General features: G+C 37.8%; 1 long non-coding RNA gene and 1 pseudogene across 2 annotated transcripts; both read left to right on the top strand.

Annotated features, from left to right (window-relative positions):
* Nucleotides 1-58,498: 58,498 nt before the first annotated feature.
* On the top strand, nt 58,499-59,123 carry LOC147998009 (olfactory receptor 5B2-like; annotated as a pseudogene).
* Nucleotides 59,124-72,562: 13,439 nt separating this feature from the next.
* Nucleotides 72,563-113,306, top strand: LOC147998008 (uncharacterized). Of its 2 annotated transcripts, none has more exons than XR_015647310.1 (3): nt 72,563-72,696; nt 107,124-107,181; nt 109,625-113,306. It is a non-coding gene; the product is annotated as an uncharacterized LOC147998008 (long non-coding RNA). The 2 variants fall into 2 exon arrangements; XR_015647309.1 differs by lacking the exon at nt 72,563-72,696 and adding an exon at nt 74,732-74,941 and having other exon boundaries at nt 109,625-109,900.
* Nucleotides 113,307-144,179: the final 30,873 nt, after the last annotated feature.

The following is a 144,179-nucleotide window of genomic DNA, read 5'->3' as shown; positions in this document are numbered from 1 at the left end:
CCTCTGAAGGACACTAGGCTTCCAGTAAGAATTAATAACAAAAGGATAGAGAGATGGTTAAGAACTGAGTGCTAGATGCCAAGTGGCTGATAAAATAATTGTATGGTTCGTCTACTTTAAGGGGGAAGTTTCTTCCAGGCTGTCATACATGCTAGATGACCTTGCGCCAAAAGACCAGGAGAACATAGCATTTGAGAATTGAAGGGGGGCTTGCCCAGGGGGTGTTATCCGATTGAAGCCTCAGATATCATAGAGTAAACTATAGTTACAGGCAATTGGTTTTAAGGACGCTTTCGGCTACCATTCCTGAGGCATTGGTCACAATTGTGTTGGGTTTCCAGACTCTTACAACCAATAAATAGATTACTAACATTGGAGTACTGATCTTTAATAGAAGTATAGCCCTCCAAGGACTGTAGTGGTAGCCGTTCACCAAGCCGCCTCACTGAGTTAGAGGGCCATGAAAAAGAAAACATTGATCCTGACCGTGGCCACAGCCTCCAGTTGGAGTAAGCTGAAGAGCTGGTGCTAAGACTTTCTCCTCTTGTCATCCTAGAGTAAAGCCTTTTCTGTCTGGCACAAAGAAGTTCCTCACAGTCTGCTGCAGACTCTTTCTGAAACTATTTTCGGGACTACCCTGATTCCCAACCTGGGGCATTTTGACCACAGGGGCAAGAACTTACTGCTGCAGGAATAGGATCAGAGGCACTGTGTATGTCAATGATGACTAACAAGGAAGGTGACTTAATGCTGAAGACCAACTCCTCACTTGCAATAGGGCCAGCAGATAAGGCAGGTTCCCTGGCAGAAAACAATTTCTCTCAAGCAAATTATTTCCAAGTTAAGCACCAAGTAGACCAAGTAAAACTTCTTGAGAAAGAAAGCAAACAGTTCCATGATTTCAAACACTATCATCAGTCCAAGTCCAAAAATGAAACAACAGCCAAAAAAGACACTCGACAATACCAAAGAAAAAAACTAGACAAACAAGACCAAGAAAAAGCATTCTATAAGTGAATTCCACAGATGCCCATTACCTTCAATACCTGGCCCAAAATGCAGCTTAACCTTAGCTGTTTCTGGGATGAGGCAGAACATCTGATCCCACCTACCAATGTGACTCTAGAGTGTCCTCTATATACCTTTCTCCTCCTAGAGCATCCTCTCTGGCCTGTGACAACAAGCAAGTCGACCTGTCACAGCCATAAGCCCCTTACAGGACCAATAGCGACCACCAAGTGGACTCTAAAACTTCTCCAGTTGGGACTCAAACCCTTCAGACAGCAGGGGCATACAACACAAGTCAGCATGAAACAAAGGCGAAACATGACACAGAGACAAAACAGAAAGTAACACAGAACACAAAACACAGACTTGCTCAAGCTTACCTCTGATCTCTTAACCAATTGTGGTCTGGAGGGAGCACAGTCCCTGTGATGCACCAAAGTGCTTTAAGACCCCATAGCCCTATTCTTTGTGTCCTGAATGACTCTCTGTGTCCTGTCACAAAAGATGAGAGTAGAATGCTTGTCCCATCACTCAGCAATAGCTCTGGGAGGGGGTTGGGGTGGGAGCCAAAGGTCCAAGAAGGAGCAAAGTCTTCCACAAACAAAGAAGACAGACCAGCCTATTAATAGGGAAAGACTTTCTCCTCCAGGACACCTTCAAAGAGCCGCAACTTGGGTGCCTTTTGTAAGTGAGAGATCAGAGGGTGCCTGGAATAGAACTGGGACAAGGGTTCTTGGGACAAATAATGACGTTAAGACAGGAGTCTGACCAGGGCGGCAATTTTATTTTCCTCCAAGGCTGAATTTATACCATAACAGGGGTAACAGAGGGCAGGGAAAAGTAAGAAACATTTACCCAGGACCAACATACAATACTGGTGTGGTCAGGTAATAAGGTGATGTTCACAAAGTATCAGAAATGTCACAGGTTTGTCATATTACTAGTCAGCAGGACAACTTTAAAATAGTATTATTTTTTCTTTACCACCAAATGTGTATTACTATTTTGCAGCTTGGTGGGGATTTTCCATGAAAATAGTGATAGTAAATTCTAACGATAATAATATCATCAACAGTGGAGGGCATCAAGAGTGTCGCTCCAAACAGAACTGAAGGGGCTTTCAACTACATAAGAAAAACAATGCCAAAGAACCAGAGATTTCTGGTACTAACCCAATATTTTGTGCATGGACAGAATTATGGCTCCAACTGCATATGTAACAGAGGATGACCCTGTTGGGCACCAATAGAAGGAGAAGCCCTTGGTCTTTCCAGGTTTGACTCCCAGTTCAAGGGAATGTCAAGGTGCAGTATGGGAGGTTATAGAAGAAGGGGAGAGGGGTCAGATAGGGCTCATATTGACAGGAAACTGGGAAAGAAAATAACATTTGACATGTAAATATAGAAATATCCAATTAAATGAGCAATGAATTTTGCCAAAAAATAAAAAAAAAAATGGAAGAAGTAAAAGAAACTGCTACCTAATCTCACCTATTGAAATCTAAAGGGTTACTGTAAGGGAATGGTAATCAGCGTAATACTAGTGAAAGACAGATGATGAAATCTCAACTAGAAGCACTTCTCTCTCCCAGATATCAGTGTCAGACACAAACTGCAATATAGGTATCCAAACCATGGAGGAGTTTTCTCTGAGCTAGGGACACAATTCCTGTCTCTCCCTTTTTCCTTAGGACCTTTTTCTTCTTTTCAAAAAGAGTAAAGTCCATGAGCTCTCAGCAAATCAACTGTGCCCTTCCCAACCCTTGGCTTTGGGAATAAAGAAATTAATGATATAAACTCTCTGACTTCCAGGAACCATAAGAACAGGGAAGTCCAGATGCTTCTGAGAGGCTCACAGCTCTTGATTCCCATATGTGGAAGGGTCACATCAAGGCTTTCTGTTCAGGGAACACACTAAACACCTACCCAGGATTCACTGAGCTCTCCAGTGGACCATGTATTTCTTCCTTTTTTATACCATGACAGAAGGGCAGCTTCCTTCTCCTCATCTCGGATCCTTTCATCCTCTTTGCTCTCCCTAAAAAATGGCTGTTTACTCTGAATTAAAGGCCAGTTACAAACCCTAGATGTACTGAAGGAATATCTGAGAAGCAGGTGGTGTCACAACAACACTTCTGACCTCACAGAAGGAGCTAGGGCTCTCCAGGTTACAAGAGATTTTTCGGGAAGGACCTAATGATGATGATGTCACTGAGAACCTCCATGTCCTACCTGCTGAACAGCTTTCCTTATATTGACCAGTTTCAAGAGTGCCTTTTCCAGGAGAGTCTCTTGTGACACAGTGGAAACCTTTACATACTCCATCTCTCTAAATCTAGAGAATTGTCTTGTCTTCATTAGTGGTTACATGCTACTACCCAAAGATTATACATGAACTAACCCGGGACTCCAAAATCATTGGTATCACTGAATGCCTAGTAGTGGCACCAGTGGAAGGGGAAGACTTTGGTCCTCCCAAGACTAAACCCCCAGTGAAGGAAAGTAATATGGGGGTGGATCGGGTTAGGAACACCCCTATAGAAGCTGGGTGGGAAGAGCTAGGAAAATGTTAACCTATAACCTAGAAAGGGAATAACATTTGAAATGTAAATAATAAATTTGCAAGTTAATGAAAATAGAAGAAAAAAAAACACTCCTTCTGGAAGAGGAGAACATATGATTTTCCGTTAAGGATCAATGGGAAGAATTTTGGACACCTGGACAAATGTCGAAAAACCCTATTGAATATTGGAAACATTTGGTTATTTTCGGAAAGTCCTGGGTGGATAGGAACATCTTGGGGAAAAATGGGAGATCCAAGTTCTCCATGTCTAGATAGGGAATGATGTTGGGAACCTGGAATGTGTGTGAATATTACCTGGCCCAGTTTGTCAGTAGAAGAGTCAGCAGAAGGTGGCCCAGGTACAGTGTGGTTTTCTCTGATACTTTCACTGTTCTCTCCAGCACTGTGGTTTGTAGATGTTGCAGGCACTCTGGCTACCAACTCGTCAAAGTCCAGATTTTTTCAAACCCAGTAGACATAACCCGCTTTTTTTTTTCATCTTCCCAAGAATGGGCACTAAAGATGAGGCCACTCTTTTTTCTAGTAGCAGGATGTAAAGCAGATCTTCTGGTATCCCTGGTCAGTGTGTTACTCAGTGATCTGCTATCCTTGGTCAGTGGATTACTCATGCCCCAAGGAACCCTCAGAGGAAGTGGAACTGTCCATTTCTTGTTCTCAGTCAGTTACCTCTTGGGGTCTAGGGCCCTCTTACTGACTGAAGCCTTTATATGATCTTTGAGTTTCTGTAGGTTTTCTTTAACACGAGCATCAGATTTTTTGAATCTCTGGTCTTCATAGGGCTTTGGGCACCTGAACTTGTGCCGAGTCCATGTAAGTAGTCCTGGAGGTGCAAACTTGCTCGGGTCTCTGCTATTCAAGTGCTTCCCCCATTGAGGAATGATGTTGTAATCTGGTTCGGGGACACTGAAGGCAGTCTCAGGTGGCGGAGGCTGGGAACCCTTCAAGTGCTTCCCCCATTGGAGTCCGGTGTTATAATCTGCTTGGGGGGACACTGAAGGGGCTTCCAGGCTGTGGAGGCTGGGAAATCGGCAGTGCATGGTCAGAGGGTAAAGTCCCGGATGAGGCTCGCTGGCCTCTCTCCACACATCTGGCTGTTTAGTCGTTAAGAAAATTGAACAAGAAATCGTGAATTGGCTACTACCACGTAAGGGGCAGTGAATGTACTTGCCCAGAGGTGAGTCTTGGTGAACATCAGTTGAGCTGTATCCTTTGAGTATGGGTCTCTCTCCCGAGAACTGTGGACAAGTCCAGAAAGAAAAGCAGGGGAATCTCGAGTGAACCTTGATCTCAGGAAACAAAGTTGGATAGGGGCTGTCCTCGAGTTAGCACGGGGCAGTAGCGAGGTCTGCACGGACCAGTTGCGAGGTCTTCACCGGGCACTTGCGAAGTCTCCACGGGGAAGTCGCAAGGTCTGCATGGGGCAGTTGCGAGGTCTCCAAGGGGCAGTCTCGATGTCTGCACGGGGTAGTGACAAGGTCTGCTGGGGCAGTCACGAGGTCTGCGTGGGGCAATAGCGAGGTCTGCACGTTGCAGTCGCGAGGTCTGCACGGACCAGTCAGGAGCTGCCTCACTTGTCAGTATTTGTAGTAGCGGCGCGATCATCCAAGCTTTCTGATTGAGGAGGAACCCTATCGACTCTCTTCCTTTGAGTCCAGAGTGCTATCTGCTCTCTGTCAGGGGCCGAGATAAGGGATTCTGGAAGGAGCAACATGAATGGAAAGGGAAAGGGGTGCTTAGGACATTGTGTGGTCAAGCGAATATTACAACAGGATAAATCGCTCTAACTGGAGGCCATCAGTGTTGCAGTGATGTGTCTTGGAACATCATAAGCAAATGGGAAAGGCTGATCCAGACCCTTGCTCCTCAGAGACTGCAGGGACTAGAAAATCACTGGTTGACTGTGTTACGTAGTGAACATGTGAGGATGTGAATAGAGCATAGAATGCATGGGATTGATATTAGAATTCCATGTGACTTCCAGGTGTTACTGTGATGCTTCTGCCTAGATGTATCGCTATTTTTTCTTGTCCTAAAGCTCTTAATATTCTTTCCAATATGATAGTTTTTAAATATTGAGTATGCTACACAATGGAATGTATTTTTTCTAGTCACATGTATTGAAATTCTAAATGCCTCTTGATATCTTACGCAGTTGCCTGGCTAGAAATCCTGGGATGCTTTCAATACTGGTAAGCTGATTGAATACAACTGTTTGCATTACAAACTTTTCTTTTAAATAATTCTTTTGCTGATCCCCAATTAGATTGTGCAAATGCCTCCCGCCTTTTACAGACATATCTACAATCACCCTTGCTTGGAGAAAGGAGTTAAGTGTCATGCCTTCTTTGAATGAAGAGAAAGATCTAAGGCTACACTCCTCAGAGAAACAAGCAATCAGGAACTGTAGGAAGAAATATGCATCTAGGGAACACTAAGTGTTCCAAGCTAACCTGAGCAGTAAAATAATGTATGGAAAATACCATTCCTTTATAATAATAATAATAATAATAATAATAATAATAATAATAATAATAATTATTATTATTATTATTATTATTAACCATTGTATTTGTTTTCATTTCAAATATTAACCCCTTTCCAGATCCTGTTAATAAACTCCATCCACCACATACTCCTCCTCTTTGTTTCTAAGAGGGTGCCTCCCCAACTCTCCCAATCATTCTTGCCTCACCCATCTAGAATCACTGTTCTCTGAATTACTCTTCTCTAGGACATCAAGCATCTAAAGGACCAAGTGCTTCCCTTTCCACTGATGTGAGTTGAGGCTGTTCTCTGCTACATATGTAGGGTACCAGACAATGTATATTCTATAGTTGGTGGTTAGGGCCAGGGGTACTCTGAGGGGTCTGGTTAATTGAAATCATTGTTCTACCTCTAATTACAATCCCCTTCAGATTCTAAATCCCTTCCCCTACATCGTCCATTGGGATCTCTAGGTTCAGTTCAATGGTTGGCTTTCCTGGCAAAGCCTCTCAGAGAACAGGCATATCAGACTCCTGTTTGCAAGCACATCTCAGCAACAGCAACAGTGTCCGGTTTGGTGTCTGCAGATCTCTGGAAGGCCTTTCCTCCAGCCTCTGCTCCATTTTTGCCCCTGCCTTTTCATTAGACAGGGATAACTCTGCTTTAATAAGAGCTGGGTGACTGGTCCCATCCTTGCACTGGGGGCTATGTCTATCTACTGCAGGTGGTTTCTTCAGGTTCAATATCACTGTTGTGTATGTTGGCTAATGTCATCACTGTTGGGTCCGGGGAACCTGTCGCATCCCTAGTACCTGGGACATTCTAGAGAATACCCCCTTACCAGTGAGTACATGCTATGTGCCTTTATTTGTGATTGGGTTACTTCACTCAGGATGATATTTTCTGATTTCATCCTTTTGCCTATGAATTTCATGAAGTCATTCTATTTAACAGCTGAGTATCAAACCATTGTGTAAATGTACCACATTATATGAATCTGTTTCTATTTTGAGGGACATCTGGGTTCTTTCCAGCTTCTCTCTTTTATAAATAAGACTGCTATGACCATAGTGGAGCACGTGTCCTTGTTGTAGGTTGGAGCAAGTTTTGGGTATGTGCCATCGAATGGTACAGCTGGGTCCTCAGGTAGTAAATACTATGTTCAATTCTCTGCAGAACCTCCAGCCTGGTTTCCAGAGTGGTTTTAAGAGCTTGCACTATCAACAGTGACAGAGTGTTCCTTTCTCTCCACACCATTGCCAGAGTCTGTTGTCAACTGATTTTTTATCTTAGCCATTCTGACTGGTATGAGGTAGAATCTAAGGATTGTTTTAAATGGCTTTTCCCCAACGACTAAGGATGTTGAATATTAGTTTAGGTGCTTCTCTGCTGTTCAATATTCATCAGTTGAGAATTTTTGTTTAGAACTGTAGCCCACTATTAAATAGTGTTATTTGATTCTCTGGAGTAAATCTTCTCCTTGAGTTTTTTGTAAATATTGGATATTGGCTTTCTATCAGATGTAGGATTGGTAAAATCTTTTTCCAATCTGTATGTTGCTGTATGAAACTAAATACAGTGGTCTTTGCTTTACACTAACTTTGAAATTTTATGAAGTTCTATTTGTTGATTCTTGATCTTAGAGCAAAAGTAATTGGTGTTCTATTCAGGAAATTTTCCCCAGTACCAATGTGTTCAAGGTTTTCCCTGCTTTTTCTTTAATTAGTTTCAGTTTCTCTGGTTTTATTTGGAGGTCTTTAATCCATTTTTACTTGAGCTGTGTACAAGGAGATAGGAATGTATTGATTTGCATTCTCCTACATTCTGTCCTTCAGTTGAAACAGCACAATTTTTATCCACTGAATGATTTTAGATCCTTTGTCAATAATGAAGTTGTGTGGGTTCTTTTCTGCATCTTCAATTCTATTCCATTGATCTACCTGCCTGTCTCAATACCAATACAATACAATTTTTCATCACAATTGCTCTGTAATACAACTTGAGCTCAGGGATGGTGATTTCTCCAAAATGATTTTTTTTCAGAATAATTTTCTCTATCCTGTGATTTATTTTATTGCAAATAAATTTGAAAACTTTCACTTTTATGTTTGTGAAGAATTGATTTGGAATATTGATGGGGAATCCATTCAATCTATAGGTTGCTTTTGGTAAAATGGCCATTTTTACAATATTAATCCTGCCAATACACGAACATGGGAGTTCTTTCTAATTTCTGAGATCTTCAATTTCTTTCTTCAGAGACTTGTTTTCTTGTCATATATATCTTTCACTTGCTTGGTTAGAGTGAATCTGAGTTATTTTATAAGCTTCTTTATTATTGTCAAGGGTGTCATTTCCGTAATTTCTATCTCAGCCTATTTCTCTTTTGAGTAGAGGAAACCTACTTATTTGTTTGAATCAATATTATATTCTGTCACTCTGCCAAAGTTGTTTATCAGGCTTAGAAGTTCACTTGTGGGATTTGTGGGGTCACTTAAATATACTACCACATAATCTGCATATAGTGACATTTTGAATACTTCCTTTGCAATATTTATCTCTTTACCTCCATTTGTTGTCTAATTACTCTGGCTAGGACTTCAAATACTATATTGAAAAGGTAGGGAGAGAGTGTGTGTCCTTGTCTAGTTTCTGATTTTAGTGGGATTGTGTTGTGGGATTTAGTTTGATGTTAGCTACTGGTTTCCTGTATATTGCTTTTACTGTTCTTCAGTATGGTACTTGAATTTCTGATATTTCCAAGAGTTTTACCATGAAGGGTTAGGTTCTATAAAATGTTTTCTCAGCATCTAATGAGAAGATTGCTTGTTTTTTTTTCAATGATTTGTTTTTGTAGTGGATTAGACTGATTGGTTATTAGGTTCTGTATATTAATCCATCCCTGTATCTTTGGGATGAAGCATACTTGATCATGATGGATCATTGTTTTGATGTGTTCTTGGAATTTGCATGCAAGAAATTTACTGAGAATTTTTGCAAGGAAATTCATGAAAAAAATGATCTGAAATTATCTTTCTTTGTTGGGTCTTTGTTTGCTTTACTTATAAGCATAACTGTGGCGTCAGAGAAGGAATGGTGTAGTTTTCCTTCTATTTCTAATTTGTGGAATAGTTTGGAGAATATTGGTATTAGGTATTTTATGAATGTCTGAGAGAATTCTGTACTAAACCTTCCTGGTCCAGGGATCTTTCTGTTGGGAGACAATTAATGACTGCTTCTACTACTTTACGAGTTATGGGAGTATTTAGATGGTTTATCTGATCGTGATTCAACTTTGGTACCTTGTATCTGTCTAGAAAATTATCCATTTAATCCTTACTTTCCAGTTCTGTTAAGTATAGGCTTTTATAGTAGGATCTGATAATTTTTTGAGTTTTCTCATTTTCTATGGTTATATCTCTATTTCACTTATGATTTTGTTATTTTTAATTTGAATACTAAGGATTTACCTGTCTTCTGGATTTTTTTAAAGAACCAGCTCCTGGTTTTCTTGATTCTTTATATAATTCCTTTTGTTTCTACTTGGTTGATTTCAGTCCGGAGTTTGAATATTTCCTACTGTCTAGTCCTCTTGGTGTATTTGTATTTTATTAGTTCTGAGATACCCTGTTGAGGGTCTCAGAGCTATCAGTTTTTCTCTTAGCATTGCTTTTTTGTATTCTCAAGTTAGGCCTTCATTTTCATTAAATTCAAGAATGTAATTTTTTTTCTTTATTTCTATTTGAATAACTTCTCCTCGAGTAAATCATTCCTCAGCTACCATGTATAAGTCGGTCTTTGGTTGTTCTTGTTGTTACTGTAGACAATTTTTAGTCTGTAATGATCTTGTAGGATGCATGGAATTAAATCAATCTTCTTGTATCTGTTGAGGCATGTTTCGTGATGGATGTTATTGTCAGTTTTGGAGAAGGTACCATGTGGGACTGAGAGGAAAGTGTCAGGAGCCATAAGAGGACAAGCTAATAACTAGCAGGTGGTCATCCTCAGATGGACAGCCTTGGATTATTTTATAGTCCACAACTTGTTTGCCCTTATTAAGCAAGGCTGTAAGGGATAAATTTTGGGAAATTTTCCTGCTATTGAAATGCTATTACTGTTGTTATTATTAGAAATATATAACAATCATTGAGTAAGAGCACACCCCTTTGGAGGAGATCTCTGCAGAGCTACGAAGTTGTACTGTCCTGTAGTGATGCTATACAGACAAATAGATCAATTCTTTACACTTAATAATGATCCTACAATAATTTTTAATATTATATCAATGGTTATTAAGCTCTTTTATAGTGGGACTGCTAGAAGTCTCTTTTTATAGTCAAAATTGCAGTGAGAACTCTGTCAGTCTACCAGGTGTCACCAGTTAATTCTTCGGAGACAGTAAACAGACTTTCTCCTATTCAGAAACCATTAACAAGGTTGTAAAACAGTTATCAAGAGTCATAAAAGAGAAGAAATGATTTGTTACAGGTGCAAGGACAGATGATAAGATATTGACTGGGTTTATCTGTAAATAACTTCTCTATCAACTATGGTTTTAGACCTTCAGTGAACCTATAGAGCTGACACTGGTGATGAATGTTTAGCCAGATAATTACTCCTGATAAATATTCATGTAAAAATTCTCGGTTGTAAATTGTATTTCAATTTATGCTTTGATCTTTCATATGAACTAGAGATGAACTTTGTAACATGTGATCATGTATTCTGAAATATGTTTAAATGCTGAGGAGAAAGAAATAAACACAAAGAAGGACTGAGAGAGAAGGACTGAACTGGAAGGACAGAGACAGATGGACTGAGCTTGAGTGGGGCCGATCTGAAAAGTCAGCTTTGAGCTAAGGAGAACGGAGCTTAGTAGAACAGAGCCAAAAATATCTGGGCTGAGAAGAAATGTAGAGAGGTATAATGTAGATACTATAAGTAACATAAGAGGGCAATCTGCAGAATGCAGAGGAGATGAGGAAAACAGAAGAAGCTGGAAAGAGCGGAAGGTGCAGTCTGGTTTCTCCTTACCATGGGACAGAACAGGTCATTTCTTAATAGCAATGCAGGCTTACTCTTATCAAAAGGAACAAGGCTTTTCTCTTACACACTTGGGTTTAATTCACTTAGCATTAAAAGGGTCGAAGTGATTTTTTTCTTTATGTAATAAAGATTGGAGCTCATCTTTCTGCACTGGTGCTTGGTCATTTGCTCCCTATGCTTATGTAAGTAAGAATATCTGTGTAAGCATGTAATTACAAGAATGTATGCATGTTTGTGTGTGTAAGAGTGTAATTGTGAGAATGCGTGTAAGTTAGGCCCAGGTGATTTTGAATGGAAATATATAAATTCACGTTTATGGAATCCAGTTTTAAAATTACATGTTTATGCATATTTGGCTATGTAAAATACTGACATCATTTGTGATTCAAATATACTAACAATTTGATTATACTTACCTTCATTAATATTTAAACTACTCCTTGAAGATATTTTAATGAATAATATCAAAATATGTTTATAGGAATGGTACATTAAATACTTCTGTTAATAGTCAAAATAAGGAAATGCTTCTGATATTTATGCATTTTATTATTTGATTATGGAAGAAACTGAATGATCTTGGATTTTGTAATAATGTTTAAAAAATATTTGTTCTTAATGTTTGTTGACAGAAGGAAGTTATCAACGAATACATATATACAATGTGCCACACATTACAAAAGCAATGTGCCACAACTTTCTAACATAAATAGAGCAAATTAAATATATAATTTATGAACTAAAGGTGAGCAATCATGTGCAAAAGCAAGATATATCATTGAGTCTGCCTACATTTAGAGTTAAGAGATGATTCATGCTTCCGTGTATTTCTTTCTAGACATCTAAAGAGATAAAATTAGTGTGGAAATAGCTAAAACTGCAATTAGTATGCTTCATGTAGTATACATATTTGAACATTGCTTTTGAAAAATTATACAGTACATACTTTCAAGGTTATATATACAGCATAAACAAAAATTCACTGTGTCCATAAATTATCAATAACACTCAAGCAACTTTCTCTTGTCATATTATATTTGAATTATCAAATATACATATGTAGGTATTTATCCACACACAGGCACACTCACACACACACACACAAAACCACACAATACTTCTAAAAATTTAAAACAGTTTAGTAAATAATAAAGTCATTCAGACAAAATTAATGAAAAGGGATGAACTAAATTTACAGTAAATTGTCCTCCCAAAAGTATACTTTCTAGCATATAAAATTATTGCCTCATGATTTTAAGAAAAATAAGTATGGGGCCAATAAACTTAATCAGATCCCAGTTGGACTTAGCATTCAGGATTAGAGTAGAAATTGAAATGTATTGAGAAAAATATTAAATAACAGGCTTTAGCTCTACTTTTTCAATTATACAAAAAAGTCTGAGAAACAGTGAAATGACACAACATGTAAAATTGCTTTCTATTAAGAACTGATATCTAAGTGTAGTATTCATAGTCTATATAATAAACAGAGAGAACTAAATCTCACAAGTTATTTCCTGGCTTAAATACAATTTTCTTGGCTTGTGAATATATCCAGAACCAATCAAAACAATGAAAATGGATAGACGCTGTGTTACAACAAGTAAGAGATATTTTGTTTATTTGTTAGGCATGAATTTATTTTTGTAGCATTTCTTCCCAGGTTTCTGTTGGGTATTTTATAAATCCTCACTTTGGTGTGGTCGATGGTTAAATTTAACTGAATATGGCTGAATATGACAATATGATAGAAATGGATCATTGGGGCAGAGAATACCTTTGGGTTCAACCTGGTTATAATGAAATGGTGGTCACAGTGTGCAAAACCAAACACAAGATAAGGAACTGTGGCTTCAGATACAGGGCTCCTTATGAGATTTCACTTTGTAATGTTGGAAGAATTCTTCCATGATATCATGAGATTGTGCAGTGAGACGGCCTTTTCTTTATTCCTGTAATGAAAGCAAATACTTGTTGTTTTCAGTTCCCTCAGAGAGCTTGCTAGGTTACTAGATCAATCAGGAACTCGGGATGAGGGATTTAGGTGTGCAAAATATGATGTTGGTATTGGATTTCTTCTAGATATTTCTAGGGAAGTGACTTCATATGATTTGGAATATAATCAAATAAGACCTTGTTAAAGATGAAGAAAGCACTGGGTGTGCTGGCACAGGCCTTTTATCTTAGCACTGGGTAAGAAGAGGAAGGCAGTAGAACTCTAAGTTCAAGGCCAGCTTGGTCTACAGAGAAACGGAAAGATAGGGTTCTAGTACTGCCAGGGATATAAAATAAACACTGTCTCGAAAAAAGTTCAGTTACAACTTCTGTAGTATACAAAGAAAAAAATCTCATTTTATTTTAGTAAGATGTTAATAATTTTATCTTGAGTCTAATGCAATATTTTAGCTTTAAAATAATGTGAAGGCAATTAAAATGTATGAAAAGATGTTTTCCATCACTATTCTCCTTAAACTACAAGCTGAAATTTTATTAAATAAACCTATGTAAATAGAGTTTGAAAGTTTTTCTGTGATTAGCTAAAGGGATTTCACATTGTTAATTTAGAATGGTGGATTTCAGGTCAATCTTGAAAGGTAATGACTAAGGTATAGATGTATATTAAGCATACAAAATCTAATCTAAAATGTTGCACAATAAAAAATGAGAACCTTTAATTGGTTTTCCTCTAAAGTATACAGCTTCTTTTTATTGAAGTCCAGATCTGATGATTTGAACAAATTTTGTGAGAAATACAACCTCCTCTGAGAAGATAAGAAACAGAAAGATAAGGAAAAAAGTCTGCTAAGGGACAACGGACTGGGAGAGAGTATTCTATGGAATATATAGGACAATAAATTTTACCCCTCTGGTATTGGTTAGCTGGGGACTTCATTATGCATATCTGTGTACCTAGAAAAAAATTTTTTTTCATCTTAAGAGACCCTGGTTTCTGACCTCTGAGGTAGCAATGAATATCGTAGTAAGAGCACCATTGGAAGGGGAAGCCCTGGGTCCTGCTAAGACTGAACCCCCCAGGGAACTAGATTTTTGGGGGGAGGGCTGCAATGGGGGGAGGATGGGGAGGGGAACACCCATAACAAAGGGGAGCGAGAGGGATTAGGGGGGTGTTTTCCCGGAAAGCGGGAAAGGGAATGACACTTGAAATGTAAATAAGAAATACTCAAGTTTATAAAAAAAAATTATGGTTGCTCTGAAACCTCTGTCCTTTGTATTAAGGTCTTAGCATGTTTACATGATAGTTTTGAAATATTAGTGTTATTATCAAAAGCCGTACTTTGTACATACTTTTTAAGCCACAAAATAGATTCATGTCTGCTTGGGTTTATGAAGAAAGTTACAATGATAATATGATTATATATTTCTCATATATACATACTCTTCATGTACCATGTGTGTGAAGAAACCTTTGCAGATAGGAATGCATAGTAACCATCTGGCTAGAGTTTCAGGATTTTATTGTATCTTGTTTGACATGTGAATTTCTATTAAAATGCTAACTCCTTCTAAGTCTCTTAATTTAACTGGAGAGGTATTCAATAACACCTAAACTGCTCTTCATTCATATAACAGGTCTTTGGTTGTGTTACTGAATTTTATTCCAGTAACTTCTTCATGAGCTTTATTTTGAAAGTAAATTAAATATATATATATATATATATATATATATTATAAAAAGATTAATTTTTAGTGGAAAAATCACTTAGTGATTGTCAATTTTACAAACATTCTCTAAATTATTAAATATTTTCCATTATTAATTAGTATACAGTATTATGAATACAATAACATTTATGAAAATACACATCTCTAATTACTATAAACACAAATATGTTATTATTTTATCTTTGAAAAAATTTTTCTTGGTTTGTAAGTATTAAATCTTGACTTCTGTATCTGAGCTTTCTCATCATTATTCCTAAGGAAATCTATTGCTTTTTTATTGAGAATAGTAAGGAATGTTCATTGATAGGTAGAAAGGAAAGACTAACACAATATACACAATGGTATTTCATTCACCCCTTGGAAAACGAAACTATGATGTTTTCAGGAAAATAGATGAAACTAGAAAATATTCCGAGTAAGGTAACAAAGACTAAGAAAGGGAAATACGATGTGTTCTTTCTCATGTAGATAATAGAATCTCATTTTCATATACTTGTATTTATGTGAAACTGTGAGTGGTTTGAGTTCATTAAACTGGAATGTGTCTCATGAATTAGAAAGTAGTGTTTTAAACAGTATAGGTTGGCAGTTATTGAACATGTGGGGTCTGAATGTAGAAATAAGAATAACACAGACAGAATAGTGCAAGTTTTAGGAACATAGTGGTGGTGGGGAAAAAGTACTGAGGAAAGAAGGATGAAGTTGAATGTTTACAAACATGACATAAGGCAACCAGTTACTTTATAGGTTAGGTTAAAATAAATATTAAAATTTAAAATTAATACCTTAATATTTAATGTAATATACATCATGTTTGAGGAAAAATGCCAGAAAGTGATATGAAAATGAAAACAATATATTTAACTTATTTAATCTTAGTCATACTATCCATAATTATTTGGTAGAAACATCACTTGCCTGCCAAATTTTGTTATCATTTAAAAAATCACCTGTAAGATAATAATTACTTATGGTAGTAGAGTATTATTATAAGAGTATCAACAGGTAAAATTTGTGATTTGATCTATGTTTTAAGTTGCCTTTTGCTTAATTTTTGCCCTTCCTGACATTCACTCATACTGAACTATAAATTTCAATGTCGAATACTACTATAAAAATATAATTCTTCAGGGTTGTTGAAATTGCTCAATTACAAGTTAATATTATCCATAAACTATAGGATACACTCCACAAAGCTCATAGATCCAAAGAAGATAAACAAGAAGAAAGGCCCAAGTGCAGATGCTTGACTCTCACTTAGAATGGGGAATAAAATAGTCTTGGAGGCAGAATGAGGGAAGGAAATGGATGGGAGAAGGAAGGGAGTGGAGATTGGATTACGTGTGGGAAGGGACAGAAGATATGGCGATATAGGCAAGAGAAGTAATGGAAATCTTGAACTTATGGAGATGAGGAGTTAGGGGAAATCTCCAGGAAGAGAAAGAGACCTAGGATAAGGAACGTACCAATGAATCAATGGGGTGACCTAAGATGTCACTTACATTGGTGATATGGAACATGAATAGGCCAACTCCTTTAGTCAGGAAGGACCACAAGTGGAGGGATAAAAAAACAAGTACACTCACAAAACTTTCTACAGACATTTTGTCAAGTCTAAAAGAAAATCAGAGACTGAGTGAATTGCCAGTGCAAATAGGGACCCATCCCATGGGAAAGCACCAGGCAGACAACAGTGTCAATGAACCTAGACCACTGAGAGCTCTTAGAGACTGAGACCCCAACCGAAAATCATTCACAGTCTGGACCTAAGCCCTAGTGCATATGGAGCTGACATGTAGATCAATCTTCATGTGGGTTCCACAAAAACTTGAGTGGGGGATGTCCTGTTGTAGTCAAGTTGTAGCCTGACTGAGGAATCTGTTCCCAAACAAAGTTAGCTTATCTGACTGCAGTTGGAGAGGATGTGCCTAATCCTGTAGAGACTTGATATTTCAGAGGTTGAGCAACCTAGGCATGTCATCATCTTAGGAGAGAAGATGATTGTTTCAGAGACTCTGGGAGGAAGGAGCAATAGAGAGGGCAAAGTTAGGCATGTAATTTAAGAAACATAATTACTAAATTTGCTATTTATTTTACAGTAATCTCCTAGATTACAGTCTCACACTAAATTATTACTGTGCTCTTAAATCCAATCTCTACTGGTGGACTTCTATTTGGATAGTTCATAAATAAGTGTTTGGGAATGCAATTTTCTTCAGAAAGCAGGCATAGATGTATCATACAGTAGGACAGCAGGCAATTGAAATATGATTGAGTGTTGAGGATTGATCTATATTAGGGAACATAAAAGTAAATTCCCGTTTAATAACATGCTTTTTGTCATGAACAAATACAGGAACAGAGGATTCCATATATTTAACATATAACATAGTTTTGGTCATACATTTTCCTCTCCTTCAATTTCCCATAGATATTCCTAAAATATATATATATATATATATATATATATGAACAGCACTTGAAACTACTTAGCAGAAGAATCAGTGCAATGATGGTGCAATTTACCTCATGATAAAAGAATGTTTTTTTCCAAATCTTTATCTGACATAGCGATCATATCCATAACATAAGACCCAATATATCTTATTCTCCAGAAATATGTTTCATATTTGAATAAATAGTTAAAATAATTTCACAATAATTATCAAAAAGTACATGAAAAATACTAAACACACAAATCATTGGTGAAGTTTAAACACAAATGACAATACTTATACTGTGTTGCTGGAAAAAAGAAACTTAGTATACAGTTTCTTGGACTAAATTTTAATATAGCTATTATAGAAATCAATATAAAAATTAAAACCTGAAATCACTTGTGATTCAATAGTACCACTGATGAAATATGTACCTGAAGGAATCTATGTGTATATTCCTGTGATACCTTCATTAAATGAATTATCTTCTAAGTTTTCACAATATCCATGTTACAAAATGGGATGAATAACATATACTGACAATAGATCTTTACTTAAGCATGAAAAGAGCAAAATTTCAACATTGGCATGTATATTGATAAAGCTAGATATCATTGTCCCGATTGAAAAAACAGAATTATGAAGACAAATATCTAAATCTTATGAAAATAGGAGACTACTATTTGTTTGATTTTAAGCCTCTTCTATAGAAGGAAAGTCAGATGTCATAGTATAAACACGGTCAAATTTTCCCATTGCTCCGATGGCCAGAGAAAAGATCCTATTATTCCTGTTTTGCTAAATAGCCATGTTGTCAAACTGCCTTCCAATTCTTACTGTTTCTGTCCATAGATTACAGCTTACATGAGCTGTGGTCAGACAAATGTATAGGTGTACTGTGCAGCAATTACTGCGGATACGGGTACAAGTGCTAAGACCGTTAGAAGAAGAATGCTGAGCATAAGGCTGGGGAAACATTGAAGAAAAAGTGATGGAAGAACGGGAGGAGAGAGAGAAAGCAATCTGGACATGACACAGTAATAGGACCTATGGCCTCAGTGCATCTACACTTGTATGCACAAGTCCTGCACATGATTAAGACAACAAGATTAGGGAACATGTCAGTAGGCAGTACTCAGTGAACCAATGGATTAGAAAGAAAAGATTAATGGAAAATATAAAGAACATGAAACTGGAAAGAGAATGTATTTGGAAAGAGTAGAACCAAGCTAAGGATAGGTGTGATCAAGGTACATTGTATATATGTATGAAGAATAAATAAAATAAAATAAAAATTCTAAAATAAAAAAATTCTGAAAATCTATTAAGATTTTTTGTATCCTCTGCAAGTCACTTTTTACCCATAAAAATAGAATAGAGTATCCTAACTTTTGCTTAGTTGTAGGAAAGTCAATGAAAAAGGTAGTTACACTAGTTCAGTGCATGGTGTCTTCATTATGGAAATATCCAACTGAGGGTCACTAATCTGTACAGTTCAATTTTATCACCTGTACAAATAAAATAAAATTAAACACTGTTTAATGATCCACCAAAACCAAACTGCACACTAGAGAGGTAAATACAGCTTGAAAAATGTCCTCTTCTTAACCTCAATCATTTTAATCTTTGAAACTCTGAATACATGTGAATAAAAAAGGTATAACCTGATACACAACATATAGGATGGCGTCTTTGTGACTTATATGGCAAGACATTCAGGGTTGTACATTGCCTTCATTATGTCATTCATTTTAAATATCCTAGGACACCAAGATCTAAAATCCATGGGCTTTGGTCCTGACAGTCATGGATTGCACTCTGTCCATGATAACTTTATGTATATTAGTTAAACACTGAAAGTCAGTTTGCTGCCTTACAAAATTGAACTGAATCATTGCTATGGTTATGATAATGATTTCTTGTAGAATAATTATAAATTCCTCATGACAAAACTTGCTTTCTCTTCTGGTGGTTTGTCGACTATTGATGAGCTTAAACCTCTTCCTTCTCAACATAGAACTTACTATAGATTATTTTTCACTGTCGATCTTATATACACTAAAGATAGGAAAAACACTGAAAATAGGATGGACTTTGTTTTCTGTACCAAAAGTTCTTTTTTGATTTCTTCTTCATCATCTTCATCACCACCACCACCACCACCATCATCATCATCTAATTTACATGAAACTGATTTTGAAATTTTGTTATGCCAACAATGAAATGAGTATTCTGCTTGAAGCAGAGATATTGATGAACACTAACTCCTGTGCAGTCATTTTAGTGTTATAAAGACATTGCCAAAATTGCTTCAGATGATTGATTGAAATGTTAGCGCTCTTTACAACAGGTTTTGAGAGTCCCTTACTGAAAGAATGGTCTTTTACAGCAAGACCTTTATTAACAGACTTTGATTTATCCCATGTACCAACGAAGTGAAATTGTCCCAGAAATAAAATAATGCCTCTCCAGAAACAGCTTTTATCCAATGATACACATCTACTTCTATTTCTTAATTGCCATGTTGACATGGGCTTAGGATACAATATATTGGGTTGGGGATTTAGCTCAGTGGTAGAGTGCTTGCCTAACAAGCACAAGGCTCTGGGTTCGGTTCCCAACTCCCAAAAAAAAAAAACAAAAAAAAAACAAAAACAAAAAAAACAGAAACACGTCTATCTGCAGCATGGTCTTTATACTGAAAGGATACAATATATTCTGATTTATTAATGGTATTTTAGTATTATTTGGTTAATTGTTAAAATTTCAAAGGAACATACCTATTCCATGATTATATCCCATACAACTTTTAATTTGATCTTGAAGTGTTTCATGAAAACTGAAGTATCAAAAATGTATATCTTCCCATTGAAAATTTGTAACATGCATCATGTGAAATACCCAGTGTACCTCAATGATTGATGTCTCTGAAAGCATTTAAAGACTCTCCTACTGCATTACTTTAAGCGTGCAGAAACTTAACCCACATAGTTGCAGTTCCAGATTGGCTGTAAACAAATCACTTTCTGAGAGTTGGAAAGTGATTAAAACTTTTGATATGAAACTAGTTAGGACTTTGAGAAAAGGGAAAGGACAGGCCATAGAAAGTATGTTTTTAAAATTCTTTTCTTTAAATTAGACTTTTTTATGCAATATATTTTATTACGGTTCTTCTTCCCTCTATTTCTCCCCCTTCTTCTATACCTCTCCTGTCACCTGTATCTACATTCTTTCTGACTCTCAGTAGAAAACTAAAAATCATCCAAGGGTCAAAATTAAAGTAAATGTTAATGAACTGGAGTAGAACAAAACAAGCAGATAGCAAAGAGCCAATAAAAGGCAAAAGAATCAGGTACAGACACAGGGACCCAGGCTTCCATTAACATACTAGAGAACTCTTAGGAAACATAAATCCAGGAAACAATATATACAAAATCAAACAAGTAACCATTAATAGATGATTAAACAAATTAAAAAAGGAAAAGAAATTGTGAAGGAAATGTCCTAACGGATTATGAGACGATTCTCCAAAGATAATTTTGAGTACCCTTAGTGCTTTTTATGCAGTCTACCCTTAAAATTGAATTGTGTACCCAGTGAGAGTCCCTTGGAGAAAAGTAAGTTTTTATTTTCAAATGAATACCCATTGGAGATAACTTCCAGTTTAGAGATAAGGTGATGTTCAGGGCTTGGCTTCTTTCATGGGCTAATTAATAGGTAACGAGATCTGTGAGGTGTTGTCTTCTGAGCATTATTCAGTTTTGAGCCTCAGGAAGTCGCAATAGTTACATCTATCTGAACAGGCCCTAAATTATATTGAACCTGCATATTCACAGTAACTAAGGACAGTGCTGGACAATAAAAGATGATGTAGCCACTGGTGTCTTACTAGTGTTTAAATGTTTAGCATCATGCCCTTGTTCACCAAAAAGGCTCAGGTTATACCCAGGGGGTCATGAAGCAAAATATAAAGATATCCACGCGATATCAGGGTTTAGTCCAAAGAGGTTATGTTGGTTGGGGAGGAAGAGGTTTAGAGTGTAGAGGGCTTCCATACATGTGTTATGCATGTATGGAATTATCAAAGAATAAATTGCTTTCTTGAAACTTCTAAATGTAACCACCAAGAATATTTGGGAGATATTCTTTCAAGTCTGCTCTATTTGTTTTAAAAATTGGGTCTCATTGTGTAGCTCAAATTACCGTAGAACTGCTAGTTTTCATCCTCCTTCATCCCCTACACTTGTAGCAGGTTTACTCAACATTGCCAAAATTATAGAATATGTGTAAATCTTGTGTTGTTGAAGTTTGATTACATAATGCATTATTCTGTCATTTGTTTTTCAGTTAACAATATATCTTGAATACATGTGCATGCGGAATTTCATGATGGAATATATTGCATTTCATAAATGGTAGTATACTCATTTCTTTAAATAATAATCTAGTTGTGCCGTTCAGATTATTTTCATTTTCATTAAATAAAGTTTGCTACAGAAAATCAGCATGGACACTGACTCAGGCACTGTACTCAATAGTGATTATTAACATTATATTTTGTGTAAATTACAAAAAACATTGTTGGAATGATGTCAAGGCTGTTAAGTAATGTAATACTTGTATAAATACTGCCAAATTTCCATCTCAGAAGACTCTAATAATATATATTGCTAACAATTTTATATGAGAACTCATACTATACCATTCAAAGTTAAATGGTACACATATTTTAAAAAGGTATCAGTCTCTGACTTCTGTCAGTTCTTTAATTAGGGGAAGGATTGAAGAAGTTGAAGAGGAGGCCAACCTCTATAGGAAGACAAGCAGTCACTACTCTGGAATGCTAAGATCTCCCAGACTCTGACCCACCAATCAGGCAGGACAAAAAAGGTGATCTTAGGCCCTGACACATGTATAGCAGAGGACTGCCTGGTCTGGCCTAATCCTTGAGAGACTTGAGGCCCCAGGGATTATGGTGCCTGGCAAGGGATGGGGAGCATCCTCTTTGAGTCAGGGAGGAAGACGTGGAATGGGATGAGGAACTGTGGGAGGGAAAAGGCACAATGGCAGGAATGTAAATAAATAAATTAATTTTTAAAATAGTTTCACTCATAAATTCAAATGCTAGTTTCTTTTTTTTTTGTTTTTCGTAATATTTTAAATAATATTATACAGAAAGAGAGTATGAAATATTCTACTTGGTGTTCAAGACGTCAGTTTTTGAAATGTCAACCCTATCAATGTTAATTTTTTTTTTTTTTAGTTTTTTTTTTTTTAATTAACTTGAGTATTTCTTATATACATTTCAAGTGTTATTCCCTTTCCCGGTTTCCGGGCAAAATCCCCCTCCCACCTCCCCTTCCTTATGGGTGTCCCCCTCCCAACCTCCTCCCATTGCCGCCCTCCCCCCATAGTCTAGTTCACTGGGGGTTCAGTCTTAGCAGGACCCAGGGCTTCCCCTTCCACTGGTGCTCTTACTAGGATATTCATTGCTACCTATGGGGTCAGAGTCCAGGGTCAGTCCATGTATAGTCTTTAGGTAGTGGCTTAGTCCCTGGAAGCTCTGGTTGCTTGACATTGTTGTACTTTTGGGGTCTCGAACCCCTTCAAGCTCTTCCAGTTCTTTCTCTGATTCCTTCAACGGGGGACCTATTCTCAGTTCAGTGGTTTGCTGCTGGCATTCGCCTCTGTATTTGCTGTATTCTGGCTGTGTCTCTCAGGAGCGATCTACAACCGGCTCCTGTCGGTCTGCACTTCTTTGCTTCATCCATCTTGTCTAATTGGGTGGCTGTATATGTATGGGCCACATGTGGGGCAGGCTCTGAATGGGTGTTCCTTCAGTCTCTGTTTTAATCTTTGCCTCTCCCTTCCCTGCCAAGGGTATTCTTTTTCCTCATTTAAAGAAGGAGTGAAGCATTCACATTTTGATCATCCGTCTTGAGTTTCATTTGTTCTAGGGATCTAGGGTAATTCAAGCATTTGGGCTAATAGGCACTTATCAATGAGTGCATACCATGTATGTCTTTCTGTGATTGGGTTATCTCACTCAGGATGATATTTTCCAGTTCCAACCATTTGCCTACGAATTTCATAAACTCGTTGTTTTTGATAGATGAGTAATATTCCATTGTGTAGATGTACCACATTTTCTGTATCCATTCCTCTGTTGAAGGGCATCTGGGTTCTTTCCATTTTCTGGCTATTATAAATAAGGCTGCGATGAACATAGTGGAGCACGTGCCTCTTTTATATGTTGAGGCATCTTTTGGGTATATGCCCAAGAGAGGTATAGCTGAATCCTCAGGCAGTTCAATGTCCAATTTTCTGAGGAACCTCCAGACTGATTTCCAGAATGGTTGTACCAATCTGCAATCCCACCAACAATGGAGGAGTGTTCCTCTTTCTCCACATCCTCGCCAGCATCTGCTGTCACCTGAGTTTTTGATCTTAGCCATTCTCACTGGTGTGAGGTGAAATCTCAGGGTTGTTTTGATTTGCATTTCCCTTATGACTAAAGATGTTGAACATTTCTTTAGGTGTTTCTCAGCCATTCGGCATTCCTCAGCTGTGAATTCTTTGTTTAGTTCTGAACCCCATTTTTTAATAGGGTTATTTGTTTCCCTGCGGTCTAACTTCTTGAGTTCTTTGTATATTTTGGATATAAGGCCTCTCTCTGTTGTAGGATTGGTAAAGATCTTTTCCCAATCTGTTGGTTGCCGTTTTGTCCTAACCACCGTGTCCTTTGCCTTACAGAAGCTTTGCAGTTTTATGAGATCCCATTTGTCGAGTCTTGATCTTAGAGCATAAGCCATTGGTGTTTTGTTCAGGAAATTTTTTCCAGTGCCTATGTGTTCCAGATGCTTCCCTAGTTTTTCTTCTATTAGTTTGAGTGTGTCTGGTTTGATGTGGAGGTCCTTGATCCACTTGGACTTAAGCTTTGTACAGGGTGATAAGCATGGATCGATCTGCATTCTTCTACATGTTGCCCTCCAGTTGAACCAGCACCACTTGCTGAAAATGCTATCTTTTTTCCATTGGATGGTTTTGGCTCCTTTGTCAAAAATCAAGTGACCATAGGTGTGTGGGTTCATTTCTGGGTTTTCAATTCTATTCCATTGGTCTATCTGTCTCGTTTCTGTACCAATACCATGCAGTTTTTATCACTATTGCTCTGTAATACTGCTTGAGTTCAGGGATAGTGATTCCCCCTGAAGTCCTTTTATTGTTGAGGATAGCTTTAGCTATCCTGGGTTTTTTGTTATTCCAGATGAATTTTCAAATTGTTCTGTCTAACTCTTTGAAGAATTGGATTGGTATTTTGATGGGGATTGCATTGAATCTGTAGATTGCTTTTGGTAAAATGGCCATTTTTACTATATTAATCCTGCCAATCCATGAGCATGGGAGATCTTTCCATCTTCTGAGGTCTTCTTCAATTTCTTTCCTCAGTGTCTTGAAGTTCTTATTGTACAGATATTTTACTTGCTTGGTTAAAGTCACACCGAGGTATTTTATATTATTTGGGTCTATTATGCAGGGTGTCGTTTCCCTAATTTCTTTCTCGGGTTGTTTCTCTTTTGTATAGAGGAAGGCAACTGATTTATTTGAGTTAATTTTATACCCAGCCCCTTTGCTGAAGTTGTTTATCAGCTTTAGTAGTTCTCTGGTGGAACTTTTGGGATCACTTAAATATACTATCATGTCATCTGCAAATAGTGGTATTTTGACCTCTTCTTTTCTGATCTGTGTCCCCTTGATCTCCTTTTGTTGTCTGATTGCTCTGGCTAGAACTTCAAGAACTATATTGAATAAGTAGGGAGAGAGTGGGCAGCCTTGTCTAGTCCCTGATTTTAGTGGGATTGCTTCAAGTTTCTCTCCATTTAGTTTAATGTTAGCAACTGGTTTGCTCTATATGGCTTTTACTATGTTTAGGTATGGGCCTTGAATTCCTATTCTTTCCAGGACTTTTATCATGAAGGGGTGTTGAATTTTGTCAAATGCTTTCTCAGCATCTAATGAAATGATCATGTGGTTTTGTTCTTTCAGTTTGTTTATATGATGGATCACTTTGATGGTTTTCCGTATATTAAACCATCCCTGCATGCCTGGGATGAAGCCTACTTGATCATGGTGGATGATTGTTTTGATGTGCTCTTGAATTCGGTTTGCCAGAATTTTATTGATTATTTTTGCGTCGATATTCATAAGGGAAATTGGTCTGAAGTTCTCTTTCTTTGTTGTGTCTTTGTGTGATTTAGGTATAAGAGTAATTGTGGCTTCGTAGAAGGAATTCGGTAGTGCTCCATCTGTTTCAATTTTGTGGAATAGTTTGGATAATATTGGTATGAGGTCTTCTATGAAGGTTTGATAGAATTCTGCACTAAACCCGTCTGGACCTGGGCTCTTTTTGGTTGGGAGACCTTTAATGACTGCTTCTATTCCCTTAGGAGTTATGGGGTTGTTTAACTGGTTTATATGTTCCTGATTTAACTTCGATACCTGGTATCTGTCTAGGAAATTGTCCATTTCCTGAAGATTTTCAAATTTTGTTGAATATAGGTTTTTATAGTAAGATCTGATGATTTTTTGAATTTCCTCTGAATCTGTAGTTATGTCTCCCTTTTCATTTCTAATTTTGTTAATTTGGACGCACTCTCTGTGTCCTCTCATTAGTCTGGCTAAGGGTTTATCTATCTTGTTGATTTTCTCAAAGAACCAACTTTTGGTTCTGTTGATTCTTTCTATGGTCCTTTTTGTTTCTACTTGGTTGATTTCAGCTCTGAGTTTGATTATTTCCTGCCTTCTACTCCTCCTGGGTTAATTTGCTTCTTTTTGTTCTGCTTTTAGGTGTGCTGTCAAGCTGCTGACATATGCTCTTTCCTGTTTCTTTCTGCAGTCACTCAGCGCTATGAGTTTTCCTCTTTGCACAGCTTTCATTGTGTCCCAGAAGTTTGGCTATGTTGTACCTTCATTTTCATTAAATTCTAAAAAGTTTTTAATTTCTTTCTTTATTTCTTCCTTGACCATGTTATCATTGAGTAGAGCATTGTTCAATTTCCATGTATATGTGGGCATTCTTCCCTTATTGTTATTGAAGACCAGTTTTAGGCCGTGGTGGTGCGATAGCACGCATGGGATTATTTCTATCTTTCTGTACCTGTTGAGGCCCGTTTTTTGACCAATTATATGGTCAATTTTGGAGAAAGTACCATGAGGAGCTGAGAAGAAGGTATATCCTTTTGCTTTAGGATAGAATGTTCTATAAATATCCGTTAAGTCCATTTGGCTCATGACTTCTCTTAGTCCTTCGACATCACTGTTTAATTTCTGTTTCCATGATCTGTCCATTGATGAGAGTGGTGTGTTGAAATCTCCCACTATTATTGTGTGAGGTGCAATGTGTGTTTTGAGCTTTAGTAAGGTTTCTTTTACGTATGTAGGTGCCCTTGTATTTGGGGCATAGATATTTAGGATTGAGAATTCATCTTGGTGGATTTTTCCTGTGATGAATATGAAGTGTCCTTCCTTATCTTTTTTGATGACTTTTAGTTGGAAATTGATGTTATTTGATATTAGAATGGCTACTCCAGGTTGCTTCTTCTGACCATTTGCTTGGAAAGTTGTTTTCCAGCCTTTCACTCTGAGGTAGTGTCTGTCTTTGTCTCTGAGGTGTGTTTCCTGTAGGCAGCAGAATGCAGGGTCCTCATTGCGTATCCAGTTTGTTAATCTATGTCTTTTTATTGGGGAGTTGAGGCCATTGATATTGAGAGATATTAAGGAATAGTGATTATTGCTTCCCTTTATATTCATATTTGGATGTGAGGTTATGTTTGTGTGCTTTCATTCTCTTTGTATTGTTGCCAAGACGATTAGTTTCTTGCTTCTTCTAGGGTATAGCTTGCCTCCTTATGTTGGGCTTTACCATTTATTATCCTTTGTAGTGCTGGATTTGTAGAAAGATATTGTGTAAATTTGGTTTTGTCATGGAATATCTTGGTTTCTCCATCAATGTTAATTGAGAGTTTTGCAGGATACAGTAACCTGGGCTGGCATTTGTGTTCTCTTAGGGTCTGTATGACATCAGTCCAGGATCTTCTGGCCTTCATAGTTTCTGGCGAGAAGTCTGGTGTGATTCTGATAGGTCTCCCTTTATATGTTACTTGACCTTTTTCCCTTACTGCTTTTAATATTCTTTCTTTATTTTGTGTGTTTGGTGTTTTGACAATTATGTGACGGGAGGTGTTTCTTTTCTGGTCCAATCTATTTGGAGTTCTGTAGGCTTCTTGTATGTCTATGGGTATCTCTTTTTTTAGGTTAGGGAAGTTTTCTTCTATGATTTTGTTGAAGATATTTACTGGTCCTTTGAGCTGGGAGTCTTCACTCTCTTCTATACCTATTATCCTTAGGTTTGATCTTCTCATTGAGTCCTGGATTTCCTGTATGTTTTGGACGAGTACTTTTTCCGCTTTACATTATCTTTGACAGTTGAGTCAATGATTTCTATGGAATCTTCTGCTCCTGAGATTCTCTCTTCCATCTCTTGAATTCTGTTGGTGAGGCTTGTATCTACAGCTCCTTGTCTCTTCTTTTGGTTTTCTATATCCAGGGTTGTTTCCATGTGTTCTTTCTTGATTGCTTCTATTTCCATTTTTAATTCCTTCAACTGTTTGACTGTGTTTTCCTGGAATTCTTTCAGGGATTTTTGTGATTCCTCTCTGTAGGCTTCTACTTGTTCTCTAAGGGAGTTCTTCATGTCTTTCTTGAAGTCCTCCAGCCACATGATCAAATATGATTTTGAAAATAGATCTTGCTTTTCAGGTGTGTTTGGATATTCCATGTTTGTTTTGATGGGAGAATTGGGCTCCGATGGTGCCATGTAGTCCTGGTTTCTGTTGCTTGGGTTCCTGCGCTTGCCTCTCGCCATCAGATTATCTCTAGTGTTACTTTGTTCTGCTATTTCTGACAGTGGCTAGACTGTCCTATAAGCCTGTGTGACAGGAGTGCTGTAGACCTGTTTTCCTCTCTTTCAGTCAGTTATGGGGACAGAGTGTTCTGCTTTCTGGCATGTAGTTTTTCCTCTCTACAGGTCTTCAGCTGTTCCTGTGGGCCTGTGTCTTGAGTTCACTAGGCAGCTTTCTTGCAGCAGAAAATTTGGTCTTACCTGTGGTCCCGAGGCTCAGGTTCGCTCGTGGGGTGCTGCCCACGGGCTCTCTACAGCGGCAGCAACCAGGAAGACCTGTGTCGCCCCTTCCGGGAGCTTCAGTGCACCTGGGTTCCAGATGGTCTTTGGCTTTTTCCTCTGGCGTCCGAGATGTGTGTGCAGGGAGCAGTCACTTCTGGTTTCCCAGGCTTGTCTGCCTCTCTGAAGGTTTAGCTCTCCCTCCCACGGGATTTGGGTGCAGAGAACTGTTTATCCGGTCTGTTTCTTTCAGGTTCCGGCGGTGTCTCAGGCAGGGGTCCTGCCGCTCCTGGGCCCTCCGCCACGGGAGCCCAGAGGCCTTATACAGTTTCCTCTTGGGCCAGGGATGTGGGCAGGGGTGAGCAGAGTTGGTGGTCTCTTCCGCTCTGCAGCCTCAGGAGTGCCCACCTGACCAGGCGGTTGGGTCTCTCTCTCACCGGGTCTGGGAGCAGAGAGCTGCTGCGGGCCGGGATCCGTGGGTGTGGGACTTCCGGTAAACACAGAACGTGCCCGGTCCTAGAGAAATTCTGCTTTCCTGTGTCCCAAGCTCACCAGGCAGCTTTCTTGCAGCAGAAAATTTGGTCTTACCTGTGGTCCCGAGGCTCAGATTCGCTCGTGGGGTGCTGCCCACGGGCTCTCTGCAGCGGCAGCAACCAGGAAGACCTGTCGCTAGTTTCTTTTTAACATATACATTGCAATTCAATCGTGAAATTTAGTGTTTTTGCTTAGTGAACGGTGTAAGCATTAATCCTTAATTTACTCTTCATACTATTTGCGATTTTCTCTATTCTTATTACTTTACATCAATTGTGTTTGGATATGTAGTATGCTTAGTATTCATAATATGTGCAGAAAATACATTCATGATTTTTTATTTTAATGATCTGTTATGTGTGAACGTCTATGTATAGATTTGTGCACATGAACACAGGCACTTGGGGAGACCAGGAGATGTCAGATCCCCTGTAGCTGCTTTTACAGCTGGTTGCAAGTGGCTTAATAGGTCTTGGAAACTGAACGTGTTTGCTCTAAATAGTAGTAAGTGCTCTTAACTATTAAGCTAATACTACAATACTTATTTCATAATAAAATCAACCTATCATTTTCTCATGGATTTCAAGGTATCTTTGAATTTGAGACATCTTGCCACCTTCTAGGTGCTTAGACTACATTCAGGCATTATTTTTTCCAATTTTCTTTCCTTTATCATAGTAAGATGCATTGGATTAAATATGTTAATATTATGCAGTAATTCTTTCAAATTATTACTTATAGAACCTAGGGTAAATATCGGTTTCTTTCCTCTGCAATTAACTATATTAATTTTACAGTTTCCAGGTCTCTCTTTCTTTACACAATCCATCTCATGTGTTTTTGCTTTCATATAGAATGAAGTAAAAGCTTTTTAGTTTTTCTTTGAGTAATTAATGTACTAAGAAAACGTGTTGAATTTCCTATTTAAGGCCAATACAATACATTATTTCTTTAAAATGTTCTTAGACTTTTGTTTTTTTTTCCTTTCTTATTATAGTTCTGATTAGTCTCATTATTAATATTCTGTGTAACCTTTTATGTGTGCATGTGTTGTAGGGAATATTGAAGTATTCAAACATATAAGTGTAGGTATCAAATTTAGGTTCTTAGTTTTTCTTTTTTCTTTTCTTTTTTTTTTTTTGCTTTTCTTTTTCCTTATTTCGGAGGTGGGTATCCAACCCAGGGCCTTGCGTTTGCTAGGCAAGCGCTCTACCACTGAGCTAAATCCCCAACCCTTTCTTGGTTTTTCAAGGCATGAAATTTTATCTGCTTGGAAACCTCACTAGAACACACTATAAAAATTTAAGATGACATATAGCTCCAGGCTGCTTTTATGTAGACAATATTTTCATCATTTTCTTTTCACAAATAATTTGGTTATTCTAATATATTTTATTTTGCATGTATACTTGATAACCCAAATATTTTAATATTTAATTAATAATTTTATCATAACTATTGTGTACATTAGACCTAGTTAATATGAATTAACCTTAGATACAATTGAATAAATGCAATTAGTTACCTAAAGCATGAAGCTTGGTACATAATTTTGTTCATTATTCCTATGCATTTGCATAAAGCAGAGAATATTTCATTGCTACAATCCTGATGCCAATTTTACACACTATGACAGCTACCAACTACATTTGACATTTATTCACTTAACAGGAGTTAGGATTATATTATTAAATTATATTTCCCCAAAATCAAATAAATAGATTTATTTTCCTCAATTAATTAAACACGCTATAGCAGGAAAAAATTTAATTTCCTTTTGTTTGGTTAAGACTAAATTTAACTTTTTCACTCTCCAGCCCATCAGAAAGTCACTATTCTTATAGAGAAAGATGTACCACGCACAGGTCGAATTTCTAGTACAACATGTAATTACAATCATCATTCTTTTCAGTTCCAAGTGACTGTTCACATCATGCCTGTAAAAAAGAATGATCAACATGGCAGCATACCCAAAGTGCAGTGCAGTGGTATAAATAGCTTGGTGATAGCCAACAGCTCTCTAATTTTGCTTAAGTCCTGTTCAATGAATATGGATGGTACTGGTAATTTAGCCACATGTATAAGTCTATTGAAGCTGTGGTTATGGGGAAGAATATACAGCCCCTTACCACTTACACCAGTATCATACCTAACAACAATCATAGCCATGTGTCCATATATACAGTATTAATTACAGTCTCTCAAACAAAGATCACAGTTAAAATCTCAGCCATTCAAAATGCAGGATAGAAATTTCAAGCCCAGTCTCAATGGCTCTATCTACAAAATGTCACTTGATTCAAGGTTGAGGAACATTACAGAAGAGGGGGCAAGAAGATTGTAAGAGACTAAAGTTTACTATGAGATGGTGTCTCAAAGTAACACGAGAAATTACACTTATAGCATCTCACTAACATGACTGCCTAAACAACAGCTGAGGAAGAGAGGGAATGGGGTAGAATGGAAGTTTAGTTTTCTTTCTGTTTCAATTCCTCCTCCTCCTCCCCCTCCTCCTCCTTCTTCTTCCTCTTCCTCCTCCTCCTCCCCCTCCTCCTCCTCCTCCTCCCCCTCCTCCACCTCCTCCTCCCCCTCCACCTCCTCCTCCTCCTCCCCCTCCTCCTCCTCCTCCTCCTCCCCCTCCTTCTTCTTCCTCTTCCTTCTCCTCCACCTCCTCCTCCCCTTCATCCTCCTTCTTCTTCCTCTTCCTCCTCCTCCTCCTCCTCCACCTCTCTCTCTCTTTCTCTCTATCTATCTATATATATATATATATATATATATATATATATATATATATATCTATATATCAATCATTGTTGGATATTTCCTGTTTACATTTCGAATGTTATTCCCCTTTCCAGGTTTCCAGTCCACAAGCCCCTTAACCCTTCCCCCTACCCTTCTATAAGGGAATTCACATCTCCACCCACAGCCTCCCCACACCTCCGCACATTCCCCTAAACTGGGGTCCAACCTTGTCAGAAGAAAAATTGTTTCTCATTCCATTGTTTCTCAGCAAGACCATCCTTTGCCACATGCAGTTGGAACCATGGGTCAGACCAAGTATATTCCTTCTGTTGTGGTTTGGTTCCTGGAAGCTCTGGTTTGTTGGCATTGATATTATTATGGGGTTGCTAATCCCATCAGCACTTTCAATCCTTTCTCTAATTCCTCCAACTGGTGTCTGATTCTTGGTTCAGTGGTTTGCTGATGGCATTTGCCTCAGTTTTTGATATGTTCTGGCTATGTCTCTAAGTAAGGATCAATATCCAGTCATTGTCAGCCTGCACTTCTTAGCTTCATCCATCTTATCTTGTTTTGGTGCTGTATATGTATGGGCTACATGTGGGCCAGGCTCTGAACAGCAGGTCTTTCCAGTTATAAACTTTTCCTCTTATCCCATCCCATGGGCATTTTGGTTCCCTTTTTAAAGAAGGAGTGAAGCTTCTACATTTTGTTCATCCTTCTTGAGTTTCATGTGGTCTGTGTATTGCATGATGGGTAATTCAAGCTTTTCGAATAATATCTATTTATCAATGAAAGCATACCAAGTGTGTTTCTCTGTGATTGAGTAACCTCACTTAGCATGATAATTTCTAGTTCATAACATTTGCCTATGAATTTCATGAAGTCATTTTTTGATATCTGAGTAATATTGTGAAGATGTACCACATTTCTGTATTCATTACTCTGTTGAAGGGCATCTGGATTCTTTCCAGCTTCTGACTATTTTTAATAAGGCTGCTATGAACATAGTCGAATATATTTCACTGTTGTATGTTGACTGTTGTATGTGTCATTTGGGGATATGCCCAAGAGAGTTATAGCTGGGTCCTCAGGTCATGGAATGTTCAATTTTCTGAGGAACCTTCAGAAGGGTTGTACTAGTCTCCAATCCAACCAAAAATTGAGGAGTGTTCTTGTATCTCCACATCCTCACCAGCATCTGCTGTCACCTGAGATTTATATATTAGCCATTCTGAATGTTGGGAGGTGAAATCTCAGATTTGTTTTGATTTTAATTTCCTGATGACTAAGAATATTGAGGGGCTGGGGATTTAGCTCAGTGGTAGAGCGCTTACCTAGGAAGCGCAAGGCCCTGGGTTCGGTCCCCAGCTCCGAAAAAAAGAACCAAAAAAAAAAAAAAAAGAATATTGAACATTTATTTAGTTGTTTTTTGGCCTTTTGATAACCTTCAGCTGAGAATGTTTTGCAACTCACTGTACCCCATTTTAATAGGGTATTTTTGCTTTCTAGAGTCTAACTTCTTAAGTTTATTGTGTATTTTGGATATTACCCACTATCAGATTTAGGATTGGTTAAAATTTTTCCCAATCTGACAGTTGCAGTTTTGTCCAAATGACGATGTCTTTTGCCTTACAAAAGCTTCGCTGTTTTATGGGGTCCTATTTATCAATTCTTGATCTTAGGGCATAAGTCATTGGGGATTTGTTTAGGAAATTTTTTCCACTGCACGTGTGTTCAAGACTCTTCCCAAACTTTTCTTCTATTAGTTTGAGTGTATCTGGTTTGATGTGTAGGTCCTTGTTTCACTTTGACTTAAGCTTTGTACATGGTCATAAAAATGAGATAATTTGCATTTTCCTACATGCTGACTTCCAGTTGAACCAACACTATTTTTGGAAAATGCTATGTTTCTTCCTTTGGATGGTTTCTATCTCCTTTGCCAAATATCAAATGACAGGTGTGTGGGTTCATTTCTGGGTTCTTCAGTTCTATTCCACTGGTCTATCGATCTGTCTCTGTACCAATACCATGCAGTTTTCATCACTATTGCTCTGTAAATCTGCTTGAGTTCAGGTGTGTTGATTCCCCTAGAAGTTCTTTTATTGTTGAGGATACTTTTAGCTATCCTGGCTTTTTCTTATTCCAAATGAATTTGCAAATTGCTCTTTCTATGTCTATTAAAGAAGTGAGTAGGAATTTTGATGGAGATTGCATTGAATGTGTAGATTGCTTTTGGCAAAATAGTCATCTTTACTATATTAATCCTGTCAATCCATGAGCATGGAAATTCTTTCTATCTTCTGAGATCTTCCTCAATTTCTTTCTTCAGATACATGAACTTCTTATCATGCAGATCATTCACTTTCTTGGTTAAACTTACACCAAGATATTTTATATTATTTGGTAGTATTGTGAAGTGTGTAATTTCATTGTTTTCTTTCTCAGTCTGTTTATCCATTGAGGAGAGGAAGGCTACCAGTATGTTTGAGTTAATTTTATACCCTGATGTTGGGAGCAACTAAAGATGGCCCTGACATCTATTGGTCATTTGTGGTATACAACCATGAAGTCTTGTCTTTAGCTTTCTTCTGTCGTTTTACTAGGCCACAGTTGATAAGCATGTTAATAAGATATCTCCACTCCACTAATCCCCAGAGGGCAAGCTTACATCCACTGTCTGTTTTGTACTTCCTTTGTTCCCCAGGGTCCCCGGAATCAACAATGAGGTGTTCCTGCAATAAAGACTGTTAAAGAAGAATCCAAAGGTGTCCTGTCTTCCTTGCTGGTCGAGGTGGGCGCTTCAACTAGTGGCCCTTACTGGGACCCGAGAAAATTATCGTTTCTCGTTTGGATTCAGAACTTTTTCAGTCTCAGGACTGTGGATGTTGGTAAGTTCCCATAAGGTTAAATTAGTTGCCGGAGTTGGGATGATAAGGCTCCCAGAATCGGAACAGTAAGGCTCCTGAATAAGGGATCATAAAATTTCCCTTATAGGACAATAAGGTTCTCTGGAGTAAGCAGAGATGATGAAAGCCTTGGTTTAGAGGCAAAGGGGTTTGTGGAACACAGCAATGTTGCCTTTCCTATTTGATCCTTTGTGGGTTGGACTAATACTCTTGCCTTATACTCTTTTTGTGTTGTGGTGTTGCTACTGTCTGAATTGCCACCGTCCAGGGCATGAATGCATTTGCTGGGAAGAGCCCACTAATGATGAGCCACAAGATCGTGTGTAAATAAACAGGCCAGCTCACCCTGCTCATAAATTGGTCGTAAATTAGGTCATAAAACCATGGGAAACTCTCACTCCACCCTGCTGTTGTCAGCTCTTCAGGAGCTTCTTAGTCAGCGTTAGCTTAAAATTGAAAAGAAATTCCTGTTGAGTTTTTTTGATGAATGTAACCGTTGTGCTCTGTGGTTTATAGTTTCATGGTTGCTCAATTTCAGTGTGTGGAACAAGTTAGGAAAAGATCTGGATAAGGAAACTACATAGGGCAAGCTTAAACCAGGGACAAATCCGCTTTGGCGTATGGTTCGTACCTGCTTAGAAGATAAACGATGTGAAGAAGCTGTTATGACAGGTGAGAAAATCCTTACCAAGCAACAAGAGAGTATGTCAGAAGGAGAGAAAGTTTTGAGTTCTGCCAGTTGAAGGCCTGACCTTCAACTTTTGCTCGCAGAAAGAGAGTGCTCATTAAGAGAAGCTATTTAAGGGAGCCTACCTTGTCTGCTGGCCTTATTCCAAGAGAGGAGTCAGTCTCCAGCATTAAGTTACTTTTCTCCTTAGTCATCATTAACATGAAGAGTGCCTTTTATCCTATCCCCACAGCAGCCAGTTCCTGCCCCTATGGTCCAACTGTCCCAGGTTAGGGGGCAGAGAAGCCCTGAGGACTGCAAAACTGCCAACAGCCAAAGGTGAAAGTTAAAACAGAGAGCATTCCTGGAAACCGGTTGGCCGAAGCCTAACCAGATGTGTTTCAAATGCATATGTTTCATCAACTCTGACCAACTTTTACTCTGACAAGACGAGATAAAAATAAGGAGGACCTGAAGATCCAACCCTTCTCCTGAATTAGTAGCTCTTTTCCAAGAACCAGGGGCCATAAAACCTTTTGGCATCCCCTTATCTCCTGGAGCCATAAAACAGGGATGTATTGGGGGAAGATGGGCTGGAAAAGGCCTCGATGATTTGGGCTAGCATGAGTAAAACTTGTAATAAAAAAGAGACAAGGTAATGGTAAAGTGTTTTTGTGTATGGGTTCATTTAGAGTTATATTTCAGTCTTTGGACGATGACTAGAGATAGTTTACACCCTAGATATGAGAGAGAATAGGTTTGGGAAAAACAGTCCTCCCAGACTCTCCACAGATGCTTTGGAGAAAGAGAAAAACTTTCAGAGCTCTCCTGGAAAAAGAAGAAAGGCAGAAGACGTCCTGCCTCTCTGCTGGCTCCTATTGGAGAAAATGCTTATTTCTGGTTCTGGGTTCCATAGGCAGGATATCTGGGTCCCTTCAGTTGGACACCATCTAGTTTTTTTCCGTTTTTGTCTATTGTCTATCCTTGGTACATAAAGCTGTCCATGACTGTCAGTTTATGTCTGTGGTTTTTGTTTCTCATTGTTTAAATGTTTTATGTTTAATGATCAAAAGAAAAAAAAATGGTAAAAACTTTATCTGCCGGTTGTTCACACCTTGATTTGGTTTTAACACATTTCTAAATTGAGAACAAATGAGTAAAAAACTGTTTCAATCAGCCTTTTGAGCCCTGTACCTCCAGCAAGGAACCTAGGTCAGCTCGAGAAGCTGCCGAGGGGGGGGGGGATGGATCATCTGGAGAGCTGATCTTAAAAGCGCCAGCAGCTCCTCAGCTTCTTGGTATGGGAGCTGATGGCTGTTTTTCTTAGAAAAATCCCTGACTTGTCATTAGATTTAGCAAGTGACAAGGTGCTTCTTTCAAAATCACAGCTAGAAAAGGAAAAATATGGTGCTTGGTCTATATAATAAAGACATGTGTAACCACTTCAATTTTGCTTCTGACTGGTTTTAAATGTATAAATATCCTCTACATGTCTTGGTCATAGATTATTGGCCTTTAAGTTATTAGATATGGTTAAAAAACTAAAACATGGGCTGGGGATTTAGCTCAGTGGTAGAGCGCTTACCTAGGAAGCACAAGGCCCTGGGTTCGGTCCCCAGCTCCGAAAAAAAAAAAAAAAAAACCTAAAACATCTATAACAAAAATTGACATAAAACTGGTAATTTGGATAGAGTCATTCTAGAAAATATGTAACATGAGCCAAACTAGAGAAACAGGTCTAAATTAAGATAATATTTTCATAGAACTCTTGTCCAAGAAGCCAGGCACCCCCCAAATCACAGAATGTAAAATTCTATTGGAAGTTTTTAAAAGATTTCATGATTCTTTTAATTTAATTTCTGATTCTGCTTATGTAGTTAACGCTGTGCGCTCACTTAAAATTGCAGAGTCAATTCTTTTAGAATTACAAAAATTGATTTGGGCCAGAAAAAATAAGTTTTTCATACAACATATTTGAGCTCATACTATTTTGTCTGGTCCCATGCCAGTAATAACGCCCTGGTGGATGCTAGTACTCATAGAGAATTTATTTTTCATACAGCTCCAGTTGCTTTCGTTAGAGAATTTCATCAAAAGTTTCATGTTCCTGCTTTTACTCTTCAACAAAAATTTAAAATCTCTAGAGCTACAGCTCCTGATGTGGTGTTACGTTGTCAGAATTGTGTTGAGTTTCAGCACCCTCCTCAGGTGGGGATTAACCCTCATGGTCTGATTCCACTAAAACTTTGACAGATGGATGTCACACACATATCTCAATTTGGAAATTTAAAATATGTTCATGTTTCTGTTGATACCTGTTCCGACATTATACATGCCACCCTGATTACTGGTGAAAAGGCTCGTAATGTCATTAGTCATTGCTTAGAGGCATGGGCTGCCTGGGGAAAGCCAGATAGTCTCAAGACAGACAATGGACCTGCCTACACTGCAAAGTCTTTTCAGGCATTTTGCCAAACAATGCAGGTCAAACATATTACAGGATTGCCATACAATCCCTAAGGTCAAGGAATTGTGGAAAGAGCACATCGTACTTTAAAAGAGCTCTTACAAAAACAAAAAGGGGGAAATGCCTATGGTAGAACACCAATAGAACAGTTGTCTTTAGCTCTTTTTACTCTAATTTTTTTTTTTAATTTTGGATGTGCATGGCCTCTCTGCTGCAGATCGCCATGCTACTACTAATCCTATGACTTATGCAGAATAAAGTGGAAGGATGTCTTCACTGGTGAATGGTGTGGCCCAGATCCCGTAATTTCAAGATCTAGGGGAGCTGTTTGTGTTTTTCCACAGAATCAAGATAATCCAATCTGGGTGCCTGAACGTTTGACTGGCAAACTGCCTCCTGCTCTATATGAACATAAGACTATGAACCCTACTATTACTACTGGGAATGATAATCCAGGTTGATTCACTCATGCTGTGGGCTATTGCCAGATCCTGGCCAATACTTATGCCAGTTCATAGCAATTCTACTGTGTTGCCAACATTTTTCTCCACATCCTGTTTGCATGATGTTCCTTGTATAGTGCCTAATGGAGAATTGCCCCAACAGTATACTGCCACTAATCTTTCTTTGTTACATACATTTAACTCTTAAAATTTCCTCCCAGCCTTATATATGGCTATGAAGGACAATATTGGCTTATTGGTTAGATCCTGTGAGTGACAGTGCTATGGGCACTGGACCCATCCTGGCTGTTTTGAGTCAAATTATACAAGGAGCCTCTTCAGCAGTGGAGACACGTCAATCATTAATTCTTCTAAGTTGAACATTACAACCTTGATTATGATGCATAATTGTAGTTTTCCATCACCCCCGGGGCAAAGTATTCACACACTGGATGACTCTACCTGTTGTAGAGTTATACCTACTTGCCCCCCTTATCAAGCCTTTCCACCTAAATTTACTCCATGTCAGAGTTCATTCCATAGATCAAAACAGTTCCTACCGGGATTTGAATTTTCCCCTCCTCTTGGCAATGTTCAGTACGATTGAGAAAGACATAAACCTGGCAAGCATAATTTTTGGCCCTGATATCAATGGGTATTATAAAATGAGCAGGGAGCATACACATCTTTAATTCCTTTTGCTTGATTATTAGGTGAAGATTTTGCATTGTATACTATTTCAGCCACTAGACCAGTAACAAAACAAGTTTAGTAAATGTAAAGATTAATGGCCTTTTAGCGAATGATACTACCATTGGTGCTTCAGTATGTGTGAGACCACCTTTCTTTTTTCTGATAATCTTTAATATAAACGATAATGCTTTAAATTGTATAACTCTAATGTAGTCTGTTATTTAGCTGAATGCTGGGATGGCACCAATGATACCACAGTGATGGTCAATATTCCTTCTTTTGTGCCTATCCCTCTAGAAACAAATCCAGATAATTTTCCCATACTTTATTTACTAAGAACCTAAAGAAATTTTGGTATTATGGCAGCTATAATGTCAGTCATTGTGCTATCAGCCACTACAGCAACAACAGCTGCGATTGCTATGACTAATATGGTACAGACTGCTGAGACTATCAATCAGACTGTGGAAAGAACTGCAGTGGCATTGGAGATACAAGAAGAATTTAATGCCCACTTGGCATCTGGCTTTCTATTAGCTAACCAATGGATGGATTTGATTCAAGAACAAATTGAGGCATTATATCATATGACACAGCTGTCCTTTGTTTCCTCCCTTAGAGGATTAAGTATTACTCCTTTGCAAGCTAACCTTTCTCAGTATTCTCAACAGAGCAAAGAAATCACAAATTATCTTAAAGGAAACTGGTCCATGAAAGTGGAACAATTATCGAGACAATTGCTGATGCAGATTGATGTCCTTAACAACACTAGAATGGAACCCATCACGTTTGGGGATTTCACCTCGTGAATTACCAATGCTTTCTCCTTTTTTAAAGATTGGGCTGGCATGTTTCCCTCGGGAGCCATTGTCCTCTTGGGATGAGGAGCATGTCTATGGATTTATTGCCGTTTACCATGAGAGCATGCCAGACACAAAGTGATTGTTTTCCTAGGGTATGGCTTCCATTGAAAATGGTGCTTCTCCCAGTGTATGGCTGGCCTATTTGAAAAATTAAGAGTTCGCCCTAGATCGTATTTTGTCTCTGTCATGTGAAGTCATTGTATCCAGAAACAGGCAACATTCCTTGGGCTCGGACCAACCTAAGACAGGAGCCCGGTGGTGATAGGGTAATTCCAGTAAAGGGTAAGGCTTAGTTTTGTAGAGGAACGACCAAAGACAGGAGCAATGACATATATTGACATGACACCGGGATCTAGACCAGTCATAGACAGATGTGGCCACACCCCATTTGAACATTTGCGCTGGTCTAATGCCCCTCTGCCCAGTTTCTCCCCTAAAATTTAACACACACGTATAGCCCAGAACAGTGTGCTGTTCATAAGTCATCTCTAGCCATTGGGGTGAAGTCCTAACTGCAAAAGTGGTTTGCCATGGCTGAGCTGGGCACTCTGATAGGCATGTCTGATCTCTCCCAGACCACTACCTCCACCTAATGGATTCATTTTTAAATAAAACATAAAAGAGGGAGATGTTGGAAGCAACTAAAGATGGCACTGACATCTAGTGGTCATTTGTGGTATACAACCATTAAGCCATGTCTTTAGCTTTCTTCTGGCATTTTACAAGGCCAAAGATGATAAGCATGTTAATAAGATATGTGCACGCCACCAATCCCCAGAGGACAAGTTTAGAGTCACTGTCTGTATTGTACTTAAGGCAAGTGCCTTTGTTCTCCGGGGTCCTCGGAATCAACAATGAGTTGTTCCTGCAATAAAGGCTGTTAAAGAAGAATCCAAGGGTGTCACCTCTTCCTTGCTGGTAGAGACGGGCACTTCAATTTGGGACTATTGTGAAGTTTGTGATGTCATTATTTTCTATCTCAACCTGTTTATCCATTGAGGAGAGAAAGGCTACTGGTATGCATGAGTTAATTTTATACCCTGACACTTTGCTGAAGTTATTTACCAGGTTAAGCACTTCTCTGGTGGAACTTTTGGGGTCACTTAATTATGCTATCATATCATCTGCAAATAGTGATATTTTGATATCTTCCCTTCCAATTTGTATCCCTTTGACCTCCTTTTGTTGTCTGGTTTCTCTGGCTATGACATGGGATCCTGTTTTGAATTAGTAGGGAGAGAGTTGGGCAGCCTTGTCTAGTCCCTGATTTTAGTGAGATTGCTTCAAGTTACTCTCCATTTAGTTTGTTATCTAGAGGTTTGCTGTATGTTTCTTTCACTATGTTTAGAAATGGGTCTTCAATTCCTGATCTTTCTAAGACTTTTATACTGAAGTATAACATTAACCTCGGCCGGCAAGGAATACACAACATGGTCAGATTCTTCTCAACAGACTTTATTGCAGGACCATCTCTTTGCTGATACAGGGACCTCGAGCAGCAAAAGCTCTCGCCTTATATACACAACAGGCTGTGCCTATGCTAATTGTCCTTCAGGGATTGGTGCAGCACGAATCACCCCACTATCACTCCTCCTAATTTTCCTTCATGGATTGGTGGAGCATGAGTCCCTCATTACCACATAACTGTCCCATACAACTGATGCCAGGTTCAAATTCCGCGCATGTGCAGTACGCAGTACCAATGTTCACCACAGGAGGGCTCCGGATCACCTCATTATCCTAAGGCTGCCCTGGCAAGAGGACAAGCTTGTGCATCTGCGATAAGTCTTTACTACCACTTGGGACTGGATGTCGACACCATCTTTCTTTTACCATGCTGCTCACCACTTCTCCCCCTTTTTTGTTTAATAAAGTGACTGGTCTAGATCTGGATGTCACGCCAATCTTTTTATTGCTCCTGTCTTAGGTCTCTCCTGATGATCACTCGGCCATATTCATCGTTGTGTAACCATACCACCACCAGACCTCGTGTCTTAGGTTGGTCCGAACTCGAGGAATGTTGACCATCGCTGGATACAAGGATGGACAGTGACAAAAATAATCTAGGGCGAACTCTTAATCTTTTAAAGAGGCCAGCCCTATGTTGGGAGAAGCACCATTTTCAAAGACGAACATAGCCTGGGAAACAACCACTTTGTTTCTTGAATGTTGTCTTTTTAAATGGCCAATAAGCCAGAGACATACTCCCCATCGAAGGAGGAAAATAGCTCCCCAGGCAAACATGCCAGTCCACGCTTAAAAAAGGGAGAAAGCATTGATAATCCATGAGGTAAAATCTTCATCTGTGATAGGGTCCAACCTAGCGCTGTTAAGGCAGCAATCTACATCAGCAATTGTCTTGATAGTTGCTCTGCTTTCATGGAATAGTTCCCTTTCATATAATTCAAGATTGCTTTGCTCTGTTGAGAAGGCTGAGAAAAGTTAGCTTGCAAAGGAGTAATGCATAAACCTCTAAGGGAGGAAACACAAGACAGCTGTGTCATATGACACAGTGCTTCAATTTGTTCTTGAACTAAATCTATCCTTTGAATAGCTAATAGGAGGCCAGATGCCAAATGGGTACATTGCTCACATTAGAGCTTATATTATATTGAATGTTGAAATGTGGCTCTACACACCATACACAGGGCAGGGTACTATGTTCTTAACAGTAAAACATAAGGTATGCGACACAGAGAAGTTAGTGGCGGCATACCGTTGGGGCATTTCTCCATTTGGCACTATACAGGGAACATCACGCAAACAGGAGGTAGAGAAAAAGGTTGGCAAAACAATTGAATTGCTATGAACTGGCATGTGTACTGTCCAGGATCTGGCAATAGTCCCACAAGGTAAGTAAAACAACCTGGATTACCATTCCCAGTTATAGTAGGGCTCATAGTTTCATCTTCAGGAAGAGAAGAAGGCAATCTTCGAATCAAGTATTCAGATACCCAAATTGGATTTCCTTGATTCTGTGGAAAGACAAAACAGCTTCCCTAGATCTCGAAATCACCTGTATTGGAGCAATCTGTATATATATTTAACACTCCAGACAAAGGCTATGATGCAGTGACCTTTGGAAAAATCACTGGATGTTCAATGAAAAATTTGTAGTGGGGTTGGGGATTTAGCTCAGCGGTAGAGCTCTTGCCTAGCAAGTGCAAGGCCCTGAGTTCGGTCCCAAACTCAAAAAAAAAAAAATTATAGCCAAGGATCGTTAGGATAATGATATTTTCAAACTCTCTTTCCTTCAAAACTACAGAATAATATGGCCCAATCTTCTATCAAGGCAAACATTGTTTCTATCTGAGCAGTTGTAAATGCTATAATAATTCTCTTGGGTAAAATACCAAAATGCTGAATACAAGATTTAACGCCTAACATAGCAAGCTGTGCAACAGCAGAAGCGTAATATTAAAGGGTCGTATTAGGAGAAATATGGGGATAAATCCAAAATTATATTGAGGGTTATATGGAGGTGCTTTTGGTATAAGCGCTTTCTTGCCTAATTGTCTGCCTCGTTGCCATGTGGCAGTAGCATGCAGCCAGTCTGGATCATATCTCTCCCCCTTACACTGAGCAGCCTCTTCCTCGAGATCAGTCTCATCATCCCCAAATCCAGTCTCCAAAACACCGAGTATATCCTTCATACTACAAGGTTTGACTGCCAATTCCTACATATGAACGCATGATGGTGCGGTCTCCAATACTGCAACAAAGAGACTTTGCCTTAAAATCTTTTAGAAGCCTGGTTTCTAGGATAAGATTTCCATAAAAATATCATCCCAATTTAGACCTGTTTCCCTAGATTGCCTCATGCCACGTGTTGTCTATGATGACTCCTTCCAAATTTACCAGTTTGATGTCAACTTTCTGTTAACAATGTTACATTTTTTTAACACATCCAAAAACTTAAAAGTCAATAGTCCATACCCAAGGCTTGTAGAGAATATTTATACATTTAAAACCAAACAGAAACAAAATTGAAGTGGCTACACATACCTTTAATATTTAAATCAGTCACCATTTTTACTTTTTCTAGCAGTAATTTTAAGAGAAACACCTTGTCACCTGTTGCGTCTAATAATCACAAAGATTTTCTAAGAGAAACAGCCATCAGTTTTATTACCTTAGAAGCTGTGAAGCTCCTGGTTTCTTTAGGATCGACTAGTATAAACATTTAGCCAGCCCCTGGGGAGCTTTCCCAGCTGACTTAGGCTTCTAGCTACTGATGCAGGCTCCAAAAGCCAAATGAAATTTTATTTATTGGTTCCTTCCTTGAAAGGAGTTAAAGCTACATCAATGGTGAATCAACCAGCATTTAAAATTTTAACCTTTTCTTTTAAACATGAAACACAAAACATTCAAGCAACAAGAAGCAAAACACAGATATAAATTGACATACATGGACAGCTTGGTGCACCAAGGACAGACAATAGACACAGAGGAAAAGAACTAGATGGTGTTCCACCAAAGGGACCCAGATTCCAATAGGAATTTTTCCACTCACAACCCAATTACATTAACTCCATCAAGCTGTACATGGTGGTTGAGATGTCCTGGGGTAGGAGGTAGAAAAAATGAAATGATTGCTGTAGCTGATGTGTCCTGACTGGTCCCAGCTGAAAGTTCTTGAGACCAGGATTCCAAGTAGGCACACTCTGTACAATTCTGAAGACAAAAGTTTAGAATTGAGATATCTTTTTGTTTTATTCTCCTGAATAAATTTTTCAGACGTTCGACCTCTATCAAATCTGATCAGTATGACTCTGTGAGGTTTCCAGAGCCTAATCACACCTTTTAAAAACACAAAGAAAAAATCTTTCTCCCATAATACTGTGTTCCTTAGTCTGAAACCAGAAAACCCTGAATCTTTTCCTCTTTCCCAGAGTAATAATATAACCTTAAAACTCAGAATCACACCCATCACAATATCCACTTGTTCCTGGAGCAAATCAACCCTTTGAAACAGCAGCAAAATTCCCGTTTTCAACTGACTATTAATATTACCCTGAACATCTAAAGCTTCTGCAACACCTGCGGATAGATTACTTACAGCTGCGGATAAATTACTTACAGCTGCCACAGTCCACAAACATTTCTGCCTCTATACCAAGACTTTCGTCTTCACAAAGTTTTCGACCTCTATACCAAGGCTTTCATCTTCAAAAACCTTTCGGCCTCTATACCAAGGCTTTCATCTTCTTTATTTTCTTTTTTCTTTTTTTTTTTTCCAGAGAAACGTATCATCTCTTATCCGGGAATTTTCCAATGTTGCCATCCTGAAACTGAAGAGTTCTGAATCCACAAGAATGTCCGCAGGTGTCCGCATGGGCCACCAGTTGCCACGGCCACATCAGACCGCAAGGAATACGCAACACAGTCGGATTCTCACAACAGCCTTTATTGCAGGACCACCTCTTTGGTGATATGGGGACCTCGAGCAGCAAGAGTGCTGGCTTTATAAACACAACAGGCTGTGGCTATGCAAATTGTCCTTCAGAGATTGGTGGAGCACCAATCACCCCACTATCACCCTTGCTACTTGTCCTTCAGGGATTGGCGGAGCATGAATCCCTCATTAGCTTATTACCATCCCGTCGAACTGACAACAGGTGCAAAACCTGTGTAAGCGCAGTACTGTTATTAGCCACAGGGGGGCGCCAGATCACCTCATTATTCTACAGCCACCCTGGCAAGGGGACAAGCCTGCGCATGTGCGTTAAGTCATTTACTACAAGGCAGGACTGGATGTCATTGCCATCTTTGTTTTTCGCGCTGCTCCCTACTCTGTTGAATTTTGTCAAATGCTTTCTCAGCATCTAATGAAAAGACCATGTGTCCTTATCTTTGAGTTTGTTTACACGTTGGATAACATTGATGGTTTTTTGTATATTAAAACATCCCTGCATCCCTGATCATGATGGATGATTGTTTATTAGATTCGGTTTGCAAGAATTTTATTGAGTATTTTTGAGTCAATATTTATAAAGGAAATTGGTCTGAAGTTCTCTTTCTTTGTTGGGTCTTTGTGAAGTGTAGATAACAGAGTAATTTGGCTTCATAGAAGCAATTTGGTAGTACTCCTTTTCAGCTAGTTTTGTGTACTAGTTTGCACAGTACTTGCATGAAGTCTTCTATGAAGGTTTAATAAAATTCTGCCCTGAACACATGCGGAACAGGGTTTTGTTTGGGAGACCTTTAATAACTGCTTCTATTTCTTTAGGATTTATGGAGTGTTGAGATAGTTTATTTGACCCCGATTTAACGTGGCTACGTGGTATCTGTCTAGAAAATTGTCCATTTCCTCCATATTTTCCAGTTTTCTTGTATATAGACTTTTATATTGGAATCTCCTGATTTTTGGAATTTCTTCAGATTCTGTTGTTATGTATCCCTTTTCATTCCTGATTTTCTTAATTTGGATACTGTCTCTGTGAGCTCTGGTTAGTCTGCTAAGGGTTTATATATCTTGTTGTTTTTCTCAAAGAAACAGCTTCTGTTGTTGTTGATTCTTTGTAAACTCCTTTTTGTTTCTACTTGGTTCATTTCAGCTCTGAGTTTGATTATTTCCTACCTTCTACACCTCTTGGGTTCACTTATTTCTTTTTCTTCTAGAGATTTTACGTGTGCTGTCACGCTGCTGATATATGCTCTCTCCTGTTTCTTTTCCTAAGCATTCAGACCTATAAGTTATTCTCTTAGTACTGCTTTCATTGTGTCACATATGTTTGGGAATGTTGTACCTTCATTTTCATTAAGTTCTAAGGTGTCTTTAATTTCTTTCTTTATTTCTTCCTTGACCAAGTTGTCATAAAGTAGAGCATTGTTCAACTTCCATGTATACGTGAGCTTTCTGTCATTACTATTAGTATTGAAGACCAGTCTTTGTGTGTGGTGGTCTGATATAATGCATGGGATTATATCTATCTTCCTGCATATGTTGAGGCCTGTTTAGTGACTGATTGTATGGTTAATTTTGGAGAAGGTTCCAGGAGGTTCTGAAAATAATGTATATCATTTTATTTTTAGGATGGAATGTTCTATAAATATCTGTTAAATAAATCTGGTTCATAAATTCATTTAGTTTCTCTACATCTCTTTCAAATTCCTATTTCCATGATCTCTCCAGTGATGAGGGTGGGGTGTTGAAATCTCCTACTATTATCTATCATGTGAAGTGCAATGTATGCTTTGTAATTTAGTAAGGTTTCTTTTATGAATGCAGGTGCCCTTTCATTTGGAGTATAGATATATATGATTGAGAGTTCATCTTGGTGGATTTTTCCTTTGATGACTATGAAGTCATCATCCTTCTTATCCTCCTTAGAAAGCCATGTCCATCCTTACTTTTTTAAAGACTTTTGTTTGAAGTTCAATTTTATTTGACATTATAATCCAACTTCAGCTTGCTTCTTCAGGCAATTTTCTTGGAAATTTGTTTTCCAGCCATGTACTCTTAGGTAGTATTCGTCTTTGTCTCTGAGGTGTGTTTACTGCCTACAGCAAAATGCTCGATAGTCTTTATGTATCCCTTCTGTGAGTCGGTGACTTTTCATTGGGGAATTCAGTTCATTGATGTTGAGAGTTATTTATTTTTCTAGTTAGAGGTAGAATTATGTTTGATTACCTCTTTTCATTTCATTGCAAGGAAATTACATTCTTGTTTTCGGTATGATGTATTTTCTCTCCTTGTGTTGGTGTTTTCCATTTATTATCTTTTGTAGGCCTGGATTTGCTGAAAGTGATTTCATAAATTTGGTTTTTTCATGGAATATCTTGGTTTCTTTGTCTCTACTACTTGAAAGTTTTACTGGATACAGTAACCAGGACTGGGAATTGTGCTCTCTTAGGGTCTATTTGACATCTGTCCAGGGTATTCTCAGTTTCATAGTCTCTGGTGAGAAGTCTGGTGTAATTCTTATAGATCTGAATACATATATATATATATATATATATATATATATATATATATATATATATCACTTGGACTTTTTCCCTTACTGCTTTTTATATTCTTTCTTTGTCTTGCACATTTGGTGTTTTGACTATTATGTGATGGGAGGAATTTCTCTTCTGCTCCAATCTATTTGGAGTTCTGTGGGCTTCTTGTTTGTTCATGGGCATCAATTTTTTAGGATAGGGAAGTTTTCTTTTTTAATGTTGTTGAAGATATTTACTGGCCCTTTAAGTTGGGAGTCATCTCTTCTTCTATACCTATTAGCCTCAGGTTTGAACTTTTCATTTTGTCCTGGATTTCCTGTATGTTTTGGGCCAGGAACTTTTTGTTTTCCATTATCTTCATCAGTTGTGTCGATGATTTCTATGGAATCTCCTATCCCTGAGATTCTCTCTTCTATCTCTTGCCTTCTGTTGGTGATTCTTGTATCTACAGCTCCTTGTCTATTCCTTGGTTTTTCTCTCTCCTTCTTTGTCAACTTTTTGCTTTCCTTATTATTTCTATTTCTATTTTCAAGTCGTCTACTTGTTTGGTCATGTTTCCTGTAATTCTTTCATGGATGTTTGTGTTTCCTCTCGAAGGGCTTCTACTTGTTCACTTGTGTTTTCCTGCATTTTTCTAAGGGAATTCTTTAGGTTTCTCTCAAAGTCCTCCATCATTATCAATGACTGTGATTTTAAATCTAAATCTTGCTTTTCTGGTGTGTTTAAATATCAGTATTTTCTTTGGTGGAAAAACTGGGCTCTGCTGATGCCACGTAGTATTGGTTTTTGTTTCTTAGGTTTCTATGCTTGACCCTCTTCATTGGGTTGTCTCTGGTATTTGCTTGTCATGCTGCTTCTGAGAGTGACTTGACCCTGCTGTAGTCCTCTGTGTCAGCACTGTTGTAGAACTTTTTTCCTGTTTTCTTTTAGACTTTCCTGTGAACAGGTGTTCTGTTCTCATGGGTGTAGGCACTCCTGGAGACATTCGTCCAGCTCTAGCTGCAGGCAGGAATCAAATGATCATGACCCTGGTTGTTTCTGTATGACCTTGCCCTCCATGGCCAAAGTTGGACTGTGGGAAACACTCTTGGGACTGTACGGTGGGAAGGTGGGTATTCTCCTCTGACTTTTCAGGAAATCCACACTCTTGAGGGTCCAAATCTCACCCCTATGGGATTTGGATACAGGGACCTGTTTTGCCATTCAGTGCAGTCCTCGGTACAGACCAGAACCGTGGGTATAGGTAGCTGACTGTTCCTATATCCCAGTGTCCAGAAGCACTGTTCAATTTCTCCTTGCATCAGGGATGTGGGCTGGGGTGGGCCGATGTGTGAACCTGTCCTGCAGCCTCAAGATTTCCTGCGAATAATTTTTATTGCACAAATTTAAATGTAAATATAACATTCTGGTTCTTGAGGTGATTTTCTGGATATTTAACTGGCAGAGGAAAGGCCTTACTCTCTAGCTAGAGAGCTACCTATACAAATACAGAAACTACATATGAAAAGGAAGTTTCAGTTCTCTGCACCCAAATCCTGTGGGAGGGAGAGCTAAACCTACAGAGAGGCAGACACGCCTGGGAAACCAGAAGAGACTGCACTCTGCGCACATCCAGATGCCAGAGGAAAATACCAAACACCATCTGTAACCCTGGTGCACGGAGGCTCCCAGAAAGAGCGGCGCAGATCTTCTCGGTTGCTGCCGCCGCAGAGAGGACTTAGGAAGTACCCCACGAGCACACTTGAGCCTCGGAACCTCATGTAGGACCAACTTTTCCCCTGCAAGTCACCTGCTGGTGAACTCAAGACACAGGCCCACAGGAACAGCTGAAGACGTGTAGAAAGGAAAAACTGCACGCCCGAAAGCAGAACACTCTCTCCCCATAACTAGCTGAAAGGAAACAGGAAAACAGGTCTACAGCACTCCTGATGCACAGGCTTATAGGACAGTCTAGCCACTGTCAGAAATAGCAGAACAAAGTAACACAAGAGATAATCTGATGGCGAGAGGCAAGCGCAGGAACTCAAGCAACAGAAACGAAGACTACATGGCATCATCGGAGCCCAATTCTCCCACCAAACTAAAAATGGAATATCCAAACACACCAGAAAAGCAAGAACTAGTTTCAAAATCATATTTGAAAATGATGCTGGAGGACTTCAAGAAAGACGTGAAGAACTCCCTTAGAGAGCAAGTAGAAGCCTACAGAGAGGAATCACAAAAATGTCTGAAAGAATTCCAGGAAAACATAAATAAACAAGTAGAAACCCTTAGAGAGGAGACACAAAAATCCCTGAAAGAATTCCAGGAAAACACAATCAAACAGTTGAAGGAATTACAAATGGAAATAGAAGAAATCAAGAAAGAACACATAGAAACAACCCTGGATATAGAAAAACAAAAGAGGAGACAAGCAGCTGTAGATACAAGCTTCACCAACAGAATACAAGAGATGGAAGAGAGAATCTCAGGAGCAGAAGATTCCATATAAATCATTGACTCAACTGTCAAAGATAATGTAAAGCGGAAAAAGCTACTGGTCCAAAACATACAGGAAATCCAGGACTCAATGAGAAGATCAAACCTAAGGATAATAGGTATAGAAGAGAGTGAAGACTCACAGCTCAAAGGACCAGTTAATATCTTTAACAAAATCATAGAAGAAAACTTCCCTAACTTAAAAAAGATATACCCAAAGGCATACAAGAAGCCTAGGGACTCCATATAGATTGGACCAGAAAAGAAACACCTCCCGTCACATAATAGTCAAAACACCAAACACACAAAATAAAGAAAGAATATTAAAAGCAGTAAGGGAAAAAGGTCAAGTAACATATAAAGGCAGACCTATCCGAATCACACCAGACTTTTCGCCAGAAACTATGAAAGCCAGAAGATCCTGGAAAGATGTCATACAGACCCTAAGAGAACACAAGTGCCAGCCCAGGTTACTGTATCCTGCAAAACTCTCAATTAACATTGATGGAGAAACCAAGATATTCCATGACAAAACCAAATTTACACAATATCTTTCCACAAATCCAGCACTACAAAGGATAATAAATGGTAAAGCCCAACATAAGGAGGCAAGCTATACCCTAGAAGAAGCAAGAAACTAATCGTCTTGGAAACAAAACAAAGAGAATGAAAGCACACAAACATAACCTCACATCCAAATATGAATATAAGAGGAAGCAATAATCACTATTCCTTAATATCTCTCAACATCAATGGCCTCAACTCCCCAATAAAAAGACATTGATTAACAAACTGGATATGCAACTAGGACCCTGCATTCTGCTGCATACAGGAAACACACCTCAGAGACAAAGACAGACACTACCTCAGAGTGAAAGGCTGGAAAACAACTTTCCAAGCAAATGGTCAGAAGAAGCAAGCTGGAGTAGCCATTCTAATATCAAATAAAATCAATTTTCAATAAAAAGTCATCAAAAAAGATAAGGAAGGACACTTCATATTCATCAAAGGAAAAATCCAACAGATGAACTCTCAATCCTAAATATCTATGCCCCAAATACAAGGGCACCTACATACGTAAAAGAAACCTTACTAAAGCTCAAAACACACATTGCAGCTCACACAGTAATAGTGGGAGATTTCAACACCCCACTCTCATCAATGGACAGATTTTGGAAACAGAAATTTAACAGAGATGTAGACAGACTAAGAGAAGTCATGAGCCTAATGGACTTAACGGATATTTATAGAACATTCTATTCTAAAGCAAAAGGATATACCTTCTTCTCAGCTCCTCATTGTACTTTCTCCAAAATTGACCATATAGTTGGTCAAAAAACGGGCCTCAACTGGTACAGAAAGATAGAAATAATCCCATGCGTGCTATCAGACCACCACAGCCTAAAACTGGTCTTCAATAACAATAAGGGAAGAATGCCCACATATACGTGGAAATTGAACAATGCACTACTCAATGATAACGTAGCCAAGGAAGAAATATAAAGAAATTAAAAACGTTTTGGAATTTAATGAAAATGAAGGTACAACATACCCAAACTTTTGGGACACAATGAAAGCTATGCTAAGAGGAAAACTCATAGCGCTGTGAGCCTGCAGAAAGAAACAGGAAAGAGCATATGTCAGCAGCTTGACAGCACACCTAAAAGCTCTATAGCAAAAAGAAGCAAATACACCCAGGAGGAGTAGAAGGCAGGAAATAATCAAACTCACAGCTGAAATCAACCAAGTAGAAACAAAAAAAGACCATAGAAAGAATCAACAGAACCAAAAGGTGGTTCTTTGAGAAAATCAACAAGATAGATAAACCCTTAGCCAGACTAATGAGAGGACCCATAGAGTGTGTCCAAATTAACACAATTAGAAATAAAAAGGGAGACATACCTACAGATTCAGAGAAAAATTAAAAAAATATCATCATATCTTACTATAAAAGCCTATATTCAACAAAACTAGAAAATCTACAGGAAATGGACAATTTCCTAGACAAATACCAGGTACCGAAGTTAAATCAGGAACAGATAAACCAGTTAAACAACCCCATAACTCCAAAGGAAATAGAAGCAGTCATTAAAGGTCTCCCAACCAAAAAGTGTCCAGGTCCAGACGATTTTAGTGCAGAATTCTATCAAACCTTCATAGAAGACCTCATACCAATATTATCCAAACTAATCCACAAAATTGAAACACATGGATCACTCCCGAATTCCTTCTATGAAGCCACAATTACTCTTATACCGAAACCACACAAAGACCGAACAAAGAAAGAGAACTTCAGACCAATTACCCTTATGAATATCAGTGCTAAAATACTCAATAAAATTCTGGCAAACCGAATCCAAGAGCACATCAAAACAATCATCCACCATGATCAAGTAGGCTTCATCCCAGGCATGCAGGGATGGTTCAATATACAGATAACCATCAACGTGATCCATTATATAAACAAATTGAAAGAACAAAACCACATGATCATTTCATTAGATGCTGAGAAAGCATTTGACAAAATTCAACACCACTTCATGATAAAAGTACTGGAAAGAATAGGAATTCAAGGCCCATACCTAAACATAGTAAAAGCCATATACAGCAAACCAGTTGCTAATATTAAACTAAATGGAGAGAAACTTGAAGCAATCCCACTAAAATCAGGGACTAGAAAAGGCTGCCCCCTCTCTCCCTACTTATTCAATATAGTTCTTGAAGTTCTAGCCAGAGCAATCAGACAACAAAAGGAGGTCAACGGGATACAGATCAGAAAAGAAGAAGTCAAAATATCACTATCTGCAAATGATATGATAGTTTATTTAAGTGATCCCAAAAGTTCCATCAGAGAACTACTAAAGCTGATAAACAACTTCAGCAAAGTGGCTGGGTATAAAATTAACTCAAATAAATCAGTTGCCTTCCTCTACACAAAAGAGAAACAAGCCGAGAAAGAAATTAGGGAAACGACACCCTTCATAATAGACCCAAATAATATAAAGTACCTCGGTGTGACTTTAACCAAGCAAGTAAAAGATCTGTATGATAAGAACTTCAAGACACTGAAGAAAGAAATTGAAGAAAACCTCAGAAGATGGAAAGATCTCCCATGCTCATGGATTGGCAGGATTAATATAGTAAAAATGGCCATTTTGCCAAAAGCGATCTACAGATTCAATGCAATCCCGATCAAAATACCAATCCAATTCCTCAAAGAGTTAGACAGAACAATTTGAAAATTCATCTGGAATAACAAAAAACACAGCATAGCTAAAACTATCCTCAACAATAAAAGAAGTTCAGGGGGAATCACTATCCCTGAAGTCAAGCAGTATTACAGAGCAATAGTGATTAAAAACTGCATGGTATTGGTACAGAGACAGAAAGATAGACCAATGGAATAGAATTGAAGACCCAGAAATAAACCCACAAACCTATGGTCACTTGATTTTTTACAAAGGAGCCAAAACCATCCAATGGAAAAAAGATCGCATTTTCAGCAAATGGTGCTGGTTCAACTGGAGGTCAACATGTAGAAGTATGCAGATTGATCCATGTTTATCACCCTGTAGAAAGCTTAAGTCCAAGTGGATCAACGAACTCCACATCAAACCTGATACGCTCAAACTAATAGAAGAAAAACTAGGGAAGCATCTGGAACACATGGGCACCGGAAAAAATTTCCTGAACAAAACACCAATGGCTTATGCTCTAAGATCAAGAATGGACAAATGGGATCTCATAAAACGGCAAAGCTTCTGTAAGGCAAAGGACACTGTGGTTAGGACAAATCGGCAACCAACAGATTGGGAAAAGATCTTTACCAATCCTACAACAGATAGAGGCCTTATATCCAAAATATACAAAGAACTCAAGAAGTTAGACCACAGGGAGACAAATAACCCTATTAAAAAATGGGGTTCAGAGCTAAACAAAGAATTCACAGCTGAGGAATGCCGAATGGCTGAGAAACACGTAAAGAAATGTTCAACATCTTTAGTCATAAGGGAAATGCAAATCAAAACAACACTGAGATTTCACCTCACACCAGTGAGAATAGCTAAGATCAAAAACTCAGGTGACAGCAGATGCTGGCGAGGATGCAGAGAAAGAGGAACACTCCTCCATTGTTGGTGGGATTGCAGACTGGTACAACCATTCTGGAAATCAATCTGGAGGTTCCTCAGAAAATTGGACATTGAACTGCCTGAGGATCCAGCTATACCTCTCTCGGGCATATACCCAAAAGTTGCCCCAATATATAAAAAAGACATGTGCTCTACTATGTTCATCGCAGCCTTATTTATAATAGCCAGAAGCTGGAAAGAACCCAGATGCCCTTCAACAGAGGAATGGATACAGAAAATGTGGTACATCTACACAATGGAATATTACTCAGCTATCAAAAACAACGGCTTTATGAAATTCGTAGGCAAATGGTTGGAACTGGAAAATATCATCCTGAGTGAGCTAACCCAATCACAGAAAGACATACATGGTATGCAGTCACTGATAAGTGGCTATTAGCCCAAATGCTTGAATTACCCTAGATGCCTAGAACAAATGAAACTCAAGACAGATGATCAAAATGTGAATGCTTCACTCCTTCTCTAAAAGGGGAACAAGAATACCATTGGCAGGGAAGGGAGAGGCAAAGATTAAAACAGAGACTGAAGGAACTCCCATTCAGAGCCTGCCCCACATGTGTCCCATACATATACAGACACCCAATTAGACAAGATGGATGAAGCAAAGAAGTGCAGACCGACAGGAGCCTGATGTACATCGCTCCTGAGAGACACAGCCAGAATACAGCAAATACAGGTGAATGCCTGCAGCAAACCCCTGAACTGAGAATAGGACCCCCGTTGAAGGAATCAGAGAAAGAACTGGAAGAGCTTGAAGGGGCTCGAGACCCCAAAAGTACAACAATGTCAAGCAACCAGAGCTTCCAGGGACTAAGCCACTACCTAAAGACTATACATGGACTTACCCTGGACTCTGACCCCATAGGTAGCAATGAATATCCTAGTAAGAGCACCAGTGGAAGGGGAAGCCCTGGGTCCTGCTAAGACTGAACCCGCTGTGAACTAGACTGTTTGGGGGAGTGTGGCAATGGGGGGAGGGTTGGTAGGGGAACACCCATAAGGAAGGGGAGGGGGGAGGGGGATGTTTGCCCGGAAACCAAAGAATTATTATTAAGTATTAAATAAATAAAAATAATTGAAAAAAATGGGTCACAATGTATACCAACCTTTCCATGCTGCTATGCAAATGGAATATTTTGATAATGTGACAGGTTTATAACTATTTCATCTTAGCTTCTCAGTAGTCTGTACTTTATGCCTCTGAACAATAAATATGTTGCCCAATTATACACACAGAAAAAAAGAAAAGGAAGTTTCTTTAAAAATATTTCAAATTATAAAAGTATTCATTTTCTGTGTTAGCTGTGGGAAGGTTGTTTATTTGTTTTTGTTAATTTGTTTGTTTTAATTGAAAATTGAGACATATTTACAATACATCAAAATATGTGTGAAATCCATCACAATAGAATCCTCTGCATTCCAGTAATTTTTCTACAAGAGCAAAGTCCACTGAGAGGTCAACTATGTACAACAAACCTACTGCTTAATAATTGTCAGAGCTTTAAGTCTGTCTCATGTTCTCTACACTTAGATTTTTATAACTTTGCATGAATGGGTGCAGATCTAATGTAATAGATCTAATAAGCTAGTATACGTGATTATGTCTCCTGCCCCCATGAGAAAGTACGTATTGTTTTGCTCTTTTGTTGTTGATGTTTGGGGAGCTATCTTTTTCATTATCCCCAATAGAAAATTAATCTAGTGATGAATTATTGAATAGAAACGAAAATTATGTATGATGATGAGAAGTTCCCCAAAACAGAGTGTACACAAAGTTAAATCTGAAATGTGTGTTGGTAGACATGCACACATGCTCTTGACTCATGTAGCTCACAAGCATTCAACTCCAGATCAACTTAAGTGATTTGGGAAATTAACTTATTTCACATAGAAGCAATCCAATGGGGAATATATTTTTTCTTAGTCGCTTCTTTAAGTGATCTAATGGTGAAATGGGATGTAAACAAATACTGTTACCCTGCATTTTTGTTTATACTAACATTTTAATTCATGTACAATCTCCATGTGCTCTTTCTCTATTTTGTTTCTCTGTGTCTGTGTTTTGCATGAATATATAGGCACACATGTGTATGTGGCATACATGTGAGTGCATGTGCATGTGTATGTGTGTGTGTGTGTGTGTGTGTGTGTGTGTGTGTGTGTGTGTCTTATATGGTATTTGTAAACATAGGTAACATGTGTATATATAATTTGGATATACTGAAACTCACGTTTGATTTGTGGATCAACCATGTGACTGATCTACTCACAAATCTCTGAAATCCCATTATATCAAGTGAATAGAGAGAGAAGCTAACAGGCAGGTGGTATCTCCTATTCTACCCTTGTAAGGAGAAAGTATTTTTTGGCAAGAAAAGCCAAACTTCAGCAAAGACATACACACCCCCAAAAAACAGGTAAGGTTATGTCATTTGAAGAGAAAAGATATCAACTGGGAGAAAAATGTGTTTGACACATCTTCAATGCTTGAGAGACATGAGATTGAATTTCAGAAGATATAATGGGATGGGACCGACAGAATCTCTAAGGAGCCAAAATAAGCTAAACACTGGAAATTCTCATTACATGAGAGCTCACGGATTGGTAAGTATGGTAAAAATAATGATAAGAACTTTGCAGACCATATTCAATATCCATATAAGGCTACAATTTGAACAAGGTGAAATGTAGTCACCACCACAGTGCTAACAACTACTTTATCAGTTACAGTGTGAAATACAGAGTTTAACTGTAGACAGAAGAGAAGGATGTTATCTGAAAACAGACAAGGCTGTGCTGGAACTGAACAGTTTTCCATGTAAGTAACCAAGCAAGAATACAGCAGCTGCCTGATGCAAAAGTGAGCAAAGAGGAATGAACTGCATAGATACTATGTGTACAGAAATACAGGCAATTTGGTAGAATTTTAAGATGCTGAGATGAAAGAATAGGAAGAAATTTCTATCAAGCAAGGCACCATGTCTTGCTCTTACAATACCCACATTTAAGAGACCGAGGGAGAGGAACTAGGAATTTCAGGTTAGCCTGGAATACATATCAAGACACCACCTCTTTTTTCTCTTTTTTTAAATTTAAATCAATAGTCTGATTGATAGAATATCATGAACAATATTAAGAAAACAGTAATTTAAAGCCTACGCAATCATACTCTCTCTAAGAAAACATGTTCTATAAAGAGACTGGAGGGGTTGGGGATTTAGCTCAGTGGTAGAGCGCTTGCCTAGGAAGCACAAGGCCCTGGGTTCGGTCCCCAGCTCCAAAAAAAAAAGAACCAAAAAAAAAAAAAAAAAGAGACTGGAACTATTAAGTTACAGATAACAGCTGCCATATTGAACGATGCATCATGAAGAATTATGGTGTTGTTTGGTTGATCCTTCTTCTCTTTCATGGCTCATTTTACACTTCTTAAGATTTGTTTCTGTCCACATCATTATTGTGCAGACATCTAGATGTTCTCTGCCTTTAAATTTATGTATGTAAACCAGTAATTATTTATTTATCCAATGATTATTTGATTTTAATTCATCTTCAAAAATGATGAGTCTTGAGGAAATGATAACTTTATTGTGTGGGTTTGAATATTCATAATGGCAAACAGAGAAAAATCTGGGCCCAACACACACACACACACACAACACACACACACACACACACACACACACACACACACACACACACACAGGGTGGTTGGAGAGACTATACCTGTGGCATCAGGAAAGCATAGAGATGAGTGGGTGGATCAGTTTTTCTGTATAACATTGATAACTAGTTAATGATAAGAATGTGTAAAAATCGAGATACACTCAAGGTTTTCTTTTCCTTCATTTGAATGATAGCTTATACAGCCTGTGAAACTGAACTTAAACCGAAGGTAAATCTTCCGCCTGAGCATCATTAGTCCAGGACTACATGTTTCCAAATTCTTTTGTAAATATTTGGACACTTGGCTCAATGCTTAGCACACTTTGAAAAATTCCTGGTGTTAAGAGAGAAAGTATAAGATATGAAATTATGTGAGAAAAAAATCTTTTCTAAGCTTTGATTTTTGTAACTGCAGACTGACTTTGACTCTGAAGTAACTGAGGCTTTAAAATACTAAAAAATTAATATCTCTCATCTACAATAATCCTAAAAATTGCTTACTGTTCTGTGTTTCTGGAGATGAGTGTCAATTATGTCAATTGCTCTTTGTGGCAGGAGAAGGGCTTGACTGTCAAATGCTTTGCAAATGCCAAGTTCTCTGAGGTCCCTGGAGAATGCTTCCTTCTGTTCACCCACATTCTTCTCTCATTGCCTTAGCTATCTTCACCAGTCCATCTCTACACACCCCCATGTACTTCTTTCTGGTGAACTTATGTATCCTGGAAATTGGTTACATGGGCTTTGTCACACCTAAGGTGTGGAGAGCCTTGTACTTACGACTCTCTCAGGAGGGATGTACCACACAGATGTTTTTCTTCACACTTTTTGGTATAACTGAGTGATGCATATTGGCACCCATGCCTTTGCCCAGCGTATGGCCCAGCTTCACTATGCAACCCAAATGAGTCGTGATCTGTGTGTCCATTTGGCAATTATTTCATGGAGAATGGGATGCCCTGTAGGTTTGGGACAAAACTACTTGAGGCCCAAATCTAATCACCCATCAGGAGTTGATAATCTCTTGGTCTATACAGCAGTGACATTCATGCTGAACACCATCATCTAAAGCCTAAATAAACAAGAAGTCAAGGCTGCATTGAGAAAAACTCTGGGTCTGAAGAAAGTTGTGTTAACAAATAGGTAATTGAGGATCACAAAGTGCTTTTTCAAAAAGGTGCATAGTCTGTGAAAGAAAGAAAACAAAACCACTGTGCTCTTTCTGGCTGTCTTGAAACAAACTTTTAGAAACATAACTTTGTTTTAGAGTGTTCTCTACATTCACCACCATTCTTAATTGTAAACAGTGGTAAAGTATGATTACTATTAAATAAGTTTAGTAGATTAGTCCAGTACTTAAATATTTTGATCTGGGCAGAGTTTAAACCACATGCTAATGTCTCAGGGTCCTTGAAAGTTCTCTGTATCCTTTCTTAGCTATTTGGAGATCTTCCAAGAAATACTTCCAAGTGATCTCAGCTCATTTTGCTACAATTCCATATTCCTCAGTACATGTAAATTCATTTCACTGGACTGGAACTCCTAAGTAGTTCTCAGGGGAGTGAATTGTTAGACTCTGCTTTGTGTACCATTTGGTCAGTCCACATGTCAGATTTGGGCACCCAGCGCCTATGATTTTGGAACAGGAGTAATCATTCTTCCCTTTTATGATTTCTAACAGGGTGTTGGAAAAGAATTTCAGCCAGGTGATTCTCAAAATCAACATCATAGTTTCAGATAAACACAAACACACAAACACACACACACACACACACACACACAAACACATCTGCATGCATGAACACATTATAAAGGAAAATAAGTGAGTTTACAAGTGACAGAAGACTAATATAAAAGGTCAGCTAGTGTTAGAAAATTAGATTCTGGTTGTTATTCCCTAATAAAATAAAATTAGAATCTTGGGTCTTTATGTGTATAATGAAAGAAAAATAGAATTCCATTTTGGTGTGCAGACAATATGGAAGATTTTAAAATATAAATTACAGTGATACTAAAACTAGAGTATTGTTTGAGTCATGAGTCACCCAAACATTAAGACATTGATTATATTTTCCTCAGAAGTCTTGTTTTGAGTCTACTTAGAGGTAGGAAGGACCATTAAGGCCAAAGTTTTGGAAAAAAAATGACCGAGAAACTGAAAACAAAGCCTAAAATTTTGAAGAGACACACAGTCTTTTCATAGTATTTAAGTAATTCTTCTAAAACTTCTATTACTTTAAAAGGAAATCCAATAGAAAAATACATTAAAATATTTTTTAACTATCAAAGGAAAATAATTTAAAATAATTTCATTGCTCCCTAATGGGGCGATATTAAGATGCCAGGTGTCCACCTAGTGCTGAACTGAGACAAAAAAATCAGGAAACAATTTTTGGTATCTGCATCAAGTACATACAATCTCAACCTAAAAAAGAAAAAAACGCTAGGCAAATCCAAAATCAGAGACATTCTACCAAAGTAATTATTTCTCTTCAAAGGTCTGGTCATAGAAGATAAAAATAGTAATGAATTATCACAGAATAGAATAACGTACAGTATGTAATAATTGAATGTCAATGGATTTCTGGATTGGATATGGGCATAGAATATAGAAAGTGTACAGTAGTACAAACATTGCTTTTATGATTTGGTCAACCTACTGTGGTACTTGTAATATGTTTTTTTTCAATTATCTAATTTTTGAGAATTAGTTATTAGATGGATTATGTAATATAAAATTCAGGAGTGGGGTACGATACAAAAGAGTATTGTTTCCTATCAATTAAATCTGATATTTTTCTGTATATTTTGACTTCTGCTTATTTTTTGTATTTATTCATTTTATTAATTTCTTTATGTCTCAAATGCTGCCCTCCTTCCTATTTTCCCCCTCAGAGTCCCTTACCTCAACCCCCATCCCTTTCACATTTCTTCTTTTAAAAAGACAAAACAACAGTAACTAAGGCATGTTTACTCCCTGAATAGCCATTCATTTGAACATGTATTAGAAAGTCTACAACATTGATAGTGCAGATATCAGAAATAGTTCCTAAAATGATCTTCAAAAATTATATATTCTCCAGTTATCAGCTATCAGCTATCAGGTATCAGCTTGACAAAACTGGAAGAAATCCAGAACATGAATATCCTTGTTCATATATACATAGAGAAAAATGATCAGACAACAAGAAAAACAGATAGCAGCATTCCTGGATTCAACAGAAGAGGACCTCAGTTCCTGTAATATATTCTGCATGAGTTTAGAGACTCTATGAGCTAATACTTGAAAATAAACACCTACAATATCCAACAAAAACTAACCACAAACTGCAACCTTTATAAAAGTTAAACAAATATGTGGAAAGTATAATTTTTCAGCTATGTATGAGTATACTAAGGTATATTATATGTATATTAATAAAATTTAAATTTTATTACTGCAAATTTTTATTACAATTTTTTAAATAAATAGATTTAAAGTGACTCAGGTGATTGCTAACTTTTTCTGGCTTTGATTATTATGGATCAATACAATTTTTATTTGACTGTGATTATCACTTTGAATATTCACGTAAATCAAATGATTTCAACAAGGAACAGCTTAGTACTTTTTGTTGTACTTATGTAAGTGTATTACCTGCTTGTCTACATGTGAGACATATGCATGCCTTCTGCCCAGGAGGTTGAAGAGCATGTGAGATTCCGTGATGCTGAAATTACAGCCACCTGTAAGCTGTAACATGGGAGCTGGGGATTGGCCCTGGGTCCTCTGCAAGTACAGATAGTGCTATTAATCACCGAATCATTTCTTCATATTCAGCAAACGCCATTTTTTTTGTAAATATAGTGCCTAAGCTGACTGTCTTCTGCATAGACCACTGTTGTCTCAAATGTGATAATTTAATATTAAATTCACAGAATTGCTTCTACCTTCATATATATATATATATATATATATATATATATATATTCTCACACAGACAACACATTCACACACACACACACACACACAACTGCATCCTTCCTTCAAGTAGACCTAGTTATTTATATAGTTATTTGTTTATTTATGCACTTTACATACTGCACTCTGGCCCCCTCTAGTTCACACTTCTCACAATCTATCTCCCAGCCCTTTCTCCTCTAAGGAGTTTCAGACCCCACAGGGTTATTCTTTCATGATGCATGTCCAGTCTCTGTGATGCTAGTCACATCCTCTGCCACTGAGTCCAGACACATCAGTCTAGATGGATAGGGGTGGGGAGGTTGAGGTCATATACAGAAAGAGGCCTAGACCTGGGGTAAGAATGTTGCCCATGAATCAATGGGTTTTTCCTTACTTGAGACTCACAGCCTCAGTGATATCCACCTGAAGAGCCCTCCTCCTGTAGCCAGAGAGCAACCAAAATGGAGTGATAGAGACACTAACTTTTGACCCAAAATGTATTCTGACCACAGGAAATGCAGGGTCCGTGCATAGAGCAGAGAGTGAGGAATGGTCATCCAATGGTTAGTACAGATTGAGAAGTCCCCCATGGATCAGCACCGATCCTTGACACTATTAATGACACTCTGCTATGCTTGCAGACAGGAGTCTAGTTTCAGAGACTCCACAAATCTGCTCACTCAGTCAGATGCAAAAACCCATTAGTCAAACCACAGTTGGAGCTTGGGGATTCTGATGGAAGAATAGAATGAAAAGGATTATGGCCTCTAAGGACATAGGCACTCCACAGTCTTTGTCTTCATGCGGCTACCTAACAACTAGAATTGGAATTTCCCAAAACATATTGTCTGTTGATGGGATATCTGTTTCTTTAAAATTCATTTATTTACTTACTCACTTTACATCCAAAAATCGGTGCTCTGTCTTCATGGGATGGCAACACTCATTTTCGATGGCACCTGTAAAAAGACAAAGCTACACATTTGCTACCTATGTCCTGGGGGCTCAGGTTCTGTCCACTTTCACTCTCTGATTGGTAGTTCAGTCTTTGGCAGTTCACAAGAATCACTGTGAGTTGACTCTATTGTTCTTCCTATGGAGTCCCTCATATCATCTGGGCCTCAATTCTTCACCTGTTTTTCTTTGTTTTTTTTTTAAGATTTCCCAAGCTCCAGCTAGTGTTTGGTCATGAATCTTTACACTTGTTTCTCTCAGCTGTTGGGTGGAGTCACTCAAAGGACAGTTATGCTAGGAATCTGTCTACAATCACGATAGAGTATCTTTAATAGTGTCAGGGATCGGTGCTTGACCACGAGGTAGTTCTCAATCTATGCTAACCATTAGTTGGACGTTCCTTCCATGTCTGTTGTATCTATATTTGTCTCAGAAGATCTTGTAGGCTGTGTTCATTTTGGTTTGAACGTTTTGTGGGTGTGTTTTCTTCCGTGTCACATCATTGGGAGTCATGCCTGGCTACAGAAATGGCAAATTAAGGTTCTGTATCTCTATTGCTAGAGTCACCCCAATAGACACCCTGGGGATTTGCCTTTTACCATTCTCTGGCAATTTCTAGAGATGTGCACCCCACACTTGTGATTTCCATTCCCTTTTCCCTGGAATCACTATACCTAATTCTTCCAAACTCACTATACTTAATTCCTCCAACATACTCCCTTCTCTACCTCCCCTTCTATTCAGTTTCCTCCCTCCCTCCATCCGCCTCAATATCTATTCTGCTGAATGCATTTTAAAGTCAATATTTAGGAAAAAACACTAAGCAAGTATAGGAAGTATTCCATAAGTACTTGTGGTGGAAGTTTAGGCAAGACATGAACATATTTAATTTTATAGAGGCCAAAATTACAACATATATTGTTAGAAGAGACACTGTCTACATTATATTCAACATGAAGGAAAACCATTTATATATTCTTTTAAGTTATACAAGAGAATCTATTAAAAGTGTTACACACATCACACAACTTTATTACTTTGAAAACTCTCTTTATTGCAAATATTTACACAATGAAAAGTACAAAGGTTTAAACTCATGTGAGTGTACTTTGTTGTAAAGTTAAAGTTTATATATACGGGTTGATGACAACAGCCATCTCAGATTCACAGGGGATAAATACATCAGGGAGTTCTCTATTACCTTACCTGTCTTCTTTTCTTTATTCCTGATGAAGACTCAACTCATCGGCAGCCCCTGCTGTGAGAGATAGATCATAAAATGCCTAACGGTCTACAACCCAGAGTACATCGATAGAAAAGATAAAAGACAACATCTCCAAATAGTATATGCAATCGAAACTTTCTTGTAGTTTTTAAAAAAAAATTCAAAGAACAAACCACATCCGAGGTTATAACCACATATTGGAAACGGTAGCTGTAGGAAGCATTCAGGGGATTTTAAACATCTGCACCTAAGATCGAAACTGCCTCCGTGAACATGAAGATTTATTCCTTTGGCAAGAAAGTCAGTCTGTCTCTTGACAGTCGTGCAGTCTGTCCTTCACTAGAGTGACGGCCATGCTCTATGAATGTGTACAGATAAACACATACCGGTTTTCACATCTTCAAATAATTTCAAGAAGAACCTGAAAGAGAATATATAATGTTCCAGAGAAAAAAATACAGGAATTTAAATTAGCCAGCATTAATATGTTGTTAAAATTTTCTGCCTACAATATTTTAATAATTTTGACTCTTCCTGCTATGAATGAAAAGATGGTTATGTAATGTCTACCAACCCCCAAAACCTGTAATATTGTGAAAACTGTCTTATTTCTCCATAACTTGGGTCTTTGGTCACCAACCTTCTCATTGCCTATCTAAATTCTGTTCCTCAAATAGATCAGAAGACTATGTGAGGGTGTCACTCTCATGTAGAAGACCAAGGAACTTTCTGTACTTGCATGTATTTGCTCTTGGGAACATGTAAATGAAACTTTCAGTTTCAAGAACTAAAACATGGCCGTCGAATGGGACACACATGGAAAATAATCTTCCTGCCATCAGTGAACATTGGCACACTGGTAACAGCACAGACAATAAAATAATGTAATAATCCTGGAATAGTAATAATAATAATATTAATAATAATAATAATAATAATGATAATAATAATAATATAATGATGATTATTTTAATAATAATAATAATAATAATAATAATAATAATAATAATAATAATAATAATAATAATAGAATAATTCCCTCAAGGGATCACAGACTAAGTAAAGTAAATATTGAGACATGTTTTTCAAGGGTTGTTTTACCCATGAAAGCTATTTTCACTAGGACAGACTCCTCATACTTGAAAATCACTCAACCTGTCATGACTTCACAGAGAGATTTGAAAATCAGGATGGTCTTTTCTTAGGACAGGAGAAAGATTTGCCAACTTTCCAAAAAGAAAAGCAAACCAGACAGTCTGTGTGAGGATGGTTAGCTTGTGCATGACTAACACACACACACACACACACACACACACACACACACACACACACACATACACACACACACACACACAAACACACATATCCACACACACACAGACACACAGACACACACACATACACACAGACACACCAAGAGAGACACAGACAGACAAACAGACAGATACACACACACAGATACACACACATACACACACATAAACACACATAAACACACATACACACACCGAGACATACACACATACAAACACTCACACGCATAAAAATACACACACAGAGACACAACACAGGAACACACATACAGACACATAAACACACCTACACACACATACACAGAGATAGACACACACAGATGCAAACACACACAAACACTCACACACATAAAAATACACACACACAGACACACAGACAGACACATAGATACACAGACAGACACACAGATACACAGACACACACAGACAAATACACACACACACACACACACACACACACATCTCTGATGTATGCTTCTTAGAGTGTCCAGGTGCAAAAGGATGAAGTGGCCTCTGGAACTATTCGGTCAACAGAATCTTGGTCTGCCTGCAAGTGAGTTGGGGGTTGCTCCAAGGTATTCAGTGTCACAACTCTGTTAGAAGGTATTCAGGGACGCGCTGTGTGCATATATTTTACTCAGGTTGAACAAGTGCTACACAAACCTTGAAGAGCGGGAAGGGGTTTTCGGGTGGATTTACATCAATGGAGGCTTAAGGTACCAGAAGGGCTCATTTGCTTGAGCTTTTATAATCTCTGTCCCAGCATCGGTCTGTTACTCAGGGATCTCCATTTGACCTCCTCAGAAACCGACTCCACTGAATGTGCCCCATCCCAAAACCTGAGGTTCCACTTGCTTGCTTTCAAAAGATTGAAGGTTCGGATTCTGCGTTCTCTATCAGATTAAATACTCGGGAGGTTGTTCTCTAGACGCCATGAACTAACAAGTGCATCCATTGAGTTTCTGCATTAACCCATATGTCCCCTAATTCTGGCCGGTTCTCTCTGCACAGCGCTATTCCTCCATCTTCCCCACCAACCTTCAGCTCCTGTCTCAGTCGTCCGAACTTCAATCACAGAATCTGTTACAGTTTTCCTTTCAGAGAGGTTGATGCTTTCCCTCTCACCGGCCTTCTCCTTTCCTTTGTCCTCTCTCCATTTGTGGATTGTAGATAGAATATGATTTGCCTCACACCTGATACCATCCATAGGTAAACACGCGCCATGTTTGTGTCTCTAGGTCTCAGCTCGCTCTCGGGCTGTTTTTTTTTTTTTTTTTTTTTTGTTGTTTTTTTGTTTTTTTTGTTTTTGTTTTTGTTTTTTTTTTCTAGTTTCAACTATTTTCCATGAAGCTTCATGATATCATGACCCCATCCCCATGAGGATATGCCCCACTCCCATGATGTCATGCCCCACCTACACGATGTCATGAGCCACACCCATGATGTCACGCCACCATCCCCGTGATGTCATGCCTGTGCCCCTTGCAAGAATGGTTGTATATATTCACCAGGTAACAGTCTGAATGCTGCACTGTCACCACACTCCTCCAGGCTCCCACCATTTACAGTCCCTCTTTCTATCCTCTCCCCATCTTCTCTGAGAGAGTGGAGTGCCCTTCTGGGTGCACCCTCTCCCCTGGCACATCAAGTCTTTTCAGGGTTAGATTCATCATCTCCCACCAGGTCCTGAAAACGAAGCTCGAGTAGGAGAACAGGATCCAAAGACAGGCGACGGGTTTAGTGAACCCTCGTGAAGACCACTGTGCTCCTCTGCCTCTTTCAGTCCTTTCCTCAGCTCTGTGGTTAGACTCTCTGAGCTCTATCCGATCTTTGGCCGTGCACCTCTGCTTCTGTGTCAGTCGGCTGCTCGGTGGAGCCTTGCAGAGAACAATAATGCTATCCTCCCGTCTGCAAACATGTCAGTGTTTGAGGTTTGCCCGTAGGATAAGTCTCACATCCGGCTACTTATCCTTTGTCCATTCTCTCATTTCTCTTCCATCTCTGTACCTGTGTCTCTTATAGAGAGGGCAATTTCTGTGTCAAAATTTTGGGGGTGGCTTTGTGTCCTTATCCTTCCACTTTTGGTCCTCTGTGGCTATGGAAAGTGACCATTTCAGTATTTGTATCCCCACTGCTCCGAGTCTCAACTAAAGTCACCCTCATACACGCTAGGGTAGCCTCACCAATCCCAGATTGCAGGCAAATCTTAGAGATAGCACCCACCCTGGACAGTCACTGATTTCTCTTTATTCTCTTGACCCTCTGTCCCTCTTGCTCGTCTCTCTCAAGAAATGATTCTCAAATCCCATTTCCGGTCCCATCCCCTCAGCCACCCATTCCTTTCCTTCCATCTGCCTCCTCTCATTATTTTATTCCTCCTTCTGAGTGAAATTCAATAATTTTTCTTGGGTCTTTCTTCTTGTTTAGCCTCTTTGGTTCCTTAGATCTTAGTGTTTGAATTCTGTACTTTATGGCTAATACCCTCTTTTAAGTGAGTATGTACATGTTATTTTGGGACTCAGTTACCTCATTCAGAACAATACTTTCTCATTCCATCTACTCCACCGCATCTTCACAATGTCCTTACTTTTCATAACTGTGTAGTATTCCATAGTGTAAATGAACCACATTTTCTGTAGCCATTCTTTGGTTGAGGGGCTTCTGGGTTATTTCTATTTTCTGCTCATTATGAAGAAAGCAGTTAGAACGTTATGGAGCACATGTCCTTGCGGTATGGCAGAGGTTTTTTCAGATATAAGGCCAGGAGTAGTATAGCTGGGTCTTTAGGAAAAATATTCCCCATTTTCTCAGAATACACTGGATAGATATGCAAAGTCATTATTTGAATTTGATCTTCCCCCAGCAAATGTTATTTGTATCCTGATATTTATCTGCTTCCTCAAAGGAGGTTGCCCCTGACTAGTCCTCTTTCATGGAATAAGGAGATCGCATATGAACCTTCTGTCCCTTTTAACTGTTCTTTAAATGTTAAAGCCTATGACAGTGAGCCAGAGGGGAAAGTTGATACTGGAGTACTGAGGGTGTGGTTACGTAGAGAGTCAGAAGAGGGTAAGAGAGGTATAGTTTATTACTATATAATAATTTAATATACTAACATAATATATTAGTATCAATTATATTTTATTATGATATAAATATATAATAATATAATGTATTAATAAAATATGACTGTATTATTTATTTTAATAATAATATTCTTTAATATGTTAATATAGTATATTATTAATTATATTAGTATAATGATTGTACATATCACTTTAATATATTAATTTATTATAATAATATTTTATATTTGTGTATAAATATGTATATATATATGTATTTATATATAATATAAATATATATGTGTATATATATATACTGCATGGTATGCAACATCCACAAAGTTAACTCCAGGTGGAGCTCGCACGTTAATGTGAAATGCTGAGGGCAGAATATTTTTATTTTTCAGTTCAGTTTGCTTATATAGTGGATCACTTTGATGGGTTTTCATAGATTGTTCCACTCCTGCAGCCTCAGGAGGTAGCCTACATGATGGCACTGAATGGCGGTTTTGATATGCCCTTGGATTTTATTTTTGAGCATTTTACCTAGTATTTTTTCCACCAATGTTGGTAAGGGAAATTCTCCTGAAATTCTTTCTTTGTTGTGTCGTTTGTGATTTATGTGTCAGGGCGAAACTGGTGTCATGGAATCATTTTGGCGTTTTCCTCCTGTTTCTGTTTTTTTGGTGTAGGTTGAGAATTCTTTGAAAACCTGGTAGGAGTCTGCACTCAAACAATCTGGCCCTTGAGCTCTTTCAGTAGGGAAACTTAATTTTGTTTGTGTCTCATTAGGTGTTGTAGAGCTATTTACAGAGTTTATCTTACCTAAATTTACCTGTGGTCAGTGCAATCAGTCTACACAATCATCCACTTTAAAGTGAGAACTAATGATTATGTGACTTTCATCATTGTACATTGATACGGCTCCCTGTTCATTTCTGAATTTGTTATTTGGATGCTCTCTCCTCCTATTACATTATCTGTCTGAGGATTTGTCTGTCGGATTGATGTTCCCAAGGAACCAGCTCTTGTTTTTTTTTTTTTTTTGTTTTTGTTTTTGTTTTGTTTTTTGTTTTTTTTGATCTTTGTATTCTCTTTGTTTCTGATGGATCACTCTCACCCTGAGTCTGATCATTTCTTGCTGTCTCCTCCTTTAATATGTATTTGCTTCTTTTTATTTTAGAGATCTAGGGTGTGCTGGGAAGTTGCTAGTGTGGGGTCTCTCCGGTTTCTTTATAAAAGCACCCTGTGCTGCATATGCAGGTAAGTTTGGAGAAGTTGTGCCTTCATTTTCATTAAATTCTAGGAGCACTTTTTGTTTTTCATCTCTTCCCTGAACTGTTGGATCTTAAGTTGCCAGCTATTGAATTTCAATGAGTTTATAAACTTTTTCTTATTGTTGAAGTCCAGTTTTAATCCATGGTGATCTGAGAAGATCCAATGGTTAGTGCTGTATTTCTGTATCCATTGTGGCTTCTTTAGAGTGGGAGAACATGTTCATTTTAGCATAAGGTTCCATGAGGTACTGAAAAGAGAGTGTGTACTTTTGTGTTTGTGTGAACTATTCTGTAGATATCAGTGAGGTCAATTTTATTGAACCCCGTGTTTGTTAAATCATTTATTTATTTATTTTTTTAATTTCTGTCTCAATGGCCTGCCTTTGGTGAGATGGGACATTGATGTCACCCACTATTAATGTGTGAGGTTCGATGTGATATTTACGCTTTAGCAATATTTCTCTCACCAATATTTCTGCTTTTTGTCTTTGGCCTATATACATCCAGAATTGAGATGTCATTTTGGTGGATTTTTCCTCTGATGCATATGAAGTATCCTTCCCCGTCTCTTTTGATTACTTTTGGTAGAAAGTCTGATTTGCTGGATGTTAGAATGGCTACACCATCTTGTTTCTTGTGTCCATTAGGTTGGAAATCTTTTCCAACCCCTTAGTCTGAGGTTGTGTCTATCTTGGTTGCTGGATTGTGTTTCTTGAGTGCAACAGAAGGATAGATCCTGATTTTACATCCATTGTGTTAGCCTGTGTCCTTTTACTGTTGAGTAGAGGACATTAATGCTTAAAGGTATTAATGAGATGTTGCGGGAGCAGGGTTTTTTTTTTTTTTTTTTTTTTTTTTTTTTTTTTTTTTTTTTTTTTGCTTGCATGTTTTTTTGGTTTTTGTGTTTTCGATTAGGATGTTTGAGTATGTATGTGAGTATTACATCTGTTCAGTAGGGTGCATGATTTTTTTTGTTTGTATTTTTTTGTTTTTTTTTTTTGGGAGGGAGCTATTGGAGTATGCATGTGAATGTGAGATCCTTTCTGTAGGTTATGCTGTGTAATTATTAATTTCTAGGGGGAGGCAGAGATGTTTCAATTTCTGAAAATCCATCAATATAATTCACTATATAATGAAACTGTAAGAGAAAAATCACATGATAATCTCATTAGATATTTAAAAAGCTTGCAAAAATATTCCAACCCACCTTCATGTTAAAAGGGTGAGAGCAATCAGGGATACGAGTCCTATGCAGAAACATAATAGAGGCAATGGACAGCAGGCCGGTACCCAGCATCAACCTAAATGGAAAGAAATGTAAAGCAATTCCTTTAAAGTCAAGGACAATGTAAGGCTGCACACTCTCCCTAATTAGTATAGTATTTGAAATTATATCTAGGGTAAAAGCATAGTTCAAATTTGGTTCTGAAATGGAGTATTGCCAAGGCCTGTGAAGGAGGAATGGCACAGAGCTTTAGAAATCCTGGGGTATGGCCCAATCTTCAGCACAGTCTCGTTGGACCTTGGTGAGTCATGAACCCCACGAGGATTTCAGGCAGAGTGGTGCTCAGTTATTGCACTCATTCCCTCTTAATCTAAGAAGTGCATGAAAATCCTCATGGAGCTTTCTACCACTCAGAGGGCAGTGCCATTGGCATTTGCAATAAGAGTGATACAGGTCTTTTAGCAATTGCCTCTGGGGTAGATCATTGCTTCTATCATTGCCCGAGGAAATGTAGAATGATTAGCGAGGACCACAACCCATTAAAAGCATTTGGAAAAATAAAATTGTTTGTGAAGCTGGCTAAGATCTTTTCCCTACTGACTCTGATATAAAAAACAATGTATGGAACAATTTGTAGTTCGGAAAGGCTGGGATCTTTTAAGGTCAGGGATCAAGAACAATGGCGGCACAGGCTAATGGTGTGACTGTCACAAAGGCTGGACTGTTGATGACTGCTTTCTGAACCAGTTTTACCCTCAGCTTCCTGATAGGATTTAATAAGGTTTGCCAATCACAGATGTGCATTCTGATCATTTAAAGCAGGTATAACATTTTTATACAGATGTTTAGATTTCTGTTTCTAAAAGATTCTTACAAGTATCCTTTTAAGGATAAATAATGCAATACTTTAACATTTCTCTGTGAATTCAAATTGCTTACTTATGAAGTTATGTTGACCTTGGGAGCAATTTGTTTTCTTTAGGTGTACTATATAATGTTTGTTCTAATACAGTACTGGGTATCACTTTTTTCATCACTAAGCAAGAGAAGAAAACTAGAATATGATCACATTTGTAATACAATATTCAATAAATTAAAGGTCTATAGGGAAAATACTGCCCGTTGCGAAACAGAGAAAACCTAGAAAATTGAACTGTATGTCACAGGAATAATCCTGGGAGTATAAATATTATCTAGAAGAATCACCTCCACTCCATCTTCCTAAATCTTTTCTACCCGTGACGTGCCCCAGACTAACTTTCACCATTCAGAGCATTTAACCACTAATGAAGAAAAGAGAAGTATCTAACTTTATAGAGAGATGGAGTACGTAAATGTTTCCACTGTGACACAAGAGACTCTCCTGGAAAAGGCACTCTTGAAACTGGTCAATGTAAGGAAAGCTGTTCAGCATGTAGGCCATGGGCGTTCTAAGAGACATTATCATTAGGTCCTCTCTGAAAAATCTCTTGTAACCTAGAGAGCCCTAGCTCCTTTTGTGAGGTCACAAGTGTTGTCCTGATAGCATCTGCCTCTCAGATATTTCTTCAGTACTTCTAGAGCTTACTAATTGGCCTTTAATTCAGAATAAACAGACATTTTTGAAGGGAGAACAAAGAGGATGAAGAAATCAGAGATGTGCAAAGAAAGCTTCCCTTCTGTTTTGGTATCAAAAAGGAAGAATTACCTGATCCATTTGAGAGCTCAGTGAGTCCGGGGTAGGTGTTTAGTGGGTTTCCTGAAGAGACAGCCTTCATCTCAGCTTTCCACATATGGGAATGAGGACATGGGAGCCTCTCAAAATCATCTGGACTTACCTGTTCTTATGGTTCCTGGAAGTCAGAGAGTTTATATCATTCATTTCTTTATTCCAAAAGCCAAGGGATGGAAAGGGCACAGTTGTTTTCCTGAGAGTGCATGGCCTTTATTTTTTTTGACAAGAAGAAAAGGGACTTAAAGAACACGGGAAGGACAAGTTTTGTAACCCTAGCTCTGTGTAAACTCCTCCATGCTTTAGATTCCTATAGTGCAGTTTGTGCCTGACCCTGATATCTGGGATAGAGAAGAGCTTCTATTTGAAACATCATCATCTCAGTCCTTCAACTATTATTTCTATGACTGTCATTACCTGATAGTGACTCATTAGATTTCTGAGTCAATAGCTGTAATTAGCTGGTAGTTTTCTCTTCTTTTATTTCTTATATCTTTTATTTTTTACAAATTTTATTTCTTTTTTAAAAATGTATATTTATATATTTATATTTAAAATACTGTTTCCTTTTAGAATTTCCTCCCGTAAGATCCCTAACAGGTCCCTCTCCACTTCTTCTATAAACCATCCCATTACTGTCCCTTCACATTCCCTTTAAATGCAAGTCAAACCAAGGGAGGACCAAGGGCTTAACCTTCCTTTGGTGCCCAACAAGGCCATCCTCTACTACAAATGCAGTTGGAGCCTTAGGTCTTTCCATTTTCCACCTTTGAATATTGGTCTCGTACCAGAAAGATCTGGTTCATTGGCATTTTTGTTCTTATGGGTTGAAACCCTTTTCAGCTCTTATTATCCTTTCTCAGAATCTACCAACTGAACTCCATTTCCAGTTTACTGGTTTGCCATTGACATTCACTTTTGTATTTGACATGCTCTAGCTTTGTCTCTTAGGAAATATCTATATCTGTTTCCTGGCAGAATGCATTTCTTAGCTTCATCAATGTTATCCAGTTTTGGTGGTTGAATATATATATATATATATATATATATATATATATATATATATATATATATATATATATACTTTAGGTGCTTCCTACACCTATTAGGTTAGGTGGAATGATTACATGGATTCTGCACAACTAGGTCAAGAATGTAGAGTTTGCAAATGAGTATATCAAAGAGACTCCCTCCTGTACTTATGAAGGTATTGAGTTGAGGTTTCACTGTTCCTCAAGTCTTTCTTCCCCCTGCCCATGCTCCTGTTTCTTATAAATGACATTAAGGAAGAATCATGGCAACACATCTAAAACCTTCAAGTCTGGCCATGGGAACACAGGAAGTAGATAGTGTAGTACAGATATCAAATGTGAATAGAGAAACGAATTGTATACTCCATGTGGTCCTTTGCTTTATTGATGTTGGTAATTTTTGAATAACATAAGGATTTGGGAATTTATAATTGAAGTAGGTACACCATATTTACACTGTTATTCTCAGTCTATAGATGGGCCCACTTTGTTTCCAAAATCATAGCAGAGAATGGAATTTGGAAACAGAATTTTTGAGTACATATTCAGGAATATTTATAATGTCCCCTATGAAGGAATGTACAATAGGAAAGTGAAATACAATATTCATTCAACGAAAGTTGTGTAGGTAAAGTACTGGCCTTTATAAAATTAAGAAAACCTAGAAAATTGAACTGTATGTCACAGGAATTGACCTGGGAATAAAAATATTATCCAGAAGAATCTCCTCCACTCCAAGTTCCTAAATAATTTCTATCCATGCCAAGCCCCTGACTCATTTTCTCCATTCAGAAGTCACTAGCTTTAGAGAGATGGAGAACGAAAGTTTCCACTGTGTCACAGGAGACATACCTAAATTGGCACCCTCAAAACTGGTTAATGTAAGGAAAGCTGTTTAGAGTCAGGCCATGGCAGTTCTCAGTGACAATATCATTAGGCTCTCCCTGAAAAATCTCTTGTATCCTTGAGAGCACTAGCTTCTTCTGTGATGTAATAAGTGTTGTCCTGACTGCAAATGCCTCTCAGATATTACTTCAGTACCTATAGGTTTTACTAATTGGCCTCAAATTCAGGGGAAACAGTCATTAGGGTGGGAGAACAAAGACGATGAAGAAATCAGAGATGGGGAGAACGAAGCTGGTCTTCTGTCTTGGTATAAAAGAAGGAAGAAATACATCATCCCTGAGAAATCTTACTGAAGCCTTGGTAGGAGTGGAAAATGTAAGTTGAAGAGATAGAATTGATCTGATCCTTCCACACATGGGATCAGGAGCTGGGAGCCTCTCAGAAGAATCTGGACTTCCCTGCTTCTAATGGTTCCTGGAAGTCAGAGAGTTTATATCATTAATTTCTTTCCCCCAAAAGCCAGGTGTTTGGAAGGACACTGTTCTTTTCCTTAGAGCTCATGGATTTTTGTTCTTATTGCCCAGAAGAAAATGGTCCTAAGGAAGAAGTGAAAAATAAGTATACTTTCCTCAGCTCAGAGTAAACTCCTCAATTATTTGGATACTTATAGAGCAGTAAGTGTCTGATACTGGTATTTGGGAGAGAGAAGTGCTCCAAATTTGATCTTCATCATCTCAATCTTTCCACTAGTATTATTCTGACTATAAATCCCTGACAAAACCCTTTGGATTACTGACTCAATAGGTCTGATTAGCTGCTAATTATCTTTTGTTTTTTTTCCTTTTTTTTTAGCAAATTTTATACCTTTTTTTTTTTTTTGGTTCTTTTTTTCGGAGCTGGGGACCGAACCCAGGGCCTTGCGCTTCCTAAGTAAGCGCTCTACCACTGAGCTAAATCCCCAGCTTCTTATATACCTTTTTTAATTGGATATTTCTATATTTACATTTCAAATGTTATTTCCTTTCCCAGTTTCCTGTCCTTAATATTCCTAACTGATCCCCTTATCCGTATCTATAACCTTTACTGTGCTTTGACATTCCCTTGAACTAGGGAGAACCAAGGGCTTCTCCTTCCATTGATGATCAACATCGCCATACTCTGCCACATATGCAGTTGGAGCCACAGGTCTGTACATAAACAGTCATGGAATATTGGTTTAATTCCAGAAAGCTCTGGTTAATTGAATTTGTTGTACTTTTGGGGGTTGAAAGCCCATTCAGCTCTTGTAATCCTTTCTCAACATCTACAAACAAGGGGTCTGTATTCAGTTCTCTGCTTTGCCACGACCAATCACTTCTGTATTTGACATGCTCTAGCTGTGTCTCTCATGAAAGATCTAAAACCATTTATTGGCAGAATGCAATTTTATCTTCATCAATCTTATCTAGTTTTTGTGCCTGATATATATATATATAAATATATATATATATATATATACATACATACATATATATATGAATACATACATATATATATGTGAATACATACACACACATATATACATATATACATATATACATATATACATATATACATATATACATATATACATATATACATATATACATATATACATATATACATATATACATATATACATATATACATATATACATATATACATATATACATATATACATATATACATATATACATATATACATATATACATACATACATACATACATACATATATACATATATACATATATACATATATACATATATATATATATATACTTTTGGTGGATCCTACAACTAGGAATTTTGGTTTAATATTTGGATGGATTCTGCATAACAAGGTGAAGACTATAGGATCCACAAGTGACAATTGCAAATAGACTCCCTCCTGTTTTTTATAACCTATTGAATTTGAGGTTTCATTGGCCACAAGCCATTCCTATCACTGCCCATCACTCAGAAACTGATGTGTGGCCTGAAGAAAGAATTATGGTAAAACATCCAAAACCCTCAAGCCTATCCCTGGGAACACAAGAAGGTAGATATTAGAGGACTGATATCTAATAGAACTTCAGAAACACATTCTTTACTCCATGTTGTCCTTTGCTTTACTGATGTCTTGTAATTAATGGATAAAATATGGATTTGGGAGTTGATCATTAGAAGTAGGTACACAATATTTCCACTCTTATATTCACTCTATAGCTGAGCCACGTTTGATACCAAATTCATTGCAAAAAATGGAATTTGAAAAATGAAATTTTGAGTACACATGCAGGAACATATATAATCTCCCCTGTCAATGAATTTACAATCAGAAAATATAAAACAATATTCACTCAATTAAAGTTCTGTAGGGAAAATACTGGCACCAGCGAAACAGGGAAAACCCAGGGAATTGAACTTTATGTCACAGGATTTGACCGGAGAATAAAATTAATCTCCAGAAGAATATCTTTCCTTCTGTGTTCCTAGATCTTTTCTACCCATGACAAGCCCCTGACTAACTTTCTTCATTCAGAGCATGTAATCACTAATAAAGCAGAGAGAAGGCTCTAGCTTTAGAGAGATGTAGCATGTAAATGTTTCTACTGTATCACAGGAGACACTACTGGAAAGTGCACAACCAAATCTGGTCAATGCAAGGAAGCTGTTGAGCAGGTAGGCTATGGCAGTTCCATCATCATTAGGCCCTCCTTGAAAATTCTATTGTGTCCTGGAGAGCCGTAGCTTCTTCTGTGATATCACAAGTTTTGTTTTGACAGCAACTACCTCCTTCCATATGTCTATGGTTTAGTAATTGGCATCTAATTCAGAGTAAAGAGCGATTTGGGAGAGAGAACAAATAGGAAGAAGGGATCAGAGATGGGGATGAGGAAGCTGGCCTCTTGTCTTGGTATAAAAGTAAAGAAGAAATAAGTGGTTTTTGGAAAACACCCTGAGCAGATGGCTTTAGTTCTTTTGTTCTTCTATGGGTTAACCGAGCTCTTGGAGAAGTTGGTGAACATCCTAAAGACCTTTTGGCAGATGGTAAAGTTTCTAGACACCCCTTTTTGTATTTCAATGATCCTAGGGATTGTATGACTAAAGGTAATTGTTTCCTAGGATGAGTGCTAGAGCAAGATAGATTTTTAGGTGCTTTAAAAGACATGGAATTTTTCTGATATACTTGGACTAATGGCACAAGGTCTAAATGATTTTTTTTTCGATGTGGACTTTCCCTCAGACCTTTGGTAATATAAAAAAAAGCGTTTTATATGTTTGAAGTCTAATTTGCACAATGACAAACCACTTTGAGCATGGAGAACACTTTCTGGAGCCCTAGAGAGGAGTGAAGAAATTCTCTGAAACCCTAGGGTAGACGGTGAACATGCCTTTTTTGTAGAAGGAGGAGTTACTTGAGCATCTTGGGACAATATGGAATGTCCAGCAAGTCCTTTCAAGGAATGGCATCTTTGCACAATTCCTTCATATTTTTTGGAAATTCCATGACCCTTTGGACAGATGGAGAAGATTAGGACTCACCTGAGGAGAAAATGTAGCTTTTGCTGTCTCTTTGGCTGCAGAAGATGGCACAAGATCCCTTTTGGCAGAAGGGGGATGTTTGAAACTATCTTCTTTAGAGGAAATTTCTCAAGACTACATCAGAAGGATCAAATCTTAACCTTTTTTTTATAGAAACTGGATGCCTGTGGTCCACTTTGGTAGAGGGAGAATGTCGCCTCTTTATCCCCAGAGTGGACATGTTAAATAAATCTACTTAGGTATATGGGGATAGTTCTAAAACATGCTGTTCAGATGCAGTAGATCCTAAGACATCCTTCTCAGATGAGGAAGGTCTTAATGTACCGTGTATACGTGTAGAATCCTTACTGTGATATCAGAATGGAGAGTATGTATTAGAGCTACCTCTGAAAATGTGACCTCTCCCTGAGCATCATAGACATATTCTAGATATTGTTTTGTAACTGTGGAAGTTCCAAGAGAAATTTCTTCGGCTGGAGAAGTGGAAACCGACTTTCCTATAGAAGTGTCAGGTTCCCTAGCCTGCTTGAGAGGCAAAACAGGCTCCAAAGCCCCTTCAGAAGATGAGGTAAAATCCAGAGCTTTTGAGGTATTTGGCAGATGTTCTGGGTCTGCTTGTGGGTATAAAGAAGGAATGGCAATCCTTTCTGAATATTTGGAAGAGTGTGTAGCATCTTCTGTAGTTGGGGAAGATGGCTGATTTTGAGGAGATAAGGAAGTTCCTATAGCCTACTGTGGAATTTGTGGAGGTCGTATTCATTCTTTTACACTAATGGAATACAAGGAATCCCTTTCCTCAGTTGTCGAGGATGCTACAGACTCTGGTGTTCGCATTTCATGGTTCACATATGTTTGGGTCCATAACCTTCTCTACAGATGGAATCTGTCCAAGAATATCTTTTGTATATGTGTCACATCCACAAGACATTTCTAAAGATGTGGCTATGGGTAGACCTCCTTTTGTAGAAGTTTCTTGTCCCACAGTCTCTTTATGAGATAGAGTAATACTCAGAGAATACTGCTCAGTTTTGGGAAGTTCTAGCATCTCTGATGTATATGTGGAAAATTTTGGAGCCTCTGCTTTCAGGACAGAACGACTTAGAGTCCCCTGAGGAGGTAGGGGATATTTTATCTTCTCTGCACATTGTATAAATATGGAGTCTGCATGGCTCATTGACAGTGTGTTTTGATAAACTTGGCTTTTTGGGGCCTAATGGGATGTCAGGAGGGTCCCTTCAGTGGTAGAGGATATTTGAATAATTCTCTATTATATAGGGACATTTGAAGTACTGGGGGATATGGTGAGGCTGCTAGAACATATTTTTTTATGTGCAGAAGGCACAGGAGTTCCATCGGTGGATTCAGAAATTTCTACCACATCTTGCGTGGGTGTGGAACTCTCAAGAGCCCCTTCTGAAACTGTCAATGGTCCTTGATCTAATGGTGTACATGCAGAAAATTTTGTCTCTTCTTGGGCTGGTATGTGTGTTATGAGGTTCACTTGGGTATTTGTAACTGTATTTTGTACGCCTTGGATCATAAGTGATGATTTAAGCGCATTTTTAATAGTGGAGGACTTTGAATGTCCTCTTGGCTTAATAGGGTAGTTCTGCAATCCGCTTTGTCAGCAGAATCAGGTTTCAAACTCATTTTACCCGAAGCAGATTACATAAGCACGTTGGTGGAGATAGGGCACATCTTTGACTGTCTTTGTGAATGGACAGAGCTCTCTGCCCTGCTTTGGCAGCTGGCAAAGGTATTAAAGTCTCTTCTGGAGAAGGGGCAGGACTTATTCCACTTGTGGAATATGAGAAATCACTGAGATTACCTTTAAGAGAAGAAGATTTCCAGCCCCCCTTTTTTTTTCTGATTGGGCCTGTTGTACCTCCCCTTAACCAGAGGCATCTTCTCAAACAAAATTTGGAGGAGAACTGGAAAGACTGAGGACCTGTAAGATAGGGAGTGAACATTTGAAATCCTTTGGAAAGTCTGTGGGACAAGAGCTGAACACCCAGAAGAGTGTGCAATACTGAGACCTCAGCGAGGAGACCCTGCTACTTCTTCCCACATATGCTCAGATCCCTAGCCCAAGAGGAAACTGCATAGTGCCACTGGATACATGAATATAGGAGCAGTCAATCTGCAGGAGCCCTGCAGTCCAAAATGCAGCTGAATCTGAACTTGTCCAAACAGTGTTCTACACCCAAATGTCATGAGGGGTGGGGAAGTATTACACTGTCAGAGGGGCAGAAACCCGTGAGAACTCTGCTCAAATTCCTGACTCAAGAAAAAAACACCTAGCTCCATCTGGGCCTCCTGTGCATAGGAACCTAGGAGCAGTAGGGTCAAGACACTTCTGGTTGCAGCCCTTATGGAAAGCTGAAACAAGTGAGTTCAGGCCTGAGAGAAGAGGTGATTCCAACTTTTCTGCTTGAAGCGAGCTCACTGGTTGACTCAGGACATGCAAAGGCAGAACTCCTCTGGGATTAGGCATTTCCAGTTTCAAGCTGGCTCCTGAACCTTGCTGATTCCAGCACAAAGCTCCCTTCTCCTAGAAACTGCGGGAGAGAGAGCTGATCACCCAGGAGTGTGGGCAATACTGAGCATACAATGCACACAGACTACCACTTCTGCCCACAATTACCCACATCTCTGGCCTAAGACAAAATTGCATAGTGACTCTGGAATAGAGGAGGAGTAAATCTACTGGAGCACCATGTTCCAGACTGTGCCTGGATCGGAACTGATCTTGTCAAACAGCTCCCTGTACCCAAATCATGATGGTGGGGTAACTAGAGCCTCAGAGAAGCAGACACTCCTGGGAAATCAGAGGAGACTACTCTCTGCCCAGATTCCTGACTCAAGAGGAAAACACCTTGTACCATCTGTGCCCCCTCCCCCCACAGAGGGACCTAGGAGAAGTATGGGAAATTCCTTCTGGTTCCCGCCCACAGGGACAGCTGAAAGTAAGTAGACAGGAGCAACTACATGCCTGAGAGCAGAATACTCTGTTCCCTTAACTGGGTAAAAGAAAACAGGAAAACAGGTCTACAGCAGCCCTGACACACGAGCCTACAGGACGGTCAAGCCACTGTCAGAAAGAGCAAGACAAGCTAATTCCAGAGACCACCTGATGGCCACAGGAAAGCACAGGAACACAAACAACAGAAACCAAGACTACTTGGGCTCAACAGAACCCAATTCTCCCATCAAAACAAACACTGGATATCTAAACACACCAGAAAAGGAAGATCTAAATTTAATTTCACATTTATCATGATGATGGAGGATGTTAAGAATAGTAACTCCCTTAAGAAAATGCAGGACAATAGAAAAAACTGAAGTAAACAAATATAATGCAAGAAAGAGGGAACACAAAACTACCTTAAAGAACTACTTGAAAAACAGCATAACAGGAGAAGGAAATAAACAAAACCACCCAGGAGTTAAAAATGGAAATAGAAACAATAAAGTAAGCACAAGGAAGATAACCCTGGAAATGGAAAACCTAGGACAGAGACCAGGAGTCATAGAAGTGAGAATCACCAACAGGATAAAAGACATAGAAGACATAATCTAAGGAGCAGAAGAATCACACAACTGTCAAACATAATGTAAAACAGAAAAGACCTAGCTCAAAACATAAAGGATATCCAGGACACAATGAGAAGATCAAACCTAGTCTTAACAGGTATAGAAGAAAGTGAAGACTGTCAACATCAAGGGACAGTAATATCTTCAACAAAATTATAGAGTAAAACTTCCCTAATCTAAAGAAAGAGATGCCCATAAACATACACAAAGCCTACAGAACTCCAAATAGATTGGACCAGAAAAGGATATTCTCCCATCACATAATAGTCAAAACACCAAATGCACAAAACAAATAAAAATGTTAAAAACTGTAAGGAAAAAGGTCAAGTAATATATAAAGGCAAAGTTATCAGAATTAAATCAGAATTCTTTTCAGATACTATGAAAGTCAGAAGATCATAGACAGATGTCATACAGACACTAAGAGAATAAAAACACCATCCCAGGGTACTGTATCCATCAAAACTCTCAATTAACAAAGACGGGGAATCCAAGATATCCCATGACAAAACGAAATTTACACAATACCTTTCTACATATCTAGTCTTATAAAGGACACTAACTGGCAAGACCGAACACAAGGATTCAAGTAAAACCATAGATAAAGCAAGAAATTAGTCTTTTCACAACAACACATAGAGAAGAGAAGCACACAAACATAAACTAACCTCCAATTATGAAAATAACAGAAAGTGACCATCACTATTCCTTAATATCTCCAACATCAATAGACTCAATTCCTCACTAAAAATACACAGATTGATACACAATATGTAATGAGGACCCAGCATTTTGCACTACAGGAAACACACTTCAGAGACAAAGACAGACACTACATCAGAGTAAAAGGCTGGAAAACAATTTTCCAAGCAAATGATCTGAAGAATATATAAAATCGACTTTCAACCAAAAGTCATCAAAAAGCATAAGGAAGGACACTTCATATTCGTCAAGGGAAAAATCCACCAAGATGAACTCAAAATCATAAATGTCTATGCTCCAAATACAAGGGCTCCTACATACACATAAGAAACCTTACTAAAGATCAAAGCACATATTGCACCGCAAAAAATAATAGTATAAGATTACAACACCCCATTCTCATCACTGGACAGATCACAGAAGCAGAAATTAAACAGAGATATAGACAGACTAGCAGAAGGTATAAACCAAATGGACTTAACAGATATTTACAGAACATTCTATCCTAAAACAGAAAGATAAACCTTCTTCTCACAGCCTCCTGGCACTTTCTCCAACATTAATCATATAATCAGTCAAAAAGCAGGCCTCAAAGCATACAGAAAGATAGAAATAATCCAACGCATCCTATCAGACCACCATGGGCTAAAGCTGTTCTTCAATAAAAATTAGGAAAGAACGCCCACATATACATGGACGTTAAACAATTTTTTTACTCAATGATAACTTGGTCAAGGAAGAAATAAAGGAAGAAATTAAAGACTTCTTAGAATTCAATGAAAATGAAGGTACAACACACCCAAACTCTTGGAACACAATGAAAGCTGTGCTAAGAGGAAAACTCATAGCTCTGAGTGCCTGCAGAAAGAAACAGGAGAGAGCATACATCAGCAGCTTGACAGCACACCTAAAAGCTCTAGAACAAAAAGAAGCAAATACATGCAGGAGTAGTAGAAGGCAGAAAATAATCAAACTCAGGGCTGTAATCAACCAAGTAGAAAAAAAGGGACCATACAAAGAATCAACAGAACCAATACCCGATTCTCTGAAAAAATCAACAGGATATATTAACCCATAGCTAGACTAAGCAGAGGATACAGAGAGTGTGTCCAAATTAACAAAATCAAATATTAAAAAGGGAGACAGAACAGCAGAATCAGAGGAAATTAAAAAAATTACTGTACTACAAAAGCCTAGGTTCAAAAAACTTGAAAATCTGGAAAAAAAAAAGACAATTTTCCAAACAAATACAAGATACCAAACCTAAATCAGGAAAAGATAAACCATTTAAACAACCCATAACTCCCAAAGGAATACAAGCAATCATCAAAACTCTTCCACCCAAAAAAGAGTCCAGGATCAGATGGGTTTAGTGCAGAAATCCATCCAAAATTCATTGAAAAATTCATAACAATACTGTCCAAACTATTCCATAAAATTGAAACAGATGGAGTACTACCAAACTGCTTTCATGAAGTCACAATTTCTCTTATAACTAAAACAAAGAAAGACTCAACAAAGAAAGATAACTCAGACCAATTTATCTTATCAATATCAACACAAAAATACTCAATAAAATTCTGGCAAACATATTCATACAACACATTAAACAATCATCTACTATGTTTAAGTAGGATTCATCCCAGGCTTGCAGGGATACTTTAATATACAGAAAATAAACAACATAATTCACTATATAAACTCCAAGATAAAAACCACATGATCCTTTCATTAGATGCTGAGAAAGATTTTGACAAAATTCAACATCACTTCATGAAAAAAGTCCTGGAAAGCACAGGAATTTAAGGCCCACACCTAAACATATACAGCAAATCCGTAACTAACATTAAACTAAGTGGAGAGAAACTTAAAGCAATCACACTGAAATCAGGGACTGAACAAGGGTGCCCACTCTCTCACAACTTATTCAATATAGTTCTAGACATCTTAGTCAGAGCAAGCAGACACTGAAGGAGGTCAAAGGGATATAGATTGGAAAAGAAGAAGTTAAAATAGCACTGTTTGTAGTTGATATGATTGTATACTTAGTGACCTCAAACATTCCACAAGAGAATTACTAAGCCTGATGAACAATTTCAGCAAAGTGGCTGAGTATAAAAATAACTCTGCACAAAGCTAAACAAGCAGAGAAAGAAAGTAGGGATATGACACCCTTCACAATAGCACCAAATAATATAAAATGTCTTGGGGTGACATTATCCAAGTAAGTAAAAAATATGAGCATATGAGCAGAACCTCAAGTCTCTGAAGAAAGTGAAGGAGATTTCAGAAGATGGAAAGATCTCCCATGTTCATGGACTGGCAGGATTAATACAGTAAAAATGGCCATTATATCAAACGCAACCTACATATTCATTCCAATCCCCATCAAAATTCCAATCCAATTCGTCAAAGATTTAGACAGAACATTCATTAATTCATCTGGAATAAAAAAAAACACAGAATAGCTAAAACTGTCCTCAACAATAAAAGGACTTCCATGGGAATCACTATCCCTAAACTCAAGCAGTATTACAGGGCAACAGTGATAAAAAAAAAAAAAAAAAAAAAAAAAAAAAAAAAAAAAAAAAAAAAAAAAAAACTGTATGGCGTTGTGACAGAGGCAGGCAAATAAACCAGTCGAATAGAATTGAAGACCCAGAAATGAACGCCTACAACCATGGTCACTTAATTTTTGAGAAAGAAGTCAAAACCATCCAATGGAAAAAAAGACAGCATTTTCAGCATGTGGTGCTGGTTCAACTGTGGGTCAGTATGTAAAAGAATGCAGATCGATCCATTCTTACTGCCCTGTAGAAAGCATAAGTACAACTGGATCAAGGACCTCCACTTCAAACCAGATACTCTCCAACAAATAGAAGACAAAGTGTGGAAACATCTCAAACACATGGGCACTGGAGAAAATTTTCTGAACAAAACACCAAAGGCTCATGTTCTAAGATGAAGAATCAACAAATGTGATCTTAAAAAAACTGAAAAACTTCTGTAAGGTACAGGACACTGTTGTTAGGACAAAATGGAAACCAATAGATTGGAAAAAGATCTTTACCAATCCTACAACTGATAGACAGCTTATATCCAAAATATACAAAGAACACATGAAGTGAGACTACAGGGAGACAAATAACCATTTGAAAAATGGGGTTCAAAGCAAAACAGAGAATTCACAGCTGAAGAATATCAATTGGCAGAGAAATACCTAAAGAAATATTCAACAACTATAGTATAAGGGAAATTCAAATCAAAACAACCCTGATATTCCACCTCACACCAATGAGAATGTCTAAGATCAAAAACTCAGGTGAGAGCAAATGCTGGAGAGGATGTGGAGAAAGAGGAACACTCCTCCATTGTTGGTGGGATTGCAGACTGATATAACCATTCTGGAAATCAGTGTAGAGGTTCCTCAGAAAATTGGACATTGAGTTATCTGAAGACACAGCTACACCTATCTTGGGCATATACCCAAAAGATGCCCCAATATATAACAAAGACATGAGCACCACTATGTTCATAGTAGCCTTATTTATAATAGCCAGAAGCTGAAAGAACCCAGATGATCTTCCACAGAGCAATGAATACAGGAAATATGGCACATCTAACCAATGGGGGTCATTAAGAGATACATTGAAATGCTAGCACTCTATACAACAGGGTTTTAGAGTCCCTTAGTGAGAGAATGGTCTTTTACAGCAAGGTCTTCATTATCAGACTTTGATTTAACCCATCTACCAATGAAGTGAAATTATTACAGACATAAAATAGTGCCTCTCCAGAAACAGCTTTTATCCACAAATACGCATCTACTTCTATTTCATAATTGTAATGTTTATATGGGTTTAGGATACAATATGTTCTGATTTATTAATGATATTTAAGTATTATTTGGGGTAATTTTGAAATTTTCAAAGGAACAAACCTATTTTATGATTGTATTCCATACTACTTGTAATTTGATCTTGAAGAATTTCATGAAAACTGAAGTATCGAAAATGTATATCTTCCCATTGAAAATTTGTAACATCAATCATGTGAAACTCCCGCTGAACCTCAGTGGATTGATTTCTCTGAAAGCATTTATAGACTCTCCTACTGCATTATTGCAACTCTACAGAAGCTTCACTCCCATAGTGGCAGTTCCAGATCAGATGTAAACAAACAATTTTCTTTGCCTTGGAAAAGATTTAAAATATTTTCATTAACTTTTTATATGAAACTAGTAAGGATTTTGAGAAAAGGGGGCAGACAGGCCCCAGAAAGTATGTTTTTAAAATTCTTTTCTTAAAATTAGACTTTTTCATGCAATATATTTGAATTATGATTACTCTACCCTCTATTCCCCTCTTCTATTCCTCTCCTGTCATCTGTATCTACATCCTTCTGACTCTCAAAACAAACCATCATCTAAGGGATAAAAATAAAATGAAAGTTAATGAATAGGAGTAGAACAAAACAAGCATATAGAAAAGAGCCAAAACAAGGTTCAAGAATCAGATACAGACACGCAGACCCAGACTTCCATTCACACACTCTGGAATTCCATGGAAACATAAAACCAGGAAAAATATATACACAAAACATACAGAGCAAAAATTAATAGATAAATAAACATAAAACAAAATGAAAAAGACATTCTGAAGAAAAAGTCCTGACCCATTATGAGACAAGGATCCTCCAAAGATGATGTTCAGTTCCCTTAGTGCTTTATACGCAGTCTACCCTTAAAATTAGTTTGTGTACCCAGTGATATTCCCTTGGAGAAAACTAAGTTTTCATTTTCACATGATTATCCAATGGAGATAACTTCCAAATTAGAGATAAGGTGATATGCAGGCCTTGGGTACTTTCAAGGGCTTATTAATGGGTAAGGAGATCTGTGAGGTGCTGTCCACTGAGCATGATACAATTGTGGCCCTCCAGAACTCAAAATACTTACATCTATCTGAAAAGACCCTATATAATATTGACACTGCCTATTCAAAGGAACTAAGTGAAGTGCTGGAGAATAGAGAATGATGTAGCCATGGGTGTCTTACTTCATGCAAGAAGATTTTAAGAGACTAAAATTTACTATGAGTTGGTGTCTCAAAGTAACACCAGAAATTACACTGTTAACGTCTCACTAACACAACTGCCTAAACAACAGCTGAGGAAGAGAGGGAATGGGGAAGAATGGAAGTTTAGTTCTCTTTCTGTTTAAATTCCTTCTTCCTCTTCTTCTTCTTCTTCTTCTTCTTCTTCTTCTTCTTCTTCTTCTTCTTCTTCTTCTACTTCTTCTTCTTCTTCTCCTTCTTCTCCTTCTTCATCTTCATCTCCTCCTCCTCCGTCTCCTCCTCCTTGTCTTCCTCCTGTTCCTCCTCCTTCTTCTTCCTCTTCTGCTTCTTCCTGCTCTTCTTCCTCCTCCTCAATCTCTTCTTCTTCCTGTTCTCCTTCCTCCTCCTCCTCCTCCTCCTCCTCCTCCTCCTCCTCCTCCTCCTCCTCCTCCTCCTCCTCTTCTTCTTCTTCTTCTTCTTCTTCTTCTTCTTCTTCTTCTTCTTCTTCTTCTTCTTCTTCTTCTTCTTCTTCTTCTTCTTCTTCTTCTCCTTCTCCTCTCTCTCTGGTTTGATGTGTAGGTCCTTGATTCACTTTGACTTAGGCTTTGTACATGGTTATAAAAATGAGATAATTTGCATTCTTCTTCATGCTGATTTCCAGTTGAACCAGAATTATTTTTGGAAAATGCTATGTTTCTGCCTTTGAATGGTTTTTATCTACTTTTCCAAATATCAAATGATAGGTGTGTGGGTTCATTTCTGTGTCTTCACTTCTATTCCACTGGTCTATCCATCTGTGTCTTTACCAATACCATGCAGTATTTATCACTATTGCTCTGGAATACTGCTTGAGTTCAGGGGTGATGATTCCCCCAGAAGTTCTTTTCTTGTGGAGGATAGTTTAATCTCTTCTAGTTTTTTCTTATTCTAAATAAATTTGGAAATTTCTCTTTTTATCTCTATTAAAGAAGTGAGTAGGAATTTTGATGGAGATTGCATTGAATGTGTATTATTAAATTGAATGGCAAAATGGTCATCTTTACTATATTAATCCTGTCAATCCATGAGCATGTAAGCTCTTTCTATCTTCTGAGATAGTACTCAATTTCTTTCTTCAGATACTTGATCTTTTGTCATACAGATCATTCACTTGCTTGAATAAACTTAAACCAAGATATTTTATATTATTTGGGACTATTGTGAAGTGTGTGATTTCAATATTTTCTTTCTCAGCCTGTTTATCCATTGAGGAGAGGAAGGCTACTGGTATGTTTGAGTTAATTTTATACCCTGACACTTTGATGAAGTTATTTATCAGGTTAAGAAGTTCTCTGGTGGTACTTTTGGGTCACTTAAGTATATACTATCATATCATCTGCAAATGGTGATATTTTGATATCTTGCCTTCCAATTTGGGTCAGTTTGACCCCCTTGTGGTCTGGTTTCTCTGACTATAACATGGAGTCCTGTTTTGAATGAGTAGGGAGAGAGTGGGCAGCCTTGTCTAGTCCCTGATTTTAGTGGGATTGCTTCAAGTTTCTTTCCATTTAGTTTGATGTTAGCTACAGGTTTCCTGTATATTTCTTACACTCTATTTTGATATGAGCCTTCAGTTCGTGATTTTGCCAGGACTTTTATTCGCATGGGTTGTTGAATTTTGTCAAATGCTTTCTCACCATCTAATGAAATGACCTTGTGCTCCTTATCTTTGAGTTTGTTTGCATGATGGATTACATTTATGAATTTTCCTATATTAAACCATCCTTCCATCCCTTGGTTCAAGTCTACTTGATCATGATGGATGATTTTTTTGATGTGTTGTAATATTCGGATTGCAAGAATTTTATTGAGAATTTTTTCATCAATATCCCTAAGGGAAATTGGTCTGAAGTCCTCTTTCTGTGCTGAGTCTTTGTGTGGGCTAGGTATAAGAGTAATTGTGGATTCATATAAGGAATGTGGTTGTGCTCCATCTGTTTCAATTTTGTGGAAGAGTTTGGACAGTATTAGTATGAGGTTATCTTCCATTCTCATTTCCCTGCTTTCCCTATACCTAATTCCTGCAAAGGCCACTCCCTTCCCAACCTCCCCTCTCATTCAGTTTCCTCTCTCCCTCCATCCTCCTCAATATCAATTCTGCTAACTGCATTTTAAAGTCAATATTTAGGAAAAAACACTGAGTAAGTATAGGAAGTATCCCATAAGCAATTGTGGTTGGTGTTTTGTCAAGATATGAACATATTTAATTTAATAGTTGTCAAAATTCCTACATATACTTTTAGAAGAGACACTGTCTTCATTACCTTCAACATGAAGGTAAAGCATTTATATATTCTTTTAATTTATACAAGGGCATCTGTTAAATGAGTAACACACATCACACAACTTTATTACTTTGAAAGCTCTCTTTATTGCATATATTTACACAATGAAAAGTACAAAGGCTTAAACTCATGTGAGTGTACTTTGTTTCAAAGTTAAAGTTTAGATATACAGGTTGATGACAACAGCCATCTCAAACTCAGAGGGGTTAAATACATAAGGGCATCATCTATTACCTTACCTTTCTTCTTTCCTTTATTCCTGATGAAGACTCATCTCATTTGCAGCCCCTGCTGTGAGAGATGGATCAGAAAATGCCTGAAAGTCCACAAACCAGAATCCATCTATAGGAAAGAAAAAAGACAACATCTACAAATAGTACATGCACTCAAAACTTGTTTGTAGATCTTAACACTTGAAATAAAATGCAAAAAGAAACCCATTTTCTAGGATATTACAATATACAGGAAATGGTACCTGTAGGAAGCATTCTCAGGGGATTTTAAACTTCTGCACCTAAGAATGAAACTGCCTCCATGAAGGTGAAGATTTTTTTCTTTGGCAAGAAAGTCAGTCTGTCTCTTGACAGTTGTGCAGTCTGTTCATCACTAGAGCAACGGTGATGCTTTATGAATGTGCACAGATAAACACATACCAGTTTTCACTTCTTCAAATAATTTCAAGAAGAACCTGAAAGAGAATATATAATGTTCCACAGATGAAATATGGGAATTTAAATTAGCCAGCATAAATATGTTGTTAAAATTTCTGCCTTTATTAATTTTGACTATTTCTGCTATGAATAATAAGATGGTTGTGTAATGTCTACCAATCCCCAAAGCCTGAAACATTGTGGAAAACTGTCTTATTTCTCCCCAACTTGGTTTTTGATCACCATACTTTTCATTGCCCATCTAAATTCTCTGTTTCTCATGTAGATCTGAGGACTATGTGAGGATGTCAATCTCATGTAGAAGACCAAGGAACTTTCTGTACTTGCATGTATTTACTCATGGGAGCATGCAAATAAATCTTTCAGTTCCAAGAACAAAATCGTGGCTGTCCATGACCCACATGAAACAAAATCTTTCTTTCTGCCATCAATGAACTTTAGCACACTGGTAACAACACAGATAACAATATAATGGAATAGTCCTGTAATAATAATATAAGTGATGATGATGATGATGATGAGGAGGATGATGATGATGATGATGATGATGATAATGATGATGGAAAAATCCCCTCGAGGGATCACGTTATAAGGAAAATAAATATTGAGATGTGTTTTTTTTAAGTGATATTGTATCCAGAAAAGCAATTTTCAATAGGACAGACTCCTCTCACATGAAAATCACTCAAACTGTCATGGCTTCACAGAGAGAGTTGAGAACCAGAGTGGTCTTTTAGGACAAGAGAAAGATTCGCCAACATTCTATAAAGAAAAGCAATCCAGACATTCTGTGTGAGGATGGTTAGCTTATGCATGGCTAACACACACAACATATACACAAACACACAAACACACACAGACACATATGCATGTACACACACACAGATACACAGAGACACACAGAAAGAGACATAGACAGTTAGACAAACAGACATTCACACAGAGAGACTGACAGTCACAGACAAACACACAGACACAGACACACATACACAGACACAAACACACAGACACACACACGTATACACACAAATATACAGAAGCACAGACACAGAGACGATAACCAATATACAGATACACACAGAGACACAGACAGACACACACACAAACACACTTATGTACACACACACACATACACACACACACACACACACTCACACACACACACACTCATCTCTTGTCTCCTACCTAGAGTGTCCAGGTGCATAAAACGTGTGAAAGGATGAAGTGGACCCAGGAAACAGTTAGTCAGCAGAATATTGGTCTGCGTGCAAGTGAATTTTGGTGTCTTCCAAGGATTTCAGTGTCACAGCTCTGTGAGAAGGTATTCAGGGACACGCTATGGTTGTGTGCATATAATTTACTCAGGGTCAAAAGGGCTAAACGAACCTTGGAGAGCAGGAAGGTGTTTTTGTGTGCACTTACATCAGTTGCAGGCCTAAGGTACCAGGAAGTCCTCTATTGCTATATCTTTATAATCTCTGACCCAGCATCGGTCTGTTTTTCAGTGATCTCCATTTTACCTACTCAGAAATCGACTCCACTGAATGTGCCCCATACCCAACCCTGAGGTCCTACTTGCTCGATTTCAAAGGATTGCAAGTTCATGTTCTGCATTCTCTGTCAGAATAAATCCTCAGGAACGTGGCCCTCTAGACATCATGAATTAACCAGTGCTTCCATGGAGTTTCTGCATTAACCCGTATGTCCTCTATTTCTGGCCGGTTCTCTCTACACCCCGCTATCCCTCCATCTTCCCCTCTGAACTTCTGCTCCTGTCCTCAGTCGCACTCACTCACTCACAGAACCTGTTCCAGTTTTTCCTTTCAGATAGGTCGATGCTTTTCTTCTCAAGGTGCCTTCTCCTTTCCTTTGTCCTCTCTGCATTTGTGGATTGTAGATGGAATATGATTTATCTCACAGCCGATACCATGCATAGGTAAACGCCTGCCATGTTTGTGTCTCTAGGTCTCATTTCCCTCTTGGGCTGATTTTTTTCTAGTTTCATCTATTTTCTCTTTGGCTTCAGGATATCATGCCTCGACCACTATGATGTCATTCCCCCACCCCTATGATGTCATGCCCCACCCCCATGATGTCATGCCTTGGCCCCTTGTTAGAATGGTTGTATATATTCACCAGGTAACATTCTGAATTCTGCCCTGTCACCAGACTCCTCCAGGCACCCACCATTTACAGTTCTTCCTCCTATTCTCTCCCCTTCTACTCTTATTGAGTAGAGGACCCCTCTGGGTACACCCCGTCTCCTGGCACATAAAGTCTCTGCAGGACTAGACTCATCGTCTCCCACTAGGTCCTGAAAACGCAGCCCGTGTAAGAGAACAGGATCCACAGACAGGCGACGGGTTTACTGAACTCATGTGAGAACCATTGTGCTCCTCTACCTCTCTCAGTCCTTCCCTCAGCTCTTTAGTGAGACTCACTGAGCACTGTCTGATATCAAGCCCTGTGCCTGTGCATCTGTATCAGTCGGCTGCTCGTTGGAGCCTTGCAGAGGACAATAATGCTACACTGCCGTCTGCAAACATAAGAAAGGACCATTAATAATGTCAGTGTTTGCCGTCTGCCCATAGGATAAGTCTCACATCCGGCCACTTTTCCTTTGGCCATTTCCTCATTTCCTCTTCCATCTCTCTCCGTGTGTCTCTTATAGAGGGGGCAATTTCTGGGTCAAAATTTTGGGGATGTGTTTGGTTCCTTATCCTTCCACCTTGGGTCCTCTGTGGCTACAGAAATTGACCATTTCGGTGTCCGTATCCCCACTGTTACGAGTCTCAGCTAAAGTCACCCTCATGGACGCCAGGGTATCCTCACCCATCCCAGATTGCTGGCAAATCATAGAGATAGTACCAACCCTGGACAGTCACTGATTTCAGTTTATTCTCTTGGCGCTCTGTCCATCTTGCTCATCTCTCAAACCCTATTTACCTTCCCATCCCCTCAGTCACCCAATCCTTTCCTTCCAACTGCCTCTTCTCATTACTTTGTTCCTCCTTCTGAGTGAAATTCAAACATTTTTCTTGGCCCTTTCTTACTGTTTATCCTCTTTGGTTCCATAGAACTTAGTGTGTGAATTCTGTACTTAATGGCTAATACCCTCTTTTAATGAATATATACATGTTATTTTGGGTCTCAATTACTTCATTCAGAACAATAATTTCTCACTCCATCTTCTTGACCGCAGCTTCTCAATGTCCTTATTTTTCTTTCTTTTTTTTTTTCAGAGCTGGGGTCCTTATTTTTCATATGTGTATAGTATTTCATAGTGTAAATAAACTAAATTATCTGTAGCCACTGTTTGGTTGAGGGGCATCTGGCTTATTTCTATTTTCTGTTCATTATGAAGAAATCCACTAGGAACATGATGGAGCACATGTACTCTCTGCATGGCAGAGGTCTTTTCAGATATAAGACCAGGTGTAGTATAGCTGGGTCTTTAGGAAGAATATTCCCCATTTTCTCACAATCCACTGGACAGATATTGATAGCATTATACAGATTTGCTCTTCCCAAGCAAATGCAATTTGTATCCTGATATTTATTTGCTTCCTCAAAGGAGGTCTCCCCCCACCAACTAGCCCTCTATCATGGACACTGGTGATCACATATGAAACTTCTTCCCATTTTAACCGGTCAGTAAATGCTAGAGCCTATTACAGATAGCCGGAGGGGAAAGTTGGTACCGGAGGTATGACAGTGGGGTTAGGTAGAGAGGCAGAAGAGGGTAAGAGGGGAAGGGAGAGGACTGAAGAAAAAGAGGAGGAAGTAATGATGGAAACAATCCATGTGGCCTGAAGAATGCACATGTAGCAGGGGTTTTATGGTTGGAGTATAAGTTATGATAACGTTGGATCTACCCAATACACGTTTATAGATTATAATTATAATAACCAAATTGTGTGTTTTCTTTATGGGTCATTGGGTTTGGAAATTCCAACAAGCTTTCCTCAACAGTATTTCTGAATCAAATTTTCTGTTAATAGAGATCACCCCTTGTAGGGGCTCTAACCATTGCTCCATAGTCCAGTAGATACAGCTGTTTCTTCCTCAGTCATGTCTCTTGTATTTTCTGTGGATATCTGTTTCTTCAGTGATCCATGCCCAGTGTTCCTTTTTCTCAAGGTTTTCAATGATCTCACCCAGAGGAGTTTCAGGTTTCTCAACTTGTTCCACTTAGTTAACTGCAGCTTCACAATGTCCTTATTGCTCATACCTGCATATTATTCCACTTTAAAAATTTTCTGATAACAGTGAACCGTCGTGAGTAGGCTAAAATTTCCCAAGAAAACATTAAACATTCAGTCTCTAAATCTAGATCTCCTCATCCCATTATGCTTGCTTTGCCTGAATGGCCATGGCATGAGCAGTTTTTTCTTAGGGACATCAAAGCCATTTCCTTCTCCAGTAATGGCTGCCATCCCTCTGTCACAGGTTTTTACCCTGGTTATTTTTGGTGATTGATGTGATTTAGAAATTGTAACACCATCTGCATGGTAGAAAGCCAGAGATGTTTCATGTTGACCCTGCTTCCACAGCCAATGATGTCACATGTGCACAATGAGCAACCATGTGACACCCAAACAGCAAGATGATGTCATCTTTGACTCCACATGTGACTGCAAGATTGCCTCTTCTCCTGCATGCACCTTGGCAACCATGTCATCCTGACTGCAAGATAGGAACTTTGAATCTACACCCAAAATTAAGATGACCTCTTTAACTCTCTTAATCCTACCCGTCTGTGAGTATGAGAGGTCTTTCTGTCTTCTGCTACCTTCCTCAGTGTCTCTTTTCAGAGACTTGGAGTTCACACCAGAAATGCTTCTGATGTGCTAGGTTAGAGTTAATTTATATTTCATAATATATATATATATATATATATATATATATATATATCCATTGTGATTGGCATGTCTTCCATAATTTCTTCTCAGCCTCTCTGTCATTTGCATGGCATATTATTTTCATTTAATTTTTCATCCATCCACTTGGCTGAAGGTGTTTTTCATATGTAGGTCATTTCTGGTAAAACTTTTGGATCACATATGTTCACTATTATATGATGTGTGAATGGTGATACACTGAGTTCTCCTTTTGCGATATCATCCCCTTGACCTCCTTTGGTTGTCTTATTGCTCTAGCTGGGAATTTAAGGACTTTACTGAAAGGATGCTGCGAGGTGTGCAGTCTGTTCTCATTCTCCAATTTAGTAGAATTGCCTTTTGCTTCCCTACCCCTTATTTAGATATTAACTGTTGGCTTGCTATATTGCATTTTATGTAATATTTTTTGTATTTATTTTAGTATTTTATTACATTAGGTATGTGCCTGACATCCCTGGTCTCCCTGAGACCTTAAATATGGAACGACGATGGATTTTGTCAAAAGCATTTTCAGCATTTAAGAGATAGTCTTGCATTTTTTCCTTCTTTCTTTAATTCTGCTCCTTCACACCATTGAGTAATAGTGAATATTAATAAATCATGTTAAATATGTTAATAATTAATATATTATTTTTGATATATTAATGTAATATATCAGTTACATTATTATATCAATATATATTAATTTAATATAGTAAAAAATATATTAATATTAATTATATTTACCTTATTAATATAATAATTTAATGTATAAATACATGTTAATATTAACATAGTATATTAATATTAGTTATATATTATGATGTTAGGATATAACAATTTAATGTTACTTTATTAAAATATATATGTATTTTATTAAAAAAATATATATTATGATATGCAACTACCAAAAAGTTAAATCCAAGGGGAGCTCCCACGTTAATTTGAAGTGCAGAGGGCACAATTTTTTTTTCAGTTAAGTTTGTTAATATGGTGGATCACTTTAATGGGTTTTCATAGATTGATCCACTCCTGCATCCTCAGGAGAAAGCTTACATGATTGCACTGAATGGCAGTTTGAAATGCTTTTCATTTTGTTTTTGAGCATTTTACCTAGTATTTTTTCCACCATTGTCTGTAAAGAAAATTCGTCTGAAATTCTTTCTTTGTTGAGTCATTTTGTGATTTCGGTGTCAAGGCGACAGTGGTGTCCTGGAATCTGTTTGGTGATTTTCCTTCTGTTTCTGTGTTTTGGAGTAGGTTGAGAATTCTTTGAAAATCTGGTAGAAGTCTGCGCTCAATGAAACTGGCCCTGAGAATTTTTCAGTGGTTAAACTTTCAATTACTGTTTGTGTCTTTTTAGGGGTTGTACAGCTATTTACATAGTTTATCTTACCTTAGTTTACCTGTGGTCAGTGTTATCCATCTACACAAACATCCATTTAATTCACAGATTCTAATTTTGTAGAAAGCAGGTTTTTGAAGTGAGACCTAAGGATTCTGTGACTTTCATCTTTGTCTATCGATGTGTCTCCCTGTTCATTTCTGATTTTGTTATTTGGATGCTGTCTTACCTCGTATTACATTATCTATTTAAGGGTTTGTCTGTCTGGTTGATTTTCCCAAGGAACTAGCTCTTGTTTTTGTTAATATTAGTATTCTTTTTGTTTCTGGTGGATCACTCTCACCCTGAGTCTGATCATTTCTTTCTATCCCCTCCTTTAATATGTGTTTGCTTCTTTTTATTCTAGAGATTTCATGTGTGCTGGGAAGCTGCTAGTATGGGGTCTCTCCAGTTTCTTTATAAAATTGCTCTGTGCTGCATGTGCACGTTCCTCTTACACTGCTTTCCTTATGTACCTTAAGTTTGGAGACAATATGCCATCATTATCATTGAATTCTAGGAACTTTTTTTTTTCAAGTCTTCTCTGAACTTGTGGTTCTTCAGTTGCAAGCTATTGAATATCCATGAGTTTATAGACTTTTTGTTATTGTTGAAGTCCAGTTTAAATCCATGGTGATCTGAGAAGATCCAATGGTTAGCACAGTCTTTCTGTGTCTGTTGTAACTTGTTTATTGAGGGTGAACATGATCAGTTCAGGATAATGTTCCATGAGGTACAGAAAAGATAGTGTGTACTTTTGTGTTCATGTGAAATATTCTGTAGATATGAGTGAGGTCAGATTAATTGAAACCCCTGGCAGTTATATATTCTATTTTTATTGTTTTATTTTTAGTTTCTGTCTCAATGACCTGCCCTTGGTGAGATGGGACATTGATGTCCCCCACTATTAATGTGTGAGGTTCGATGTGATATTTGAGCTTCAGCAATATTTCTCTCACCAATGTTGCTACTTTTGTCTTTGGGATATAGACATCCAGAATTGAGATGCCATTTTGGTGGGTTTTTCCTCTAATAAATATGAAGTGTCCTTCCCCTTCTCTTTTGATTACTTTTGTTTGGAAGTCTGATTGCTGGATGTTAGAGTGGCTACACCATCTTGTTTCTTGTTTTATTTCTTGGAAAATATGTTCCAACACCTTAGTCTAAGGTTATGTCTATCTCAATTGCTGGAGTGTGCTTCTTGAATGCAACAGAATGACAGATCCTGTTTTTACATCCACTATTTTAACCTCTGTCCTTTTGTTGTTGAATAGAGGCCACTAATGCTTAACGGTATTAATGACCAGTGATATTAACTTCATGCTATTTTGATGTTGTGGGTGCAGGGTTTTCTTGCTTGCATGTATTTTGGTTTTTTGGGTTTTTTTTTGTTTTTTTTGGGTGGGATGTTTGAGTGTGTATGTTAGTATAAAATCTGTTCTGTAGGGTGAATGATTTTTTTTGTTTGCATGTTGTTTTTGTTATTTTCGGGGGGGGGGTTGTTAGAGTATGCAGGCGAGTACTTCCATAGGTTATGCTGTGTAATTTTTAATTTCTAGTCGGAGGTTGGGATGGTTTAAATTCTGAAAATCCATCAGTATAATCCACTATAAGTGAAACTGAAGGAAAAATTACATGATAATCTCATTAGATGCAGAAAAAGCAATTCCAGCCCCACTTCATGATAAAAGAGTGTGAGTGATAAGGGATACAAGTCCTATGGAGAAACATAGTAAAAGCAAGGGAGAGGAAACCTGTAATGACCATCAAGCTAAATATAAAGAAACTTAAAACAATTCATTAAAGTGAAGGACAAGGTAAGGCTGCCCACTCTCCCTATTCAGTATAGTATTTGAAATTCTATCCAGGGTAAAAGCATGGTTCAAATTTGGTTCTGACATGGAGTATTGCCAAGTGCTGTGAAGGAGGAATGGCACAACATTTTAAAAATCCTGGGGTATGCCCCACTCTTTAGAACAGCCTCATTGCTCTTTGGTGAGTCATAGCCCCAAGGACCAACTGTACTGAGAACTTCATGCAGCATTTCGCTCGGTTGTTCCCCTCATATCTCTCTAATTCTAAGAAGTACATAAAAATCCTCCTGGAGCTTACCACCACTCAGGGAGCAACATCATTGGCATTTGCAATAATAGTGGTCGAGGTCTTTTAGGAATTTCCTCTGTGGAAGACCAATGCTTCCACCATCACCAAAGGAAATGTAGAATAATTAGTGACGACCAGCACCCTTAAAAAGCATTTGGAAAAATAAAATTGTTTGTTAGGCTGGCTAACATGTTTTAACTACTGCCTCTGATGTAAAAAAAATTAGGGAACAATTTGAAGTTCGAAAAGACAGGGACTTTTTAAGGCCAGGGATCAAGAACAATGGTGGCACAGGCTAATGGTGTGACTGTCACACATGCTGGACTGTTGAGGACTGATTTCTGTCACAGGTTTAGCCTCAGTTCCTGATAGGATTTAATAAGGATTGACAATCACAGGTGTGCATTCTGATCATTTAAAGTAGATATGACATTTTTATACACATATTTAGATTTGTGCTTTTGAAAAGATTCTTATTAGAGTATGTTTAAAGATAAATGATACAATATCAACCATTTCTCTGTAAATTCAAAATGCTGCCTACAGTGAAGGGAAACCGAATGAGAAAACTACTTTGCTTACTCTTTGTTACTCTATAACAAATTGCTTACTTATGAGCCTTGTTGGCCTTGGGAGTAATTTGTTTATTTTACGTGTACTATGTAATATTTCTTCTCATACACTATCACTCTTTTCAGCATCAAGCATGAGAAGAAACTAGAACATTATCACATTTGCAGTTTTACTTGGCTTGAAAGATTTCACTAGGATATCAAAGCTATTTGCTGTGGTTTGCCCTGAAGTTATCTGTATTTTGATGCTAATTCCACTGCCCCAAGGACAGCTGCCTACTCATGTACTCAGAACTCAGGTGACTTCACCAAAACCACCTCCCCATTGAATTTGTAAAGTACAGGTGTGGGGCAGGTACATGATAGAAGGATGCTTTGGGAGTAATTTGTTTTCTTTACTTGTACTATGTAAAGAACTTTTCTTTACCATGTAAAGAAGGAGGTCATTGGAGGAGAAGGAAGAATGGGTGAGAGAGATGTTTGAAGAAAGAGGAGGAGACTGGAGGAAGAAGGGGAGATAGGAAGAGGAGAGGGTGAGAAGTCATGGCAGGTGAGGTAACAATTATGGTCTGTGTATTTACAGGTTATTATTAATGTTCCTAAGGGATGGATGGTAAAGGGCTTTGTATATTTAAGTGCGCAATTATATCTTAGCAATTGGGTCAAAATTTTTGTGATGTGTGTCTTCTATGTGAGGGATTGAGTATAGGAAAGTGTGTGGCGGCAAGGGACACTGGGCTGACAGGGAGTAGGGATGTGTTTTCACCAAGATATCTACCTATTATATTAGGACACTACGGTGCTAGTGATAGCATGGTAAAAGACAAATTTTCTTTTTTTTTTACAACAACAGATGGCAAAACAAGGTGATGGGCAAGAATCCACTAGTAATCAAAAAGTTGAGAGAACATTTTTATTTTCTAAGTAAGAGGACACCTGTGCCATATTAATTCTTGATAACTTAAGAGCAGAATATAAAACAAAAATGGGGAAGAAGCAAGGGCTGACAGGCTGTTGGTCCCCTGCTGTGTGATAAGTAATGGCAGTTCAGAGAGTTAAGAGATTAAAGCTGCTTTTTAATGAGAGTTGTTTAGTAAGTCTTTCAGGATACACATTTTCTTTTTAACATAGGCTCCACAGGGGAATTTTGTGTGGAAATCCTAGTTACACAAGATACTTCTTCTATTAAGGTATTATTAACAAGTGATTAACTTTTATTTAAGAAAGAAGAGAGTAGAGAGATTACCTGAATCAGGTGGGGATTTTCATCTACTGCTCAGAACTTAGGGAAAAATTAGGCACTACCAAGTAGAGAGTTTTGATGAAATGTCTGTAACAACAGGGAAAGTGAATGCAGACATATATTGTAGAAGTTATTAACGATAAAGAAAAATCTGTGGCTTCAGGTAGAGAGCTTAACAGACTGAGATATTTTGGGCAAAAGTCCTGGTTTGAAGTTTTCTTATTGATATTAGAATTGATAGAAGGTATTCGATTAGTTTTATGAATTATCCCACTATATGGCTCGTTGATGACGCTTAGCGATGATTTGTGGTTACTTTTGATATTTACGACAATAGCAAGTTCAAATTCTCTTAACATGGGCTCCATGGGAACTTTGGGTTTATTTCCTGATATCACCAAGTACTGAGTTATATCAGGCTCATTTTATACATAAATTCCTTTTTTAAAAATTGTTTAATCTTCAGGATGGGTGTGACTTTGAGTTTTATGCTTATATTATTACTCTGGGAGAGAGTGCAAGATACAAGCTTCTCTGGTTTCAGATTAAGAAACAGAGTATTTTGGAAGAAAGATTTTGTCCTTGTCTTTTTAAAAATTGTGATTAGGATTCTGGAAACCTCACAGAGTCATACTGATCAGGTTTGATATCAGTAGACGGCTATCAAATATATGTTCGGGAGAATCAAACAAAAGATATATCGATTCTTAACCTTTTTCCTGAGAGTTGTATTTTGTAGAGTGTACCTACTTGGAATCCTGGTTTCAGTGAATTCCAGCTGGGTCCAGTCAGGACATATCGGCTATCGCATTTGTTTCATTTTTCCTACCCCCTACACCTAAGGATATCTCAACGCCCATGTACAACTTGAAGAAGTTATGGTGGATCCGTTGTCTCAATTACCTGGAATTTGTGGGGTGGGGCTGGAAGTGGTTATTCTAAAGATGTTTTTATAAAGAATTGAAAATTGGTTGAAATTTAGCAGGGAGGAATAAGCTAGATTTAGTTATACAGTCATAATCGTATTTGGTAACTAAGCTTAATCTTATCTTTGTTTGGGTATAGAAATAATTGGAAAAAAAATTAAAATTACAAGAGCCAGTTCTATTATTTTTGTCATTACACACTTCTGAGTTGATTAAACCTGTGAGTTAAGATTGAAATATTAAAGTCATGCATCTGACTTTGTAAGAGTACTATCAAGAAAAAATTAAGATATAAAGACAACAGATCAGATTGTCTTAGATAGATAGATGCTTTTCAAAAATGTAAGAAATCCACAAAATTTGAGATTTAAAGTTATTATGTATCTTTTGTTGAGTCATATCTTCTCCTAACTGTTCCCCTTTGGCAAATTTGATGAAGAAATTGAACATCTCTACCTCCAAATGTGGCAATACTTTGTGGCTAGGCAGTCACTGGGAAAAAATGCCTGTTTCATATGCAGATTAATACTATCCAGAAAAGGACAAATTATGCAGAGGATTTGAGGGATAAACCCTGCCAATACAGGGTAATCAGCCCTTCCAAGTCTGCCTTTCAATAGGCTGTCAGTTGATCTTGTGTCAGAAGGCTGAAGACTTAAGCTCACATGTTGCTAACAGGGGATTGTGCTATTGGAGATTTGTCTCTACAACCTCTCAGTTCTAGAAGCCCTCTAAGACATCCTATGTGTATAGATATTTATTCACTCTCAGATTTCTGACGGGGTAGGAGACTGATTATAGCCTCATTGCTTATCAGGCTGTATAACTCTGAATATACATATTTTACTGGATAGTTATCAGATAGTATACAAGCTAGCCAAGACATAATATAGATTTTAAGCCTTTCTGAAGCTGGAATGAAGAACTAAATGCTCTTTCTAACTGATATAGTGACAGACTGGGTTTTGAGTATATCAAATGCTTTATAAATTGTAGAATAGTAATAATCTTACTCAATTGATATATATAAATGAAAAGTCTGTTTAACTGGACAAAGAGGGGGAAACGTTGTTTACACTAAAGTTATCTGTATTTTGATGCTAATCCACTGCTCCAAGGACAGCTGCCTTGTCCTGTACTCAGAACTCAGGTGAATTCTACAGAACAGCTTTCACATTAAATTTGTGAAGTACAGGTGAGGGGCAGGTACAGGATAGAAGCAGGCCTATCATTGGAAGAGAAGGAAGTATGGGCAGGAATGAAGTTTGAAGGAAGTAGAAGAGACTAGAGGAAAAAGGAGAGACAGGAAGAGGAGAGGGTGAGAAGCCATGGCAGGTGAATTTAAGATACTGCTCTGTGTATTTACTGGTTGTTATTATTGTCCCTAAGGTATGGATCGTACCTGGCTTTGTATGCTTATGTGGGCTACTATATCTTATCAATTGGGTCAAAGATTATTGTGTTGTGTGTTCTTTCATGTGAAGTTTTGAGTGTAAAAACATGTGTGGCAATAAGAGACACTGGGCAGCTGAGGAGTGGTGATGTATTCAACCAAGATATCTAGCAGAGACTTGGGAAACTACAGTGCCAGAGATAGCGGGATATAAGACAACTTTTTTATTTTTATATTTTTGCAACAACACATTCACTTCTGTATTTGACATGCTCTTTTTGTGTCACTTAGGGAAGATCTATATCTGGTTCCTGACAGAATGTGCTTCTTAGGTTCATCAATCTTATCTAGTTATCTAGATTTGGTGGCTGATTATATATATATATATATATATCGGTGGTTCCTACAACTATGAGATTACGTGCAATTTTAACATGGATTCTGAGCAGGTATGTCAAGAAGGTAGAATCCACAAACGGCAATGCCAAATAGACTCGCTCCTATTCTTATGACCCTAATGAAGTTGAGGTTTCATTGGACCTCTAGTTCTTCCCTCCCTGCCAATCCTCCTGTATCTTATCTTTGGCGTGAAGAAAGAATCATTTTATAACATCCAAAACCCTGAAATCTCACCCTTGGAACACGACAAGGTTGATATTACAGAGATCATATCTAATGGGACTACATAGTCCACGCTGTCCTTTGATTTACTCAGGCAGTTATTTCTTTGCATAAAATAAAAATTTGGGAGTTTATCATTTTAAGTAGGTACACAATATTTACACTGTTAAATTCACTTCATAGCTTAGCCACGTTTGTTGCCAAAATCATTGCCAAAAAACTGGAATTTGAAAAGAGAATACTTGAGTACACATTCAGGAATATCTATAAAGACCCCTTTCAAGGAATGAACAATTAGAAAATGAAATAAATATTCACTCAATTAAACATCTGTAAAGAAAAAATGGCCTGTGGGAAACAGGGAAAAAATAGGAAATTGATCTGTTTGTCAGAGGAATGGAACTGGGAATAGAATTATTATCCAAAAGAATCTCCTACATCCCATGTTCCTAGATCTTTTCTACTCAATACAAGCCCCTAACTGAGTTTCTCCATGTAGAGCCTGTAACCACTGAAGAAGCAAAGAGAAGTTTCCAGCTGTAGAGAGATGTAGTACATAAATGTTACCACTGTGTCAGAGTAGACATTCCTGGAAAAGGCAAACTCGAATCTGGTCAATGTAAGGAAAGCTATTTAGGAGGTAGGCCATGGCAGTTCTCACTGACATCATCATTTGACCCTCCCTGAAAAATTTCTTGTACCCTGGAGAGCCCTAATTTTGTGATGTCACAAAAAACTGCATCACATATATTCCTGCAGTACCTCTAGGGATTACTAAGTGGCCTCTATTTCAGTGCAAACAGCCATTTGGGAAAGAGAACAAAGAGGATGTATATAACAAAAATGAGTAGAAGAAAGTTGGCTCTCTGTTTTAGTTTGAAAAAAATGAAAAAAATATGTGGTACATGGGAAAGTGCAGTGAGTGCCGTGTAGGGTTTGTGAGGGTTCACTGAACACATGAGCCTTCCACATATGGGATTCAGGAAGTGGGAGCCTCTTAGTAGCAACTGGATTTCCTTGCTTGTTATGGTTCTTGAAAGTCAGAGGTTTTTTTTATCATTAATTTCATTTTTCCAAAAGTCAGGTGTTGGGATGGGTACACCTTTTTTTTTTTTTTTTTTTTTTTTTTTTTGAGAGCACATGGCTTCTATTTTTTCTTCCAGAAGGAAAAAGTCCTGAGGAGGAAGGGAAAGACAAGTATTGTATCCTCAGCTCAGAGTAAACTCCTTCATGTACATGATTTCTACACTGTAGTTTGTGTCTGACACTGATATCTGGGAGGGAGAAATGCTTCTAGTTCAGACTTAATCATATCAGTCTTTCCACTAGTGTTATGCTGACTACCATTCCCTAACAGTGTCCCTCTAGATTTCTGAATCAATATGTCTGATTACCTTGCAGTTTTATTTACTTTTATCTCTTTCATAATTTTTTTTAATTTAAGCTAATTTTAATATTTTTTGGATATTTCTATATCTACATTTAAATGTTATTTCCTTTCCCAGTTTCCTCTCCATAAGAGACCTAAATGTTTCCATTCCTTGACATTTAAACCACCATTACTCTCCCTTGACATATCCTTGAACTGGGAGTCAAACCTAGGGAGGACCAAGGTCCTCTCCTTCCTTTGGTGTCCACCAATGCCATCCTCTGCTACATATGCAGTTGGAGCAATAGGTCTGTCCATGTACAGTCTTTGATTATCTGTATAGTACCAGAAAGTTCTTGTTCATTGTTCTGATGGGGTTGATAGCCTCTTCAGCTCTTGTAATCCTTTCTGAAAATTTATCAACAAGAGGTCCATTTACAATTCTCTGGTTTGCCACTAGCATTCAATTCGGTAACTGACATGCTCTAGTTGTGTCTCTCAGGGAAGATCTATAACCTGTTACTGGCAGCATGCACTTCTTAGCTTTATTAATCTGAATCGTATCTAGTTTTGGTGTCTGACCTATTTATCTATCTATCCATCTATCTATCTATCTATCTATCTATCTATCTATCTATCTATCTATCTATCTATGCATATATTTATCTATCTATCTTTGCCTCTGTCTCTAGCTCTATCTCTTCTCTATCTCTATATATCTATATCTATTTATCTATATCTATTTTTATATATATGTACATATATTTGATGGCTTATACATCTATGAAGTTAGTTGAAATTTTAACATGGATTCTGAGGTCCTAGGTCAAGAATGGAGAATCCACAAATGCCAATACCAAATATACTCCCTCCTGTTCTTATGCGCCTATCTAAGTTGAGCTTTTACTGGGCCTCAAGGCATTCCTCTCCCTTCCCATCATCCTGTATCTTTTGTATGGCCTGAATAAAGAATCATGGTAAAATATCCAAAAGCCTGAAGTCTCACACTTGGAACACAGGAAGGTAGATATTCCAGAAATGATACCTAATGGGACTACAGAACCGCATGCTAGAGTCCATGCTGTCCTTTGATTTACTGATGTCAGGTAATTTTTGCATAAAATAAAAATTTGGGGGTTTATCACTTGAAGTAGGAACACAATATTTACACTATTACATTCACTCTTTAGCTTGAGCAGCTTTGTTGCGAAAATCATTGCAAAAAACTAGAATTGCAAAACAGAATTTTTGAGTACATATTCAGGAATATCTATAATGTGCCCTATCAAGGAATGAACAATTAGAAAATGAAATACAAATTCCACTCAATTAAATATCTGTAGGGAAACAATGGCCTTTGGGAAACAGATAGAACTTAGGAAATTGAACTGTTTGTCACAGGAATGGAACTGGGAATAAAATTATAATCCAGAAGATTGTCCTACATCCCATGTTCCTAGATCTTTTCTACACATGCGAAACCCGTAATAACTTTCTCCATTTAGAGCATGTAACCACTAATAAAGCAAAGAGAACTGTCTAGCTTTAGAGTGATGTTCTACATAAATGTGTCCACTGTGTCAAAGGAGACACACCTGGAAAGGTCACCTTAGAATCTGGTCAATATAAAGAAAGCTCTTTAGCAGGTAGGCCATGGCAGTTCTCAGTGACATCATCATTAGGCTGGCCCTGAAAAATCTCTTGTATACTGGAGATCCCTAGCTTCTCCTGTGATGTCACAGTGTTTTCCAGACTGCAACTGCCTCTCAGACATTCATTCAGTACCTCTAGGGTTTATTAATTGGCCTTTATTTCAGTGTAAACAGCTATTTGTGAGGAAGATCAAAGAAGATGTAGATATCAGAGATGGGGAGAAGGAAGTTGGCCTAGGAAGTTTTAGTTTAAAAAACGAAGAAATATGTGGTACATGGGAAAGCACAAGGAGTGCTGTGTAGGGGTTGTGAGGGTTCACTGAACACATAGCCTTGATCTGAGCCTTCCCCATATGGGATTCAGGAGGTGGGAGCCTCTCGGTAGCATCTGAATTTCATTGCTTGTTATGGTTCCTGGAAGTCAGAGGTTGTTTTTCATTAATTTCTTTATTCCAAAAGTCAGGTATTCGGAAGTTTACAGTTGTTTTTCTGAGAGCTAATGGCTTTCATTCTTTTTCCCCAGGAAAAATAGTCCTGAGGAAGGAGGGACAACAAGTATTGTATCGTCATGTCATCTCAAGGTAAACTCCTCCTTGATTTGGATTCCTATAGTGCACTTTGTTTCTGACAAAGATATCTGGGACAGAGATGTGCATCTAGTTCAGACATCATCATCTCAGTCTTTCCACTAGTATTTCTCTGATTACCATTCCCTGACAGTTACCCTTTAGATTTCTGTGTCAATATGTGTGATTCATTGACAGTTTTCTTTTCTTTTAATTCTATCATTTCTTTAGGAATTTTTATTGCGTTTCTAATTGGATACTTCTATATTTACATTTCAAATGTAATTTCCTTTCTCAGTTTCCTGTCCATAAGAGCCCTAACCTGTCCCCCTCCCCTTTTTCAATAACCCCCCTTACTGCCTCTTGACATTCCATTGAACTGGGAATCAAATCTAGGGAGGACCAAGGGCCTCTTTTTTCATTGGTGTCACGAAGGCCATCTTCTGCTACATTTGCAGTTGGAGACATTGGTCTGCCCATGAGCAGTCTTTGAATATTGATTTAGTACCAGAATGGTTTCGTGTATTGGCATTGTCCTTGTGGGGATTAAAGCCCCATTCAGATCTTGTAATCCTTTCTCAACATTTACCAACAAGAAGTCCATTTTCAGTTCATGGGTTTGCCACTATCATTTACCTCTGTATTTCACATACTCTAGCAGTGTCTCTCAGGAAATGTCTATATATGATTCCTGGCCGATTGCAGTTCTTAGGTTCATCAATTTTATATCATTTTGGTGCCAGATGTGTGTGTTTGTGTGTATTTATATATACAAACTTTTGGTGGCTCCTACAGCTAGGTGGTTCAGTGGAATATTAACATAGAATCTGCCAAACTAGGTCAAGAATGTAGAATTCAGAAATGACAATGTCAAATAGACTCCCTCCTGTATTATGAACATATTGAGTTTGAGGTTTGACTGATAAACATGTCATTCTTCTCCCTGCCTATCCTCCTGTATCTAAGGTTGCTACTTAAGGACGAATAATGATAAAACATCCAAAACCCTTAATTCTGGCCATGGGAACACAGGAAGATAGGTAGTGCAGGTTTGATATCAAATGGGACTAGAGAACCGAATTCTGTAGTCCATGTTGCCCTTTGCTTTTCTGATGCCTGGTAATTTTTACATAAAAGAAGCTTTTAGGAGTTTATTAATTGAAGTGAGTACACAGTACTCACACTGTTATTCTCACTCTATAGCTGGGCACACTTTGTTGCCAAAATCACTTTGTTGCAGATAATGGAATAGGAAAAAAGAATTTTTCAGTAAACATTCAGGAATATTTATGAAGTCCCCTGTCAAGGAAAGTACAATAAGAAAGTGATATACAATATTCATTTAATTAAAGGTCTGTAGGGAAAATACTGGCCTTTGTGATACATAGATAACCAAGAAAATTGAACTCTATATCTCAGGAATGAATCGGAGAATAAAAATATTATCTAGAAGAATCTTCTACACTAGATGTTCCAAAATCTTTTCTACCCATGCCAAGCCACTGACTACCTTTCTCCATCCCAAGTTTGTAACTGCTAATAAAGCAAGGAGAAGTCTCTAGCTTTAGAGAGATGGAGTACATAAAGGTTTCTACTGTGTCACATGAGACATACGTGGAATGGGCACCCTTGAATCTGGTCAATGTAAGGAAAGATGTTTAATAGGTAAGCCATGGCACATCACAATGACATAATCAGTAGGCCCTCCCTGAAACATCTATTGAAACCTGGAGAGGACTAGCTTCTTCTGTGATGTCACAAGTGTTGTTGTGACTGCAACTCCCTTCAGATATCCCTTCAGTACATCTAGTGTTTACTAATTTAACTCTAATCGAGAGTAAACAGTCATTGTGGAGTGAGAAGGAAGAGGATGATGAGATCAGAGATGGGAAGAAGGAAGGTGGTCTTCTGTCTTGTTATAAAAAAAGGATGAAATACATGGTACTTCGGAAAGCTCAGTGAGTCCTTGTAGGAGTTGAGTAGGATCACTGAAGAGATAGACTTGTTCTGAGCCTTCTGCATATGGGAATCTAGAGCTGCGAGCCTCTCAGAAACATCTGGACTTCGCAGTTCTTATGGCTCCTGGAAGTCAGAGTTTTTATATCATTCATTTCTTTATTCCAAATGCCAAGAATTTTGAAGGTAACAGATGTTTTACTGAGAGCTCATTGCATTTATTCTTTTTGTCAATTATAAAAAGGTACTAAGTAAGAAATAAAAGGCAAGTATTGTGTCCTCTGCTCAGAGTAAACTTCTCCATGCTTTGGATACCAATAGTGCAGTTTCTCTCTTACACTGATATCTTGGAGAGAGAAGTGCTTCTAGTTGAGACTTCATGATCTCAGACTTTCCACTAGTATTTCCACTGACTAACACTTTAGATTTCTGAGTCAATTGGTGAGATATACTTGCCAGATTCCTTTCTTTCATTTCTTCCATTTTTTCTTTATTTTTTTAGAAAAACTCTCAAAACTCATCCTGGCTGACAATGTAGATTAGACGCATCAGATGAAATGAATTGAAAAACTCTCCTGGGAATGAAAGTGGTAAGGAAATCACATTGATGTATCCTAAATGCAGTGCTAAGAGCAATATTCAGACTAGTCTGTGGAGATGCTGCTGTCATCAGAGACCACAGACAATTAGTGGAGAATGATTCAGCATTAAACTGGGAATGGAAGATGATGGTTGATATTGTTCTAGTAGATCTCATACATTAAAAAGTGTTTCTTCCAGATAACTGAATGATTATTGTAAAGCAAATCCCGGAATGAACTTATGAGACCCACCATCAGCCTGTCAAATAATGTGCGAAAGAAGAAATCTGTGTCTCTCCAGGGACAAATTGTTGCTTTCAAACCAACAGTAAAGTGTCCATTCTATGAATGATACATTGATATATACACATTATAGAAGGATGGATACAGAGTTTCTTCAGGTCCATGAATGAGGTATTCAGCAGTTGACCTGGATCAGAAATGAAGGTAATTTTTGCCAACTCTTCAGACTTGAGCTCCTTCACTAGGATCCCCATGATTGAAGAAAAGAACAAACTCAGACAACTTGTCTCAGATTTTTATATAGTTAAGATTTCCTGGTCTTGGTCCTAGGAAGGAAGGATATCTTGCTTTCCAATTCTTGTTTATCCTATAATCCTCTCTGCTGCATTCATGCAAATAGATTACTGTGCATTTCTTTAATAGGTTACAATTGCTATTTTAATTATGTTGCCAAGAACTATAGAAAAAAAGAAGGACTGTATCAAAGCATCATATGAAAATCCGACTAAGGTAATGTGGCCATTGGAAATTTGTAACTGACCTGAAACTCTTACTAGAGACAAAATGCCATAAAAGGTCTTCTCTAGATATCTGGTGTAGTAGTTGGTGTTCCCCAACAGACAGTAAAGGATGAATCTCTCTGTACAGAGAAATCGGACTAGTCACAATGATCACAGACTATGGAACACATAATTTAACAATGACTGACTATTTTTAAAGTCCTAGAATCCATTAGTTTATTAGTCCAAAAGGCAAGATGTCTTATCTGGTCATTGACATATGGATAAATATTCAGTATGCAGGTTCTAATGTCTATGAGGATTTGGTATCACTGTGAGTGCAAAAATGAAAAAGTAAAGGCTTCTTTCTTCCATGTTTTCTACGGGGATTCAAATAGAATGTATGGTTTAGAATACATTGGGTTTGCCATTCTCAAACAGACCAATATCTTCAACTGAACATTCTTTTCTTGGAAGCTGCACCCTGTCAGCATGGCTCACGTGTATGTGAACTGCAAGATCTAGTCTGGGAAGGCGGTCCTGTTCATCGATCCAACCTGCCCCTAATACTGAAATACCCAAGACTTCCTCAATCAACTCCTTTGCAAACATGGTCTTCTGGGATTTGAAGACATTACATCTACTAACAACACCAATGCAATTCAAGATTACTTTCAACAGCTCCCTGGAGTGAGCATTGTTCCTTGGGTCCTTATATGTAGAGAAAGACTGCATAGGCAGACACAGTGATCTAATCTACCTGCAACAGAATGAGGAGATGATGATGTGGCTGAAGCAGATTGGAGCTCTGCATTTATTAAAGGGATGGCAGTAAAAGCCCATGCTGACAGCAGACATTCAGACATGCTGAAGCCATGCTGAGACTTGATGTTTGTCACAGATGATGTCAGTATTTTCTTATGACTGGGATTTTCAACAAATTGGCTTTCATTCTATTCCTCATTCCAAAAAATCTTTTGCTGTAGGCCTCAAACCATGGGGCAGGGAAACTTAAGAGACAACAGAGGATTGATAATCCAGTCTTCATTCACTGACTTGTCTCTACCTCTAAGTCCATGTTTCACAATCCAGTGCATTTAAATCTCCAGGGAATCAGTTACTGTTTCTCTACCATGCTGGTCTGCTGAAGTCATTTTACAGAAGTCCACTTCCAAGTAATTATTAAAGCAATGAATATTTTGAAGTTGTTTATGATCTACACACAGGCTTTTTACGCCCCAAGCATGTACCATCCCACTTCTGCGTTTGTAGCTCTCAGCCAGTGTTCTCGACCTATCCATCCAGCAACCCTTAGATTCCACACTTTGTATGAGGATAATATTTGAAAAAACAGAAGAATAGCTGTAGCATAGTTGTTCTTCACTGAAGCCATATTAACACAGACGGCAGAGCATATGATGCATTCATCTCTGTTTGTAGTGTTTAATTCCCCGTAAAGTCCCAAACAATTGAGAGTTGATTCTGTCAGAGTACCAGCAAAGTCAAATAGGAAATGCAAAATTTCAGAATTCTCCTTCCAAAGATGTTTGTGAAAGAAGTTGTTTGCAAAACACTGTCTTAATAAATTTATTCCATTCTCACTTTGATATTTTGCTTTGATGTCTTGAAGTGACGTTTAATTATCACTGAAATGCAGGTCCCCTCTATAGTCTCCAGTAAGAAGAATTCATTCCTCAAAAGGATGTATCTGCAGATGCCTGAAAAAATAATAGAAAGAATATCTCTTGATAAAGATCTAGGTTAACGTTGAAACATCTTACCACAAAAATACATATAAGAAGTTCATTTGACATTGACCTTATATTATGCAGAAATTTTCACATATTCCCTCTATCGTTGGGGTTTAATTAATCTCCAATGAATAGTTGACAATGAAGAGTAGCCTTTAGAATCATTTTACCCTTTTCAGTAATAGTTTTAAGCAAATGGAACACTAAAAGATCACAAAGAAGAAATGGTTATAATCAAAAGATACATGTGGGACAGTCTAACTCTCATGGTCAAGATGACTTTGCACATGCTCCTTATGGTCATGGATTGCTCTCATAATACTCTGCAGAAGGTTGTTCCTACTGCCTCACTTTAAGCTCCAGGAATTCCAAGCTACGAGAGCTGTTCAAGTTCCCTTACAATGCACTTGAAAGCCACATATGCTTAGGAACTTTTGATGTGCTTTAGCTCTATTGTCAGGTTTTTTTAAGCCTCTACCAAATAGCAAGCTGTCCTTTTTACCCTCTTCTCAACACCTCTAAATCTGCCCTAACTCAATTTCTCAATTGACATTAGTCATAGCTCAGCACCCCAAATATGCACTTATCTTACTGTGTTTTTAACATCCTACCTGCTACACCAATGGCCACTCCATACTAGATCTCACATGACTGGTAACTCTTGCTCCACCCTAAATCTTTTCTCCACCCTTGTGTCTACTAGCCTGTTGGTAGAAATCCACACAACTGATTGGCCAAGAGCATCTTTATTGAACTATACAGAATCAATTTGGGAACAGGACCTTCAGTGTTCGCAGGATGATTCCCGATCTAAGAATCAAAACGATAGCAAACAAGACTCAATCCATGTCTCTGGTTTTGGGACGGAGATAGAGCACTTAGATTCAGAGTTGAAATTTAAATAATTATAATATATATGTAGTATTAATTATGCCAGGATAAAAGGATCCAAAAAGTGGAAATGGGCAACATTAAAGGCAAGAGAAAAATCCCTAGTACAGCAAACAATGTGGACCTGTTAGAAAGACTGGTCTCTTTCCAGCCATCTGAATTTGTACTTGAAATTCTTCTAACCACTCTTGATCTCTGCATGTAGAAAAGAACAAAAAGAAAAAGAAAACAAAATAAAACAAAAAATCATTAAAATGAAACCAAAAGCAAAAGAAATAGCTAATCAACCCAATCCTAAAAGAAGAGGACCGAGTGAAGATTGCTTGAGGTCCTCATTTTTAACTACAACTACAAGTCACCAATAGCTTTCAATGCAAAAGTTTGTCATTATTTTATTTGAAACTTCTCTGTGGGTCAAAGAAACAAGGTTTATAAGCTGCAACAACAGGAAAGAGAAAAAAATCATACTGTAGAGCTCAATACTGATATTACTATGGTGACTGTGGGCAATGCAGAGAATATTGGTGTTTGACAATGGGTCTTGTGGTTTTCTATATGCTGGCAATATCTATGACTCTGAAATGAATTAGAGTCATCACCAAATCATCACTAAATGAACTGCTCCTTTCTTTGGAGCACAAGATCTGGCAAACTGTTGACTGACTATGATTTTTAACTTGGATCTAGCCTCTGTGGTAAAGCTAAGGCTTCTGATGGAAAATCCTCCACCAAAATACTGGACTATCAATTGTGCTGCCAGCCAAAAACCAAGTCCTGACTCTACCCTGCAATCCAGAAGAGGTTTCAAAGTGTCAAACATAACAATATTTTAATTGTGGCTTTGTCTTTTTTTCACTTTTTATTTTAAATAAAGTGTGATTTCTGGCATAAGTTCTTCCTCACATAGAACTTCACTTTTGACCTCAAATTCCATTCATGAAGGGGTACTCTTATCTTTCGTTGGCTAAGTTTTCTATTTTGCTTTTATGGCTTGCTGTGATTGCTTATTGTGACTGTCTAAATGATGCATTATTGAGCAACTGACTCCATAAGAATGGCTTGCGGGCATCAGTATTTTGCATTTTCTTGATGGTTAGTTTATGTAAGGTGACTTAGCCCACTGTGGATGGTAACAGCACTAGTAAGCTGAGGAGGTTACAGAGAAAAGGTAGCTGAGCAGATTAGTAAGCAGAGTTCCTCTTTATTTTCATGCTGCTGCCTTGTGTTCTTTTCTTGGATTCCATTGATTATGAACTGGAACTTGTAAGGTGAATTAAACCTTCAATTTCCCACACTGGCATTTTTATGTTTACTATAACATAGTCGTACTAACTGGAACATTTGGCATTTTCTTGAGATCTGATCCGATAGTCCATCCTCCTGCTGGCATGTAACTTACCCTTTTAAATTAATAAATAAATCCAAGTCACTCCAAACTTTTGACATATTCACTCTGCCAACAAAATCACACTGTGTATGTAACTTACTTTTAATCTCATATTTTTCCTCCCACATTTTTTCTCTTTAAAATTATCTCCCTAAACATGTTAGCACTTTGTCGTTTTAAGTTATCTTATGTCCCATAGAAATAGTATAGTCAAATTTTTGATTTTCATAAAAGTGGGTGATTTGTTGTAGTAAAATATTCTAATCAATATTTATTGCATTAACTTTATTAATGAATCAAAAATTGACATTATTATACTATCTAGTTATCCTTAAAACTATAAAAGATTTGGTTCATTCAAGGCTTTAAGGTCCTTCAGAACATCAGCTAGAACGTTCTTATGTATAATCTGGATGTATCATGGTTACTTCATATGTCTTCTAACTCACAGTGTTCTTTCTAACAATGCGAATTCAGGGTATTTGATATATATTTTAAGAGTGTTTAAGTGGAATATTTCCCTGATGACTCGCCCATAGTTTGAAATTGGAAAACAAAAAGATAACGTGTTTTGAGTGTTCACTTTGAATTCTACTATTTCATGAATGCATTTTCAGCTTTAAGAAACTTAATCTTTTAAAGAAAAATTGTCTCTATTCAGGATCACGTCTAGCTAATTCATAGTGGTCTTTGCATTTTAAATACTTTCATCCACAATATTTTGTTTTATATTTTCAGAGTATTGTGAGGGGAATTTCACCCATATTTCCTCACAGTATGATTTGGATTGGCATAAAGGAGGCTAAGGAATGTTGTGTGTTCGTATGATATTCTGCTTTTATGACCGTATTTTTCAGTCTTAAGAGACTGACACATTTTTAGAGTTTTTAAAATGGTATCATGCCATCTGCAAATGAGAACATTTTCATTTCTTCATTTTTCATTTGTATTCCCTGGATCTTCTTCGGTTGTCATATTGCTCTAGCTAAAATTACACATACTGTAATACATAGTTGTGAAACCAGTGTATATTCTTGTCTTCTTCCTGCTTGTAGTGGAACTGTTTGAATTTTTCTCTCTTTAGCACGATGCTTGTGCTGGGCTTCTTGTACCTTGACTTTATTATGTTGAACTATATCCTCCATATCTACAGCTTCCCCAGGACGAATCAAACTTTTATGTTGGGATTTGAAGAAAGCTTATCTGGTAGAAGATTATTTTTAATGTTGACTTGAATCTGTTCACAAGTATTTTATTGAGAATATGTGTGTATATGTGTAAATTAGTGTGTAATTCTCTCTCTTCCTCTCTTTGTGTCAGTCGTTTGTAACTCTTTCTCCATCTCTCATTACCTTCCCTTTTGCCTCATTGTCCCCATGTCTCATTCTCTCTCTCCTTATTTTGTCTGTCATTGTTAGATAATACCAGATTCAAAATACAATTTTAATGTATTCAATCCTTTTGTCTACTTTATTGAATAGTCTTAGACACTTTAAATGCTATTTAAATGTATATTCATTTCTTTTCAACTGAATACATGTGGTCCTATGATATTTCAGGTGGGAGAAATTAAAAACCTGATTCTTTGTAATTGTTTAGTATAGAGCTTTTTAAATTATGCAAAATGAGCTGTTTTAATATTGGTATATAAATACATCTAGTATTTACTGTCACTTCCAATCCCGACCAGCAGGAAAGGAGTGACACCCCACAGTCTTCTCAAAGCAGTTTTTTCAGGAACCCTTTTGTCTGCAAGCAGGAACAATGCCTCCATCCAGCCCCCGAGCCCACTCCCTTATATCCTCCCTCAACCACCTCAACCGTCCAGTCTGCGTGACCTCCATTCCTAGGTCCACGTCACATGGCCTGATATATCGTCATGGTGCGCCTGCGCAGCTCTCACGATGGGGAATGGCTTAATTTCAGGTGCTATTAATGAGACGCGGCAGCAGTCCCGGGCTCCATTTTGGGATTGCCGCTATACCCGCTCCCCACAGTAAATCCGAATGCTTTAAAAAAATTCTAGATTTTGGACTGTAAATATAAATAATCTGTGTTTTCTCCATGTTTCCGATTTTCTCTTTCATTTTATTAATTCAAACCTTTCATTACCTAACATGGCCAGAGGTTATGACGATCCTGTTAATACTTTCCAAGAGTGACCCCTTCCTTTCATTCATTATATTGTCTACATTTGTCTACATTTTATTGATTTCAGCCATGATGAGTTGGATATACATGCTATACCCCTTCCCCAAGGCTAAAAAGCCATCCTGAAACAAGATGCAAAGAGACTATAGGTCCCCAAAATTGTGGATGGGATCAGACATAAAGCGTCTTCTTGATACAAGAGGTGCTGCCCTCATGTCACATAGCAGCTGTGGTTTCCTGCAAAGCTTCAAGCCAGTCAACAGTCAAGAATGCAGTGAAAAGGCCTAAAAACTGCTGTACATAACTGACATACTATGGACAGTAAGTATCTTCAGTTGGAGGGATGAAAAATTATTTGTAAGGGTTTATAATAGAGTTATTAAACAGTACTTTAATGTAGAAGATATACAAATTTAGGATTCAAAGAAATAGAGTGAGTGGGTAAAATAAATGGAAAGATTATCATCAAAATTCATTGGCGGAAATTCTCAAAGAATATAATATATGAACTCTATTCCTCAATGTTATGTACATAGAAAATATTTTATTATATAGGGATACTTCATGAAGCGACCTTATGATTTCGCTTGGTTAAAACAGATCTGCCAATTCTGTGAGTTGAATATGTACATTATATAATTTGATCTTAATAAGTTTAAAGTGGCTATTTTCAAAAATAGTAAGCATTATTTCCATGTACATGTTCAAAAACAGGCTTCTATAAATAATAATAATAGAAAAAACTAAAACACTATATATCAAGAAAACATAATTAAATTTGGCTACATGTCTAAGCAAAATATTCAAAAGTGAAGAAACTCAAGTGACTAAGAATCGAAAGTGAAATATTTATCATCCTTATACAATACAGAAATGCAAATCAAAATTATTCTGAGATTTTTTTCCTCCCTTTCAGAAATTTTAGTTTTATAACACATGAGTCAACTTATGTTTGCTGTGTTATGGGGAGAGGGGAACATTGATATTCTTCTGGTGGGAATGCAAACTTCAACAGCAACTTTGGAAATCAGTATGATGTTTCTTCAGGAACATGGAAATGTATGCACCTAAAGATATAACGCGAGGAAAATATATCCAAATGTTGATTCATGCTAGTATAGAGACTCTTGAATATTTAGAAATATTTACGTTGTTTTTTAACAAATGAATGCATAAAGAAAATGTGGTGCTTTTACAGATTGGAAAAGGAAAGCATGTAATTTTCAGGATAATGAATGGATCATGTGAAAGTCATCATAGATGAGATAATCTGGACCTAAGAGAAAAATGGGATACATTTTCACTTTAATCTGAATATTAATTCTCCACACTGTATCAGTTTGATTAGTTTAGTGTAAAAGTCAAGGGATGTGGTCCAGACTATCCTCACTTTGTGATGTACAAATGTACTTATGGATTGCAGAGGAACACTGTCAGGAACAGGAATGTCAAATGTGAAGAGAGTGGGAAGAGTATGACAATGGATGGAATGTAGAGATGTACAGTTAAATTGGGAGACGTTTGAGGCATTGAATGAAAACCATATGCAACAGAAAAAAAACCTATTTTTTTATTTAATTATGTTTTTTGTCAAACTAAAGATTTAAAGCTATAAGGACAGAAGATAAAACATTGATTGGGTGTTTCTATGTGAAATTTCAATAATAAGAAACTCACAGTACTTATGGATTTCAACTTTCAATAAAGCTATAGTACAGATAGTGAAATATACAGTCCTTAAGGAGACAGATGGGAATATCTCTGCTGTTAAAAAATATTAATTATATACATTATATATGTAAAATAATCTATTTATTTGCTTACATTTCAAATGTCATTTCCCAAACTGGTCTTTCTTTCTTGAATCCCCTAAGCTATTCTGTTCCTCATTTTTCTAATATGGTGCTCTCCATCTACATGCGCACTTCCGCTTTAGTCCTCTAACATCCCCCTTCTCTGGGATATGAAGTCTCCACAGGACCAATTGCCTCCCTTCACACATATGGCAGATGAGGCAGTTGTCTTCACCATGTACTCTGCTATTTGTGTAGCAGAAGTCTTCGACTGGGCAAAGCATACTCTGGGATGTGGAAAATTTCCTGAGGGTCTGAAGGTTATATTTAGTTGATACTGTTATTCTTAAAATTGGGTTGCAATCCCCTCCAGATACTTAAGGCATTCCCCTAACTCTTCTTTTGTGGCTGTCAGGTGCTGTCAAATGCTTAGGTGTTTCTGCATCTGTCACAGTCAGGTGATGGCAGAGCCCCTCAGAGGGCAAACATATTAGGGTCTTATCTGTAAGCACATTTGAAATCAGGAATAGGGCCAGGATTTAGAGTCTGTGGAAGAAATGTTTCTTATGGTGGTGTGTCTCTGAAGGGCCTTTCCTTCAGTTTTTGCTCTGTTTTTGTATTTGTCTTTTTTTAGACCTTGGATGTATATAGGATAAAGATTTTGAATTGTGTGGGAAGCACCATTCCTTCACTGGTGGGCATGTCTAGCTACAGGAGGCAGTCTCTAATGGTTCTATCTCTTTGCTGCTTGGTATTTCAACTACCATCATCCCATTAGGTTTATCAGAACCTCTTGCATCCCTGGCACCTGGGACTTTCCTGGGGAAACCCAAGTTCACCACCAACCACTGATGTTTGTTGTCATTTATTACACTTTTCCTCTGGAATTCTCTCCTGTCTCTTTTCATTGTTGCAACTCCCCCCACTTTGTCCATCATTCTCTACCTCTAAATAAGTCCCTCCGTCCCTCTGCCTTCCATGATTATTTTGTTCTCCATTCTAAGTTGTTTGCAAGGATTCGCAATCTGGCCTCGTAACATGTTACCTTTCATGGGATAAATGCTCTCAATAATGGGAGTTCTGAGCTTTAAGGCTAACATCCATTTGTCACTAAGTTCATCCCATGTTATGTCCTTTTTGATTTCTGTTACTTCACTAATTTCCAGCACCATCCCTTTGCCTACAAAGTTCTTGGTGTCCTCATTTTTAATACCTTAGTAGTGTTCCTTTGTTTAAATATAGCACACTTTCTCTATTTATTCCTCAGTGGAGTTGAGGTAAATCACGCTTGCGCCCAGCATTCGACTACTGTAAGTAAGGCTGTTGTGAACCTGTTCAACCTCATGTCCTTTTTGTATGTGGATCAAGGTTGAGTATATGTGTTGAAGTGAGTGGTAAAGCTGGGTCTTCAGGTAAAGCTATTTGCAATTTTCTCTGAACGTTCATAATGATATCCAAAGTGGCTCTACAGGTACTAATAACACCAGCAGTGAGGGAGTGTTCCATTTGTCTACATCCTAGCTTACTCTGCTACTGCATCAGTTTTTTATCTTAGTCATTGAGATTGGTGTAATGTAGAATCTCTGGTTCATTTTGATTTGCCTTTTTCAGATAAGTATGGATGTTGAACATTTCTTGATGTTTTTCTCAGCTATTGAGGTACCTCAGTTGAGAATTCTTGGTTTAGCACTCTAACCAATTTTAAAAGTTTGGATATTTATTTGTCTGGGACATTAAGTAAGGGGATATCAATGTGGAGGGGACAATCACTATAAAAGGTGAGGGGTAGAGGTTAGCGGAGATGGACAGGAAAGTAGACAATATCATCTGTGATTTTAATCAGTGTAAATATGCATGTATGTATGTATGTATGAATGTATGTATGTATGTATGTATCTATCTATCTATCACTCTGATCTATCACATATTGCAGTACTTTGATATATTTTCTCCCTCACATAGGTCTAGTATTATCCTCTAATTATATCACATGCTGGAAAAGCTAATTAGTTATGTTTCATGCTAAAACGTATACAGTCACATAACTAAAGTAAATATTTGTGTTTTTATGAAATAGTTGAGAAATTTGATAGCATAAAAATTAATTATCTTTATTGAATCTGTTTTCTGAACTGAAATTTAACCTGAATCAAAATTTATAAAGCAGCTTTTAAAATTCTTGAGTACTAATGTATACATCAGAATTGTTTCATAAAATTAGAAAATAGAGTGCATTTGTATGTTACATATATACACGTACAGACATATATATATATATGTACACACATATATAAACATATATATATATATATATATATATATACATATACACACACACATATATACATGTGGCCACATACACATATATACAAATATATACATATATACATATACAAATATAAATATATGTACAAGATATAAACATATGTCCTTATGTACTCATACACATATAGACATACATATACATACATACATACATACATACATACATACATACATACATACATGCATACATACATACATACATGTTTTTAAAAAGCAAAATCCTTGCTTTAAAAGAATTTCCCTAGGCATGATGTATATGGTTTAGCCAAATAAGAGAAAAATGAAGTTATTGCTAAATGGCTCTGTCTTAGTACTCATTTCTGCTTGTTTAACATGATGATGGTTCTACCAATCCGACTTCTATGTACTTGGGGATTGAAATGATGTCCTTTACTTCTCTAACTCACTCATACACTTTCTCCAAAAATAAGTGATTCCTTATCCCTACAACTAGATGCCATGTGCCTTTAGCCAAACATAATAGGAATAATAAAATAGGCGCTTCACATCTTGCAAACATTAGTTTATAAACTTGCTTGAAATCATAGTTTTGATAATTATCATTTTGATCAAAGGCACCATCAGGCTTACACATTCAAAAACACCTTGTTTTCACCTTTTTTTAACTAACTTTATTTTATTACATACAAGAGTAAGAATAAGTAATTGCTATTGAGGTGGTTTTAAGAGTTTGCAGTACCATTAAAGCTCACAGGTTTTTAAACTTCTTATTTTGGAAACATGGTCAAAGCATCTCCTCTGATCACATATTGGATTACCCATTTCACCATTAGCGGCAATAGCTATAAAGGATTGGAATAGTCTCTATCCCTCTGAGGAGAAAATGATGTACAGGATTACTCAGCAACAGTAATATATTTGTAGCAGCAAACGTTTCAAACACCTTATATATTTCCAAGGGAAATCTGGCAATACAAACTATGACAAACAAATAAAGCAGCAGGAACAATGTTTTTGCATCTTGAGTCTCTGTTGATCTTCAATTCCCTGAGAGAACCACAACATAGAATGTCTCTCTGTCCAGGTTACTGACAGAAGCCTGGCTGTTATACTAGATTGTGCCACTGCTGCTCTTTCCTGTTTGTTATGACAAGTCTACAGACCAGAACTACTAGTGTATTCATGAAATGTTTGCTAATGGAACAAGCTGCCTATTCCAACTTGAGAACTGAAATTCTGGTTTCCAGTGAACACAGATGGTTTTGCTCCAATGAACCTTTCTAAAGAGGGACACCACCCCCACTCCACAATGCCCCCATCCTTTCTTTTACCGCTGGTGCCTGGAGGGCTACAGGGAGGTTAAAGATTTTAAGATTCATCAACAAATAGTGATATTTGGAAAAAATAAAGTTTTAGTTTGTAGAGTTATCAGCTTTAGGCTCTCCTTGGGGTGTAATATCACTCAGGCATTTGACATATGCTGCATGGAAGGAGCCTGAGGATGCCAAGTTAATAGCAAAAAAGACAGGTATTTTCTGGTCTTGCATATATCAGTGTATATAAAGTATTTATCAACAGTGGTAAGAAGCAGGAGATTTGGGGTCTGGGAGGAGAGAGAAGGAAAATGGTTACTATGTGTAAAATGCATGGCATCTCAGCTCCATAAATTCAAAAAGATCTGGGTCAGAGAGGGTGTGACAGGCACACACCAGAGATGCTGAGTACTGTACAAAAATGATAGAGTGCTAAGTTTTGTGCTCTATATATATTGATACAAAACCAAACCAAAGAAAACAAAAACAAATAAAGAACCATGCGTGTGTGTAAAGATCTGCTGGAAGAAATTTGTCTGAGGCTCTCAATAGTCAACACTAAATAAATAATCTCAAATAAATGATGACCCACTCACTCATGGAGATGGCCACCAAGTAATACTGGCAATAGTATTTTGAAACAGCATTGAACCCCACGGCAAGTGTTCATTACACAACATTTGGAAAATATTTGCATGCTTTTTTTTAGTGGGAACCAAGCTCTGGTTACATGTGTTCATGCATTTGAACATTCAGCTTACTGAGGTCCAGGATCACTGACCATTGTTTTCCCTACTGCAAGGACAGCACTGACAGCAGTGAATCATAATAAGCTTTTGTCCAGTGAATGAAGAAGGAAGTGAGGGATTAAATACCAATCAAAGAGTACACATGGAGGTATCCATGGCTTCAGCCTCATATATAGAAGAGCATGGCATTTTCTGGAATGTATAGGATGAAAGGACTTGGTCCTATGAAGTCTGGTTTCTCTAGTGTAGGGAATGCCAGAGTGTTGAGGTGTGAGTGGGCAGGCAGTAATCGTAGAAAACTCACAGAAACATGGAAAGGGTCGATGGGAGAGAGGGGAAACAGGAAAGGGTATAACATTTGAAATGTAAATACAGACAATATCCAATAAGAAAAGAAGGAAATGAGTGAAAAGGAGCAGGAGGCTTACCTCAAACAAATGAGAGAGCTTCTAGATGCTGGTTTAACTTAAAAGATTCAAGAATCTTTGTTATATATGAAAGGCAAGGGTCAGCAGACTGTAGTATTTCATGTTTTTAAAGAAATGCAATTGAAATAATAGTTCCATTTTCTTATATGAACACACAGAATCATTGGAAAGAAAAATAGACAGCTGTTTTTATTACATTTATTGGTTGAAGAATCATTGGCATATTTTTCAACATAGCTTGATATACTCTCAAAAAGGTTTTTATGGGATAAGACAGCAATAGAGAGTATTGGGTCAGTGTTGGGATACAGGTATCTTCCATGTATTTTCAGACACATACAAACATCCTTTTAAACTGTGAAAATATGAAGTTATTAATTGATTGAATGCAATACTATGAATATAATTCTTTATATGAAGCAGTACTATCTGTGTGTATGACTTTCACACTTAGTATAAAATTAGGAAATGAATTCATTTAAAAATTGTTAAAAGTGCTGTGGTATAGTGGAGGGATGGAACCCAGGCTCTCCACTCTCTAATCGTAAAGCAAACAAGAATGTAAAGAGACAAGTGCCTCTAAGAAAAGACTCAGTATAAAACTTAAAATAACCTTATACATTCAAAAGAATAATATAAATATTTTAGATATTCTAATAGGATATAAGGATTATCATTTTAGAAGGGGTTCATATTTCCATACAATATATTTTACTTAAAATTTAAAGCTCATACGTGTGCAGTTTTGTTGGTCGGTACTGTTTTCCAGACAGCATGCATTGATCTTCTTCATTATTTACCCCTTTAATTCTAATTGACTGTTTTTTATTGCAACCTTCTTAGTTGCCAACATTTTTGTCTGTTCTGTGATAACGACAACCATTTTTGTGCGGCTGAATCTGTCAAACATGTAGAGCCAGAATAAATCTAATGTATCATGGTGAATGGAATTGCAAAAATAGCTAAAATTTACAGGATATATTTTGATATTAAGTACAGGCATAAAGGAAACTCTGTAGTACATTTATTTTTCCTAATATGTTTTTAAATATTTTGAGATAAAAATGTAAAAGCATGTTATTTGAGAAATGAGAATACCCTATTGCTAAAGTGCCAGAAAATATAAAATACTTATTTTGAATTGCAATGGAATGCAAAATCAAATATAACAAGAATGATTTGATGGGATGGCTATTGTGTATGCAAAATTTCTATGTCACAGAATTATATCCTTACATTATTACTCCTTGGTACATTAATAAGCAAAATGACCAAACTACAGTTTATTTCTTATAGGACAGTTAAAAAAATAAAACAAAACTGTCCTTTTAAGTTCTGTTAAAACTAATTTTGCATTTAATAAATACATCCTTCAGTAAGAGTAGAATGACTCATAGCGCTAAGTGCCTGCAGAACGAAAGAAGAAAGAGCATATGTCACCTGCTTGACAACACACCTAAAACTCTAGAACAAAAAGAACCAAATACAACCAGGAGGAGTAGAAGGCAGGAAATAATAAAAGTCAGAGCTGAAATCAACCGAATAGAAACAAAAAGGACCATAGAAAGAATCAAAAGAACCAAAAGTTGATTCTTTGAGAAAATCAATAACATAGATAAACCCTTAGCCAGACGAATGAGAGGACACAGAGTGTGTATCCAAATTAACAAAATCAGAAATGAAAAGGGAGACATAAATACAGATTCAGAGGAAATTCAAAAAAATCATAAGAACTTTCTATAAAAGTCTATATTCAACAAAACTTGAAAATCTGCAGGAAATGGACAATTTACTAGACAGATATCAGGTAACGAAGGTAGATCAGGAACAGATAAACTAGTTAAACAACTCCATAACTCCTAAGGATATAGAAGCAGTCATTAAACGTCTTCCAACCAAAAAAGATTCCAGGTCCAGACAGGTTTAGTGCAGAATTCTATCAAACCTTCATAGAAGACCTCATACCAATATTATCCAAACTATTCCACAAAATTGAAAAAGATGGAGCACTACCGAATTTCTTCTATGAAGCCACAATTACTCTTATACCTAAACCACACAAGGACCCAACAAAGAAAGAGAACTTCAGACCAAATTCCCTTATGAATATCGACGCAAAAATACTCAATAAAATTCTGGCAAACCGAATCCAAGAGCACATAAAAACAATCATCCACCATGATCAAGTAGGTTTCATCCCAGGCATGCAGGGATGGTTTAATATACGGAAAACCATCGACGTGACCATTATATAAAGAAACTGAAAGAACAAAACCACATGATCATTTCATTAGGTGCTGAGAACGCATTTGACACAATTCAACACCCCTTCATGATAAAAGTCCTGGAAAGAATAGGAATTCAAGGCCCATACCTAAACATGGTAAAAGTCATATACAGCAAACCAGTTGCTAAAATTAAACTAAATGGAGAGAAACTTGAAGCAATCCCACTAAAATCAGGGACTAGACAAGACTGCCCACTCTCTCCCTACTTATTCAATATAGTTCTCGAAGTTCTAGCCAGAGCAATCAGACAACAAAAGGAGGTCAAGGGGATACAGTTTGGAAAAACGAAGTCAAAATATAACTATTTGCAGAAGATATGATAGTATATTTAAGTGATCCCAAAATTTCACCAGAGAACTACTAAAGCTGATAGACAACTTCAGCAAAGTGGCTGGGTATGAAATTTACTCAAATAAATCAGTAGCCTTCCTCTACACAAAAGAGAAAAAAGCTGAGAAAGAAATTAGGGAAACGACACCCTTCATAATAGACCCAAATAATATAAGGTACCTCGGTGTGACTTTAACCAAGCAAGTAAAAGATTTGTACAATAAGAACTTCAAGACTCTGAAGAAAGAAATTGAAGAAGACCTCAGAAGATGGAAAGATCTTCCATGCTCATGGATTGGCAGGATTAATATAGTAAAAATGGCCATTCTACCAAAAGCAATCTACAGATTCAATGCAATCCCCATCAAAATTCCAATCCAATTCTTCAAAGAGTTAGACAGAACAATTTGCAAATTCATCTGGAATAACAAAAAACCCAGGATAGCTAAAACTATTCTCAACAATAAAAGGACTTCAGGGGGAATCACGATCCCTGAACTCAAGCAGTATTACAGAGAAATAGTGATAAAAACTGCATGGTATTGGTACAGAGACAGAAAAATAGACCAATGGAACAGAATTGATGACCCAGAAATGAACCTACACACCTCTGGGCACTTGATTTTTGAAAAAGGAGACAAAACCATCAAATGCAAAAAAGATAGCATTTTCAGCAAATGGTGCTGGTTCACCTGGAGGTCAACATGTAGAAGAATGCATATCTATCCATGTTTATCACCCTGTACAAAGCATAAGTCCAAGTGGATCCAGGACCTCCACTTCAAACCAGATACACTCAAACTAAAAGAAAAAAATAGGGAAGCATCTGGAACACATGGGCACTGGAAAAAAATTCCTGAACAAAACACCAGTGGCTTATGCTCTAAGATCAAGAATCGACAAATGGGATCTCATAAAACTGCAAAGCTTCTGTAAGGGAAAGGACACTGTGGTTATGACAAAATGGCAACCAACTGATTGGGAAAAGATCTTTACCATTCCTACAACAGAAAGAGGTCTTATATCCAAAATATACAAAGAACTCAAGAAGTTAGACTTCAGGGAGACAAATAACCCTATTAAAAAATGGGTTCAGAGCTAAACAAAGAATTCCCAGCTGAGGAATGCCGAATGGGTGAGAAACACCTAAAGAAATGTTCAACATCTTAAGTCATAAGGGAAATGCAAATCAAAACAACCCTGATATTTCACCTCATACCAGTGAGAAAGGCTAAGATCAAAAACACAGGTGACAGCAGCTGCTGGCAAGGATGCGGAGAAAGAGGAAAACTTTTTCATTGTTGGTGGGATTGCAGACTGGTACAACCATTCTGAAAATCCGTCTGGGGGTTCCTCAGGAAATTGGACTGCCTGAGGATCCACCTATACCTCTCTTGGGCATATGCCTAAAAGATGCCCCAACATATAAAAAAGACCCGTGCTCCACTATGTTCATCACAGCCTTATTTATAATAGCCAGAAGCTGGAAAGAACCCTGATACCCTTCAACAGAGGAAAGGATACAGAAAATATGGTACATCTACACAATGGTATATTACTCAGCTATCAAAAACAATTTCTTTATGAAATTCGAATCAAATGGTTGGAATTAGAAAATATCATCCTGAGTGAGGTAACCTAATCACAAAAAAACACACATGGTATGCACTCATTGATAAGTGGCTATTAGCCCAAATACTTGAATTACCCTAGATGCCTAGACAAATGAAACAGAAGACGGATGATCAAAATGTGAATGCTTCACTTCTTCTTTAAAAGTGGAAGAAGAATACACTTTTCAGGGAATAGAGAGGCAAAGATTAAAACAGAGACAGAAGGAACACCCATTCATATCCTGCCCCACATGTGGCCCATACATATTCAGCCATCCAATTAGACAAGATGGATGAAGCAAAGAAGTGCAGGCTGACAGGAGCCGGATGTAGATCTCTCCTGAGAGATACAGCCAGAATACATCAAATACAGATGTGAATGCCAGCAGCAAATCACTGAACTGAGAATAGGACCCCGTTGAAGGAATCAGAGAAAGAACTGGAAGAGCTTGAAGGGGCTCGAGACCCCATATGTACAACAATGCCAAGCAACCAGAGCTTCCAGGGACTAATCCACTACCTAAAGACCCTGGACTCTGACCTCATAGGTAAAAATGAATATCCTAGTAAGAGCACCAGTAGAAGGGGGAGCCCCGGGTCCTGCTCAGACTAAACCCCCAGTGAACATGATTGTTGGTGGGAGGGCAGCAATGGGGGGAGGATTGAGACCGGAACACCCTTATTTAGGGGAGGGGGAGGGGGATAAAAATGAGAGAAAAAAAAGAGTAGAATGACTTTTTCCTAAAGTACTTATGTTAATTTGTGATATTCAAAAATGAATTTTGCTTTCTTTTTCCAAATGCCAATACCAATGTACAAAATCCATAGGTAGTGAGAAAGATAATTGTTGCGGTTCTTCAATAATCGTTTCCTTTGGTTATTGGAATTTTAACCATGTGTTTCAAAATTAATCTAAGTATTGTCATTTCGATCAGTAGATGTAGAAGAAACAATGATATAAACCACATCTGCAAGCTATAGAAACTTTTCCAAGCAATTCCAATTGACACTCTTACACAAATACTTTTTATAATAAATGTAGTAAACAAAATACTCCTATACAAATAGTAATATCTTTGGAGTTAAGTTCACATTAAATTCAAACTTTCTCTCTAGATATAGAGTCTTATTAATTAATCTATTATTACTTTGGAAGGAATAAAAGAGAATATGGATATATAGATATGAATTTCATTTCTTCCATGAATGTTTAAACAAGATTCTTCCCTTTTAATATTCCCAGTCTCTTGATTTGTTTCCGGATATCACAGATCCCATAAGGGTTGGATTAAAAAGTGTTCACTATGTCATGATAATAAATTTAGTCTTAGAAATTCCCTATTTGTTGCTACTTATGAATAAGGAATTTTGAATCAGATCAAGCAACTTGAGTCCACAGAGATGTTTTCCTTCTCTAATTATCATTTGCACACATTTGTTCATAATACCATGTCATAGCCAGAGTTTCTATTACTGTTGTGAAATACCAGGACCAAAAGGGAAAACAGGAAATTTGGGGAAGAAAGTGTTTATTTTAGTTTATATTTTCTTTTTTTAAATTTTATTTAATAGAATTTTACAATCCAGATTTCATACCTCTCCAAGCCCATACTCTTACTGTTCTACATCCCTTAGCTACTCCCCTCATGCCCATCTGAATGAAGCTGTCTCCCACTGCACCCCTAGTCTACCAGACCTCTCCACTCTCTGGGGACTCAAGTCTCTTGATGGTTAAGTGCATTTTCTCTTGTTGTGTCTAGAACCAACACTCCAGGCTTAGAGGCCTCATACTAGCTTGTGCATGATGCCGCATTGATATCTTAGTGTCTTAAAAAAACACTGGCGTCTTGTTCAGTTAACACTGCTGGTCCTCCTGCAGGGTTTCTCCCCTCCTCAACTTCTTCCACTTTCCCCTAGTTCGACCACAGGGCTTAGAAGCTTCTGTTCATTGCCTGAGTGTAATTGTCTGCATCTGACTCTTTAAGCTGGGTGTTGGGTCTTTCAGAAGGCAGTCATGTCAGGTCCATTTTGTGAACATGACAAAGCATGAATAAGAGTGTCAGACCTTGGGGGCCTCTACTTAATCAGGTTCCCAGATATGGCGGCTCACTGGAATTTCTTTTACTCAGGTTCTTCCCCTGTCTTGTCCCTGAAGTTCTTATAGACAGCAGCAAATATGGCTCAGAGTTTTGATTTGTGGATGGCAACCTTATCCCTCACTTGGTGCTCTCTCTTCCTCATGGAGATAGTCTCTACAAGTTCCGTCTACCCACTCCTGGACATTTCACTATGTCCTGATAGTCTCTTACCTCTCAGTTCTCTGGAATATTCTAGAGCCAGTCCCTACCTCCAACATTTTAGCTCCTGAGGTTGCCTGTTTCCATTCATTCTACTGGCCCTCAGGGCTACAGTCCTACTCCCCACCAATACCTGACCATGTTCCCCTCTTTCACTTCCTGTCTCCTTTCTTACCCAGGTCCCTCACTTTTCACTTCTGTCGTTCATTTCTTCTCGATCTCAAGTGGAATTGAGGTTCTTCACTTTGGCACATCACCTTATTAAACTTTTAATTTTCCTTTTATAAAAATTGGATATTTTTGTTTACATTTCAAATATTATTCACTTTCCCAGCTTTCCAGTCATAAGACACCTATCCCTTCCCCCAACAGTTCTTCTATATAGGTATTCCCCCTCACTAACCACTCCCTTTCCCAGCTTTCCAGTCATAAGACACCTATCCCTTCCCCCAACAGTTCTTCTATATAGGTATTCCCCCTCACTAACCACTCCCTTTCCCAGAACCCCTTGACATTCCCCTACACTGGGGGTTCCACCTTTGCTAGGCCTAAGAGCATCTCCTCCCATTGAGGTCCAACAAGGCCATTCTCTGCTACATATGCAGTTGGAGCCATAGTTGTGTCCATGTACAGTCTTTGAATATTGGTTTAGTACCAGAAAGCTATAGGTCATTTGCATTGTGGTTCTTATGGGCTTGAAAGCCCATTCAATCCTGGTAATCCTTTCTCCAAATTTACTAACCTGAGGTTCGTTTGCATTCCACTGGTTTGCCAAAAACATCTCACTTCTGTAATCGGCATGCTCTACCTGGTTCGCTCAGGAAAGATCCATATCCGTTTCCTGGCAGCATGCACTTCTTAGCATCATCAATCTTATGTAGTTTTGTGGCAGATCTATCTATCTATCTATCTATCTATCTATCTATCTATCTATCTATCTATCTATTTCTATCTCTATGTCTATCTACCTATGTCTATATCTATATGTATATCTATATGTATATCTATATCTATATATGCATATGTATATGTATATGCATATCTATATATGTATATATTTAGTGGCTATTTACAGCTATGTGGTTATGTGGAATTTTAGGATGGATTCTGTGCAACTAGGTCAAAAATGTAAAATCACCAAAGGCAAATGCCAATCAGACTCGCTCCCGTTATTGTGAATCTATTGAAGTTTAAGTCTCTCTGTACATCAAACCAGTCCTCTTCCTGCCCATCCTCCTGATTCTTGTGTTTGGCCAGAAGAAAGAATCATGGTAAAACCTACAAAACCCTTAAATATGGCCTTGGGAACACCGGAAGGTAAATATTATAGAACTGATATCTAATACGACTAGAGATCCGCATTCTATACTCCATGATATTCTTTGCTTTATTGATGTCTCATAAATTTTGGATAAATTAAGGATTTGGGAGTTTATCATTTGAATTAGGTACACAATATTTACACTTTTATATTCATTCTATAGCAGGGCACGCTTTGTTGCTAATTCATTGCAAACACTGGAATTGCAAAACAGAATTTTTGAATACACATTCAGGAATATATATATATATATATATATATATATATATATATATATATATATATATATATAAAGTCTTCTATAAAGGAAAGTACAATACGAAAATGAAATGCAATATTCAATCAATTAAAGGTCTGTAGGGAAAATACTGACCTTTCGGAAACAGAGATAACCTAGTAAATTGAAGTGTATGTTCCTAGATCTTTTCTACTCATGCCAAGTGCCTTACTTACTTTCTCTTTTAGAGCATGTAGCCTCTCTTGAAGCAAAGAGAAGTCTCTAGCTTTACATAGATGGAGTACCTAAAGGTTTCCCCTGTGTCACAGGAGTCATACCAGAAAAGGCACTCTCGAAACTGGTCAATGTAAGGAAAGCTGTTTGCAGGTAGGCCATGACAGTTCTCAGAGACATCATCATTAGTCCCTCCATGAAATATCTCTTGTATCCTGGAGATCCCTAGCTTCTCCTGTGATGTCACAAGTGTTTTCGTGTCTGCAAATGCCGCTCAGGAATGACTTCAGTACCTATAGGGTTTACTAATCGACCTCTAGTTCAGAGGAAATATCAATTAGGGAGTGAGAACAAAGAGAATGAAAATTTCAGAGATGGGGAGTTCGAAGATGGCCTTCTGTCTTGGTATATTAAAAAGGAAGAAATATGTCGACCCTATAAATCTCACAGTCCTTGGTAGGATTTGATTAGGTACATGGGATCAGGAGCTCAGAGCCTGTCAGCAGCATCTGGACTTCCCTGCTTCTAGTTGTTCTTGTAAGTCATACAGTTTATATCATTAATAACTTTATTTCAAAGGCCAGGTGTTTGGAAGAACACTGTTCTTTTCCTTAGAGCTCATGGCTTTTATTTTCGCCACAGAAGAAAAAGGTCCTAAGGAAGAAGTGAAAGACAAGTATGGTGTCCTCACCTCAGAGTAAAATCCTCTATTATTTGGAAAGCTATATTGCAGTTTGTGCCTGATACTGGTATTTGGGAGGAGATGTGTTTCTAGTCCATCATATCATTCTTTTCCCTAGAATTACTCTGACTCCCTTTGCCTGATAGTGACCCTTTAGATTTCTCAGTCAATATGTGTGATTAGCTGGGTGTTTTCTTATTTTTAACTTATTTAATTTTTATTTTATTTTTTAGCAATGGTTTTGCTTTTTAATTTGATTTTTCCATATTTTCATTTCAAATATTTTTGCCTTTCCCAGTTTCCTGCCCATAAGATCCCTAACCTGTCCGTTTACCTTTCTTGTATAATCCCCCTTACTGCCCTTTGACATTCCCTTATATTGGTAATAAAACCTAGTTTAGACCAAGGGCATGTCCTTCCTTTGGTGCCCAACAAGTCCATTCTCTGCTACATATGCAGCTGTAGCCATAGGTCTATCCATGTACACTCTTTGAATATTCGTATAGTACCAGGGAACTGGTTCGTTGGCATTGTTTTTCTTATCGGATTGAAAGCTCCTTCAGCTCTTGTCATTCTTTCTCAAAATCTACCAATAAAAGATCTGTTTTCAGTTCACTGGTTTGCCACTACCATTCACTTCTGTATTTGACATACTCTAGCTGTGTCTCTCAGGAAAGACTTGTATCTGTTTCTTCTAATCGTGCAATTATAAACTTCATTAATCTTATCTAGTTTTGGGGGCTGATATGTTTCTCTCTCTCTCTCTCTCTCTCTCTCTCTCTCTCTCTCTCTCTCTATATATATATATATATATATATATATATATATATATATATATATATAGTGTGTGTGTGTGTGTGTGTGTGTGTGTGTTACCCACAGCTATGAGGATAGATAGAATTTTAACATGTATTTTGGGAAACAAGGTCAAGAAAGTGGAATCCACAAATGACAGTGCCAAATAGAATCTCTCCTGTTCTTATAAACCTAATGAAGCTGAGGTTTCACTGGACCTCAAGGCATTCCTAATCCTGCACATCCTCCTGAATCTTATTTTCGCCTGAAGAAAGAATCATGTTAAAAGGTCAAAACCCCTCAAATCTCTTCCTTGGAACACTGGAAGGTAGGTATTAGAGAACTGGTATCTAATGGGACTAGAGAACCACATTCTATAGTTCATGCTGTCCTTTACTTTAATGATGTCTTGTAATTTTTGGATAAAATGAGAATATGGGAGTTTTGAAGAAGGTACACAATATTTACACTTTTATATTTACTCTATAGCTGTGGCCCCTTTTTTGCCTATATCATTGCAAAAAATTGAATTGGAAAACAGCATTTTTGAGTACACATTCAGGAATATATATAAAATGTCCCCTCTCAAGTAATGTAGAAAAAAATTAATATAATATTCATTCAATTGAAGCGCTGTAAGGAAATTACTTGCCTTTGAGAAACAGAGAAAACCTAGGAAATTGAAGTGTATATACAGGAATGGACCTGGGAATAAAATTATTATCAAGAAGAATCTGTTCCACTCCATGTTCTTAGACCTTTTTTACCCATGCCTGGATCTTGACTAAATTTCTCCATTCATAACAGGTAACCACTAATATAAGAAAGAAGAACATAACTTTAGAGAGATGTAGTACGTAAAGTTTTCCAATGTGTTACAGGAGACACTCCTGTGAAGGACACCCTCGAAACTGGTCAATGTAAGGAAAGCTATTTAGCAGGTAGTACATGGCAGTTCTCAGTGACATTATCATTAGGCCCTGCCTGAAAAATTCTGGAAAGCCCTAGCTTCTTCTGGGTTGTTCCTACTGTTGTACTGACAGCAGCTGCCTCTCACATATTCCCGCAGTACATCTAGGGTTTAATATTTGGGCTTTATTTAAGAGCAAACAGCCATTTGGGAGGGAGAAGAAAGATGATACAGGGATCAGAGATGGAGAGAAGGAAGCTGGTCTTCTGTATTTTTATAAAAATGAAGAAATACTTGGTCCATTGGAAAGCTTACTGAGTCCTGGTTAGGGCTTGAGTGAGTTTGCTGAAGAGATAGCCATTATCTGAGCCATCAACATATGGGAATAAGGAATTGAGGGACTCCCAGAAACATCTGGACATCCCTGCTTGTTATAGTTCCCGGAAGTCAGAGAGTTTATATCATTAATTTTGTTTTTCTAAAAGCCAGGTTTTGGAAAGTTCCCAGTTGTTTTCCTGAGAGCTCATGGCTTTGACTCTTTTTCCCAGAATAGAAAGGTGCTAAGGAAGAAGGGAAAGATAAGTACTCTGTCCTCAGCTCAGTTTAAATTCCTTCATGATTTGATTTCCTGTACTGCAGTTTGTATCTGAGACTGATATCTTGGAAAGAGAAGTGCTTCAAATTTGGATTTCATCATCTCAGTCTTTCCACCAGTATTATTCTGACTAAAATTCCCTGAAAGGGATTCTTTAGATTTCTTATTCAATAGGTCTGGTGAGGTGCCAGTTTTCTTTTCTTTATTTCCTTTGTTTTATTTTTCACAAATTTTATAGCTTTTTTAATTGGATATTCCTATGTTTATATTTCAAATGTTATTTTCTTTCCCAGTTTCTTGTCCATAAGATTCCTAACCGATCCCCTTATCCTTATTATAAATCCCCCCTTACTGTGTCTGGACATTCCCTTCAACTAGCAGAAAAAACTAGGGAGAACCAAGGGCATCTCCTTCTATTGGTGCCCAACAATGCCATTTTCTGCTACATACGCAGTTGGAGCCATAGGTCTATCCATGTACAATCTGTGAGTATTCCTATAGTACCATAAAACTGTGGTTCGTTGGCTTTGTTTTTCTTATCAGCCTAAAAGCCCCTTCAGCTCTTGTAATCGTTTCTCAAATCTACCAACCAGAGATCTGTTTTCAGGTCACTGGTTTGCCACTATCATTCACTTCTGTATTTGACATGCTCTAGCTGTGTCTCTCATGAAAGATCTGTATCCAGTTCCTGGCAGCACTCTCTTCTTAGCTTCAACAATCTTATCTAGGTTTGGTGCCTGATATATCTATATCTACATCTATCTATATCTATATCATATATATGTATATATATATATATATGTATATATGTATATGTATATATATGCATACATATGTATATATGTATATGTATATATATATGCATACATTAATATTTACTTTTGTTGGCTCCTACAACTATGACTTTTGATGGAATATTTACATGGATTCTGCGTAACTAGGTCTAGAATATAGGATCCTTACATGACAATGCCAAATAGACTCCATCCTATTCTTATAACTTATTGAAGTTGAGGTTTCACTGGAACTCAAGCCATTCCTCTCGCTGCCCATCACCCAGAAACTGATGTTTGGCCTGAGAAAGAATCACGGTAAAACATCCAAAACCCTCAAAGCCTTTCCCTGGGAACTCAGGACGTTAGATATTAGAGAACTGTTATCTAATAGTACTTCAGAACCACATTCTATAGTCCATGTTGTCCTTTGCTTTACTGATGTCTAGTAATTTATGGATAAAATAAGGACTTGGGAGTTGATCATTTGAAGTAGGTACACAATATTTCCACTCTTATACTCACTGTATAGCTGGTCCCCATTTGTTGCCAAATTAATTGCAAAAAATGAATTGGAAAAATGAAATTTTTGAGTACACATGCAGAAACCTATATAATGTCCCCTGTCAATGAATTTACAATTAGAAAATGTAGCACAATATTCAGTCAATTAAAATTCTGTATGGAAAGTACTGGCACCTGGGAAAAAGAGAAAACCTAGGGAATTGAACTTTATGTAAGAGAATTAGACCTGGGAATGAAATTAATCTCCAGAAGAATTTCCTTCCTTCCATATTCTTATATCTTTTCTACACTTGGAAAGCCCCTGACTATCTTTCTTCATTCAGATCATGTAATCACTAATGAAACAGGGAAAAGACTCTAGCTTTAGAGAGATGTAGCCTGTAGAGGTTTCTACGGTATTACAGGAGACACTCCTGGAAAGGGCACCTCCAAGTCTGGCCAATGTAAGCAAAGCTTTTTAGAGGTAGGCTATGGCAATTCTCAGTGACATCATCATTAGTCCCTCCATGAGATATCTCTTGTATCCTGGAGAGCCCTAGCTTCTACTGTGACATTACAGTGTTGTTTGACAGCAACTGCCTCTCTGATATTCCTTCCATATATCTATGGTTTACTAATTGGCCTCTAATTCAGAGTAAAGAGCCATTTGGGAGGGAGAACAAATAGGATGAAGAGATCAGAGATGGGGAGAAGGAACCTGGCCTTCTGTCTTGGTATAAAAGAAAAGAAGAAATATGTGGTTCTTCGGAAAACACCATGGGAAGATGGCTTTAGTTTTTTTTGTTCTCAGGGTGAACCGAGCTCTTGGAGAAGTTGCTGAACATCCTTAAGATATTTTCGCATATGGTAAAGTTTCGAGATATCCCTTTTTAGATTTTGATGGTCCTGGGGATTGTATGGCTGATGGTAAATGTTTCCCAGGAAGAGTGCTAGAGTCAGATTGATTTTTAGATGTATAGAAGACATGGAATTTTTCTAATATACTTGGGCTAATGGCACAACGTCTAAATGATATTTTTCGTTGTGGACTTTCCCTCAGACCTTTGGAAATATAAAAAAAAAAGCTTTTGTATATTTGAAGTCTAATTTGCACAATGACAAATCACTTTGAGCCTGGAGAACACTTTCTGGAGCCCTGCAGAGGGGTGAAGAAATATCCTGAAACCCTAGGGCACACGGTGAACACGCCTTTTTGGCAGAAAGAGGAGTTACTTGAGCATCTTTTGACAAGATGGAATTTCCGGCATTGCCTTGTAGGGATTGGCAACTTTCCGCAATTCCTTCGTCATTTTGGAAAAGTAAAAGGCCCTTTGAACAGATGGAGAAGGTGAGGGACTCACCTGGGGAGTATTGGTAGCTTTTGGTGTCTCTTAGGCAGCAGAAGATGGCACAAGATTCCTTTTGGCAGGAGGGGGAAGATTGAAACTGTCTTCCTTACAGGAGACGTTTCAAAAGACTCCATCAGAAAGATCAAATCTTAACCCTTTGTTTTTAGAAACTGGATGCCTGTGGTACACTTTGGTAGAGGGAGAAAGTGACTGTTTCTCCCCAGAGTAGACATGTGAAATAAATGTACTTGGGTAGATGGGGATAGTTGTAAAGAATGCTGTTCAGATGCAGTAGATCCTAAGACATCCTTCTCAGATGAGGAAGGTCTTAATGTACCATTTATATGTGTGGAAATCCTGACTGTGACATCGGAATGGGGGTAGGTATGAAACTACCTCTGAAGATGTGACCTCTCCTAGAGGATCATGGACATATTGAGAGGTCTGAGAACCTCACGAGCAGATAAGGATGTTCGAGATATTGTTGTGTAATTGTGGAAGTTCCAGGAAAAATTTCTTCTGCTGGAGAATTGGAAACAGACTTTCATATAAAAGTGTCAGGTTCCCTTGAATGCTTGATAGGCAAAACAGGTTCCAAGGCCCCTTCAGAAGATGAGGTAAAATGCAGAGTCTTTGAGGTATTTGGTAGGTGTTCTGGGTCCACTTTTGGGTATAAAGAAGGACTGGAACCTCTTTGTGCATATTAGAAAGAGTGTGTAGCTTCTTCTGTAGTTGGGGAAGGTGGCTGATCTTGAGGAGATAAGGAAGTTCCTGCAGCATCCTATGAAGTTTGTGGAGGTCATAAGCATTCTTTTGCAAAAACAGAATCCAAGGCATCCCTTTCCTCAGATGTCGAGGATGGTACAGACACTGGTGTTTGCATATCATGTTCCCCTACTCCACGTTCACATATGGTTGGATCCATAACCTTCTCTACAGACGGAATATGTCCTAGAACATCTTTTGTACATGTGTCACATCCACAAGTTATTTCTAAAGCTGAGGCTGTGGGTAGAACTTCTTTTGTAGAAGTTTCTTGTCCCACAGTCTCTTTATGAGATAGAGTACTACTCAGAGAATCCTGCTCAGTTTTGGAAAATTCTAGCATCTCTGATGTATATATGGAAAATTTTGTAGCATCTCCTTTCAGGGCAGAATGACCTAGAGTTGCCTGAGGAGGTAGGGGATGTTTTATCTTCTCTGAACATTGTATAATTATGGAGTCTACATGGATCATTGACAATGTGTTATGAAAATCTTGGCTCATTTGGGCCTGATGACAACTCAGGAGGGTCCTTTTCAGTGGAAGAAGGTATTTGAATAATTCTCTGTTGTATAGAAACATTGGAAGTACTGGGGGAGATGTTGAGGGTGGTAGATCACATTTTATATCTGCAGAAGGCACAAGAGTCCCTTGGGTCAATTCAGAATTTTCTAACACATCTTGAGTGGGTGGGGAACTCTCAAGAGTCCCTTCTGAAACTCTTAATGGTCCTTAATCTAATGGTGTACATGCAGAAAATTTTATCTCTGCTTTGGCAATTATGTGTGTTATGAGGTTCACTTGGAGATGTGACAGTATTTTGTCTCCCTTGGACTGTAAGTGATGATTTAATCTCATATTTTAATAGTGGAGGACTTTGAAGGTCCTCGTGGTTTTATAGGGAAGTTCTGACATCCTCTTTGTCAGCAGAATCAGGTTTCAAACGAATTTAAATGAAGCAGATATCATAAGACACGTTGGTGGAAATGGGGCAGATCTTTGACTGTCTTTGTGAGTGGACATAGCTCTCTGCCCTGCTTTGGCAGCTGGCAAAGGTTTTAAAGTCTTGTTTGGAGAGGGGGCAGGACTTAATCCATTTGTGGAATATGAGAAATCACTGATATTACCTTTATGATAAGAACTTTTGCAGCACTCTTTGTCTGATGGGGCATTTTGTACCTCCCCTTGACCAGAAAGGTCTTCACCAACGATTTGGAGGAGAATTGTCAATATTAGAGACCTGTAGTATAGGGAACGAACATTTGAAACTCCTTTGAAAACTCTGTGGGACAGAGAGCTGCAACCCAGAAGAGTGGGCAATACTGGGACCTCAGTGAGGGAGAGACTGCCACATCTTCCCACCTGTGCCCACATCCCTAGCACAAGAGGAAACTGCGTAGGGCCTCTGGGCACATGAATATAGGAGCAGTCAAACTGCAGGAGCCCTGCAGTCCAAACTGCACCTGGATCTGAACTGGTCCAAACTACACCCAAATCTCATGTGGGATGGGGAAGTTTTAGACGTCAGAGTGGTTGACACCCATGAGAACTCTGGTCACATTCCTGACTCAGGAAAAAAAAAAAACGCCTACCTCCATCTGGTCCTCCTGCGCATAGGGACCTAGGAGCAGAAGGGACAGGATATTTCTGGTTGTAGCTTTCATGGAAAGGTGAAAGTGAGCACAACGATCGCCTTAAGGCCTGAGAAAAGAGGTGAGTCCAACTTTTCTGCTGGATGTGACCTGACTGGAGGACTCAGGACATGCAAAGGCAGAACTCCTCTGGGACCTGGCACTATCAGTTTCTAGCTGGCTCCTGAACCTCGCTATTCCCGGCCTAGAGCTCCCTGCACCTAGACACTGAGGGAGAGAGAGCTGATCACCCAGGAGTGTGGGCAATACTGAGTGCACAAGGAACAGAGACTGCCACTTCTACCCCCCATTGCCCACATCTCTGGTCTTAGACAAAACTGCATAGTTCCTCTGGACATAGGAATATAGGAGGAATAAAGCTACAGGAGCACCATGTTCCAGACTGTGCTTGGATCTGAACAGAACTGGTCAAAAAGCTCCCTGTACCCAAATCCTGAGCGTGGGGAAACTAGACCTTCAGAGAAGCAGACACTCCTGGGAAACCAGAGGAGACTACTCTCTGCCCAAATTCCTGACTCAAGAGGAAAACACCTTGTACCATCTGTGCACCCTCCCCCCACAGAGGTACCTAGGAGAAGTATGGGAAGTACCGTCTGGTTCCTGCCCACAGGGACAGCTGAAAGTCAGTGGACAGGAGCAACTACATGCCTGAGAGCAGAAAATTCTGTTCCCGTAACTGGGAAAAGAAAACAGGAAAACAGGTCTACAGCAGCCCTGACACAGGAGTCTACAGAACAGTCAAGCCACTGTCAGAAAGAGCAAGCAAGCTAACTCCAGAGACAACCTGATGGCCAGAGGAAAGCACAGGAACACAAACAACAGAAATCAAGACTACTTGGGCTCAACAGAACCCAATTCTCCCATCAAATCAAATACTGGATACCTAAACACACCAGAAAAGCAAGATCTAGATTTAAATTCACATTTTATCATGACAATGGAGGGTGTTAAGAAGGTCATAAATAACTCCCTTAAGAAAATACAGGACAACAGAAAATACAGAAGTAAACAAGTAGAATCCCTGAAAGAGGGAACTCAAAACTACCTGAAAGAACTACTGGAAAAACAGCAAAACAGGAGAAGAAAATAAACAAAGCCATCCAGGAGTTAAAAATGGAAATATAAACAAAAAAGAAAGCACAAGGAAGATAACCCAGGAAATGGAAAACCTAGGAGAGGTACTGGGAGTCATATATGTGAGAATCACCAACAGGATAAAAGAGATAGAAGACATCATCTAAGGAGCAGAAGATTCCATAGTAATCATTGAGACAACTGTCAGAGATAATGGAAAATGGAAAAGCAGCGAGCCCAAAACATAAAGGATATCCAGGACACAATGAGAAGATCAAACCTAAGCTTAACAGGTATAGAAGAGAGTGAAGACTGTCAACATCAAGGGACAGTAATATTTTCATCAAAATTATAGAATAAAACTTCCCTAATCTAAATAAAGAGATGCCCATAAACAAACACAAAGCCTACAGAACTCCAAATAGATTGGACCAGAAAAGGAAATCATCCCATCACATAATAGTCAAAACACCAAAATTGAAAAACAAATAAAAATATTAAGAGCAGTACGGGAAAAGGTCTAGTAACATATAAATGCAAACCTATCAGAATTAAACCAAAATTCTCACCAGATACTATGAAAGCCAGAAGATCCTGGATAGATGTCATACAGACACTAAGAGAACAAAAATGCCATCCCAGACCACTGTATCCAGCAAAAATATCAATTAACATAGATGGAGACACCAAGATATTCTATGACAAAACAAAATTTACACAATATCTTTCTACAAATCCAGTCCTACAAAGGACACTAACTGGCAAACCCCAAAACAAGGAGGAAAGTAAAATTATAGATAAAGCAAGAAATTAATCTTTTCACAACAAAATAAAGAGAAGGGAAGCACACAAACGTTAACTAACTTCCAATTATGAAAATAATATAAAGTGACCATCGCTATTCCTTAATATCTCTCAACAACAATGGACTCAATTCCCCACTAAATATACACAGATTGACACACTGGTTATGTAAAGATGACCCAGCGTTTTGCACTAGAGGAAACACACTTCAGAGACAAAGACAGACACTACCTCAGAGTAAAATGCTGGAAAAAAACTTTTCAAGCAAATGATCTGAAGAAGCAAGCTGGAGTAGCCATTATAATATTATATAAAATTGACTTTCAACCAAAAGTCATCAAAAAGCATAAGGAAGGACACTTTATATTCATCAAAGGAAAAATCCACCATGATAAACTCGAAATCATAAATATCTATGCTCCAAAAACAATGGAACCTACCTACAGGAAAGAAACCTTACTAAAATTAAAAGAACATATGGCACTGCAAATAATAAATGTACGAGATTTCAACACCTCATTTTCACCATTGGACAGATCACAGAAAGAGAAATAAACAGAGACATAGACAGAATAACAGAAGGTATAAACCAAATGGACTTAAGAGATATTTAGAGAACATTCTATCCAAACAAAAGGATATAACTTCTTCTCACCACTTCATGGCACTTTCTCCAACATTGATCATATAATCAGTCAAAAAGCAGGCCTCAAAGGATACAGAAATATGGAAATAATTCCATGCACTCTACCAGACTACCATGGGCTAAGGTTGTTCTTCAATAACAATCGTGAAAGTACACCAACATATACATGGAAGTTGAATAATGCTTTACTGAATGATAACTTGGTCAAGGAAAAATTAAAGGAAGAAATTAAAGACTTCTTATAATTCAATGTAAATGAAGGTACATTATACCCAAACTCTTGGAACACAATGAAAGCTGTGCTAAGAGGAAAACCCATAGCTCTGAGTGCCTGCAGAAAGAAACAGGAGAGAACATACATCAGCAGATTGACAGCATACCTAAAACCTCTAGAACAAAAAGAAGCAAATTCATGCAGGAGAAGTAGAAGGCAGGAAATAATGAAACGCAGTGCTGAAATCAACTAAGTAGAAAAAGAAGTGACCAATCAAGGAATGAAAAGAACCAATACCTGATTCTCTGAGAAAATCAACAGGATACATTAACCCATAGCCAGAATAACCGGATTATACAAAGAGTATGTCCAAATTAACAAAGTCAAATATTAAAAAGGGAGACATAACAGCAGAATCAGAGTAAATTAAAAAAAAAATCATTGTACTACAAAAACCTAGGTTCAACAAAACTTGAAAATCTGGAGAAAAAGGACTATTTTCTAGACAAATACAAGGTACCAAACCTAAATCAGGAAAAGTAAATCATTTGAACAACCCATAATTCCCAAAGGAATACAAGCAATCACCAAAACTCTCCCAACCAAAAAGGGTCCAGGATCAGATGGGTTTATTGCAGATATCCATCCAAAATTCATTAAAAATTTCATAACAATGCTGTCCAAACTATTCCATAAAATTGAAACAGATGTAGTACTACCAAATTGCTTTCATGAAGCCACAATTACTCTTATCACTAAAACACAGAAAGACCCAACAAAGAAAGAGAACTTCAGACCAATTTCTCTTATCAATATCGACACAAAAATACTCAATAAAATTCTTACAAACCTAAACCTACAACACATTAAACAATCATCCACTATGATTAAGTAGGATTCATCCCAGGCTTGCAGGGATGCTTTCATATACAGAAAACAAACAACATAATCCACTATATAAGAAACTCAAAGATAAAAACCACATGATCCTTTCATTAGATGCTGAGAAAGATTTTGACAAAATTCAACCCCACTTCAGGATAAAAGTCCTGGAAAGTACAGGAATTTAAGTCCCATACCTAAACATATATGGTAAACCCGTAGCTAACATTAAACTAAATGGAGAGAAACTTAAAGCAATCACACTGAAATCAGGGACTAGACAAGGCTGCTCATTCTCTCACAACTTATTCAATATAGTACTAGACATCTTAGCCAGAGCTGTCAGACACTGAAGGAGGTCAAAGGGATATAGATTGGAAAGGATGAAGTCACATAGCACTGTATGTAGATGATATGATAGCATACTTAGTGACCCCAAAAGTTCCACAAGAGAATTCCTAAACCTGATAAACAATTTCAGCAAAGTGGCTGGGTATAAAAATAACTCTGTATAAAAGCTAAACAAGCAGAGAAAGAAACTAGGGATATGACACCCTTCACAATGGCCCCAAATAATATAAAATATCTCGGGATGACTTTATCCAAGCAAGAAAAGATATGAGCATATGAGCAGAACCTCAAGTCACTGCAGAAACTGAAGGAGATTTCAGAAGATGGAAAGTTCTCCCATGTCCATGGACTGGCAGGATTACTACAGTAAAAATGGCCATTGCACCAAAAGCAATCTACGGATTCAATCCAATCCCCATCAAAATTCCCATCCAATTCTTCATAGAGTTAGACAGAAAAATTCATAAAATCATCTGGAATAACAAAAAACACATAATAGCTAAAACTGTCCTCAACAATAAAACGACTTCCCTGGGAATCACTATCCCTGAACTCAAGCAGTATTATAGAACAGTAGTGATAAAAACTGTATGGCATTGAGAGAGAGGCAGGCAGATTAACCAGTGGAATAGAATTGAAGACCCAGAAATGAATCTATACACCCATGATCACTTAATTTTTGAGAAAGGA

This window comes from Rattus norvegicus, chromosome Y, assembly GCF_021556685.1.
Source record: "Rattus norvegicus strain SHRSP/BbbUtx chromosome Y, alternate assembly SHRSP_T2T, whole genome shotgun sequence".
Classification (NCBI taxonomy): domain Eukaryota; kingdom Metazoa; phylum Chordata; class Mammalia; order Rodentia; family Muridae; genus Rattus; species Rattus norvegicus.
The sequence above is the reverse complement of the archived record's forward strand: the minus strand, read 5'-3'. Positions and strand labels throughout refer to the sequence as shown.